The sequence below is a fragment of the Podarcis bocagei genome (genome assembly GCF_964188305.1).
Source record: "Podarcis bocagei genome assembly, chromosome: 7".
Lineage (NCBI taxonomy): Eukaryota > Metazoa > Chordata > Lepidosauria > Squamata > Lacertidae > Podarcis > Podarcis bocagei.
The window spans coordinates 39,014,104-39,158,282 of record NC_138132.1 but is presented as its reverse complement, the minus strand read 5'-3'; the positions used below and the strand labels follow the sequence as shown (position 1 = coordinate 39,158,282).

At 44.5% G+C, this 144,179-nt stretch overlaps 1 protein-coding gene and 2 long non-coding RNA genes across 8 annotated transcripts; 1 reads left to right on the top strand and 2 right to left on the bottom strand.

The window, feature by feature from the left end:
• The first annotated feature begins 2,866 nt into the window (after positions 1–2,866).
• Positions 2,867–9,417, top strand: LOC308592138. 2 transcript variants are annotated; one of them, XR_014010390.1, is made up of 3 exons: positions 2,867–2,947; positions 7,471–7,610; positions 8,998–9,417. It is a non-coding gene; the product is annotated as an uncharacterized lncRNA (long non-coding RNA). The 2 variants fall into 2 exon arrangements; XR_014010391.1 differs by lacking the exon at positions 2,867–2,947 and adding an exon at positions 5,371–5,497.
• Positions 9,418–66,493: 57,076 nt separating this feature from the next.
• LOC308592139 lies at positions 66,494–138,745 on the bottom strand. The gene is made up of 2 exons (XR_014010392.1): positions 138,003–138,745; positions 66,494–67,321 (listed from the first exon to the last, which is right to left on the bottom strand). It is a non-coding gene; the product is annotated as an uncharacterized lncRNA (long non-coding RNA).
• On the bottom strand, positions 69,366–135,188 carry KCTD15 (potassium channel tetramerization domain containing 15). Of its 5 annotated transcripts, none has more exons than XM_081203399.1 (5): positions 135,058–135,188; positions 128,324–128,502; positions 89,967–90,111; positions 78,686–78,991; positions 69,366–70,433 (listed from the first exon to the last, which is right to left on the bottom strand). In XM_081203399.1, the coding sequence occupies exons 2-5, from the start codon at positions 128,485–128,487 to the stop codon at positions 70,278–70,280; spliced, it is 771 nt and encodes a 256-aa protein (XP_081059525.1). In that variant the 5' UTR covers positions 128,488–128,502; positions 135,058–135,188; the 3' UTR covers positions 69,366–70,277. The 5 variants fall into 5 exon arrangements, with proteins under 5 accessions (XP_081059525.1, XP_081059524.1, XP_081059527.1 ...); XM_081203398.1 differs by lacking the exon at positions 135,058–135,188 and adding an exon at positions 134,485–134,557; XM_081203401.1 differs by lacking the exon at positions 135,058–135,188 and adding an exon at positions 134,377–134,400.
• Positions 138,746–144,179: the final 5,434 nt, after the last annotated feature.

Sequence of the window (144,179 nt, the reverse complement as noted above, 5' to 3'; positions counted from 1 at the left end):
ATGAATGCTTTGTAAAGGTTAAACCGTCCCTCTTGTGACCACTTTTGTATCCAAGGCTGCTTTTCATTAAAAAAAGAAAAAGAACAACAAGCATCAGAGGAAACCGCATGTCCCATCTAATTTGGCCCACAGAGCATTCAGAGAAGATGCTGAACAACAGTTACCTCTCATCTATCCATCCCCAACATTCCACCATCCTTTGGAATCCCGGCAACAACATGCATGATTGCAGAAATGATTGACGTTGTGGTGTGACTCCCCTCTGAGGAAAGGTTGCAGTGTTTGGGACATTTTGGTTTAGAGAAAAGTTGACTAAGAAGTGATATGATAGAAGATTATAAAATGATGCCTCGCGTGGAAAATCCCCCCCTTTCATAACCACAAAAACTTGTGGGCCTCCAATGAAGCTGAATGTTTGAAGATTCAGGACAGATGAAAAGAAGTGCTTTGGGGTGAAGGGTGGGTAATAAATAAATAAGTAAATAAACTGGAGTGGGGGCAGCAGAGAGTGTAAAGCTTGTTCAGACTTCTGCTGATAGGACTCATTAGTTGAATCCTGCCTGATGCTTTTGGTTTATTTTGCATTTTATCTCATTACTTTGGTAATATTGGGTTGTGAAGTGTTTTATAAATTTTGCGAAATACTAGCAAGCCAGGGCTGAACTGCTATTACCCTTGCTGGTACCTTTCCAGGGAAAATCAGAGGCTCACTATGTCAGGTTCCTATTGGAAGACTGGACAAACGCTAGAACATTAGCAGTGGTGAAGTTTTTATCGGTGGTTGCAAGAACCAATGATCCCTATCTTTAAATCTGAACAAAATGTTGGTTTAACCTGGAGTTAGGCTGTCTGAATTGTGTATTACTTTGTAATGATCTGTTGGGTCTCTGGACCATAATAAAGATTCATTGGTTGATTGAAATTTTGCAAAATAAATCAGCAACTGTTTTGCCTCATAATCTGCATTTTTTTCCTCCTCCAAGGGTGTGCCTTGCTTCATATTTATGTGAGGCTCCATGGGACTTTGCATAGGGTTGCCATATTTCAAAATGTGAATATCCAGAGGGGTGCAAAGTTGCTAAGCTTTTTTTTTTTTAGTTTTGCCCAAAGTTGTTGAACTTTTTCTGCAAAATCTAAAAAAAAAACCAACTCCAGATTTTCCCAGATATTTAAGTGATTTCTACCAGAACATTTTCTGATAGCCAATTCCTATGTCCAGGAAATTCCAGATGTATGGCAACCCTTTATGGAGTTTACGTCTGAGTAAGTAAGGAGCAGTTTTTGTGTAGTGCTCCTCTGACTAGGAGCAATGGTCAGTTTACTGTGCTAGAAACTGTCCACGGCGATTCTTTAGCTGTGATTTTTGCATTGCAGAGGTTGGGCTAGAATACCCTTTGTGTCCCCTCCAACTCTACAATCCCATGACTCTAGCCTAGTGCCAGCCCCTGCCTCCTTTCCTTCCCCTTTGGAGCAGCAGGTCTGTCTCTTGTCTTTCTGCTTCTGTGCTGCAGAGCGCAAAGCATTCTGACAGGGGTTCAGTGATCTTAATCATTTCCTTTTATTGGCCAAGGCCATGTGGGCTCCTTCTTCTGGTGGAGACGGCGGCAAGAGGAGCTGATCCCATCTGACTGCACAGCAGAGTTGACCTACAACCCAGAAGCAGGGCACGGGCGGAGAGGATTTCTTTCTCTGCTTCTTCCAGCATTTCTTTCTTAAGGCATCGCCATGAATGGATACAGATCAAATGCGCTTGCATGAGGTTAGAAACAGCGTTTTAGAGTCGATCTCCTATGCCAGAAGTTGTTATTACTTCGGGAGGGAATAAGATTTCTCCCTGCGATTTCTCTCGATTGGCAAACGTTTTAAAATGCCGTTTCTTCATGGTGGATCCACAGTCTGGTCCATTCCCCCCAGAGTGTGTGTGTGTGTGTATGTATTGGGGTGGTGGTGGACATCTGGGATAAAACTACCTCTTGCCTCCAGGCAGAGGCAAGTTGCTAGGATACCAAAGGAAGGGCTACCCAATCTCTCAGCCTGGCTCTGTCCAGCTACTTGGCATAGGGGTTTTGTTGGAATTTGCAGCTGAAGCTTAGCAAAAAGCAAACACTTTTATTAAGCAACAACAACAACAACAACAACAACAACAACAACAACAACAACAACAACAACAACCATGTTTTAGTTTCAGGGGATAGGAAGAAGAAAAATTATCCACAGGAAAGAAGTAGCATGTCCTGCAAATCCCTGAAAGTGCCATTCCTCTTCTGTCACCTGTGACATAAACCAATCCATCTAGTTCAGTATTGCTTACACTGACTGGCAGCCTCTCTTCAGGGTGCCAGGCATTCCTACCTGAAGATGCCAGGAAAGGAACCTGGGACTTTCTGAAGGCAAAGCTCTGCCCCAGTATAACCAAAGAAAGCTACTAAACACAGAGTCAGACCCTGGTGCCATCTGACACAGTATTGTCCGCACTAACTGGCAGCAGGTGATGGAGGCTTTCCTAGTCCTTCCTGAAGATGTCAGGGATCAATTCTGGCACCTTCTACATGTATAGGAGATGCTGTACCCGAAGAGCTACAAGCTTTTCCTCAAGGGCAGTAGGTCAGGCCAAGAAGTTATGAGCTTCACAAGATCAGCCAAGGTCAGATGATCAAAGGAGCAGAGCAATTCCCCTGTGCAGAAAGGCTGCAGCATAGAGGACCTTCCAGTTTAGAGAAAAAGCCCAAAAGAGGTGAAATGACAGAAGTTTATGAAATTATGCATGGCTACTACATGGAGAGTTCTTAAGCTTCCTAGAGAAGATCCTCTGTGTGATCACTTCCCCTTCCTCCTCTGGGCAGGAATTCTGTAACAAAGGAGAATTCTGCAACAAAGCAGATAATCTTTTATACTTTTTCCTGCTTCTGAGGAGATTGTCTCTCCACCATGCTTCCAAGCTGATCAGGTGTGTGTCTTGGGGCTCCAGATACACACAACAAATTCAGTACTTTAGTATTTTGTACCTGAGAGGTTTTCTTACCTGTATTGTATTTGCTGCCTGCATTGAAATGTAGATAAACCTTTGTTGATGTTGTTTATCTTACAAAAACACGTGGTTCATTCTCTGCAATTGAGGGGAAGAGGGGCAGGTCAGGAGAGCACAAATAAATGGGATAAAGAGGTGTAATTGCCTTATTCCTAAGCTTTAGTAAGCTGCAAAACATAGAAGTGTTTTACCCTGCTAAAAAGGCTTCACAGCCCTCTTACTTTTCATATTTCTTTTACACACGTGGGATAGGAGGTGTATTTTAATCCACAGATTTAATCCTCATTCCATCTCTTAAACAGGAGGAAGTGATGGCCACAAGCATGGATGGCTTAAAAGGGACTGGAGAAATTCATGGTTAAAGTTATCAATGCCTACTAGCCACAATGGCTGTCCTCTGCCTCCATGCCCAGAGACTTTAATGCTTCTGAGCAGCCGTTGTTGGAAATTGCAGGAAGGGAGAGAGCTCGTGTGCCCGGGTCCTGCATGTGGGTTTTCCACAGGCATCTGGTTGGGCACTGTGAGAGCAGGATGTTGGACTAGATCAGGGGTCAGCAAACTTTTTTCGCAGGGGGCCGTTCCACTGTCCCTCAGACCTTGTGGAGGGCCGGACTCTCTCTCTCTCTCCCCCCTCTCTGAATTCCTATGCACACTGCACATACCCACCCCCAGCCTCAGCAGCCTTCTCAGTCTGCCGCCTGCCTCATTCGCTGGTGGTGGTGGCACAAAACGGGCTTCCTCCCTGCCTAGAGAGGAAGCTTCTTCTTGTGAAGTGGGAAGGCAGAGCGAGCTCATCCACTCTGCTCTCTGGCCCACAGGAGCACCAGGGTGGTGGCGGCGGCGGGAGGAAGAGGCCAAGCAATGGCAGCTCTGCCAATCAAATACCACGCCTGGTTTACCTCAGCCTGGTGTGGGGATGTCTTTGCCAATCAAATGTCACTGAGGTAAACTAGGTGCTGCGTTTGATTGGCAGAGACGTCCCCACACCACGCTGAGGTAAACTAGGTGTGGCGTTTGATTGGCAGAGCTGCTGTCGCTCGGCCTCTTCCTCCTGTCGCCATCGCCGGGAGACTCAGAATCGTGGTGGGTTCCGGCTTCGCATTGTGGGCTGGATTTAGGACCCAAGTGGGCCTGACCTGGCTGGGGGACCGTAGTTTGCCGACCCCTGGAATAGATTGACCATTGGTCTGATCCAGCAGGTTCTTCTTGTGTCCTTATGCGTAAGGGTTTGAAGCTGGTTTTCACTAGCTAAGGTCACAGCTGCCTCAGTAGGGAACAAGTTCTCAAGAAACACTGGATAAAAACAACAACTAGGCATTGTTGGCCAGGGCTCTGTTGTGCAAAGAGAACATCCATGTGGAAAGTGAGCAGAATGAAATAACTTTAACTGATTAATCATCTGCTGTGCAATCAAGTCATTGATTAATCAATCAATCATTTTGAAATGGCTCTGCATCTTACAAAACAAGAAGAAAACCCTAAATAAAGTTGCCTGGTTTGAAATATGGATGTATGCGAAAGGTAACTTGCAATTTAATAAATGCAAGTTGGAAATAGCCGTTTATAATTCCTCCCTCTTTATTTCTTGCTAAAGTAATTCAGATGGATTAAAATCACAGAAAATAAAAGGGTATTTTTAATTTGTACCCACACACTGATTAAAACATTCCCTCACCATTTTACATCAGCTTCATCAGTTAATCAACTATCACTTTAGTTGATTAACTTATTTAATCTAATTGCAGCTGCTTTCTTGGTCCCATATAAGGGGGAAAGCTAGACAGTTTAAGAAGTGAAATGTATAGAATTGCTCTTTCTGTAGTGAGGAATTGCAGATTGGGAGAAGTAACTTGGTGTTTGTTTACTCATTCATTCAGAGCATACAGTTAGAGAAGCTTACAAATAAATAAAAGATTACACAGTCCTTGCCCTCAGGCTTGCAATCTAAAAAGACCTGACATGAAAGGAAAAGGGGATGGGAAGGGAAGAAGAAAAGAAGCAAGCTCAGACATCAAATTTGCCAAGACACGAGGTTCTCTCTACCACTACCCTGGCTCGCTTACATAACAGTCTGAGCATCCTGCCAGCATCTGGAAGTGTATCGATATGAGCTTGGAGGATCAGTCTGCATGATACCCTGGGTTCCTTCCAATGCTGCGATCCTGTGTATATGGGCTAGAATCTATAAGAGGAAATCGGCCAGTCCAGTTCCTTGTTAATATCTTTGGCTGGCCGGTTAAGCACTGCGATTCACAAGCCTAAAGAGGTTGCCGTAGAGACACATGGGTGAGCCTTTTCTCACCTCAGCTGGCTTGATGCCACATTATCCCAGGAGACAGAACAATAGGTCAAGAGGGACTGTGTATGTGAGCAGTGTGTGTGTGTGTGTGTGTGTGTGTGTGTGTGTGTGAGAGAGAGAGAGAGAGAGAGAGAGAGAGAGAGAGAGAGTTTGGCTGATGCTGGATGCTAGTGAGTCAAAATAAACACTTGCTCTGTGCTGGACTTTGGGCCTCTCCTGGAAATCTAATGGGCAAGATGGGCAAGCAAGATCTGTTGGAAGGTTAACATATTGACCCTGCTGGACTCTAAGTCTTGTAGTCAAAGAGGATGCTCCCAGACTGGATGGGACAAAACTGGGTAGCGGTTTAAGGAGAGGACCTGAGAGGCACGGAGAGGATGCTTATTTAGGAGAACTGGCATTGCAGGGTCAGCCGAGCAATGGAGACCTGTGAGGGGGAGCCCAGCCTATAAAGGAGACCTCCGGGTATAGGGCGGTATATAAATTCAATCAAATAATAATAATAATAATAATAATAATAATAATAATAATGTGAAAAGGGAAGGGAGCCTGACAGAGTGAGTTGCTTTGGCCAGAGAAGTGAGTCCCCCCCAGGCATCCACCAGCCTCTCTAATCAGTGCCACTAGCTCCGAGGGGAGGAAAACTCCGGCTGGTGCTCTCATGTAGCATTAAAAAGGACAAGCAGTCTGTCAGGGGAAGAGAGGCCTTGGTGGGGGATTGCCCCCCTCCCCCTGATCAAAAAGACAGCAGCATTGCAGCCTGCTTTATGTGGAGTAGTGATGTCAGCCAAGGAGGATTTCTTCTTAGGCTATGGGGCTAATCCACAGTGTCACTTCCCTATGTAAGGAAGGATGGGCTTTTCTTCTTCCTGACAGCGAGGGAGGGAGATAAGCTTGTTTATTCATTTATGCTCTTTTCCAATGAAAATGAAAAAAACAAATAAGTGCTGCAAATGAGCTGCTTGGAGCCATTAGGAAGCCTCTCTTTGAGGAGTTGGCCTGAATATCTCTGGAAACTCAACTTGCTGGAGCCACGGTGCCCAAAGAGGCGGCTGCCATTTTCTGGTGATGGCAGCAGAGCTGTGGGAGTTGAAGAATCTCCTTGTCCTCCCTCCGCCCTTCACCCTAAAAAAGGAAAATTATAATATGCTACTCATTGTTTACACCAGGCTTCCTCAACCTCGGCCCCCCAGATGTCCTTGGCCTACAACTCCCATGATCCCTAGCTAGCAGGACCAGTGGTCAGGGATGATGGGAATTGTAGTCTCAAAACATCTGGAGGGCTGAGGTTGAGGAAGCCTGGTTTACACCATTCTAGAGCAAAAACAAACATGAAAACAATACAAGAAAATTGTATTTCACTTTGGAACTCCTTGCCTGTTGAAATCCAGCAGGTACCTTCACTTTACCCTTCCTGGTGCCTGCTGAAACATTCTTGTTTAGACAAGGCTACCCAGATGCTTTGAAAGCTGAGGAAATTTTAATCTGTTTTAGTAATAACTTTTCTGCGTTTTTAAAAGTATGGCTGTAAATCTTTCTTGCTTTTCTTATTTTATCTTTTGGTATACTGCTTTGAGGTTTTCTTTCTACAATCAGGCGTTGTATAAATTTTATGAAATAAATAAATGAAATAAATAAGTGTAAATTCAATTCAGTGTAAAAACAGACAGTGTACTAGCAATATAACCGCATCAACCGCACCATCTTAGTCAAATCCTTGGTGGTTAATTGTCATCAATGGTGGTGCTGCTCACACCTGAAAGAAGAGAGCATTCCATAGTTGATGTGCTTGTTGCTATTGAGAACACCCTCTCACGAGTCACCACATGCTGTACCTGAGAGAACTGCGTCACCATGAGAAGAGCATCCCCCAGTGCCTCCAGGGGCTGGGCAGGTCTATATCTGGGTCCCAAGCTTTATATGTCGAAAAGCATGCTCTAATACTTCACATGTATACGAGACTTGCCTTCCCATGCTGTGACCAAGTTCCAAAGCAGGAACTATTGGGGTTGCCTGGGAGGTACCTGGGAGCTGACTTTCCCAAGACTGCTTCTTAACCCAGAAGCCTGGAGAACGTGACAGCACTGCAGCAGCCCCCCTGGCTATCAGCTAAGACGAAATACCAAACGACATACATACAGAGAGGTAATTGCCTTCTGGACCCAGAAGATTGACCTGGGAACTGAGATGAGGCTGTGGGCACTTGGGACATCTTCAAGGCAGTGGAGTGAAAACTTCCCCCAGAAGGAAATGGAGACACTTGAGCCCTTCTGCTGATCATAGGTGCCTGTGAAAGGATTAATTGTAGTGTTGTGGGTCTGAGGGTGGATCTGATTACACAGATGGATGAACTTGTCAATTATTATTTTCCTCAGTTTTTCATTTTTCTACTCTGAAATTCTTGACCCATTTCTGCATCAGTTTGGGTTTTGCTCCCCTGCACATATTTGCAGACAATGTTTCCTTAATATATTGCATTTTTAGTATGTTAGGTTCACAAACATATGCATTTGTGTTTGTTATTCTTCCCCAACATATGTTTTCTGGCATGCGTTTCTTGGTTGGAGAACTGCGTTGCAATATTCAGGGAACTGCAAATTTCAAAGGGTATCTTTTGGTTGGCGTACTAGTTTGCCTAAAAAAGTGAACTGAAGGTCTTGTCTCACATCCCAAAGGTCTGAATGAGAAGAGGATCTCTTCTAACCCGGTGACTCTTGACTGTAAAATATCTAGATGCAGCAAGAGTGTGGGAACTGCACTGACAATTAAGTGCCCAGGCATGCCCAGGGTTAGCTTGTGGTTATTATTTCAGTTTGTACCCTTGTGATTGGAAGAGAGAGGTGTATGTGTTTGTGCAGAGAGGAAGACTCATCCTTTTGTCCCCTCGCTTGGCCGGGGGGAGGGGACAAGCTAACTGAAATATACTCAGAGTCGCAAAGTGATTTCATGCTCTTTATTCAGCTCATAGTGGTGAGGAGGAATGAATGAATGTCCCCTCAAAGTATCTGCTTTATATACATTATTTACACAATGGGCTGCACATGATTGGTTAATTCTGGAATTCTACTGTAAGCCAATCAGGTTGTGGATTCACTTATATCTGGAGCATGATTGGGTGGTTCCTGCCAACCAATCATACTGCTGCATTGTTCTTGGACCAATCAGACTGCTGCATTCTGAATCCTATTGTTCTAGGACCAATCAGACTGCTGCAGTTTGGATCCTATTCAACTCAGTACATAACACTAACCCTGTAATTCTGAGATGAACAAAGAAATACAATAGGTTTAGTTGATCCCTGGAAGTATCTGACGGTGCTGGTGGCTTCCTAAAATGTAATGGGGAAAGAAGTAACTACAGTGGTACCTCGGGTTACATACGCTTCAGGTTACATATGCTTCAGGTTACCCACTCTGCTAACCCAGAAATATTACCTCAGGTTAAGAACTTTGCTTCAGGATGAGAACAGAAATTGTGCTCTGGCGGCGCGGCGGCAGCAGGAGGCCCCATTAGATAAAGTGGTGCTTCAGGTTAAGAACAGTTTCAGGTTAAGAACAGACCTCTGGAACGAATTAAGTACTTAACCCGAGGTACCACTGTAGTGGAGTGTTAATGCCATGATCTGATCCTTACTATGTATTTATGCATAAATAAAACCTTTTTTTCATAGAAGCACCATCAGTTTCCAGTGAACTCCATTCCAAGGAAAAGGCACCACTAAAACTTCTCACTGTCGAGAAGTGGAATGCATGTGTGTAACAGACTACACCTGTGATTTATCTGAAAATGGAGACAATGAATGTGCAAAAAGAGCAAAACCTTTACCCTGTGTTATCATGGCATAGGACAAGGCTGGGGGCATCCCAGCATCCTTTGCAATGCTATAAGGTAGCCTCCTGCAAACGGTACCTTCCAGATGTTTTGGACCACAACTCCCATCAGCCCCAGCCAACACAATTACATGGTGCTGGGGCTGATATGAGTTGTGGTTCAGGTTGGGGGAGACTGCTATAATACAGTTTCTCTCAGATTGCATGGAGGTTCTTGACCAAGGGTGATCACCTGGAACATTAGATGGGTGGGCTGGGAGACCCCCAGATGTGTGGGGCTAATGCTGACTTTGGGTGGGGGAGAAAGTATTTGGGGAGGTCTAGTGGGGAATCTTGGTTGGAGTGTGGGAGCCTCTGTTGCACTGAGGAGAGCAAAAACAAAAGACCCAGCAGCTGGAAGATAATTGTTTTTGACATTATTGTATTTATTATGTAATCTTTAGTCTATTGTGTATTATATTTTGTATTGCATTCAGTATTTTATATTGCATTTCTGTTTTGTATTGTAAGCCATTTTGTGCATTATTGTAATATAAAAGCAGGGTATAAGCATCTAATCTAACATTCTCGTCCTTCGATCCAACTAATTAACATGTACGTTACAATGAACGTCTGAAATTTAGTGCATGCTGGCAGCCCCAGATGAAGTCTGAAAACTCAAGAGTGTGAAAAATCTCTCTCTCTTTTGGATGTGTGTATGGAATTCATCTGCGAATGGGATTGCTATTCTTCAGGCATGAAAGCTAACATTCATCAAAGCTTGGAAGTTCACTGTAATGTAATTTGGTGGCACTCTTCCTTTGTTTGAAAGTAGGATGTATATTTAGTAGGAGCCACTCAGATCAGGATTGTAACTTTATATTCCTTGTGATGTTATAATAAAGGCAATCCTTTAGTGTGGCAGGACTTATTCTCTGGAACTCCCTACCCATTGATATTAGGCAAGTGCCTTTATTGTACTGTTTTTGATGCCTGCTTAAACCTTTTTTTTGTTTAGACATGCCTACCTTGACATGTAATTTTATTATGTACATTTGCTTTTAAAGTGATTGATTTTTTGTCTATATTTTGATACTTTTATTATGTCTGCAGTTTTAAAATTTTGTATTTATCACTACTTTTAATGAATATTTTGTATTGTTTTATGTAAACCACTTAGAATTATTATTATTATTAAGTGGTCTATAAATCTTGCTAAAGTACAAGATCTGCCAAGCAACAGTTACTTCTCTATGGGATGGTTCAATTAAGTAAGCCGAGCATGGTTGTGAACATCTTGAGAATTTTTAATAATATGCTCCTAATGCTTTTAAGTGGTGTTATGACTGTGGTATTGTGTTTTCTTGTTGTAGCCTCCTTGTTGTTTTTCTATGGAAATACAGTTCATAGATATTTAAATAAATCTATCAACCTACCAACATTATTTTCCTCTTGGAAAAAAAATGCTTTCCAGTGGGTCATTGTTTCCAAGATGAAGGTACCCTTCTTGGAATGAACATCACCTTAAACAGACCAGTCAAACCGCCTCAGATAAATTCTCCTAAACACCTTTGAGTCTACTTGCAAGGAAAGCTTCCATCACATAAAGAACTTGTTCAGAACTGACACTGCACTAGAGATGGCAGATCAAACAAAAAGATTTCACCTACCCCACTCTTTCAGCGTGAATTGTTCCCCTAAATCTTGATAATGGAACACTTCTGGCTGGCTGTAGCCCATCATCTTGACATTTGGAATACAGATATATGAGAAGCATGTCATGTTAACAGAACACTACAACAGGCATACTTTGTCTCAGTTGATGGGAGAATCGCATCATAGAGAATAATTCATACTGACAGTAAGAACTTGCAGATGGGAAATCTAAAATGGATAAGTCATTATAGAAATTTATCGGACTGGGTGAGTGGACAGAGCAGAGTAGACTGGCCACCCCACTTAAACAAAACTGTGTGTGTGTGTTCGTGTTCTGAAAGGTATTTCTTTCTCAGTATACATCCCAAGTCGTGGTGCAGTTTTGATTTGGCTAAATGTTGAGTTTCTACCAGAACGAAAGAATGGAAGGGGGGGAAAAACCTAGTTCAGATTTTTTAATTAAAATGTAAATGTGACATTTCCCAATATGTTCTGATTTCTTCATCTTGTCACTGAAACTACATTTCAGGAACTTCAAACCTTTGTGTCCCCATATTGGGCACATTTTACACTGAGTGAAAGTATATAAACTACAGAAGAAGAGAGTCCCCAGATTTAGCAGTCCACCCTTTTTCATTCAAACCAGTATCATTCTGTTACTTCAAAGGGTTCCACATGTTTCTCTTATGGCAATGTGATGTTTCCGGGCCAACTTTTCTATATCAGCAGTACATGTGAAAAAGGATCTAGGTGTCTTAGTAGACCACAAGCTTAACATCACAGTAAAAAGAGTAATGCAGCAGGGGGGGGGAATGCTATCCTAGGCTGCATTAATAGAAGTATAATCCTCAGATCTAGAGAAGTAATAAATCTGCTCTATTCTGCTTTGGCCAGACCCCACCTGAAGTCCTGTGTCCAGTTCTTGGCACCAAAATTTAAGAAGGATATTGTCAAACTGGATCGTGTGCAGAGGAGGGTTACCAAGATGATACAGGGTCTGGAAACCAAACATTATGAGGAACAGTTGAAGGGGTTGAGTATGTTTAGCCTGGAGAAGAGAAGACGGATAGGTGACAGGATAGCTATCTTCAGATATCTGAAAGGCTGTCACATGGAAGATGGAGCAAACTTGTTTTCTCCTGTGCCAGAGGATAGGACCTGAACCAATGGAATCAAATTCCAAGAAAGGAGATTCTGACTAAAAAAAATATGAAGACCTTTATGATGGTAAGAGCTGTTTGACAGTGGAATGGAGTTCCTCAGAAGGTGGTGGATTCTCCTTCATATGAGGTTTTTAAACAGAGGCTGGGCAGCCACCTGTCAGCAATTCTAGTGCAATGCAGGAATCACAGCTAAAGGTGCGATTGAAGGTTATCTAGCTAGACAACCCTGAGTTTATGGCTAGCCACATTTTTATCCAGTTGGGCAACACCACAATAAATGAATAGTCAGAGCCAAAAGCATTTAGATGGAAATCCCAGAGAGCAATACATTTTTGTCACATGCAGGGTGACCTTGACCCCCAAACAATCTCCCTGGCATGGCAAAAATCAGTTGTCACCCATGATGCATTAGTGAAAAGTATCCACTCTGCAAAATTATTCCACCTCAATCTCATCATGTCTTTGCCACTTCAAAAATAAGCATAATAATCTTTAGTTGTCCTAATCAGCTGCAGTTTTGTTCATTTATGCTAAATAATTGAAAAGCCATCTCTAAGAGGATAGATGATGTGTGATTCTTGGGGTTGATTTTCTGGGAAGTGACTGCCCAGGTACTTTAGAAGGTTACCACATCTGATTGAAGTCTCTTCCCCTTTATATAAGCAGCATAATTAATGAGGTTGTAATGAATTCAGGTGCTGCTGGTTTGTTACCTCGAGAGAGAGAGAAAAGTTATAAGAACAGTTTGAAATCTGAATTGGAACGGGGGGAGAAAAGGTCGTGATTAGTATTGATTGTGAAGTACTGTATTTTAAATTAATGTGCCTCATGTAATAGTTGGCTGCCTTTGCTAATTTTTAGACAGAGCTGGCTCCATACTGTCCAGCTGTGCATTGCACATCCAGGATAAAAGTTTCACAATTAGCTTGAAATCATAATCTTTGAACTCAAAAAATGTCCTAATCATGGCAGTGGGGAGAAAATATGCAGGAAATGTTTTTATTGAGAATTTGGTTTGGACGAAAAGCTGCACAGCGTTCTTCATATGGAGGCAAACAGGACCATGAAACAGATACAGACAACATATGTAGTATTTCATTCCTGTCTTTACGTTGAAAATATATTTCCAGAGCTTATGCACTTTTTGTTCTATGGATGCTGACTTTTCTTCCAGCAGGTCTTGTGCTTTCGATACCTGAGTTACAGGCAGAATGTCCAAAGGTGAATTGTTTCCCACCATCACATCTTGATGCCATGGAAAGATTCGACTACTCAGTTTCAACACATCATGTTTTCAAAGTGCAAGAACCTGAAAGATGCTGGCAAACCAAGACTCTGGACCCTGTTCCTCTCTGTTGACTAATAAAGTGACCTGAATTTGCATTCATAGAATCATAGAGTTGGAAAAGATACCTAGTGGTCCAGCCCTGTTCAATGCAGGAATCTCAACTAAAGCACCCATGACAGATGGCCATCCACCCTCTGCTTAAAAACCTCCAAAACAGTGTGAAATCATATGAGATCTATCTAGCTATACTGTATGTCATGCTCAGAGAAGCCCCCTTGAAATTAATGGAGTTAAGCTAGACGTGTGGCTCTGATTCACTTCATTACTGGGATTGAAATCTGATATTTTAAGTCCAAAGCACTGTTTTGCCCCTATTGATTATAACGGGGAATCTAAAAATGGCAAACTCCTTTCCTCATATTCATATACAGTGTGGTTGAAAATTGCTCCAGCTCTGTTGCTCATGCCCTGCTCTCAGAGCCAAAACTCAGGGGAGAGCGACAACCCGTGGGTTTACTTCAACATTGCCCCCCCCCCAAATAACTGCAATTGGAATGTACTGGGAAATGAAGTCACTATGATTAAAAACTAGATCAGCTCATCAAAATGAAAGGTCACCCTTTCCATCCTCTCTCAAGTGCTATCAAGCTCCAGGTTTAATTTCTCAGGGAAAAAAGGGGGGTGGGAAATTCTAAGAGGTGACATGATAGAAGTTTATGAAATAATGCACGGGGTAGAGAAAGTAGATAATATTCTCTCTCTCTCTCTCTCTCTCTCTCTCTCTCTCTCTCTCATAACATTAAAACTTGAGGACATCCAATGAAGCTGAATGTTGGAAGATTCAAGACAGATAAAAGAAAGTGCACAGTGGAACTCTCTCCCACAGGAGGCATTGAGGACCACTAACTTGTATGGCTTTAAAAGAGGACTGGACAAATTTATGGAGGATAAGGCTATCAGTAGCTAATAGCCCCCCACAATCGGAGGCAGAAATGCTTCTGAATACCAATTGCTAGAAATTTCAGGAGGGGAGAATGCCTGTCCCGTGTTCAGGTCCTGCTTATGTGTTTCCCACAGACATCTGGTTGGCCACTGTGAGAAGGATGCTGGGCCAGATGGTTCATGGCCTCATCCAGCAGGTTTTTCTTATGTTCTTATGGACATGCCTTTATGGTAAAACTGAGGTAACAGAGCTACAAAAGTTGCTCACCCCCTGAGCTGCCTCGACGCACCTTGTAAACAGCGCAATCCAGCTTGGTAACATGAAACACTACTGTAATCACCCTGATTTTCCTCATGATTTAGGGTATGCACATAGCAGATGCACACCCCTAGCAATGGCCGTACCCAACAAGTGGTTTTTCTGTCCATTTTCTCATTCATGAAGCCATGCCTGTTGATATGAACAGCACTCAACAAAAATACAAAGGGACCATTGAAGCAAGAGGCCAGCACTTTTAATTTTGCTTTCAAAACCTTCTCTTCTTTTTTTAACTACAGGGAAATAGGTTTATACAGAGCATCTATAGGAATAAGGGGTTACTTTCAGGTTGAACTATGAACCCCTCCAGATGTCCTTTTTAATTGCACATTTGTGGTGATTTGTGCTCGTGATGCTTCTGGTGCTGATCCTCCATCAAATACTGTTTCCGCCTGCAAAGGTTTTGGGGCTTTTACACTGCTTCACTTCCAGTCAGTGCAGATCCTGCAACTTCTTGCTGAAATGCCACAATTCTTTATACCACAAATGTTCTGCTTTATTTTTGTCCCTCCAAATAGTAGGACAGTGGTACCTTGGTTCTTGAACGGCTTGGCTCCTGAACAAATTGGCTCCCGAACACCACAAACTTGGAAGTAAGTGTTCTGGTTTGCAAATGTTTTTCGGAAGCTGAACGTCCGATGCGGCTTCCACTTGACTGCAGGAAGCGCCTGCAGCCAATCAGAAGCCGCGCCTTGGTTTTCGAACGGTTTCAGGAGTCGAAAAGACTCCCGGAACAGATTAAGTTCAAGAACCAAGGTACCACTGTAATGAGATAGCACTGGGGAACCTTGCAAAACCAAACTAAAGCGTAATAAATCTATCATGAAAGCACTATTACTGTGTCATGCACACATTCCCTGAAATAAAAGACCAGTCTGGGGTGGCCTGTTTTGTTGTTCTACAAGAGCTGTGGATGTGGAGCCAGGGGGCTGGATTAGATGACTTCTGGGGTCCCTTCCAACTCTACATTTCTATGATACTATGTCCCTCTGGCATTGTGACTATTACTTTTCCCAGGACAACTTTAATTAATACCACTGATATAGCTAATCAGACACCATGTGACTTTTCTGAAACTTAATGATGAACCATGATGTGGATGTGTTTTGGGCAAATCGAACTCTCAAAAGTGAGACATTATGGAATGCAAAGCTCACTTGGATGATATCAAGCACGTTTAGAAACTGTTGTAGCTACAACCCAAATCCAGGGAAAGGTAATTTATTATGTAGCTTTCAACCCACACCACCAGCTGCCTCGTACAGCGTATTTGACCCTTGTTCAGTTCACGGTTCTCAACTGAGGTTAGTGATCTACCTCATCCTTGTATATTGCTAGTGATTTAGCTTCTGCTAAAGTTATCCTGTAGCCTGGAAGTGGGGAACCTTTTTCAGCCTTAGTTAACATTCCCCTCATAGCTCACCTTCTGGGGCAGTAGGCCACTGGTAAAGGTAAAGGTAAAGGTAAAGGGACCCCTGACCATTAGGTCCAGTCGTGGCTGACTCTGGGGTTGCAGCACTCATCTCGCTTTATTGGCCGAGGGAGCTGGCGTACAACTTCCGGCTGCTTCTGGCAAACTAGAGCAGCACACGGAAACAGTGTTTACCTTCCCGCCTATTTACCTACTTGCACTTTGATGTGCTTTTGAACTGCTAGGTTGGCAGGAGCAGGGACCAAGCAATGGGAGCTCACCCCATTGCAAGGATTCGAACCGCCGACCTTCTGATCGGCAAGCCCTAGGCTCTGTGGTTTAACCCACAGCGCCACCCGTGTCCCTAGGCCACTGGTAGGTGGGGCCAAAGCATAAGAAATAAGAAGAGCCTGCTGGATCAGGCCAGTGGCCCATCTAGTCCAGCATCTTGTTCTCACAATGGGGAAAAAAGGAGGAGGACCTGAGCACAAGAGAACTCTCCCTCCTCTGGTTTCCAGTAACTGGTATTCAGAAGCATCACTGCCTCCTGTGGGAGCAAGTTCCGAAATTTAACTATGCATGAAGATGGACTTTCTTTTATCTGTTTTGAATCTTCTAACATTCAGCTTCATTGGATGTCCTCAAGTTTTAATGTTACGAGAGAGGCTTCGAATAGTTACTAGTCACAGTGGCTATGATCTGCCTCCACAGTTGGAGGCAGTAAAGCCTTTGAATGACACCACAAAGCCCTACCCCCTGTTCCTAGGTCCTTTGTGCTCACATTTTACTCCAGAGCTGTTGAAATATTTGTGAGTATCCCATGGCATCACTGCAGCTCAGCCAACTGCCAGAGGGCCTCATCTAAATAAACTGAAACTGGCAGCAGCTTTGACCTACAGGCTTCTGTGACATCACAGCATCTCAAGCAATGCCAGGGAGGCCTTGGAGATAGGCAGGAAACACCCAGCCTACCCCATATCCTCTACTTTGTTCTTTGCTATTGGGGACATAATATTTTGGGGAAATTGGCAAAAAGTCATTTTTCACCATGGTTTATTTGGTTTATTTAAAGCCTCATCCACATTCTTACCCCTTGAGGTTTGTGCCATAGAGCTGCCTTTGCCCTGGGAGTGAAGTAAAGATATTGTGGGGTGTGAAGAGGGAGGAGGATGTTGACTTAAAAGTATGCAAACCAAAATTCTGTGAAAAAAGCTTGCTTTAGTTTTCTTTTTTCTCACCTTTCTGTAACAGACATCTTTTCTGACTGTGTGGCAGAGATACAATCTCTGGATGGAAACCTATTTATTATTTTAATGAAAAGCAAGTTTGCCTGTGGTGAATGCATGCAGGCTTATGATACAAAACCCTAAGGTGGAAGGGCAGGAACAATTACATTAATTCATTTCACGTAGAACTTTAGAAAAACTAAAGTTCTGTTCGACAGTGGAATTTGCTGCCAAGGAGTGTGGTGGAGTCTCCTTCTTTGGAGGTCTTTAAGCAGAGGCTTGACAACCATATGTCAGGAGTGCTCTGATGGTGTTTCCTGCTTGGCAGGGGGTTGGACTCAATGGCCCTTGTGGTCTATTCCAACTCTATGATTCTATGATTCTAAACATTGAGGCACCTCCTGCCATTGCATGGCCCTGTTCCAGTAGCATACCCTCTGGTGAAAATTGGGACACCCTATTGAACATCATCAACAACAGTTTTATTATTTATACTTTGTTCTGACTTGTATATAAAACATATAAAAACATAATAAAACATTAAACATTAAAATTATCCCCTATACAGGGCTGCCTTCAGATGTCTTCTAAAGGTTGTATAGTTACTTATCTCCTTGGCTCAGGGGGTGGGGGGTCGCATAATTCCATACCCCCCAACATTTCTCCAATAAAAATACAGTGGTACCTCGGGTTACATACGCTTCAGGTTACATACGCTTCAGGTTACAGACTCCGCTAACCCAGAAATAGTGCTTCAGGTTAAGAACTTTGCTTCAGGATGAGAACAGAAATTGTGCTCTGGCGGCACGGCGGCAGCGGGAGGCCCCATTAGCTAAAGTGGTGCTTCAGGTTAAGAACAGTTTCAGGTTAAGAACGGACCTCCGGAACGAATTAAATACTTAACCCGAGGTAGCACTGTAGGGACATCCAAAGGAAAAGTGGGGCATTCTGGGATCAAATCAGAAACCAGGATTGCTTCTGTAAATCCGGGACTGTCCCTGGAAAACAAGGACACTTGTAGGGTCTGTTATATGCACACCTACAAAGGTAGGCCAGCTTTAAATATTAAAAAACAAATGTTCAGACCTGCACCCATTTTCATTTTTACAATAAAATGATTTATAGTATTGCTATTGATGCTTAACTTCCCTTTTGTTCTTGCATGAAAGCACTTTGTGATGAGAGGACCGCATTTGCAAGCTGAAGAATATGAATCTTTACTGCTGTTCTGGAAGTGGTCAGGCCCCTTCCTCGTGGAAGGATCCATTTCCTGCCTTCTAACTAACTGGGGAGCCGCAAATTTCAAAAAGTGTCTTTGTTTCCTTTGGGATCTTAAGATGAACTCTGAGATGCTGGCACTGGGCTGCCTATTGGCTACCTTGTTTTCCCCCTGAATCGCTACTGCCCCTGCCCCCCCCCCCAGTGCTAAAAAAGCATTCCTCTCAGATCTCAAGAGCCCAGAAAGCATTCAGTGGCTACCTGTCCTTTTAAACAGGCGGGTTATCTTAAGAAGGAGATGCCTTAAGAAGGTCATTACTCCAGTCTAATTTCAAAGTGGCACCAAAATGAAGGGTTGCCTTTGTGTGGGATTAATTTAAAAAGCTCAGGATTTGATGTCAGTGGGAAAGAAGCAGCGTGGGATTCATAATGCTGCCTTCTCCCGCTCCTGGCCAGCGCCTGCAGCTAATTTCTTAGGAGATGAAAACTCTGACAAGCCCTTCAGTTAAGCTGAGAGCAGGCAGCCGTCCAGCAACACCCACAGGCCTTACAGGCATCCTGTGACCCCCTTAGAAAAGTCACATTCACTTTGCTCTTGAGAAAGGAAAAATAGCGCTACGGGCATTTTGTTTTAAATCATGTGAAATAAGGAAATGTGAGGATGTGAAAATGAAGTGAAAAAACTTGGAATTCATTTCCTCCCTTTGCCAGAGACTCAAAAGCAAAAAAAGAAAAAAAAAGAAAAGGAAAGAAAGAAAGCTTCATTTTGAAAGTGTGTGTAAAAACCGGATAGATTCACCAGTAGGCAGTGACTACAAAATGCTTAAGGTAAAATATGTAAATATGTAAAATAATCTCTTGAAAGCCATCTCCTTTTGCGCCTGAAAGAGTTTTTTTGGGGGCTTCTTTTCTTTTTTTTTCCCGTTAAAGCATCCTTATTTCTGAGCAGCATTAATAGAAAAAGTTACTCTTTAGCAAAACAAAACAAAACAACAACAAAAGGCAGGCGACATTCAGAGGAAGAAAGGGAGGCTTGGAAATGAATCTTCACGCAGATAAAGGGGAAGAAAAAGGGGAGATTTGCAACTTCCTTGTTCTTCAGCTGCCCTTTTAGTAATAATATGAATTATAATAATGTAACATGCAAATTACAGAATTCAATTTTTTGAAAGGGTTAGTTTCACCACGAAGCAGTGCAGGAGGACAGTGCCAAGGCAGCCAGCTCTCTTGTTTCATTCTGGAGCTGAGTTTCCTTTTTTTACTACTATTACGCCTTTCAACTCAGACATGCTTTTTATCTCTTTTGGCAAAGCAGATCCAACCCAATTTCCTTTTTCCTATGGCAGAGGTCTATACAAAGGCACACTCTGATTTCAGCGTATCAGTTGGCTAAGCACTGCTAATCCTCTTCCAAACGCCTAACCTTTAATATAAGTGTTCTACCTTGGGAACCCATTGGGGATGTTCAAATAAAAAATGTCTGGATATCTCGTCTTTAGAATCTTAAAGCTTCTCCAAATCATCAACACTTAGACTGAATTACCATAATTATAGTTTAAAGAAAACATGTCTCATTTAAGCTTTTCTTTCTTTCTTTCTTTCTTTCTTTCTTTCTTTCTTTCTTTCTTTCTTTCTTTCTTTCCATGTGATGTGTCTGCTAATAATAATAATAAAATAATAATAATAATAGTAAAAAAAATATTTCAGCACCAAAATAGCCTAACGTAAGGGACAAAAAGAGTGAGGTGCAGGAAAAGGTACAATAAAGAAACAAAAGGCAACAAAAAACATGTGATTGCCAAACTTTCTGTGTACGTTGAGTTTGTAGATTTAATAAATGGTCCACCGGCATCTGAAAAGCACGCACAGTATTGGGCAGACCTTGCTGGGGAGGGTATTGCATGGTGCCACCATCATTGGAAGATACTGCCTGATTTCTAGTTGTCAATGGCAACTGAAGCAGGATTTCTGATGCTGAATGGAAAGCACAAGGGGTATCTGTGGCACTGGCGTGATGACAACCTTTATCCCCACCCCCGCAACCTACATTTAAAGCAGCATTGCACCACTTTAAGCAGTCATGAGTTCACTCAAAGAACCCTGGGAGCTGTAGTTTGTTGAAGGCGCTGAGAGCTGTTAAGAGACCCCCTCTTTCCCTCAAAGACCTACAATTCCCAGAGTGGTCTAACAGCCAATCCCTCTTCCCAGAGAATTCTGGGAATTGTAGCTCTGTGAGGAGAATAGGGGTTTCCTAACAATTCCCAGGATCCTTGGGGGGGGGGCAGCCACAGAGATAAGGAAAGCAGGTTGTTCCGTTGTCAAGAGAAGTCACTTCCTGGTTCGCATGGAGAAGCCATTTTCAGTGGAGCCCAGCAATGAAGTGTGCAGCTGTATTGAGGCAGCACTGGGTGTTGAATTTTTTTGCCCCTAACAATTTCATGCCCGAGGCAACCGCCCCTTTTATACCACTGTCTGCTTTGCACCCTAAATATTTTCACCTCAATGAGAGGTGTCCTTGAAATCTAATAAGGCCTCTTTCTTGTTTGGATGGAGGATAGAGAAGGGCAGGTGTGTGTGTGTGTGTGTGTGTGTGTGTGTGTGTGTGTGTGTGTGCGCGCACAGAATCTACTCTACTGTACAAAGAAAATTTCATATTAATTTGCTCCACCCACCTTTCCTTTTGGACCGACCCACCACCAGCATGTGACTGCCCAGAAGGGAATGTGGCTATCAGGTTGAAAACGTTTCCCCACTCGATTTTGATGCTTAAATTAAAGCAGTTTACAAACTGTGGAAGGTAAGTGCCCCAAGGCACAAGATGGAGAGTGCATGAGATTTGAGAATCCTCAAATAACAAGACAATGCCTTCACTTGCTTTGAAAAAAACAAAGGGGTAATTGCTGTAGAGATAGGAGGTATGCTTGGTGGTGCTTGTTTTTATTTATTTCTTACAGTTGGCTATTGCCTATTCAACCAAGGTCTCTGGGCGGTTTGGTTTTTTTTAAAAAAGTCAAAAGATAATTGCTTTTGTTGGAAAGGTACATGGAGAGCCCTTAACCCTTGCATCAGCTTAAGCAAAATAGTGAAATGTGAAATAAAATGGTCACTGGGGTGGGGAAGGAAGTCAATGAGTGTTGTGGGAACAGGGAAGATGAATTGTGCCCCTCCCTCATTGCCAGTGGGATATCACAGGCTCCCTCTAGCTGGGTGCATGGGGCAGAGTTGCACATGTCCATTCCACAGAATGCTTGCAATAGTGATGTATGGGGCTCCATTCATTGTTGGGGTAAGAGCTGCCCTTTCTTAGTATCAACATATATCGATTGGTGTGCCGGGAAAATGTGATTCCTCCAGCGGAAGCATTGCCTTCAGGGAAGATGATTAGGACAAATGAGTAGCAACTGAGCAAAAGTGCAATTGCAAACCCAACGCACACATACTCTGCAATCATCTGGAAATGTCTTGGTGCCCAAATCGTGAGAGGAAGATACCTGCTTGTTAAAGTAGCTGTACTCAAGGCAGCATATAGACTGTTCAATAGTTTCTCTGTTGTTGCCTTTTGGTCTCGTAAAGAATAATAATACTGTATTCAGTGTGAAAGAAACCTCAGTTTTCAGCTTCCATCTATTTTTTTTTTTAAGGGAGGAAGGTTTTTAGGCTGCAATCCTACCCACACTTACCTGGGGAGTAAGTCCCACTGAAGGTAACAGGGCTTACTTCTCATGAGACATGTATAGGATTGCAGGGTTGTTCTATTTCCCTGTTTCTTGCTGTTCTGTAAAATGCACTTCGAAATCTTAGCCTGTGTCCAGAGGTGATGAAAAACAGCTGCCCCCCCATGAGTTTCGCTCCCTTTGTTCCTGCTCTAACCTTAAGATTATAGAGGAAAGCCGTAAGTATAGTTAAGAGCCTCACTGCAGCATTTCACCTAATAAAAAAGATACATCAAAATATACGTTGATGATGTAAAAACAAGCTATTTAAACCATATTATTTTTCCCCACTTTGGAGTGCTGGGGAAATGAGATAGCTTGCTGGTGTTTTCCTTTCAGAAGTTAGAAGCAAATCTCTCTCGTTTTTGTGATCATTTCTCTTCTTTTAATACATTTCCCCTAGTTGAGGAGTATGGATCAGAAACTCACAAGGAAAACTGATGCCCTTTCCTGCAGCTAAATTAACCGGAATCACGTGGAAAACAATCTGAGCCTTGTATGAAAAGGGGAGCCATTAAAACTAGCCCAGAGCGATGGACTGCACCCAATATCACTAGAACAGCACACACTGCAGATGTGGAGGGTGGCTCTCAGGCATACTGAGCTGTGTTGTATAGCTACAATTAAAATCAACTCCTCTGCCAAAAAATAAAAGGGAGGAGGGTAGAAGGAGAACATCAAAGACAGATTGAAATGTGTAGTTAGTAATAAGAGTGGTCTCCTCTTGAACCAAGCCCTGCAGCCATCCATGGCCCCCTTGTTAATGAGAAATTTTGACCTCTGGTTTGTAAGTTAAACTTGTAATCCCAGCTAATGAAGTAAATCAATCCCAACTTCAGACTGTTGTTCCCATTTTTCTTTGCTCACTGGTGTCTGGGAGTTTAGCATCCAGGTCTGCAAACATGATATGGAATTTTTAAAAAGAGAAAATAGTTTATAGCCTCAGATTCGGCAGACTTAATGGTGGCTTTTGGCTGAGAAATAATTCAGAATTAACATGCGCTTGCAAAAAACACACACATCATAACAGGTGGATGTCCTTAACTGCCTGTAAATATAATCTTATTGATTTCTTTATATTTCTGTCTTACCACTTCCTCAGGGATGCCTTGCACAGCCATATATGAACACAGGAATTCCAGTTTTAATTGGGAAACAATTTGGCTGCTCCAAAGTCTGTTTCAGGTATCCATTTATACTTTATCCTGAAAATTTAAACTATTTGTTTTTACTCAGAAGCACATCATATTAATTCCACACACCCCAATTCAAGCATGCTTAGGATTGGAGCCTTAGTTAACAATGAGCCTTGTTCAGAAGCAATGGAGGAAAATTCCCATTTTGGCTTCTCTGCTTCTCATTTTTCCAGTCTGAAATCCAGTCCTCCACATTTCTGGCACTTCAAAACTCCTAATGACTGATCCCAATGGCTTCCTGTAGATGTTGAATAGCACACCCTCTCCCCTTCCCGGGGGGGGGGCAGTGTTGCGGACCAGCATCCTGGACCCCCAGTGACCTGGCTTGGGGGCAGAGGGATGCCGCCCACGCCATGGGGATTCCTGACCACGTCACACCTCCGGCTGTCCGATAGGCATGGTCGCAGGCTGTTTAAACTGTGGCGTGGCCAAGGGGCGACTTCCCAATATTACTTTCTGGACATGAACCTGAAGGTAAGAATGGAGTCATTCTGCAGAGCTGACTCAGAAGGACACCATGGTATCAAAAGCCACTGAGAGATTGAACAGTGTTGCACTCCCTCTTTCTGCCTCTCTCTATAAAGATATCCATCAGGGCATCCCAGGTGTATTTGGTCCAAATGTAGGCCTGGAGCCAGACTGGAATGGATCTAGATAATCAGTTTCATCCAGGAATATCTGCAACAGCTCCACCACTACCCACATAATCACCTTCCCCAGAAAGGTGAGTCCAGGGCTGCCTTTCCCCCAAAAAAGTGCCCACACCATCACCGCCTTTAAGGTGTCAGGCACCACCTGCTCACAGAAAGGCACATTCCCCTCACCCTGAACCCACCTGGTCACCCTGAACCCCCTCTGGCTCAATTTCACCAACCATGATGGGCAGAAATCAAGAAGGCAAGTAGTCAGGCACATCCACACAAGCACCTTGTACATGTCAACAGGCTGCATAAATGGAAAGTGATCCCACAAAAAATCAGCAGAGAGGTAACACTGGACACCTCATTTGGGACTATAGCCATAATGGTAGCATCAAAATTGCTGTGGAGTTGAGTGACTTTATTTTCAAAATGATGGGCTAGATGGTCACAGCAGCCTTCTGTTGCCTCCAGGGAGAGACCAGGTTGCAGACAACCCAAAAAACTCTGCCAGATTATTCCTTGAGGATGCAATAGAAGCAGCAAACTAAGACTTCTTCACTGCCTTTATTGCCACATGGAAGATGCAGTCATGCAGTACTTGGTCATTCTCAGAGTGAAATCTACACCGCCGGCTCTGTCACCCAGCCTTTGCAAGAGGAAGCCAGTCTTCACCCATGCAGGTATCCGTTGCCCTGAATTGAAATGCCCAAGAGTTTCAATTTTGATTTTTAAAAAATGGATTTGTAACTGTAACCTTCAGCAGATGACTTATTTTTACCCTGAGTCTCATTACGACATGGCTGCCTTCTCAGGCACAAGCTGACATATTTTTTTTTATACATGGGTGGCTGTAAGTAAGCAGTAAGTTTAAATCTTTCCTCTTGTCTCAGGTGGGAATCACCCCACGCAAGCAATGACATCTCAAGCTTAAGATGGAAGCATTGTTGTAATGAGACCCAAGGTCAATATAAGTTATCAGTTTGGAAAAACAGTAGTTGCTTGAGTCCTAGTGAGCAAGGGCGCCTACTGTTCAATACCAATAAGTAAGTTGCTATCAGGAAAATCATTTCAAGGACCAAATCATGAATGCATTCCTGAATGTCAGCATCCCTACATATCGGTATCATGCAGAGATGATCTATATTAATGAAAAAGGAATATTATTATTATTATTTTATTATTTATTAAATTTGTAAACCACCCTATACCTGTAGATCTCAGGGCAGTTCGCAACGCAGAATTACAATATTAAAAAACCACAAAATACATAATAAATAAAAACAAAAATAACTCAATAACTCTCCCCTTCCACAACACATTTTTTAAGTGCATTAGATGTCAATCAGCCAAAGGCCTGGTTAAAAAGGAACGCTTTCTCAAGGCACCTAAAGGTGTATAATGAAGGCGCCAGCCAAACCTCCCTGAGGAGAGCATTCTACAAATGGGCAGCCACTGCAGAAAAGACCCATTTTTGTTTTGCCACCCTCCAGACCTCTTGTGGAAGAGGCACATGAAGAAGAGCCTCAGAAGGTGATCTTGGGGTCTGGGTAGGTATGGAGAGAGGCGGTCCTTGAAGTATTGCAGTCCTGAGCCATTTAAGGTGTTAAGTTGTGGGCGAACATAGCAGACGACACAGCGATTTCTCCAGAGCAGCTCTTTATTTGTAAGCTGGACAGAACTGAACAGCAAACAGCCCAGCCGGCCTGCTTTTATAGGCAGCCGGCTGTCAACATTGTAGCAACAACAACCCAGGGTTCCCCGCCTAAAATAACTGACGTGGACCTGAGTGAAAACTATCTACAGTATCCCTCTGCTGGCCCAGGGTGAGAACTTCAGTACATAACATAAGGCTTTATAGGTCAAAACCAGCACTTTGAATTGGGCCCAGAAACTATTTGGTGGCCAGTGAAGTCAGACCAGGATTGGTGTATTAAGCTCCGGTGAACAACCTGGGCCACAATTCTGCACTAGCTGAAGTTTCCAAACCGTCTTAGCAGGGGAGGGATTAGTTGTACCAGGAACACGATTGGCAGAAACCACTTTCTAAAAACATATAGGGACTGTTCCAAGAGATCTACCCGGTGGGAATAGTGTAGACATTGTGCTGCCCAGTTTTTAAGAAAGCAGCACTCTCATAGGTTCCCCAGCCCATGTCTCCCCAACTAGCCTTAATATTGGCTACTTAGTTGTTGTATTTGCAGCAACATTATATCTCCAAATGAGTTTGCAACCGTTCTTAGATGGGGTTGCTCTCCTCTGAAGGACCAAATTTGCAATTTGGGTTTTCTCATGTATTTGGCACTCTCAGTGAGCACGTAGGTGGTGACAGTGGCAAAAAGTGCCTTTTACCACCTTAGGCTGGTAAGCCACCTGCAACTCTACACCCGCCTGAGCTTGTCTCGTTGTTGTTGTTTAAATTTGTATACCACCCTATACCCGCAGGTCTCTGTTACCCTGGCACTACTACTAGTGACATCTGAGCTAGACTACTGTAGCATGCTCTAACTGGGGCTGGCTTTGGATAGTTCAGAAACTTCGATGCAGAACATGGCTGTCTGGGTGATGGTGGGGGTGAGGTCAGTCAGATAATGTGACACCAATATTGTACCAGGTTTTTTTGTCGGCCACCCTGTGGCCACAGGTCCCTCATGCCTGCCATAAAGCATTTTGGGACTTGGCTATTAGAAGAGCCCTGTTCACCAGCAGAAACCTGCTTGACATTTGAGATCAGCCTCAGGAGTGATCAACCCAATGTGATCAACCCATTTGGCATGCATATGGAAGAGGACCTTGGTGATGGCCTCACATCTGTCAAATGCTTTCCCAACTGAGGTACATATGGCCCCATCTTTAGTGGTCTTCAAAATAGTCTTGGAGACTTTCCTGTTTTGAGTCACTTTCTCCTAAAATAAATTATGCAGCTGTTGACTAAACTGATGCTGAAGTAATTTAATTATTTTATCTGTTTGTAATGAAACCATGCTGGATGGAAGGCTATACTTGTTTCTGTTTTACTGTTATGAAGAGGGGCTCCCCCTCTTTCCTTTGGGCTATATTACAAGTGTTTTGATTAAGTATTTTGCGTTGTTATATGCTGGGGAGGATGTGGCCCTGAAATAATGCCTTAAAAGCCTCCCACTTCCGTCAATCAGTTCAGTCAATCATGTAAATGTTATCACTCATCAGAGATGACTCCTCAGCAGGATTTGCTTAGAGTAAAGCGAATTTGTATGGCAGAGAGGAGAGGTTGTGGGAGAGGAAGGCCTGATTTGCTATCCATGGCCAAGGAATACTAACCATGGTTATATCTGCCTCAATCCATGATTCAGAATATCTTCACTCCTGGAAATCTGTTTTCCCCCCAAGCATTAACTGTGTCTTATCTAATCAACATTGTTTGTTTTTCTTCATCAAGCAACGTTTCGTCTTGGACTATAAATGTGATGTTTATACTCACTGACATGTACATGGACCTGGATGCATACATGTATACGTGTGATAGTATATGTTGTAATAGTTTGTGGTCTTTCCCCCCTGCCTCTCTTTTCAGGGGCCTAAAAATATTATGGATGGCTTGATCCTCTCTTAGAAGCTAATTGCAGCACAATATAAACGAGAGTTTACCATAACCTACTTTTCTGCACTCGATTTGAAAGCAGCTCGGTTAATTTTGACAACAAGTGGAAAAGCACAGCAGTGGCTCTATTCACAAATGATATACCTTGGTATATGGGGGATCCTGTTGAGAAGAACTTCACAAATAATCATGGTTTATTAGCTGCACAGTCTTTCCCCCTTTGTTTCTATTCATTTAATTTAAAGTGAAGCAACTCAGCATGCAAAACTAAAATTAGCTGCAAAGGGGGGAAAAAGGTGGAAGTGAATAAACAGGAAAATCCATTAGAGTCGATGGGTTATTGGATCCCTTGCCATTCCCTCAGATGGCGGCCTATTAAAAGTGGTAATGCTTACCTCAGGCGTAGCCTCGAGGGCCAAAATAAGGCCAAGGCACGCATATTTCACATGCATCAGACAGAAGAATTAAATAGACCAATGTTCCCTAAAAGACTGAAGTACATCTCTTTCTGACGTTCATCTTGGGCAAAAATTCATTGATCTCAGTATGTCCCTTGGCAATTATAAAATATTAAACCCAAGTCACACTTTTCTAGTCGGCTTAATTTCCCCCCCTCTATTCGGAGCTTTCTATTTGATCAATCTTAACAAGTTAAGAATAACATCTAATAATAAAATAAAATAAAAAACCTACATTTTAAAAAAAAGTTTGTGCATTTGACAATCCTTTTTAGGTTTTATGATTTGCAATGCTGTTTTATTGCATTAAAAGAGATCTATGCCCAGCTTGGGGGTGGGGGAGTGTGTTGAAATCTGTTTCTGTATCTATTTTAATGATCAGAGCATTTTAATTTTTCTTACACCTTATTACAGGAAGTAGAAATTATATTTTACAGTGAATATTTTCTATTTTACTCGCAGATTTTTTAATTATTAGGAATCCCATCTTGCAACTGCTGCCTCTCCTGATATATTTTTTCCTCTTCATTGGACAAGGCTGTATGACAGGAACATGTTAAATGGTTACATTCTAATTCTTTTGAAGGTGATTTTAAAAAACCCCTTATTTGTTGGCTTCTATAAAATGATTTGGCTGGTGATAGCTCTATGAAGTATTTAAAAGTCATCCAGTTTATGGGGGGGGGGACCCTTTGAACCCAGAAAAGGAAATAATTATGTCCCAACCTTCTTAGATAGCCTCAATTTTGAATGCCCACTTATTCTACTCTCAGATAAGAGACCAAAAAGACTGATTTAATGATAGCAGGAACCAAAGTGTTCCATGACTGAGTGCATGGAGGGAAGCAATTCTGAAAAGCACCAGCAGAGGATCAAAACTTAGGGCGGCAGCCATCTTGACATCGGTTGTTGACAGTCAGTGTAGACAGTACTAGATGGACCAATGGTTTGATTCGGTGTAAGGCAGTTTTCTGTGTTTCTATGTTCTTATCACTTTGCAAGGTTTCACAGAGAATGGTGTCAAAAGACAGTCTTCATGTATCTAGAAACTCACTCATGAACATATGAAGCCACCTTTTCCATTTTTTGTACACATCCTTTTTAAATCTTAACTCAGTTAAAAGTTCTTTAGATAGCCACCCTGGCTTCTTTAGGCACCTTCCATGTTTCCGTCTCATTGGTATTGCCTGAAGTTGTGCTTTTACTATCTCCCTCTTAACAAACTCCCAGCCATCATGAACTCCCTTTCCTTTTAGTATTACTGTCCATGGGATCTCACCCAGCACTTCCCTAAGTTTTATGAAGTCGGCTTTCTTAAAGTCAAGAAATTGAGTCCTAGTATGCTTGGCTGCTCCTTTCCGCTGTATAGTAAACTTCAGAAGAGCATGATCACTCGCACCTAATGATCCTTCCACTTCTACCCCACTAACCAGGTCATCAACACTGGTTAGGACCAGATCTAAAATGGCTGTTCCTCTTGTTGCTTCTCCCACTTTCTGGACAATGAAGTTGTCTGCAAGGCCAGTGAGGAATCTGTTTGACCTTATGCTCTTGGCTGAGTTTGACATCCAACAAATATCCGGGTAATTGAAGTCCCCCATTACTACTATATCCCTTCCTTTTGCATGCTTGGCCATCTGTTCCAGGAAGGCATCATCTATGTCCCCCGTTTGGCTTGGGGATCTATAGTAAACTCCCACAATGAGGTCTCTGTTATTCTTCTCTCCCTTAATTTTGACCCAAATGCTCTCACTTTGGCTTTGAGGTTCTAAATCTTGGATCTCTTCACAGGTATACACATCCCTGACATATAACGCCACTCCTCCTCCTTTCTTGTCTGGTCTGTTTCTCTGAAATAGATTGTATCCCTCCATTATTACATTCCAATCGTGGGACTTATCCCACCAGGTCTGCGTGCTGTTTGCTCCATTTGGTCTATGACATTTGGATGATCATCTTCATCAATTGATAGACTCCTACCTTCAGGAGCACTGTCTCCCTCCCCCACATTAGTCAGTTTAAAGCCCTCCTGATGAGGTTTCTGAGATTTTTGGCAAAAACATTTCTCCCAACCGTTGTGAGGTGCAGCCCATCGCTTGCCAGAAGTCCATCTTCAAGAAACTGCAGTCCGTGATCTAAGAATCCAAACCGTTCCTGTTTACATCATTTGCGAAGCCAGCTGTTCACTTCCACTATTTTTCCCTCTCTCCCTGGGCCACGTCATTCAACTGGGAGGACAGATGAGATGACAATTTGTGCATTTAGTTGCTTCAATTTCCTGCCCAGAGCCTCGTAGTCTCTTTTGATCTTCTGGAGGCTATTGCTTGCAGTGTCATTGGTTCCCACATGAACCAAGAGGAAGGGGTATTTGTCAGTGGGTTTTATGATTCCTTGCAGTCGTTCAGTTACACCTTGGATCTTAGCCCCGGGGAGACAGCACACTTCCCGAGACATCTTGTCAGGCCCACAGATCACTGCTTCTGTTCCCCTCAGTAGGGAATCCCCTATCACCACTACACGCCTCCTCTTAGGTTTGGTCAGGGTTCTTCCATGAGCTGTCCGTTCCAAGGTCGCCTGCACATTCCCTGAGGACTGACTTTGCTGCTCGTCTTCATATACCTGATCGACTGTAATGAGGGAGAGATCCTCAAATGGAGTCTGCTCTTCGTCTTCCATGCTAGGGGAGAGGACCTCAAAGCGATTGTGTATTTCTAAACAATCAGAACGAACCCTGGGCCTCCTACTTCTTTGAGTCACGTTTCTCCATATATCTGGCTCCTGTGTTGGTGAACTAGCCTCCTTCTCAGGTGAGTCCCCTGTCTCCTCCTTGGTGGGTTGTTGTACGTATGTTGTCCCTATTTTCAAAAAGGGGGAAAGAGAGGACCCAAATAATTATCGCCCAGTCAGTCTGACATCAATACCAGGGAAGATTCTGGAGCAGATCATCAAGCAAACAGTCTGTGAGCACCTAGAAAGGAATGCTGTGATCACCAATAGTCAGCATGGATTTCTGAAAAATAAGTCATGTCAGACTAACCTGATCTCATTTTTTGACAGAATTACAAGCCTGGTAGATGAAGGGAACGCAGTGGATGTGGCCTACCTTGATTTCAGCAAGGCATTTGACAAGGTGCCCCATGATATTCTTGTAAAGAAGCTGGTAAAATGCGGTCTTGACTATGCTACCACTCAGTGGATTTGTAACTGGCTGACTGACCAAACCCAAAGGGTGGTCATCAATGGTTCCTTTTCATCCTGGAGAAGAGTGACTAGTGGGGTGCCACAGGGTTCTGTCTTGGGCCCGGTCTTATTCAACATCTTTATCAACGACTTGGATGATGGACTCAAGGGCATCCTGATCAAATTTGCAGATGACACCAAACTGGGAGGGGTGGCTAACACCCCAGAGGACAGGATCACACTTCAAAATGACCTTGACAGATTAGAGAACTGGGCCAAAACAAACAAGATGAACTTTAACAGGGAGAAATGTAAAGTATTGCACTTGAGCAAAAAAAAATGAGAGGCACAAATACAAGATGGGTGACACCTGGCTTGAGAGCAGTACATGTGAAAAGGATCTAGGAGTCTTGGTTGACCACAAACTTGACATGAGCCAACAGTGTGACGCGGCAGCTAAAAAAGCCAATGCAATTCTGGGCTGCATCAATAGGAGTATAGCATCTAGATCAAGGGAAGTAATAGTGCCACTGTATTCTCCTCTGGTCAGACCTCACCTGGAGTACTGTGTCCAGTTCTGGGCACCACAGTTCAAGAAGGACACTGACAAACTGGAACATGTCCAGAGGAGGGCAACCAAAATGGTCAAAGGCCTGGAAACGATGCCTTATGAGGAACGGCTAAGGGAGCTGGGCATGTTTAGCCTGGAGAAGAGGAGGTTAAGGGGTGATATGATAGCCATGTTCAAATATATAAAAGGATGTCACATAGAGGAGGGAGAAAGGTTGTTTTCTGCTGCTCCAGAGAAGCGGACACGGAGCGATGGATCCAAACTACAAGAAAGAAGATTCCACCTAAACATTAGGAAGAACTTCCTGACAGTAAGAGCTGTTCGACAGTGGAATTTGCTGCCAAGGAGTGTGGTGGAGTCTCCTACTTTGGAGGTCTTTAAGCAGAGGCTTGACAACCATATGCCAGGAGTGCTCTGATGGTGTTTCCTGCTTGGCAGGGGGTTGGACTCGATGGCCCTTGTGGTCTCTTCCAACTCTATGATTCTATGATTCTATATAAATCAGGATATGCATTATGAAAATCTGTGCCCTCTTTGCCCTAATTTTTTTTGCAGGGTGTTTGTGTGTGTGTGATGCCTAGATGGCTTCACTAGCTTAGAGACTCTTCAGATCTTCCTGCTCAGTAAGGGAAGACCAGAAGGTGGACCAGCTCAGAACTGGGATGATTCCGGGGTGGGGCCAGCACATGTACCTCTAGGCCCCTGCCTCACTCGCTGCTCTCGTGCATTCTTTGAGCAGGGCTTCTTTATATGGAGCTCCATCCGTTGGTCTGCCTAGACCGTGCGCTCGCTAAAAAGCTGGGAGTGACTCTCTAGCTGGTCCCAGGCAGAAGGCCTCTTTCTGCCCGCTGTGTAAGCTCCTTTAAGTGAAGGTGTGCCTGCTGTTTAGCAGGCATGTTCCCTGCCACAGAGACCACCTGGGACCACCTGCACAGCAAGCATGTGCTCTCCCACTGAGCAACTGTCCCTCCTGTTGAGTGCAGGAGTACTTTTGACCTTTTGTCTTTGAACAACTGATTGCTCTGCTGCTCTGCAAACTGCCTTTAGGAACCCTTCAGTTTCAAAAGTGGTTTGCCATGCACCTTGGGAGACCACAGAATCCAAAAATGCAAGTCCAAATCTTTCTTGGACATGAAGAATGAATGGTGTGGTCCTCTGCATATTAGCAAACTTTCAGAATAGAAAAATTGAATTATTAAGGGATGCTGATAGCAGTGTACAAATATATTTGTTTTATGTTGTAATGCCATTTTGTTTCTGTTAGTAATTTTTTTTAATATATATATATATATAGAGAGAGAGAGAGAGCTGTTCACTGCTATCTAATTAAATGTAAACTAATTTGTAGACTGGAGGTTTTCAAAACAGCGAAGGCTCCAGTTCTTTTATTTTACACTCTTGGCATTCAAGAAGTTGCATTCAATATGATGCAGGTGATGTGTAGGAGTTGGATTAATTTTCAAAGGAAAAATTGAAACAAGCAAATTGAAGCAAAGTAAATGATTTTCTCTGTTCAGTTAGCAAAGGTGATGATTAGCTGGTAAAGTTCAGCTTGGAAAAACTGAAGTGTTGATGGAAGAATTTGCCTGTGAGCAGAGCCCCATCCAGCGATATGGCTTTCTAAGCTGTTGACCCTTTACCCACCCTCTCCATGAGGAGAATGAAGGGCAGAGGTCGCTGGGCTTCCATTCACGTGTGCTCACACATACGTCTCTTCTGGATCCACATCAATCCATAAATTTTAAAAAAAGAAATCTGCAAGGAAACCCATATTTAAAACATGCGTTTTGACTTATTTTCCTCTCAAAATATGAATTTGTACTCTAGACTCCTGTAGTAGATGGACCAATGGTCTTTTTACTTATCGTTTTACAAAGTTTCACAGAGAATGGTGTCACAGTGGGCAAGTCTGGTCTGTGATATTTTGTTGCTCAAGCCAGAGGACAAGATGGTGCCCTCCTCCCCACTCCGTATGCAGAAGATGACTGGACTGGTGGTTGAACGTGACCTCAGCACTGGTGGTAGGATAGGGTCCTCCATTGCAGCAGGTGAGTTTAGGGTCCCAGGTCAGGCTGAATGGTAAGCTCCATCCTCCCAACAGGAGCTATAATATTATGATTCTATAATATGAATAGCTTCCCAGAAGTGTTTAGTATGCCACCATGGAGTGAGAGTCAGGATACTGGGCTAGATAGGCCTTTGGTTTGATCCAGCAAGGTTGCTCCTATATTCATAACTGATAATTGACCTGTAACAGCAGGCAATCATGATATTCCACCCACCCACCACCACTCCAAGTATCATTAGGTTTGCCAGTTAGGAAAGTGTTCCTGGCCACAAAATATTACGTCTTGAGTTCTGGGAGAAGGCAATGATATTGCAACAGAAGCATCACTTTGAGGAAGGATTGTGCCTTGCTAGCTGCCTGTCCCAACAATCCCGGAACAATCCCGATGTTCTGCACTACAACTCCCATCAGCTCCAGCGTTATACAAACCATGTTTCCTGGGGCTGTTGGGAATTGTAGTCCAAAATATCAGCAGGCCGAGGAAGACTGATTTGTGGCAAGCAGCAAATGATTAACAGCTGCACGTCTATTGGACAGAACCTTGCTTTCGTTTGTTTTGGGAAAGCCCTATGGCACATGTGCCCATCGAACCGTCTTTTAAAAAATCTTCACGTCTGGTTTCCTGGGGTGCCATACTTTTAATAGCATCTGGACCTGCAGAAAATAACCGGGTTTCTTAAATGCCATCTTGATTTAAGGAGATTTCACGTTGCTAATAGATATGTTATGGTATTCACATGATAATTGCAGTTATCACATAATAATTTGAAATTGCTCTCATTGGTCCTAATGGCTCACTGCCTCTCATGACCTAAGGCACTTACCTAATCTTGAGAGCCATTCTAGAACTAGAGGAGCGTATTACGGCCTGGGTGTTTTCTATTAGGTGATTGCTATTGAAGGCACGAATTGGCTTTTTGTCATTTCGCCTTCTAAGCCATTCCCAAAACAAGCTATGTATTTACGATTTGTTACATTTCTATCCCATTTTCCTTCCTTGATGAAACTCCAGGCAGTATAGAGTGGGAATGGAGGCGAGGGACCCCAGGTGATCTCCTGTTTTGGCACTGACCAGACGCAGACCTGCTTAGCTTCAGTAAACCTCTATCGCATGGCCTTCGGACCTGCAGCTTGGGAGGTTGCAGGTATTGTCAAGTAGGGTAAATGATGGTTGGGTGAAATCACAAAAAGAGTGTTGCTGCAGGCTTTCCTTCATTGGAATGAGCCCATGACCTCTTTTCATTACCCTGTCATTCATTATAGGTGACATGATAGAAGTTTATAAAATGATGCATGGCATGGAGAAAGTGGAGAGAGTGTCCCCCCCCCTTCCTGATAACATTAAAACTCACGGACATTCAATGAAGCTGAATGTTGGACGATTCAGGACAGTCAAAAAGAAAGCCCTTCTTCATGCAGCGCATCATTAAACTATGAAACTCGCTCCCACAGGAGGCAGTGATCAGTGGTGGGCTTTGGGCTCTCAGATTTCAGCGGTGCCCTGCGCAATGCTAAAATTTGGTAGCCTCCCCACCTCTCTCACTCCGTTCTACAGCATTATTGTGGTGCCCCCTGCAGCAAGGCACCCAGTTGCAACAGGTGCACCATCCTAAAACTGCCTTTGCAGTGATGGCCACCAAGCTGGATAGCCATAATGGAAGATGAGAGAAATTCATAGAGGAGAAGGAAGGCTATTGATGGCTGATAGCCGTGATGGCTGTGATCTGCCTCCATGGTTGGAGGCAGAAATGTTTCTGAATACCAGTTGTTGGAAACCAAAGGAAGGGAGAGGGCTCTTATACTAGAGTCCTGCTTGTGGGCTTCCCATTGGGGCATCTGGTCTGCCACTGTGAGAACAGGATGCCAGACTAGATGGGCCATTGGCCTGATCCAGCAGAGCTCATCTTATGTTCTAATCTTCCAATCCCAATTCCACCCCCATTCTTTGCCTTAAATAATTTTGATGGTAGACATACTACTTCTGCTGCAGAACCCAGTTGCTGTTACACCTCATACTCACATTTGGGTTATACAGACTTGCAGGATACACACGTTTGGCTATGTGTGTTGGCACTGTTTTCTCTTATTTGTCATCTGCCTGCGTACTGGACTATGCATTTGCTTATAAAATAAATGGAATGGAATTATCCTAAAACTCCATCCATCACATTTAGGAATTCTTAGCTGGTTACCAGTGCTCCTTAATGAAATGTGCATTTTTTGTTATTAAATCAGAACTTTAAAATTGTTTACATGCTTTCACAGGTTGAACGTACCATGTATGTGATGTTCTTGTCAAAAACTCACAGCTTTGCAACATATTTTGCAGTACAGAATGTGTAACTTCATTTGTTAAAATGGCTGAATGCAAAGAGCATCTTAACTACTCACTTAATTTTTTTTTAAAAAAAGGTTTTGGGTGGCTGGTTACCATAGTACTGACCCCACAGTCACCTCTCTCTTGTACCTGGGCATTTTTGATCTGTAGTCTTAGCATCCAGAATTGTTCCTTCCTTTGGAGTTTCAGCAGCTAAATAAGTTGCAGGCCCTTCAGCTATTCTCATAAAAATTTGCTTCCAGACAACATGGTCTGTTTATTGTGTAATAATCGAAATGGCACTAAATTGCAATGATTGTTGAACACTTAGGAATTGCATTAACCACTTAGCCGCTAAACTCATTTCTCTGTTTTTTCCTCAGTTCTTCTCAGGGTTTTATTTCCATTTGTCTTAGTGCTGTTTGCTTTGACACCAAGAAACATTGTGGCCTGTCACACACATCTTTTAGTCTGTTGGCTGTGACCTTGACTTATAATTTTCCAGAGGTTTTAAAGAGCTGTGAAACTGATACAGTATCTGAACACCCGCACACCCACACACCCCTGCAGTTGGGGAGAGAAAGTGAGGATACTGTATCTGTTCTTGGGGCTGTTTTAGGGACATTTTGCTGCTTCAAGCAACTGAGAGGGTGCCCAGGAAGGATGTCTTTTCATTTTGCAGAATTTGTTTTCAACTGCATGCCCAGCATTCCAACATAGCACTGGATTGGACACTTCTTCACTGGTGAGCCTAGTGCTATGGTCACTGCCAAAGAGACTGCCTGTATTTCTTGTGCACTTTGACCAGCCTTCAGGCTCATCCACAATTTCATTTAGTGTGGATAGGGATCTCCCTGTACCGCCATTAATTCTCCATTGCCCATATGACGTTCTCCTCCAAATCACTGCATTCTCACACTTTCCCCTCCCTCAGTCTGGATTTACTCATACTTGGGATACTCTAACAATAAGAGAGTATGAGGCAACCCAGGTTGATGAAGGGGAAAATGTGGAATGGCAGTGATTTGGAGGAAGAATGTAATGTGGACAACAGAGAATTAATAGAGGTACAGGAAGCTCCCTTTCCACATTAAACAACAGTGTGGACGAGTCCCTAGATGAGTCCCTCTTTGCTATCTTCTTTGAAAGGGGAACAATAAAGGAGAAGTAAGCCAATGGCAGACCTCAGGGTCTCAAATTTCAGTGGCGCCCTGAGTGACACCAAAATTTGGTGCCCCCTGCCTCTCACCTTCCATTCTACATCATAGTTGCAGCGCCCCCTGTGGTGCCCCCAAGACTCCACACACATTGCGGCCGAACCAGTTGCACTCCCGAAATCCGCCTCTAAATAAGTTGTTTCCCTTCCGGCATTCTCTAGATTTCCTACATCTCTCGCTGTGGGATGTCCACTTCTCTCCGCACTTAAGCAATTAGGGGATGTTATTTTGAAACTGGACTATAGTCAAATGTGAAAAATTTAATCATAGTTCTATAAGAAGTGCTTTACAAATCTCACGTATCCTTACAACACCCCAGTAGATGGCGGAGAGGGAGGTAGAGAGGTTTGCCAGTTCAGAGCTCAGTCTCCTAAAACACTATCATTTAATGAAAGAACTAGACAAAATATTGTTGAATACATTTCCCTCTAGAAATCTGTCGCTTTCCCCCTTCCTCATCTGTCTGGTGATAATGCCTTTACAGTGGAACCTCGGGTTGCGAATGTGATCTGTGCGAGAGGCACGTTTGCAACCCGCAGCATTCACAACCCACAGTGCTGCGTCTGTGCACGTGCAGGTCACAATTCAGTCTTCTGCACGTGCGCAAAGCACAATTTAGTGCTTCTGCGCATGCACGAGCGCCGAAACCCAGAAGTAAGCTGTTCTGGCACTTCCAGGTTTGGAGCGGTGTGCAACCTGAAATCGTGTAACCTGAAGCGTATGTAACCCGAGGTACCACTGTACTTAATTACACCCCCCCCCCAATTTCTACTTAGATTTTTTTTTAAAAAAACCCACAACCTGGTCACTTCCAAGATGTATGGAAACTTTGTTAGTAAAGTCAAAATATTGGAAGGGCATTTCCCTGAGAGGTGCATCCTCTGTGTTGATTTGTATCTCTGAGATAGGAATGGGAAGAGCAAGAGAGAGAATGAGGGAGGGCTGCCTCTTTCTCCATGTTAAACCATGTTGAAATCCTACAAAACCAACAAGGCAGCTGGCATGATGATGATGCGATGCAGGTAAGGAAGAGTTAACCGGGAGCAGAGCGGGGGATGGCTGGGGGGCAGGAGTGCTTCAGAACAGAGCAGTGTTCGTGCGAAGGCAAGTCATTTCCCGAAACACTGCAGACACATGGCCTCCGGCTGTCTAAAACCTTTGGAGACCAAAATGGCTCGCAGGAGTTAGAAGTAATAAGGTGTTTTTCCCTGCTTTCCCCTTCACTGAAATTCTGTGAGGTTGCTATAGATTACCAAAGGAACAATGTGGCTGCTTTTTTCCCTTCCTGCGTGTGAGCACGCCTGTGTTTTATATGGGTATTAAGATCCATTACAATCTGACATTTTTAAGATTGGTGATCCTGTAGTTTGGTGTTAAATTGAAGTTGTTTGTTTTTGAATCTAATTCTTTCATTTTTCAAAGGTGGTGGGGAGGCAGCTATACTGCACTGATAGCTTACTGAGCTATGCCAGGATTTAGTGATTTGATTCGAATCTCTCTCTCTCTCCCTCTCTCTCTCTCTCTCTCTCTCACACACACAACTTGAGACACAATTATTCTTTTAAAAAATATCCCCAAATCATTCAAATTATCTGCTGCACATTATATCTGTGTTTCTCTCCCCCTCCCTCTTTCTCTTTCTCTCTGTGTGTTTCAGGTAGGTATTGGAGAGATCTTCTGCAGATGCTTGCCTTCATGCATTCCTTACATGATACCGCTTGGACAATGGTCTGCCCAGCATTTCTTATGCCTAATATAGCCTGTTCATGATTATGATAACTCTATATGTCTGCAGCAGCTAAATAAACACCACATCAAGTAAATTACTGCAGCTCTGCTCTTAGGGCCAGGAGGAATTCTGAAGGACATCTGTTAGCTCTTTCTCAAACGCCCAAGCCTCAGTCTTGGGTTCCAAACGTTTCTGTTGTTAATTACTACTTGAAGTATATGAAATAGCCGTGGAGATGTCCTCAGGAAGGCGAATCTGGTTTTGTCTAAATCTTCTGCCTGTCCTCGATTCCCTTGCCAAACCTCTCAGTCTGTTATTCTTAAATGGAAATCATTTTTATATACTTTGGTAAGTTGGTGCAATACAATTGTGCCTGATTTTAAATAGATAGAAATAGCAGCCTCCGTGATTGCCTGTGCAGGCAAATCATTGTAAGAATGTTCTGTTTGTTGTTATTGTTGTTGTTTAATGGGAAAGAATTGTATGTGCATCTTAACATTTTGGGGGATAAGTGGAGAATTGTTGATAACTATATTTCTGCAGCATCTAAATCAGCCTTTGCCAACCTGGTTCCATCCACATGTTTTGAACCAGAAGCTCCATCAGTCCCCGCCAGATCAGCCATATTTGCTTGTTGTCTTGCTGGCAGGTGAAGGCTGCTTTATTCTGACAGGCCTTTGGGAACTGAACGTGTGTTATTGTGTGTGTGTGTTTCTTAAGGAAAGAGTTTTTAATAGTACTGTTCTGTTTTTACTATCAGTATTTTCAATAGATTTTTTTTACATTGTTTTACTGCTATTAAAGTTTAATTGTGTTTTAACTATTATCTTTCATATGTTTTTAGCTTTTTGTATTTTATCTATGTCATTTTAATCTGTATAAGCTGCCTTGAGCATAATAATAATAATAATAATAATAATAATAATAATAATAATAATAATAATAATAATAATGTCCACCAGTCAGTCACAGCATTAGATGGAGCCAGTCACCATCACCTGCTCTACCACATGAGCCATACAATGGGGTAACCCGGGTCAAACCTGTAGTTATTAGAGATCTGGGATTCTAACACCAGCACTTAAAAGGAGAGCGACATTAACAACTTGTCACAGACAACTAATTAATAATTGCCCTTTACATGTGAAGAAGATCTGAGGCAGAGAGAAATGGTTAAACCTGCCATTGCTCCTTTTCTCCCCCTTTCAGATTCTGTCTGATTTTTATTTTATTGGAAAGACTGGATCACAATCTTTACTGTGCAGCTAATTCATCTTTATGATTTGAAACATCCGGTCGAGGCCTTCTTGAAACACCCAACACAGAAAGCTGACTTAGCTACCCAATGGACATTGTACAGTCAACGTTTACTGGCAGACATTTACTCTTCAGGGTTACAAACGGGGCATACCTATACCTACCAGGCGATGCTGCCAGGGACAGAACCCAGGACCTTCCATACACAAAGCAGATGCTCAGCCACTTCCCCAGACAAACAAGGTTTAGCTTTGCAGACTGTCTGGTGCCTTTGTTGTTGGGAATAGACATTTTTCAGGGCTTGCCACACTTAGCTTTCCTCTGCTCTTTCCAGGCATGGTCCAAGCTTTCAACTTCCATGTTGGAGTAGTCTCCCTGCCTCTCCCCCCCCTCTCTTTAAAGCTTAATTGGAAAAAACCTGCTCTTTAAAGCTCAATTGGAATAAGCAGCAATCCGTGGAACACCTGAAACACCATTCGTTTTGCTTTACCTTTAAACAGTGTGTTTTTGCATGGATAGTGCTGGGGCACAAGAAAGAACACTTGGACATGGGGCTTTTAAGCACGGACCTGCGCCTAGAAAGAGTGGGGCAAAGGGTAAGTGTGGATAAGCCTCAGTGATCACTGAGGAAGTCTCGTATTTAGTACTCACCAATAGGGATGGGTGGGTGGGGGGCAGATTCAGTTGAGTTCACATTTTATTGTGAACTTTGCAATTCTGGAACCAATACATGAACTGAAATGCAGCAAGCATTTCAAGAGGGAGGGAACATGCCAGTCGGGTATGTGTCTCTGCCAGGGTCCTACTCGAGTGTAGGCTGAACTCCTGACACCAATGAGGAGTCCACAAGCAGGAGTCTAGCATAAGAGCCCTCTTCCCTCCTGTGGTTTCCAGCAACTGGTATTCAGAAGCAGAAGGTTGTCTTATCCCCTATGAATGTGTGCAGCCCTCTTTTAAAACCTTCCAACTTGGCGGCCATCACTGCCTCCTGTGGGAGTGAGTTCCACAGGTTAATGATGCTCTGTGTAAACAAGGGCTTTCTTTTATCTGTCTTGAATCTTCCAACATTCAGCTTCATTGGATGTCCATGAATTCCAGTGTTATGAGAGAGGAAGAAAAACTTTGCACACTAAAATACTGGGGATTTTTTTTAAAAAATTGAACCTTTTAAAAAGGAAGACAATAAACTGCTGCAGAATTGTGGCGAACTGAACATAAGTTTGGCAAAATGAAAAATTGGGACAGGCAGATTTCTTCGTCCCTGTTTGGCAGTCGGATGGCCTCCATTTAGAGCCGGCTGTGGCAAGCGTCCTTCTGCACAAACGGTCCTGCCAGCCCCCCAGCACCTTGGCAAGATGACAAACAACGAAGCCACTGCCTCAGGAGATGTGGGGAGCTCGAGGAGGGCATTATTCTTAATGATTAATGGTGACATTTTCTCCCTCTGTCTGCAGTGACCATGTCTGGCATGGATTTTTCATACTTGAGAAACTCAGCTGCTCTGGGCTGCTGCGTTGTGTGAGAATTGTTGTCGTCTGCTGAAGTGTTGGGCGGGGAGGCAGAGCTGGACAGTGGGCGCATAGTAAGCTGCCTTATAACCAAGTTAGACAATTGGGTCCATCTACCTTAGTCTTGCCTACACTGGCTGGCAGCACTTTTTCAGGGTTTCAAGAAGGGTTCTCTGCTCGCCTGACCTGGAGATGCCATTGGGAATTGAACCTGGGATCTTCTGCATGCAATGCAGATGTTCTACCACTCAGCTATGGCCTTTCCCTTGAAGGGCACCAACAAGCTCATGGTCAGCCATGGTGATTTTTCTGACTGGAGATGTAGAGGCAAGTGACTACCCATGTATGGGCCGGGACACCAGGCCTCCCTAAAGGGAGAATCAATCTGAGAAACTATTGAGTGGGTACTCTCCTCTTATCTTAGGGACAGGTGTCTGTCTCCTTCGAGGCAGTCTGGCTGGCCCAGAGCATCCTTCTGTTCTCAGATCAAAGACCCTTCTTCATCATACTACAGTACAGCCTTAGCCAACCTGATCATGCAGGTTGGGGGCCAAAGGGAGCTGTGGTCCAAAACATCTGGAGGGCACCAGGTTGGTGAAGTCTGCTAGATCAGTGCCCATGTCAGCAGTGATGTGGCTGTCGAGTGCAAAGATAAAGATTTTTCAAAACCAAAGTGATGAAAACCTTATAGATTTGAATTGGACCCAAGAATCCTTGCCCAAGTTACATCAAAACCAGAATGGAAGATACCACCTACACACAGCCCACAATACTCAGCTATCAAGTGGATAGAAAATTTTACTTCAGAAGAGAAAGCCTTAATGCGTCAATATTGGATTTTGCCAACCATGGCCCAAATAGAAATCCTGGAAAGGCTAGACTTATTGAGAAGCTATTTAACAGGACTCTGTAAAGGACCTCTGGACAGTTCAGTCCATTCAAAAGCGACTATGGCGTTATGACACTCATCTTGCTTTAAGGCCGAGGGAGCCAGATTTGGCCACAGACAGTTTTCCAGGTCATGTGGCCAGCATGACTAAACTGCTACTGGTGCACGAAGGATCGTGATGAGTGCCAGAGTGCATGGAAACGCCGTTTACCTTCCTGCCGCAGTGGTACCTATTTATCTACTTGCAGTGGTGTGCTTTTGAACTGTTAGGTTGGCAGAAGCTGGGACAAAGCAACAGGAGCTCACCCCTTCGAGAAGCTGTTTAACAGAACTTAATTTGTGCAGTGCAGAAGAAGAAATGGGCTTAAAATTAAAATTAAAGGAATTTAAGTTACAAGTGATAAAGGAGATAAAAAATGGGAAAGGGAGAACAAGTCCCAGGAAAAGCAAACCCAGAGATGAGATGGATGATGGTACAGTGAATGGCCAGATCATTCCCCAAAATGACCCAGCACAGCAAAGTGTTATGGCAGAGATAAATCTGTTATCAAAAAATAATGTATGAAGTAAAAAATAGGAAAACTTACTTCCTCCTGCAACATAAACAATTCAGCAGATGACAAATCCTGAGCTCTGGACAGAAATGAGATACCTAGATGAGGAGGAATTTGGATCAACACAAAAGGAAATTACTCTGGTGGCCAATTTAGATAGGAGAGGCCCAGTGATTACAAATATGAATATAATATACCCAATGACTGAAACCATTGGATAGCCAGATACTACCTCGAGTAATGAAACAGCAAAAAATAATGACATTGAGCTGCAACAAAAATGGGCAAACCTTAAAAAAAATGCATTGCCCTGGGACTGACATGGATTAAATCGTTGCAAAACTAAAGCTAAATTAAAACGCCTGAAAGTTTGTGATGATTACATCCTTCCTGCTGCTAAACAGCTAAGAATTGAAGACTTTTACCCACCACAGACTTCTATTTCCAACTGCTTTGCGATTCCAGCCGAAAGGGACAAAGATGACCCTCCAGAAACTACTAAGAGGGATAAGGTGAGTGCTATAGAATTTGCCCAAATGGATGATGCTCCCTGGGCAGGTCAACCAGATGACCCAGGCCTGGGTATAAACATGCCATTGGAAAATGAGACCCTGGAAGAAAATCTCCAAGAACCTTCACAGACCCTTTCTGAGCAGGAACAGCAGAGAATTATAGCAAAACATGACCTGTTAAAGGAAAACCTACCCACGAGTAAAGAAAAACCTCCAAACCCTCTAAAGCCATCTATGATTCGACCAATCTGTGACTCAAATATTAAACGGAACATCTCAGCAGTGCCCTTCAAACTGAGAACAACATCTTTCTCAGATCTAAAGACAATACACTTAACTTAATACCCTCAATAATTGAGGGAAATCAAACTGGTGAAAGCAATGGTGCCAAGTTTTTATTCCTTGAAAACCAAGAATCCCCGCAACTGAACTGGAAATTTCAAACCCCACTGATAGACCTGAATTCAGAGGATATGGAACTTACCGCAACCCTGCCTAGTGCCCCTGATATAAAAGACTATGTCCCTTTGGATGGTCATAGACCTTTGGATCAAACTGTAGAACCTGATTGGCAATAAGCAGGTGCCCATATTGGGAATTTTTTGCCTCATCTCCTGGAACATTGCTGGATGAGGGGCAGAAAGCTAGTGACCCAGACTTCATAGAATATCTTAAAAGCTTTTATTGTATATTACTTCAGGAAACCTGGTTGCGTGTTCAGACCCAGAAACCTCCCTCCTAAATAACACATGGCTCAATTTTTTGGTTTTGGTTTTTGGCAGAATTTAGGTCACAGCTTTATTGATAACAGAAAGTGACTGGTTGCATAGGCTCTGGTTGGACTAGCTCCCTGCCATGCAGGTAGCACTGACCCAGGGTTCCAGCATAGGTCAGCCAAGGGTGAACACCTGGACTCCGGCACGGGCACAAGCCCTTCTCAGGGGTTGACCAAACCACCGAGTCCCTGGATTCCTTTAACAGAATACTATTCACATAGGGATGGAGACAGCTTTCTCCCATCCCTATCACCTGAACCAGAGCCTATCTGCAACCTTACAAGTTGTGATGATTTGCTACGTGGCTGGTGAAACTCAAATGGCAACAGCCAATCAGCCAAGTGGGGGAAATTCCTGCTGTGCCCCTGTCCCAATGACAGATGACACATGATGGCATAGCAAGGTCAAGCGTAAAGCCCTAAAAGTAGGGAGAAGTGGGAAGGTGTTCCGAATGCATGTGCTGAAAGAGGAAGCTCTGGGTCATGTGCATGGGCATAAATAGGTCCCTCAAATCATTTGGATTGCATCCCATTGGCCAGATTGCACCCAGCTTCGAGGGACCTACCAATCGGGTGTTGTGGCTGTCCAAACATATCCACCCACAACACAGGGTGTCGGTTGTCCAGGTCTCACTGCAATACGTGCCCTCTTTAAGGGAGGAACCGAGTTAGCGACTGAGGTAACCATTTTTGGGTTTTCTTCATATAACTTACCTGCTCATAGACAATTCTCCAAAGGCACCACAAAGCCGGCCTATTGATCTTAATCAGATCTGCTCTGCCATTTGAAGCAACTCCTCTTGGCACTTATCTTCTATTAGCCCAGGCTTACCTTTTAACTATGAATAACCAACAAGTAATTTTGGTAAATGTCTACTTCCCTCCCTCAGAAGACAAGTCTGTAATCCAGTATTTGTTGAGGGATGATACTCCCAAAACTACCAAGATTGTTTTGGGGTACTTAGCCGAGATCTTTAAAGCTAAATTTAAAGTTGCCTGATTTATTCAGTGGTGGTTATCTAGTCTTTTATATATTGTATGTGTTTAGATTATCAATGTACTGGTATTTGGATGACTTTGTATGATTTTATGATTTTACTGTTTTCATTTATGCCAATAAAGGCTAGCAGTAGTAGTAGAAGAATGATGAAGCTCCAGTAATTAGATGCTTTGTTTTGTTTGTGAATCAGGATTCAGCTCCGGGGTGCCAATCTAGAAGAGCCTGTAGAAACTGCACTATGAGTAATTTTAATCGAGGGTGAAGAATGTTTACATGGTGGGGCGAACTTGCAGAAAATGAAAAACTGAAGTTCCCTTTACCTATACAGTGAGGTATGCATCAGATCTGTTATTCATTAAGCTTGTCATCACATTAAATATTGGAAGAAGGATTTTCATGTCTGTTCCCCCTCCAAATTAATAACTACTTCTTGCCTCTGAACTGCTGGACACCTCGTCTTTCATAGAAGCCCACTGGAATGAAGAGAACTTGCTGGTGCTCTGAGTGCATGGGTTGTTTATTTTGGTACTTCTGGAAACCAACATCTTCCTCTTCAGCTCATGCATACCTAGAGGACGCAGGTTGGTGCAGCAGAGAACCACCCTCAAGCAACAAGGGGAATAGGTTGGGGGTGAGTTCAAAGAGCAGTGCCACTTTTTCCTCCTTTAAGAACATAAGATGAGCTTGCTAGATCAGGACCATCTCGTCCAGCATCCTTTTCTCACAGTGGCTGACCAGATGCCTGTGACAGTGGAAGTAGAACATAGCCATCTTGGCTAGTAGCCATAGATAACCTTGTCCTCCATGGATTTGTCTCATCCTCTTTCAAAACCATCTAGGTTGGTGGCCATCACTGCCTCCTGTGGGAGCGAATTCCATAGTTTAACTATGCACAGTGTGAAGAAGGACTTTATCTGTTCTGAATCTTCCAATGTTCAGCTTCACTGGATGTCCACGGGTTCTGGTGTTATGAGAGTGTGAGGAAAGCTCTTTTCTCTCCACTTTCTCCAAGCCATGCATAATTTTATAAACTTCCATCATGTTGTCTTTTACTTGCCAATTCCCAAATTCCCAAACACTGCGGCCTTTCCATCCTGTTGATCATTTTGTTTGCCCCTTTCTGAACCTTTTCCAACTGCAATATCCTTTAACCCCTCCCCCTCCTCTCCCTCTTCTTCACATGCAGGTAAGTAGACACAAAGCAAGCAATTAATAGTGTGTATGGCTGAAATAAGTCACAACTTGCTTGTACCAGAGGCTGGGGGAGCCAGAGGCAACGGGATATGCGTGATATTTCCTACGGTTCATTCACCATCCTACTGCTGCAGATTGTCATTCCTGATTGTGCCTTTGAAAGGGTGCAGCATAAATGTTCTTCCAGAACTGGAAAAACAAAAACAGTCCACAATCCAAAGCTGTGTAAACACTGCCCTGATCAAGTGCTTTTCCATAGCACTAAATAATTTATTTGGTGTGTGGAGATGGGAAAGAGTGTGGAAGGGAATTGGGGTGTGTGTGTGTGTTGTTTTTTGTTTTAAGTTGGGACATATTAAGCACACACACAATAGATTAAGCACACACACCCCTCCATCTTGGCCCCAAACTGAGATTGCAATAGGCACTCCTGGCTCTTCGAATGACCCTTTCATCTTAGAGAAATGTGGATATAGCACCTGTTGGATTACCCGGGCTCAAGAGCTGATGAAATGGAAATACATCCCACAAGCTCAACCTTTGCAACATATTCATTCATTAATTAATTAGTTACAATTATATCCCACCTTTCCTCCCCAAAACGCAAGATGGTGTACACCTCCACCACCCCATTTCCTCCTCACAACAACCCTGTGGGGTAGGTTAGGCTGAGAGGCAGTGGCTGGCCCCCTAGGTCACCAAGCAAGCTTCATGGATGAGCAGGGATTTGGACACTGGTTTCTCAGGTCATCTGCCTGGCACTCTAACCACTACACCACACTGGCTCCTGTAGGAGTATAGGAAACTGTCTTCTACTAAGTCAGAACAGTGGCCCATCTAGTTTGGTATTGTCTGCACTGACTGCCCTCTTCCAACCATATTTTTAAGCTGGGACCCTTATCCCACTCTGCATCTGTATTGGAATTGTTTCCAAGACGTTTTTATTGTTTTGTCACTTCTTCTGTGCCACCCTTGCTGCCTGTGGAAGGGTAGGATATACATTTGATAAATGAAACAAATAACACTGCTGAGCTGTGAGCCATCCTCAGACTTCCTGCCCTCCTGAGGTTTCGGACTGCACCTGACCTGGCTGTGCTGGGTGGGTCTGATGAGAGTTTCAGTCCAAAACATATGGAGGATTTCAGGTGGGGAAAGGCTTCATCATATAAGCTTGGCAACCTGCATTATAGGCATTTACTTGTACAAGTCACAGACTTCCATATGCCATTTGCATCTTAAACAAAATCACTTGAGAACAGCCTCTATTTTGGGCTCCATTTCCGAGTGTTCTTATCTACACACTTTATGTCGGTGCCTCAAGATAACACTGAATAACATATTTAAACAATTCGTGTGTGAAAAACTAGAATTGTAGTTCATGAGCTGATGTCTTCACACACTGGTGAAAATTTAACTCTTTTCCTTCAGATGCCATAAGCGCAGAATTTTTGTGAAAAGGGTATAAAGGTAGCCATAGAAAGCCACAGAGTTGTCTCTCTCTTGTCTAGACCAGCCTTGGATTTAACTACTTGCCTGGTTGCCAAAGGTGACCAGGAATTCCAGGCAGGCGAGTGACAGCTGCAAAATGAGGGGGTTCCTCTCATGAAATGCGTTTTTAATGTTTTATTTCACTGTGTGTGTGTGTGTGTGTGTGTGTGTAAATTCCACTCATATAATGCAATTTTGGGTTGGAAAACTGCATCACAAAATTTAGAAAAATGCAGATTTCAAAGGATAGCTACCTCTTGGTGCAAGTATTGATTCTTGTAGTCCAACTTGGGTAGGTTTGTATTAAAATGAGAACAGCACCAATTTATCCCCTTTCCTTGTGTAAGGGAGTGTCTTTGACTGCTGGTCATTCCTGCTGGTGTTTAGTAACTATATTCTGCAGCAGTGTGCAGAAAGAAAGAGTCTGGTAAAACTGCTGGTTGGAGGGATAACGTCAGGTTTATTAGTCATGGCAAACAAAGGCAGTCTAAGCCTAGGTTTTACATGTGGCCAAGATGAGGCTGAGAAGTTAACACTAGCATATACTGCCTGAACTGGGAGAAGAAGCAGGAAGGAAGTAAAGCCTGGAAGGAAGTGATTTAATTTACCAACAAGTTCTTACCATAAGAGAAGGAATCAGGAGGAAGAACTGGTTGGTTGTCTTCCTGGAATAGGTAGCTTATTGCAAGCATTGTTGTTTTCCCTCCCTTAGGATAGAAATGAGGTGTGCAGTGCATAGGTTGGCTTGCTGGCTGACATTCATCACCTCACTGGTTAAAACCACAATGGGCTTCTTTCCTGATGTACTGCCCTTTTAACGGAAACGGCCCACCTCTAATTCTGAAGCCAATCTCATAGAAGATGGCAGACTCTGGAAGATTGAGTTTCCTGCTCCATAGGATACATGCTCACCGCTCCAGAGCTTCTCTCTCATGCAGAAGATAGTTTGGTGGCTTCCCTTTGGCTCAGATCTGGGGGCTCTTCTTTCTGGAGCTGGTGGAGCTATCATCCAGAGAAGACTTGCCCCCCCACTGAAGGATGAGATCCCTTCAAAGTTTTGCCCATAGCCCCCTAGAACAAGGGTAACCCCACACTCCAGAAGAACCCCACATGCTGGTGTTCCATGGAAGAGGCAGCACTCCTTGCTGAATGTGGCTGGCTTTGGCAGTGATTTTTTTTTTTTTTAAGGATGGATGGTTTACCATCCCAATAATTTCAGTTCTTTCCTCCTCTTTGCCACCAGCTGTAAGCTCCTGCCAAGGAAGGCTGGCTGTTAGACCTAGGCTGGATGAGGGAGAGCCTTATGGCTCCAGTGTGTTTCTGAGTGAACCCTTTTAAATCATGAGATGAGCACAGAAATCTGGAAATTTGAAAGCCCAGGGTAGTCCGTCTTCTTTCCTTTTGCCTGCAGGCTTTGGAGCCGTGATGCTCTTCATTTGTCTTGCTTTCAGAGAAACCTCCATGAGCGAGAGAGACAGCGACTAGAAGCAGCCCTTTCATTAGCAGCTCAATGTCTCCTCCGAAGGTTCCTTTCAAAGGCAGTCAAAGGGCTCTGCAGAAGCTGCCCCCAAGAGCCTCCCGGGGCTGCAGATATCAGGATATACAATATCAGTTGCTGTGGTGGATGAAGTGCCAATGGTACCCTTGGAAATCTGCTCACCAAACTCTTTCATCAAGCAGAAAATCAGTTAGTTTGCAGGAGATGGCCTGTGGACCTTTGGACATAAGCTGAGCCTGCTAGATCAGGTCCATCTAGTCCAGCATCCTCTTCACGCTGTGGTCAACCAGTTGCTTGTGGAAAACCCTCAAGCAGGACTTGAATGCAAGGGCAGCCTCTCCTCCTGCGATTCCCAACAACTGGTCTTCTCTGGCAGTGGAGAGAGAGCATAGCCATCATGGCTAGTTGATAGCTTGCTTCTCCATGCATTTACCCAGTCCTCTTTTTAAAGACATCTGAATTGGTGGCCATCGCTTTCTCCCGTGGGAGCAAATTCCATAGGTTAACTAACTAGGACTTTCTTTGATCTGCCCTGAGTCTTCCAACATTCAGCTTCATTGAGTGCCCACAATTCCACAGGGAAATATTCCAAGGTGGAACAACCCAATGAGAGTCATAGTGGTGGGGAACACTGGACTCATTCACTGCAATCTAACTGCAATAGAGGTAAATGGGCTTTAGCCCACGGAAACCCAGCGGGCTTTTTCACACTTAACTCTGTTGGATTATGCCCATGGGTGGCTGGGGAGATAAGCATCATTGTGCAGCGTGCCTGAACAAGATTGAAGTGGGCAAGAAAATTGCGTTGAAAAAGAGAAAAGTGTAGATTGATTAGCACAATCCAGTAAGATTAAATGTAATTTTTTTTTGGGCATGATCAGCACTCCAAAATGAGTAGAGCCTCATTAATACTTGAAGAGTTTGAAGCTGTCTGCCAGGTGAAATATGAATGCAACAATGTGAGATTTATATTGTGCAGATGTATGAATGGAGGTTTGCAAAGGGCAAATCTTGGAGCACAAACACACTTGAAGTTGCGCCAGCAAATGGAGACATAAAGAAATCAATTTAAATTTAAGCCTACCTTTCTGTTTAGCCTTTTTAACACTGTAAGTTTGGTCTGGGTGGTGGGAAACCAGCAGATTTTCATTTCATTTGTTAATTGCATGTTTTATCATGTATTATATGTTGTAACCTCCCTTGGGGGTCTTGTGACAATGGGTGGGATATATGTTTTAGAAGCAAGCAAGCAAGCAAACAAACAAACAAACAAACAAACAAACAAATAAACAGGTGCAGACCTGAAAATAACTCCAATGTCTAGTTTCAGGATCTGATTGAGAATGTTGAAAACTTCCTTTAGGGAACAACCCAGGGAAATTCAGTGTTGTACAATTTCCAGTGTGCATAACAGCAACTAGGGATGGAAAGATCTGTCTGTATTGGTTCTTACAGATTCACATTTTTTTCCAACCTGAAATTCGGTTCTCCACATTTCTGTGACAATTTCCATTTTTTTAAAAAATCATCATAAAAATTCTTCAGCATTTTATTGGAAATGATTCCTAATAAACATGTTTTTGTCTGCAGTTTTGAATAATCCACACATTTTTGCAAGCAATTTCTCCCAATATAATGCATTTTTGTAAGTTATTTTCACTTATATATTCTTTCTTATGCACACTTTCCACTAAATTATGCCATTTTGTAAGAAATAATTTGGTTGAAGAACTGCATCACAAAATTCAGAAGTGCAAATTTCGTAGGTTGTTTGTGTTTGAGTTTTCATATTGTTTCGGAAAATGGAAATCTATTAGTTTTGGGAGGGTGGGAGTAAAAAATTCCCATTTTGCCTCAGGTGGTGAAACAGGATGCCCCCCTCCCAGTGTAGATTTGATAGATTTGACTTTAAATGTGAACTTTCACTTTTTGAAGGAAGCCTTCTTGTCTCTCGTAGCTTCTTAGAGCTCACCAAGCATGCTGGCATCCACTTGGCCCAAGTGGCCCCTTTCTCAGTTGAGCTCCATACCTACCTACCTACCTACCTACCTACCTACCTACCTACCTACCTACCTACACCTAAGTATTTTAAAGTGACTTGACCCTCTTAATCCAGAAAAGGGGGCTGTCCCTAGCTAATACAGTTCTGAGAATGCTGTTCCTTTCCTGTTAATGGTGTTAGAAGGTCTTTGTGGAAGGGGCTAGAGAGACAAAGGGAGAAGGAATGCCTCCAACTGTCTTCATGTTCATTCCAGAATAACACAACTCATTTGGAAGGATATAGCTCTTTGTCTAGGCAGCACACTTCTGCTAGAACACACACAACAATTAAATGGTATCAAATGTATTAACTGTTGTTCTGAAAGTGAGACCTAAGTATTTCAGAGTTATATTTTCAAGGGCATGATTTCTTGAATCAGATGGGTGAGGTATAAATAAATAAATAAATACAACAACAACAACAACAAAAGTTTCTGCCCTTGGTAGCCAGAATTGTAGCCATCCAATGGATGCTACACCCTGAGAAAGCAGAGAACAAATGACTCAGTAGTGATGAGAGAAATGCAGAAATATGGAATAAGAGTGTTGTACTCTTCAGCTAAAGTGCCATGCATTTTAGTCCCTTACTCCTTATGGAGTAAGTGACAAATAAATCATAAAAAAATAATACATGTCATTGGGGAGCAATTCAAAATAATTTGATACATCTAAGGCTTGATGTTATTTAATCTCTTAAATGATTTAAGTAGTAAAATAAATATTTAACAAATGATTTCCCACAAGGATGGAGAACCTATGGTGATTCAGATGACACTGGAGCCAGGGTGCCTACAGCTGCCAGCGTTTTGCAGGAGGGATTCAATGGCAAACTGGAATTTAGGTTTGCACAATTAAAACGGATTAAAGCACATGTATCCCTTAGTGCAACAAATCTTCATGTTCGGGGGGAAGCACATAGTTTTTGTGGTTAGAAAGTGATGGCAATGAGTACTGGAAAGTGTGGGATTAATAAATGATTAACATGAAGATGCATAAACACTGCACAAGCAAATCGGGATGAATGCATATTGCCATATAACTGCCCTGCAAATGAATGCTTTGTAGAAATGTGTAATTTAGGCAAAATTGCATACAAAAATGTGCATATTAGTAGAAATTTGCACTAAAATGCTGATTAATTTTCAAGAGCACTTAAAAAAAAAGAAAAAATGTGGAAATGTGGAGAACTGAACTTAATATTGGAAAAATGAGAAGCAAAAATTGACAGATTCTCCCATCTTAGAGAAAATCTATAAATTTATTTCTTTTTCATTTTTGTAAATAAATTTTATTGCGATTTTTCATCAAATTTTAACATATTCAGAAAATTCAGATTACATTTTACATTTTCAATTTCACCCCCCCCCCAACTTCCTCCAACTTCCCTTTCTGGTTTAGAGTATATAATTTCTGTTCTGCATATAATTTTGCATACCTTCTATGCTAAAGTAAGTTTATTTCCTAATATATTCTTAAGCTCTTAGTCCCTATTTGTGTTTACTGTTTGTATTTGTTCATTGTAAGTGTATTACTCAAATCCTGCAAGTGAGTTCATTTCAATGCATTGCTTCTGTATATATATCTTTAAAAGGTTCCCAATCCTTTTAAAAGTCATTATTGTCTTTAACTTTAAAGTCTCTCAGTTAACTTTGCCATTTCTGCGTATTCCATTAACTTTTATTGCCATTGTTCTTTCGTTGGTATTTTGATGCTTTTCCATCTTTGAGCTAGTAGCATTCTGGCCGCTGTTGTCATGTACATAGATTCTTGTCTTTTGGTAAATCTTGACCTACAATACCCAATGAGAAAGCTTCGGGAGTTTTGAAACAGGTTATCTTAGAAAATCTGTAATTTTTTTTTTTTTAAATTGCATAGCAAGCTGCAAAAATTCCTAAATGCAGCAATTTCACTTTGTCAATTTATGTTTGCTTTTTGATTCCCCCTGCCTTTTAATGTACTTTTTAATATTCTGTAACTATTACATTTTGTTTCTGGTTGGTGGACCGTAAGTGAAATGAGATTTGGATTTGGACTTGCCCCTGCCTCAAAGAAATTCAGGATTTTAGTCCTGCTAGTGTTCCTTTAGAGTTCAGCTCATCAGCTGGTTTTCGCTTTTGTTTCTGGGCCCTGCAGGCTATTTTGGCAATGATTTTTTAAGACACAATAGAGCACATCCTTCCAGGTGAAGGTTCATTGGGCTGAAGTTGCTTTGTGAAACACATTGCCTGTGTTGTAGTCAGACTTCGCATCTGTCTTTCACATGCAAGCAACACTCTGGAATACGCTCTCTCACTGCATCATGTGATACAGACAGAAAAGTATTCCAGAACAAATTTAATGAGGGATTTCTCTCTTTCTTTGTGTGCATTTGTGGCTCCAGTATGCCTAGCCTTCTCCACATTTCATAACATTAAAAATGACTGCAGCACATCTGTGAAATGTTGCAACGGTGTTGGTATTTAAGGCACTTGTAAATACTCGTGCAAATCAGTCCCCCCCCCATGATCATTTGACTGCAGGGTGATGGGTGTGTTCCTATGCCTAGAGGAAGCAAGGTGAATTTGCATCCAAGAGGGTGTAGTAAGAGAGTGTGTGCCAAAATAGTCTTTAGGAGCAGTTGCTCACAGTAGAGGAGGCAATGCAACAGGAAAGGACAGGCTTGCACACTGAACCAGTTTTGTACATAAGTACTGCTAACTGAGATTTGCATTTTTTTCCATTCAAAAGAGAATGTTACAAAAATATCACCTGGAATCATCTCCGTTGTCTGTAGAATCTGCTAATTAACATACCATACCCTGCGTTCTTCCGATTGTTATTTCTTTTATGAGCTGAGCGTTTTGCAATCTGGGCACTACCTCTCTGAAGTTACTGGGGTTGCAATCCTAGGCACACTTGTCTGGGAGTTACCCTAGGAATTACTTCTTGAGTAGACACGCCTCAATCACACTGTCAAAGTGCTTTCAGTCATAATTAACTTCCATTTCTAGTCTGCCTTTTTAAAAAAGGTTGGGAATAAGTAAAAAATGAAATAATAATAAAAATAAAAATTAAGTTCAAGCAATACCCTAAATCCCATAAACAACGTAGCTTAAAACTGATCTTACACTGCTGCAAATGCATCCCGAAAGAGAAGTGTTTCCATCTTTGGTTTGGACCCATTAAATTTCTTCCCGGTATTTGCTCCCAGGCTTTGGAACTCCCTCCCTAGAGAAGTTAGAGTGGCTCCCTCCTTGCTGTCCTTCTGCTGGCCTTCTTATTCCTACAAGCTTTGGGAACTGACTGCTTTTAATTAAAGGGCTGGTGCCATGCTGTTTATATTGTAATTACCTGCATGTTTTTTAATAGATCTCATATAGATAGATAGATAGATAGATAGATAGATAGATAGATAGATATAGTTTTAATTCTATAAATTCTTAAATGTTTTTTTGATGGTTGTTTTCCACCCCACCCCCATGTTTTTAGCCGTTCCTATTTTATCTGCAAGCTGCCTTGAGTCCCTGTCAGAGAAAAAGGTGGGGTATAAATAAATGTGTAGTAATAATCATGCATGCCCCACAACCACCATCCCTGATCTAAGGTGGATTGCCTGGGAGGAGCTCATCCCTTAAGTGAACAGAACCTCAAGCTGCTTACGCTTTTAATAGCCAAAAACCAGCACCTCAAACTGAGATCGCAAACAGGTGGGCAAGGAGTGCCAGTCCTGCAACATGGGCTCATGGGAGCCATGAGCTCCCGACCACTGGCCTCAGATAATAATTGGGCTGCTGGGTGCCCTCTTTGAAAGTTTGTATCCAATTAAGTCATACTCAGAGCAGACCCACTGAAGTCGAAAAGCTGGCTGTGAGCATGGCTTAGATTCATCCTCAAGTTTTCACACTGTTGTCAAGGATAGCCTCACATGAAGAGCTCCCTGGGCCTACTGCAGTGAGCAGGCAGATTCAGTGAGGCAAGGCGACCCATGGAAGGTGCCTTGCCCAACAACCTTCCCCCAAGCCTGGAGCCAAGATTGCTTCTTATTCTGATTGATAAAAGTCCTAGGCCTTATCTGAATTGTCCTAAAAATTCATACTAATCTGACAATGTGAAAGACATTCACGGAACTTCTGAATCACAAACAAAAGGCTCACCCATATTTCTGCTTGTCTTCTGCCTAGAAAACATGGGTCCCACTTGTCCCATCCTTTCTAGGCACAGGTCTGAGTGGTTTTCCATTTGCCCCCCACTTTCCCTGGCAACCCCCCCCCCCGCTCTTTATTGCTGAATTGGAGCAAACGTCACTCCGCAGAAAACCCTACTGATGTTTGCTCCAATTCAGCAGTAAAGAGCAGATTATTTTCCTGGAGAAAAGCAGCAAGAGAAGCGGAAGTGTGGACGAGCCCTGAATGTGCAAATGAGGTATTCATTATGCAGTTGAATCTGCTACTAGCCACAATGGTTATGCTCTGTTTCCTTCCATAGTCAGAGGCAATAAATGCTTCTTTTTTAAAAATAAAATAAAATAAACTTTTAATAAAGATTCTACTGAGAAAGACAGTATCTGCTTGTTCATTTCTGAGCAAAAATATGGAACGCTTCACGAATTTGCGTGTCATCCTTGCGCAGGGGCCATGCTAATCTTCTCTGTATCGTTCCAATTTTAGTATATGTGCTGCCGAAGCGAGCACACAATAAATGCTTCTGAATCCCAGTTGCTGGACACCACAGTGGCCGGGTCCTGCTTGGCTACTGTGGAAACAGGATGCTGGACCCAATGGATCATTGGCCTGACCCAACAGGCTCTTCTTACATTCCCCCACCTGCCGTCCTATTGTCTTTTTTGTTTGTGGATCTGCAGACTGGAGGCCCCTTGAACTTGTGTGAGCTTTCATCTGTCTTCCCTGTACCTTTGCATCTTTGATGGGTCCAGACAAGCAGTCCCACTGGCCTGCCCTCCTTCCACCTGGGCATATGGGAAGATGAAGTGATAATGCTCTCTGTAACTTTCTGCCATCTACCTTTCCCCTCATGGCCTCCATATGTCAGGAATACTTACCTTCTCTCCGTCTCCCTCCCTCCCTCTCTCGCTCACCCCTCCTGCCAATACTACATTCTGTATGCGGCAAGGCAGGGCTGAACTTCAACCGCTACATGACAACCAAGATCCAGGGAGGTATCTCTGCATCTTGGCTGCACGCTTCTTGCTTTTGGGCTCTTGCTGGAAGTGGTAAATCTGCCATGAGAATGGGCCACGCAGCTTGGAAAGAAACAAGCCAGTCTGTTTTATCATTATTGCCTTGTCTCTCTGGGTCACAGAGAAGCAATAGCCTCAGTTCAAGATTGTGTTCAAAGGATAGATGTCAAGACTGACTTTCTTTCTGGTAAAGGAAGGATGGATAAAATATTAACTGCAGCCTCCTGTTTGCCCTCGCCTTTTGTTTTTCCTGAAAGAAGAATCTTGCAGCATATTTCCACAGTTCTCTAATTTATTATTTTTTAAACCATAGATTTCTCTCCCTTTCTTCTCAGAGGTGGAAAGTGAAAGTAATGCACATTCATTTAACCATATGAAAAGAGCCCAGCCGTTCTGGAATAATCAAAATACTTGGCAACCATGGAGCAGTTAGAGGTAATTTGGCTTCCTAAAAGGAGAAACACACATTTTGACCATTGTTAAGGCTAAATTTCAGGTTAAGTTTTTTTACCTTGCCAGTCAAAATGTGACACTTATTCCATTCATCTAACACATTCTCAGAGCCAAACTCTTGGCTTCAGCAGAGATGCAGGGCACCCTACTAATGTCCATGAAATTTTGATCAAGTCTTTATCATTTCTATCAGTCACAGAGCAAGTCTACTTTCACCAAAAATGTTCTGCTCCCCAGCTTGCCGATTTTGAGAGGTTTCCCTTTCCTTTCCTTTCCTTTCCTTTCCTTTCCTTTCCTTTCCTTTCCTTTCCTTTTCCTTTCCTTTCTTTTCCTTTCCTTTCTTTTCCTTTTCTTTTCCTTTCCTTTCTTTTCCTTTCTTTTCCTTTTCCTTTTCCTTTTCCTTTTCCTTTCCTTTTCCTTTCCTTTCCTTTCCTTTCCTTTCCTTTCCTTTCCTTTCCTTTCCTTTCCTTTCCTTGGAGTATGCAGTCAGCAGGGAAGTTTTTTGGTGGAGACCCCACTGAAATGAAAGGGAGTTTGTGAGAAAATTGTGCCATAGTGGCTGAGATGGTGGCCACTCAGGAACAAGTCCTGTCTCTCAAGGTTCCACTGAGGTTTTAAAGAAAGGGTGGGATATATTCTCCACATCTGATTCCATCAAACAATCAGCACAGCAGCAGAGAATGAAATAATGGAACGTAAACAGTTTACAGTCATTTGCTTTCAATATATATTTTTGCTCTTATTACTTGTTATTACGTGCAACATTCTGCCCCAGTGAGCAGTTGAGCTGCCACATTTTGTACTAGCTGCACCTTCCAGGCCAGCCTCAGGCCAGCCCTGCATAGAGCAATTGCTTACAATATAGAAGATTGCAAGGAATTCATTCCAGGGGCAAATACGTTGTTCAAAAGAAGTTGGATGGTGTTTCCCTTTCCTTTTTTTTAATGATATCATGCTCCAGTCCTGTGCTTCCCAGAAGAGGCATCAGGTTGGCCACTGTGTGAGCTGGATGCTGGACTGGATGGGACATTGGCCTGATCCAAAAGGGCTCTTCGTATGTTCTTAAACCTTTGAGAATTAAAAAAAGACTACACAGAGTCTCAAGCACCTGAAAGACTAAAGAAAGTCTATTCGTTTTCATGGACAATAATCTGCTCCATCCAATCTATAAATTAACTCACTATACTTTTAGGCTCTCCTTCATCCTATTGGGTCCCAGATTGGTGTGCAAGTAATACAATGCAAAATATCAATGTAACACTACATTAAAAACCGGATGAAAATATGCAACTATGCATTAAAATAGTTTTGCTCTCTTTCAGGCTGCCTGGCCAGACAGGACCCTGTTCTGCGTGCAGATCCTTGAGCAAATCATTATCCTGATTCATGAAGATCAAAGAATGGAGCAACCTGCTTTCTGCTGGATTTGGAGGCAAAATGAAAAAGAGGTAGCTATTTCCTCACCACCAATAGAGTTGAAAGTGAGTTGCTTATGGGGTGTCCACTCTTGGCTGCTGTGGGAAATAGGTTCTGCAGGTTTTTGTACCATCCCCAGAACCCTGTGAAACCTGTTCAATGAGCTGTGATAAAGGAGAGAAATGGGTGTGATAAAAGGAACTTTATAATGGATTTCATATACATTTATGCATATATAACTAAAGGAAACTAATGATATAGGTGGGGGTTTTTTGGTTTTTGTTTTCAAATATGACAACTGTATTGAATGGATCGATGGAGGAGGAATTCGATTCAGATCTCATTTGAAGTCATATCTAATAAATTTCCACTTTCCAAAGCAAGATGAGAACTGAAACGCAAACTTCCTTCGAAACTTGCACTTATCTAAATTTTGCGATGCAGTTCTCCAGCCATACAATGCCTACAAAAAGGCATGTAGTAAGGAAAGTGTACATAAAAACGACTATATTGGCATAAATAATGCACAGAAATGCATTGCATTAGGGGAAATTGCTTGCAAAAATGTGTACATTATTCAAAACTGCACACAAAAATGTGTTTATTAGTAGAAATTTGCACTAAGGTGCTGATGAATTTTTATGAGGATCATTTTCTAAGAAATAAATTCAAGATTGCGGCAAAATGTGGAGAACTGAATTTAAGATTGGGAAACTAAGAGAACACAAATTGCATATCCCTTTCCATCCCTAATTATATTTTGAATGCTTGTTCATGTATGTTTTGTTATAAAAAATAAAGTAAAATTAATGAGTGTTCAGACCACACAAAATCTCCTCGAACCACTTCCAATGCTGCCAGTTGCAGTGATTTTAATGTAACTGGGTGTTATCCTGACCCTGAGACAGTCTGAAAGGGTGGCAGGATAGTGGTTAGAGCGTTGGGACAAGATCCTGGGAGATCAGGGATCAAATCCCCATGTAGCCATGAAGCAAACCGGGTGGCTTTGGGCCAGTCACCATATCTCATCCTAACCTACCTTCAGCGTTGTTGGAGAGGTGTTTCCCACCTTGGTCTCTGTGGTGGAAAAGTGGGATATAAATGCAATAATAAAATAATACCAGGATAAAAAGCAAAATTCCTTTCTGTAAAGGGCCAACCTGACTCACAGAAGCATTGTTTAGCTTCAGAGGATAATGTTGGAGCAGTGCTGGGCGATTCCTCCCATGCCTGATTCATATTCTTTCTCTTTCTCCCCCCTCTTTTCTGTCCATCTACCAGCTGTGGATTGTTGCGTGGCCTCCAGCTAGATTGCTTTAATCTGGCACCGCATTAGGCCTTTGTCTCCAAAGCCCCGAGGGTGAAGTCAGGCTTTCTTCTGGACTCATAAACCCATCCAGCCAAGCTATTACGACAACCGCAATCAAAACCTCTTCATTTATGTACAGCACCTTCTCTCCCTCCCCATTCCCCCTGCCCCCACTAGCCTATAAAATCAGGATGTGGATTGTGCTCTAATCCTTTCCGGGGGGGGGGGGGGCTTTGCTGCACTAACCCAGCAGCAGCAGTTTTCAGTGCTTCATGCAAGCCATGATTTTTCTCCACTGTGACAAGCTCGACAGTGAGGCAGTGCTGCTTAGTGGTTATAGCGTTAGGCCAGGGACTCAGGAGAAGCTCACCTGACACATGCTGATGTACTTTTGGGTGCCAGGCAACGATCTTAGGTTAAAGATTCCATCCCTTACATCTCCTTGCCTGAAACCCTGGAGAGGCGCTGGCCAGTCAGTGTCAAGAGAGACATCAGAAGCTGACTGGTGGTGGATCTCCGGTCTTACGGATGGGGGACTGTCCCAGCTCTCCTTGGAGATGCCGGAGGCTCAACCTGGGACCATCTGCACGCACAGCAGATGCTCCACAAGCTGACCTCTGGCCCTTCCTCAAAGTCTCCAGGCATCACTCAGTTAGATGGACCTGTGGTCTGATCTGGGAGCATCATCTGCTCTCTTCTGGCTTTCCTCTCACATGAGACATTTTTAATGTTTCATTTTATCCAGCTACTGTATTGGCCCAAATATCATCTGCTCCCGAATATAAGCCGCACCTTTAAAATTGGAGGGGGCGGAGGAAAACCTGAATATAAGCCATTTCCTTCCTCACTGCTCCTGGCTGCATACCGTAAGGTTGCGAATATAAGCCACACTTTAACTTTTCATGGTTGGAATTTGGGAAAAAAGTGTGGCTTATATTTGAGCCAATGCGGTATTTCATTCTTGTGTGGTTTTATTCTGGTATGTATGTATGTATGACTGTATGTATGTATGTATGTATGTATTTCCTGCCTTTCAACCTAAGGTTCTAGGGCATATTACATTAGAACAGTTTAAAAAGTTACAATTGCAAATAATGCATTTAAAAAAAAATCACTGAAAAAAATTATCTCCAAGAGCTGCATATAAATTAAAATATCTATTTATTGCTAGCCAATTTGACACTTAGCCGGAATGAAGTCTATTTTCATAGCTGATATGATTTCTGGTAAGCATCCTCTCCTTGACTCTTCTTTTTCTTCCAGAGAGCCAAAGGAGGTCCCACAACAGGGGACTTCCACTGGGGACTTCTCCAGGCGCAGCTTGGTGCTCATATGCCGAATGAAATCCTAAGCACATGAAATGTGTGCTTCTGTGTCCCAGCTGAATTACCTTGAGTCGTGACCAATTGTTCTCCAAAGCTACTCAGCCTTTTGCACATTTGGAGCAGCTGGTTAGTCAAATGAATAGGATTTTTAAAAATAGTATTATTCCCTGGTGCTGTGTCTTCTGAAAGCAGCAACACGATTGGGATCTATGGAGAACAAGGCAACAGAAGGAAGGAGGGGTTTCAGAAGCTCTCTAATGCTCAAACTGAGGAGGAGGAGTGGACATGGGTGCCCCTCCTCATAATGTTCCTGCACATTGGATCTGCACAGTCAATGTGTGTACCCCTGCTAGTTTGAGCTCTCGTGTTCTTTTTGAATGCCTGAAGAAGGCTGGAATCTTCCAAGCTGCAGTATTGAGATGTGCTTTCAAAAGCAGAAATGCAGGGCACACCCGATTTGTGGGAATGCTCCCCATAGCCCGTAATCTAGGGTGGACCCTCCATTAAAATCCAGGGCTAGCAGCTCAGAGAATGCTGGGGCAAACAACTACTGGGAAGGATGGCTATGTTGGTGAGAGATACAACTATGCACGAAGCCAAAACCTGTCATTAATCACAGATTTCAGTTTCCCAAGAATCTCAGCCTTCTTCTTCTTCTTCTGGTCCTGCAAATATAAGCTTGAAAGCATGTGTTTTTTATCGGGTGAAATCACAGGAGGCACAAGGATTTCCAGCTACAGAAATCAACAATTTTTGTGTGCAGAATTTCTATTATCCATTAACTAGTAACTGTTGATAGTGGAGCCTTTCTGAAGGCCAATAGAGCTCCACTCACTTTTCCTTCCAAACTGCAGCCATCGTTTCTCCACTGGACACAATAAAACTGGTTTTTCACCTCCTTAGGCGAGAAGAAGAGGGGCGAGGCTGTGTTGCCCGAAAACTGGATGGGGCTTGCTAGGATGCAGCCAGTGAGGGTTGTGCAGCCATACCCTCCAACCATCTCTATTTTCGGGGGACATTCCCAGAATTACAGAAGCCACCCGGAGTTCTGATTTGATCCCGCATTGTCCTGGGGATATGCTTGCAGTGGTGTTGTGCTCTCACAGTTTTGACAGTGTGGCATCAAAAGATATGCATACCGCTTTTCATCAGGGGAATGTTGGAGGGCATGTGTGAAGCCAGCCCAGCCCACAAGGCTCCATCTTGTGCAGAGCTTTGGCTGGTAAACTACTGAGGGCAGCACCAACCCAGCCCTTTGCTGGCTGGCTAAGAATGACCAGAATCTTGGGGGACTATGACTGAAAGATAAATGATTGGGGTGGGGGAGAGAACATTTCAGGGGGCTGTGGCACAGGGCTGGTAGTTCTGTAGTACCTCAAATAACTCCTTACTCCCTGCAGACACTCTCATGTGCTGAAATCCACAGGGGTAGTTCCTCTGCCCTCATGGGCATGGTGGGTGGCCTCCTGGGAAAGGGCCTTCTCTGTAGTGGCTCCTAAGCTGTGGAACTCCCTCTCCAGAGAGCTGCGACCAACACCTTCATGGTACGGCTTCTGAAGGATGCTGAAGCTGCATTTCTTTACTCTGGCTTTTGACACTTGAGGTGTATGTTTTTAGGATGCACCATATTTTGATGGTTGTAAATTGCTTTAAATTGCTTTTAACATTGTGTTTTAATACTGTAACGTGCTCTGGGACCTTAGGGTGAAGAGCAAGTAATGAATAAATTAAAAATAATATTATTAACTACTAAAGAGCATAGAAAGAGCCCTGCTGGATAAGACTGATGGTTCACAGGGCCTTTTTGACTGTGGTTCCCAGGTTATGGGATGCCCTCCATAGCGAGGTGCACCGGCCCCCATAATTATTAATTTTCAGGAGGGCTGTGGGGAAAGTATGTTTTTTTTTTTTTGTTACAGCTTGAAACAAACAGATGACAAGCAACAAAAAAGGGAAAAGTAGAAGTAACATCTATTTGCCCAAATGACGCTTCGTATGACCAGGAAATACAAAATTCTCCTTTAAATATATTGATTGTTTGTACATAGTGTTTACAAACTCCTTCTGTTTATTAGTTTTAAGTTGTCTTGATGTTTTTTTCCTTTACATTACTGGAAATGCCTCCATTTGGACTAAACTTAAAACGCCTTGTCTGTACATGTTTGGCAAAGAAATAAAACAGTTTACTGAAAGAACACACTGGAGTGACAAATAATTCATCAGAAGTGACTCGCTTTACATTGTCGTGTAGTCATAAGCAATGATCAAAAACATTTCGTGTTAAAATATTAACAGAATACCCACAAAGATGTATTAATAACTCAGAGCTCTGAACGTTCTGCCATTGCTCTCGCCAAACATGCCATAAAGCTGTCAACAAACATGGATGCTGTTTACGCAGCCAATTAACTCCCGCCGTTTCTGGCTTAAAGCAGATTTTCCCAAGATGCCCAGCAAAATGTTTCCTTTTCCTTTATCTTAAGAGGAGGGGAATGGGGAAGTGATGCTCTTGCCCAAGAGAGCTACGCAGGGGTAACATGGTCAGGCTGGGTGGGTGAGTGGCACACCCTGGCAGCTGGACCACTGAGAAGAGCCCCACTGCCAACCTGGTTCTGCTCCTTTTCTTCACCTCTGCAACCTACTTGCTTGTTCACCTGCCTCTCGCTCTGGCTCAGATAAGGCTTGGCGCTGGGAGGGAGGAGTGGAGACCACACCCTGCCCTGTTCACTAGCTCTCTGCCCAGCCCAGCCAGCAAGCTGGCAGTAGCAATGAGCAAATGGAGGGGCAGCAACGGAGAATGATCATGGCAGCGAGGAGGCCGACCTTGTTGAGGGAAGGGTGTCCGTGGAGGGTGTCTTCCCCAAAGACAGGAGCTGGCTATGCTTCTGTGCAAATGGAGAAAGCAGTGTCCAACATCCGTCACACCATTGCGAGGGACCGTTGCTCTTGAACAATGCAGCACATCACTGGTACTCCTAACAGGGCTGCCACCCAAAGTGCTCATTCGAGGTGCTCATTCTGTTGCAACAGCTTGAAGAACAGGACCTAGGGAAGCGGAGGTGGGGTGGGGGGTGGAATACCTGTTTTTCGGACCTCGTGCTCAGCAAAAAAAGGCATCCAATCTGCATGGTTCCAAGTCGGATTCAATTACTCTTTGTTTGCCTTCAAACTCAGATGCCCCTGCTCTCTCAGCACCAGTTGGGTTAGAGATGCAGCCTGGCGGTTCTCTTTGTTTTGTAGGGCGCAGTCTGCTGCGGTGTAACAATGGAGAGGAAGAAAAGGACGGGGGCAGCTGCCACTGATATTGCTGTTCTAAAATGCACAATATTATTTTTTTTAAAAAAAACCACATGCAACTGAAACAAACTTCAATTCGGCAACCTGAAATCTCTAAGTGAAAAAAGACATCCCAATGTTAAGTTTTCTTTTCTAGGGAGGGCCTCCGTCTCCCAGCGCAGTGATTGCTTCCACATGGCATCCCCCCCTTTTAAACTGCTGTTTTGCAAGTAAGTGCCATGATGTCATGGCTCAAACTTTTCCATCGGCTGGAACCATTTATGGTGCCACCTTCCCCAAACTGAACAAGTAACTGAAGCTGATTCATGGAAATACTTTTTTAAAAAAAACACCCCCCAAAAACCCTGCGGACATCAAAATGAAATAAAGTAGGGCTGCAAATATTTTGAAAGGGCCTTCTGAGAAAAGTATGAAGGCTTGGGGCCACTTCACACATGACGTTTTACCTAAATGGTGAGAAAGGGAAGGTATTGCATGAGGTTGGATGCGCATCTCATGTTGGGAGCTGTAATTGGGAGCAGATTCTCAGCGCTTGTACACCCAGAAAAACAGATCTTCACACATGGTCATACGTATCTTCCCTGTTGCAAATACAGAGCTAAGATTCTGCAAGATTCTGATTGATCCCATGCCTGTTTGGGAGATCATATGGAGCTGGCCTAAGTGACCAAATAAAGTATGGGCCTCTTGGCTAAACTTGGGGCAGGTTATGATTTTCCAGCCTTAGTTCTGCTTCTGGCTCAGCTGACAGGATCCATCTCACTTGGTCTCTCTCTCCCACGCCCCCCCCATCATACTTCCATACTTCATCTTTTTTTTTACTGCTGCCTCAACATTTTCACAGGAGTTTGTGCCCAGGACTTGAATGGAATATAGTGCAACAGTTCTGACTCCCCACCACCATCACCGCTGTACAAATTGCATACTAGTCTTGACAGAAAGTCACCTGTAGATGCAAAGAAAGTTCCTCAATGAAAACCCTCACTTATTCAGTAAGGATAATTCAGACAAATTTCTGTCGGCCTAAAGCTTTTTGTGGACCAGAGTCCACTTTATTAGATGCATAGGGTATTACCTTGAGTCTGAAGTGGACTCTGGTCCACTACGCCACTGTGGTGTAGTGGTTAGAATGCTGGGTTAGGATCTGGGAGTCCAGGGTTCAAATCCTCAGACTGGCACAAGACCACTGGGTGACTTGGTCTGACCTCACAGGGCTGTTGTGATAAAAATGGGGAGGGGGAGATGCTTATTGGAAAAGTGGGACACAAATGTAATAACTAAATCAACAACAGCTCATACCATCTTTAAGATGCTACAAGACTCTCTGTTGTTGTTTTGCTGCAAGGGCTACCTCTGGAAGTTTTGAGTACGTATCCTTTTGTTTTAAAAAAAACCCCAATGTCCCAAATTTCTGTGTTGAGGGACATAAATCATGTAGCTTCTGCAACTTTTTAGTTTCCCAAACAGGATACATTCTTCAGATTGTATACTGGGGAAAAAATCCTCAAATTGAGGAAAGGAACCTGCCATTAAAAAATGAACAAATGTAATTTTCTGGGGAAAGGGTTACTGACAGTTGAAGCTTTCCTCAGTCTGGTACGAAGACAGAGGGGATGATTCCCCAGATTCTTTTACTCAAGCATCACTGGAAATGAACAGGGAATGTGCAACAGGAGTTACTCTTCTCGTTTCCAGTGAGGGAAACTTTCAGCGGATGGTTCCGAGGTGAAAGAAGCTGAACTGGTTTGCTGACAAATGTGTAAAAGTAAAATAAGATTTCTGCATATTTGATCTTTGTCTTTATAGGAATGTCTGTGACATAATAAACAGCAAAGAAATTGTTTATAAACTCACAGAATGATCTTCAGTTTTGCAAAAATCTTGAGGTAAGGGCAAGGGAAGTTATACAATATTAAGTGTATACAGTACTATACAATTCAACAGGCATCTTACATACAAAAATGATGGCCTTAGGACGTAGTCTTTTTTTTTATTCAGAGTGCCATAAAAGTAGAAAAGATGTTAATTAAATGCATTTTACAGTGGCAGGTTTCTCTGCAGGTGCAGCAATTGTTCTGCATAGGTAACGTAGACCAATAATAGCTTTTGGGGAGATTTGGAAAAAAGAGATGACTGGATCTGGAGACTCAACTTTAGCTGCATCAATAAGACTTGGTGTTCAGAATACCCACCTACAGTTGTCAACTGACCTACCCCACTCCCACCCCCAGGTCTGTTCTGTTCTTGTGTCTTTTAATAACAACTGGATCCACAGAAGTTAGCAGGTGAGGCTTTTCACAGGATGGAGATGGAGAGATTGATATTATAACTACTGCTCTTAAAAGTGCAGCGACAAGGTTGGCAACCCAACGTTGTACAAAGAACTGGCACCTCCTTGCTGCAGTTCTGTAGAAACATCCCTGAAATCAACAGGAGGGAGTTCTCCAAGAGTTCAGCTGAACTCTGGAGCAATGCTTGTTTATTCCAGTGAGTCCTGAGTAGGTTCCTGGTAGCTTGTTACAACATATCCTTCAACTTCCAAGGACAGAATCATAACAATCAGGGGTGTATCAAATATTAATACTCTTCAGAGTACAGTGGTACCTCTGGTTACAAAAGCTTCGGGTTACGATAAGGTTACCAGATTTTTTTCAGTGAATCCAGGGACACTTTTCAACTTCAATGGATTTTGTATGGGGACTGATGTGTAAATCCGGGGACTGTCCCTGGGAAACGGGGACGTCTGGTAACCTTACGTTACGAATTCCGCTAACCCGGAAGTTGCGAACTTTGCCCCGGGATGTGAATGGAAATCATGCACCAGAGGAGCACGAGCAGCGGGAGGCCCCATTAGCGAAAGCGCACCTCAGGATAAGAACGGTTTCAGCTTAAGAACAGACCTCCGGAACGAATTAAGTTCATAACTAGAGGTACTGTAGACTCATTGAAATTGATTGACATGACTAACTTAGGCTCATCAGCGAGTAGAATTTGGTTGGCCACAGTCCTGTCTACTGCATCAGAACACCTTTTTTCCTATGCATATTACAGAAAAGATGTAATTTGATATTTGTGACTTATGAGTACTTTTGTATTTTCTTCTGAATGGAATCAGCGTATCATGGGCAGGGTACATCTGTGCTACAAGCTGCAAAAGGTTAAATGGCTGCTTCCTCTCAGCAGGTAATCCTGGGATCTGTAGTTCGGGGAAGGGAAGAGGTTAGGGGGCCTTGAGCAGGCAATTCTTAGTCCCCAATTCACTCTATGGCCACATTTGCTGCATAGATTTAAATCACTGTGATACCACTTTAAACAATCATGAATTCCGAGAGTTGTAATTTGCTAAGGGCGGCTAAGAGTTGTTAGCAGACCCCTATTCCCCTCAGAAAGTTACAGTTCCCAGAGTGGCTTAAACATCTGTCCATCCATCTTCGCAGGGAACTCCCAGAATTGTAGCTCTGAGAGGGGAATAGGGGTCTCCCTGCAACTCTCAGCACCCTTAACAAACCAAAGCTCCCATAATTATTTATGGGGGAAGCCGTGATGGTTTAAAGTAGCATCATACTGCTTTGAACATGTGGTTCGAATGTGGCCTATGAACAATGTCACTTGCTGTGCAATCCTAAGGCGTATGGATGAGATGCCAAGGTGGTTCCACCACCTTATCCGATGCTCTGCCAGGTTCAAGCAGAAAAATGCTTCACATTGCTGTCTTCATCTTTCACCCTTCCTCCCATAAGTCAAGAGTGTGACTAAATATCTCTATAACCTTGTGGGACTGGGAGGGCTTTGGACCCAGCCACCCTCCTGTTGTCTGCTGACACTGGAGCTCCTGTAATGTTTCCATGGGTGTTGCAAGTCCAATTACTTTTTTTAGTTAATCTGACAGTGCAACACCAATCCTGCCATTATAGAGCCCTGTGCAATCAGGATACGATCAATAGGATCACAGCTGTGGGATCCGCCTGCTGTCTTTTAAATTAAGCCTTTGCAGGATATACAGTCCTCATGAGCCACAATCCGTGAGTGGAAGTCAGGGGTGGGGCCAATGGGTGTGATTCTGCTTTCCTCACCCACATGTTGATTGCACATTCATTTGTCATGCTTCTGTCATCAGATCTGCAAAGCTGAAATGCAATTTCTGCTGAGTGATGGAAAGCTAACATCTTCTGAACCTGGAGTCCCAAACAACATTAGTTTTTAAAACATTTATTATAATGCAGGAACAGAAAAGCTGTGCTCCCTTGCCAACTGTTTTTGGACTCCAACCCCATGAGCCCCAGCCAGTATAGCCAACATCAGGGATGCTGGGAGCTGAAGTCCAACAACATTTGGAGGTTACTAGGTTCCCCATCCTTTGGGTAACAACTCCCATCAACATTGCTGGATGGTTGGCATCTGAAGGGTACCACATTGGTGAAGACTGCTGCAATGCATCACACAGAGAAATGAGCTCATGAGACAATGGTCTGATTCAATCAGGCAGAAAAGGTGTTCTGTTTGTGTCCTATATATTCTCAAAGCAACAATAACATTGGGTTTTAAGTGAGGAAAGAAAGGTTGTAGCAGCTGCATGGCCCATTTCCACTTTCTGGATGACCCCCAAACTTAAAATCTGAGATGAATGAAAGAACGCCACAACCTTAACTCAAGTTCCATGGCAGTGCCTGTTTAATGCTGAACAATCTTATTTAGGAACTTGCTTTGAGTCTCCATTTCCGATTTCTTTTTGCAAATGTTTTGCTGCAATTCAATCTCGTCAGTTGTGGGCAGACAAGGCAGCAAACGTCAAACCACTGCATTTATCTCAAAGGTAGGTTGTGCGGGACTGAAAAGAATTTGCAAAGAGTTCATTCAGCACCAGAAGAATACAAATTGGTCCCTGTTTGGGGTGGCTTCTGTACACAGACAACTGGAAGCGTCGTAGAAAAATAAGCCATTTGATACAATGCGCAAAGGCAACCACAGAAGGGTAACGGGGGTGGACAAATGGCGATGCAAAAGCCTGTCAGACAGGAGAGGACATGGGATTCATTGGGGGCAGGGGGGCGGGGAAGACACTTGGCACGATACCATCTCCCTTTGGGCAGCTCCCATGTCCTTGATCCCACCAAGGGAGGAGGAGAAGGTCCCCCAGAAAGTCAGATGGTGCACTCCTTCAATGGGCATGTTCGAATTGCGTTAAATTGGTCCTTCTACCAAAGTCCAATCAAAGGCCAGTTCTTCACTGAAGCTTTGTCTCCATTCCGCACGCTTTCCTGCCGAGAGGACAATCCCACAAAACTTCACGATGCTGGGCATGCCGCCCAGCAGTTGACTAATAAAACAAATGAAATTATTATTATTATTATCATTATTATTATTATTATTATTTTGTATGCTGTCTTTTTGCTTCCAGATAAAGAGTTCATGGCTGGCAATGGTGACAGGTAGTTTCAGAGAGATACCAGTCGGGCAACGTCGCCCAGGTTAATACTGTCTTGCAAATCCTTAGTGTTTCCACACGAGACTATTAAAAACACTTCTACGTTCACAAAGGAAGGGGGAAAGGGGGGTGTCTTTAGTCCAGGGGCTCTTGCTTTATCCTGATTGTGGTGTTGGGCTGCAGTCTCCTGTCCTCACGACATAGTACATATTCGCTGAACTGAGAGGAATCCACGCCTCCTCCACAGGACGCCGCCACGTTGAAGCCCTTCTGGAACAACCGTTCAAGCACCTGAGGGGGAAAGCACCAGTTAATATTGGAGAAGGCTCCGTATCAAATGTGCTCATGACTCTGAAAGAACCAAAGGAATCCCACTGAACTGAACTGAAAGTACGAGTCCTATATCCACCCGTGAAAGCCAGGACACGCAATGCGGTTAATGGGTGACAGTGCAAAGGTTACGCAGTTACAGTGGTACCTCGGGTTACAGACGCTTCAGGTTAGAGACTCCGGTAACCCAGAAATAGTACCTCGGGTTAAGAACTTTGCTTCAGGATGAGAACAGAAATCACATGGTGGCAGTGCAGTGGCAGCGGGAAGCCCCTTTAGCTAAAGTGGTGCTTCAGGTTAAGAACAGTTTCAGGTTAAGAATGGACCTCCAGAACGAATTAAGTTCTTAACCCAAGGTACCATTGTATTTCTTTGCTGAAGTCTCTGTGCAGCCCCACATATAGGACTCCGCACATGTCAACTAGGGGTGCATTTCAGGCACGGGGAACATTGCATTTGTTTTCCTGATTAATATGCTAGTCCTGTGGTCCTTTCATACTGCAGTACTTGGTGTGTTTTGAAATTGTGAATTGTGTTATGATTATTATTTTTTTACCGATACACCAGCAGGTTGAGCTAAATTTCATTCACACCAGTGGGCGTGTTGGGGGGGGGGCACAACAGCAAACCACACTGGACAATGTCGCTGCTCCCCCAACCCTTTCCACACAGGCGTGTGCTTCTCTTCCCCCATTAAAGCAGCAGGGAGAAAAAATGTATGCCGCTATACGGCCCTAAATTTCATCACTTTACTCCCATGATATTCTGGGTTAAAGGGGCTCCAAGCATAATTTTTTTTTTTTTAGGAATCAAGTAACATGGAAATGAGTGCTAAGCTTGCCCTAAATCCCATTAGTTTTCTGGAAGTGGCTTGTATTGCTGTGCGAAAGTGCAAATACAATTCAGAAATTAACAGTTAGGGAAACGGTGAGAAAATGGTATAAAACTGCCATGTGAATGCAGCCTTAGACTCTGAAAACAGAAAATGGCCGGCCCAAGGCAAACAGCTGCACTGGCTGAGGCTGAAGGGAATTGTAGCCTGAAAGATCAAGGGGGCACCAGGTTGGCAAAGCCTGCTTTAGAGAGCTAGTGACAGTCAATATTAAATAAGATGGACCAGCAGTCTGACTCAGGGTAAGGATCAAAGCAGAGATGACATAAGGGTGATAAAACGAACGTCCCGGCTCTTTTTCTTTCCCCAAAAACAGCAGCCTTGGGTGGGGGATTAGATCAGGGGTGCAGCATGTCCAAAAAGGGGGTTTCTTGCTGCACTGTGGCCCTGATCAAAATTGCCCTGGGTGCTGCCTCTAGACGAGATGGGGTAGTTCACACATTGAAGATAAGAAGCCTGTGGCTAATAGCAGTTTTGGGGAAGGGGTGAGTTAAGTTGGATGCAACACTCTGCGCAGCTGCTTGTTTGGAGCTTCCACATCACATCTAATTTCACCCTTAGGAAAGCCCCACATTATACAGTAAAGTTGTCACTGAAGTAAAATGTTAGACAAAGGCGATTTGTAGCTCAACTTTCCCCCTGTGGCTAAAGGTTTGTATTATTACCTAAATTTGAAGAAATTACCTGAATTTCTTCCGAATGCTGTCACTGACTACATACTCACAATGTAAGAGCCTCGACACAAAAGGAAATAGGAATGGGTTGGGAGGAGGAAAGCAGCCTTGGAGCTCCACTGGCTAATGGGTGGGGCCAGGCTGGTCTCCCCATGGCCTTCTATGCACAATGTTTCCTTGTCCAGCCAGACGACAACCCTGTGAAACAGGCCAACTTTAGGAAGAACGTGATGCTCAGGGATGGAGTCTGACTTATAAATTGCTATCCATTTTGTCCACAGCTGAAGACACACTTGAGCTCATGCCTTCTGTATCCAGCCCTACTCACTGGCTTTCCTTTTTCAAAGCCATCTCAGCTTCCTGCAGATGGACGCTATCTGGGCGCTATTTCATTTGTGCGTGTTGCCCTGCAAAGTATTTTGGTCTCGTGGTCCAGAGGTGGTGAAAAGGACCCCCGAGAGCCAGCTAGACTCTGCATGATACATTTCTGGTCTTTTCAGGATCTCCCAGCATATTATGCAGCGATAATTCTATAACTTATTCCTAAATGACTGCAGCGTGATTAAAGTCTTGCTTACAGCAAACCTCTGCAGAAAAACCCAAATATTAATCAAACAAACAAGCACTCTGCAGGGCAGTTCAGTACATTATGGAGTAAAATACTGGCTGGTAGTGATATTGATGCTACCTCTTAAGGAAAAGCAACGTTGGGGCTTCAGTCATCATAAAATGAGGCCATAACTCATCATTAATATGCTGTGCTAGATGGGGGGAGAAAAAGCAGCAGGCTGTTATGAGCATCTTCTTTACTGGTGTAACCATTCTGGCCGCTAAGGGATTTTCCTACCAAACAGGTTGGGGTATTCAGGGTGTATGTGTGCTGTTAATGTGCCTGTGTTTATATTCCTGCCCGTGCCCTTCAGCCACCTAAAGTAAGTCCTCACCGCTAATCTCAACTGGGCAGCCAGTCAGAATGGCTGCTCAGCACTCCACCTCTGGGATGCCACCTGGTTTGTGGTATCAACCTGAGCTCTGAAGGGGTTCAAGGACACCTCCATGGCCCAGCAGAACTGCAAGCTCCTACTTGGCTCCAAACTGGGTGTTTTCCCCCTGCATCCATGAGAAGAGCCTGTTGGATCAGGCCAAAGGCCCATTGAGTTCAGCATCCTGTTCTCACAGTGGCCAACCAGGTGTCCCAATGGGAATCCCATGAGCAGAACCCCAGCACTAGAGCCCTCTCCCCTCTTGTGGTCCCCAGTAATTGGTATTCAAAAACATTTCTGCCTCCGAAGAAGAAGAAGCGTTTGAATTTGATATCCCGTTTTATCACTACCTGAAGGAGCCTCAAAGCGGCTAACATTCTCCTTTCCCTTCCTCCCCCACAACAAACACTCTGTGAGGTGAGTGGGGCTGAGAGACTTCAGAGAAGTGTGACTGGCCCAAGGTCACCCAGCAGCTGCATGTGGAGGAGCGGGGAATCGAACCCAGTTCACCAGATTACGAGTCTATCGCTCTTAACCACTACACCACACTGGCGAGCATAGGGATTGTGGCTAGTAGATATCAATAGCCCTCTCCTCCATGTATTCATCCAACCCTCTTTTGGTGGCCATTGCTCCCTCCAGTGGGTCCCATCGTTAAACTATGTGCTGAATGAAGAAATATAATACGAAGCGCAAATGTCACTGTTTCAAAGGACAGCCAAGCAAGATGAACATTCTCTGACAATAAAATGCTACAACAGGCTTATAAATAAATGCTTGGTTCAACAACTTAAGAACAAACGAGGCAATTCAGTTAGTCCAGAATACAACATTCATAAGCAATGTAGCGACACATGACAAGGGGATTATCAAATAATACAAGCTGCCGTTGTGTCAAAAGCGATACACCTCATTCCATGTCTCCCCAACACTGCTCTGGCTGCCAATATACTAAAGCAGGAAGGCTGGGAACCTTTTTGCAGTTGAGGGCTGGGGAATGAAAAGTGACTGCTTGCAAGTTTCCAACAGGCATCTGGCTGACCGCTGAGAGAACAGGGTGCTGGATTAGATTGGCCATTGGCCTGATCCAGCAGGACTCTTCTTAAATACATAGGTTCAGTGCTCTCCCCAGAATCCTAGACCTACCAAATCCCCCTACAGAGCACAGATTATATGGTTTGCCAGAGGTGATTATAAATATTTCGGTGAACTCCTCCATCCTTTCCTTTCTCCCTCCTGCTTTCAATTCCAAAGTCTCCATTTCACTTTCTTTTGGTAGGCAACAGACAGGCCTCCTTTCCGCCAGTCACTTGGGCTTCCCAAGTCATGCCAGGCAAAGCTGAGCTTTGATCTCTTCTCATGGCTTCTCTTGAACCCTGCGAGCATTGACTGGCCCTGGGACAGTGTTCGAGGAGGCAAACATCTGCCTCGTTCCCCTGACTTCTGCCCTGATCTTGTATCACTTCGCAATGCAAGAATGTGAAAGGACCCGAGGGAGAATGAGCAAAAGGCCTAGAAAGAAAAAAATGCCCCTTTTCGGGTAAAGATTAAAAAAATGAAAGGAGGGATGGGGAGAAGAGATAACAGTGCACCTGCTTAAAGCACCCGGAATGACCATCACACAGTTTTGGAGAAAATTAGACATGGCCCACCTTACTACTTGGTACATGCTGGAAAAACTAACGAATAAGCTGAGAGTCCTTAGATGTGAAAGAAAGAAGAATGATTCCGTACCTGTTTGGTCTGATTTTATTTCATTTGTAAGCAAGAAGGAACATGGTTGAGGACCTCCCCCAACCCCACCGTGGCCTATGAATATGGCTGATTCAGCAACTCAGGGCATTTGAATACTTTAATTCATGTTTTGTGACCACAGTCAGACAGATATGCTTCTGAATACTAGCTGCTGCAAACCACAGGAGTGGGCAGTGCTCTTCTGATTGGGTCCTGCTTGTGGGTTTCCCAGAAGAAGTATCTGGTTGGGCAATGTGAGAACAGGATGCTCTCTGCAGGGGCCATTTGGCTGATCCAGCAGCCTCTTCTTATGTGCCCTTCCCTTGCCACACTTTTAGGCTGCAAGCAACCCAGAGCACGCTTCCCCTTGACGCATGTTTCACTGAAATCAATGGGAGCAATTTCCAAGTTCACAGTGTTCAGAACTGAGACGTCTCCCGTTGTTTCTCTGGGGCTAAACATCTCCAATTCTGCCAGTCTTCCCTCCCGGAAACTGCCTTCAAGACAGATCCCTTTAGAATCATTCTCATAGCTCTCCTCTCCCAATTTGTTCAAAGCCTTCTTGAAGTGTGCTGCTACCCAGAAGGAAACACTCTAAAAGAGATCGTCTCTGTGGCGAGCTGAGCATGATTTCCCAAGTTTTGGAAACAGAACATCTCTTGTCATAAACTGGGGGAGGCCTTGGCCTTTTCAACCACAGTGTTATATGACTGAATTTGCTATCTGTTGTAACGATGCTTATGGTCATTATGTTTTTGCAAGGAAAAATGGCATTTCTGGTATCTGTGATTTTAAAAGAAAACCTACAATGGGAGGGATGCATTTTGCACCAAAAAAGAAAAAGGGTCCTTTCCAGCCATTAACATTAGCAATGTTCAGGACAATAAGTCATGAATTAGCAACAAAAATGTGAAGCCCTGACCCCATAATTCTTAAGAATCTCAGACTAGGACCTGGGGTTCAAATTCCTACTCAGTCACTGGATGATTTTGGACCAGTCACTGCCTCTCAGCATAGCTCACCTCACAGTGTTGTTGTGCAGATTAAATGAGGAGAGCAAGAATTGTGTACGTCACCTTGCGCTCCTTGGAGAAAGAGGTGGAATATAAAACCCTACAGGTTAAGTCTTTTCTAGCATGGAAATACAATTTCTCTGGTTTTGTGTTATGTCATGTCCCCCACGGCAGCCATTTTGTGACTGGCGCCTACAGCACTGTTTCAAAATGTCCCCTCGGTCTAAAACCTGGACCGACCTTTGCTGTGGTAAGTTTACCTCATCAACCTTGTCGCAAAACTTGTTGGTTTTATTTATTTACTTAAAAGCACTTCTATTTTCTGTTATAAAAAAGACGTAAAAATAGGAATTCACAAATAACAAGGTTGAATCTCATTGGCCAGGGAAACTCTGTGCCAAGAGATATGTCTTCACATGATGTGGGACGCAACTGATGGACGCTGCCTCCATCAGAAGGAAGGTCATCTCACAGGGAAGGGCAAATGGCAGAAAATGCCTGCTTTCTAGTTCACTGCCCTGCAGTGTTCTGTAAGGTGTGCCTGCCACTTTGCCACTGAAAATAGTCTTTGAAATGCATCACGGGATAATGTAACATATATCCTGAATTATTTTTCAGCTAAAATGGACAGCAAGCTCGCAAGCACCCGCTTCTGCGACACCACAATTTGCAACACCTGATGTTTGCAGCAGACAAAATTTGCAGGTGTCGTCGAGAAAGAGTCTATACATAGCAGAGGGTGTTGTGCGTCTTCATTAAACAGAACAGAATGAACTCCATCCTCTGTTCTCGTTCAAGAGCCGTGCATTTTAAAAAGGTCGTACAGGGCTTAACGATTCCATTTTCTGAGAAAGCATTTGTGACTAGGATGTGGGGCGAGTCCTCTCTCTCCAGTTATGAATTCAAGCCAGTCTGGTTACCGCCCCCCCAATTAAAAATCGTAAAATGGAATTCAGAATTAAGCAAGTATCCAGATGCAGAATGTGGACCTTCAAAATTCTAAGCCAGCCTTTGCCAACACCTGGCACCTTCCAGATGTTTTCGACAGCAACTTCTGTCAGCCAAATTGCAACCCGAAACATCTGGAGGGCACTGTGTGGGCAAAGGCTATCCTGAACCTTGAGGCCAGATTGCTGTCACAGTTTCAAATCCCCTGCCTAACCATCAGCAAGCCAGAGATTAACACTGAAGACTCTGTCGTTATAGAGGGCTTGGATGTTTGTTAACCTGAAATGAATTACCATTTAGATTTAGATGGGGCAGGGAACAACCCCGGGGTATAAAACAAGAAGCTCTGCCCTACAACTTGTTGAAGAGAGACCTCACTATCATAGAATCATAGAGTTGGAATAGACCACAAGGGCCATCGAGTCCAACCCCCTGCCAAGCAGGAAACCCCATCAGAGCACTCCTGACATATGGTTGTCAAGCCTCTGCTTAAAGACCTCCAAAGAAGGAGACTCCACCACACTCCTTGGCAGCAAATTCCATGGTCTAGCCCAAGAGGTTGCCAACTTTTTTGGGCATGTGGGTACAGCTGTAAGCTGGAGAAGCTGTTGTGGGCACCATCCCCACCCACCTATTCTATTGGCTGCAATAAAACACTTCTTTCAAAGGTGTTTTCTGTGGGGGGAGGGGGCCCTATGGGTGCCAGTGAAGGCTTCTGTGGGTGCCATGTTGGCAATCCCTGCTCTTGCATAAAGGATAACAGACTGGAGAAACGATGTGCCTTGTTTGGGTTGACAAAATCACAATGTTTTTTATTTTATTTTATTTTTTAAAGGCCATAAGCCAGCTTTTTGAACTGCATACTGCTCTTCACCTGGGCCAGGTATTCAGAGCAATAAAATTCCAACCACCCAAAGTGCCACAGTGACATGTTTTGCAACTGACTTCACTTGGTTTCTTGCTGTAGCCTGAAGCCCATTTGCTCTGCCCAAAACATCCTCTGCCAATGGAGGCCTTTCCACGCTCCACTCCCCCCTGCCTGTGCCCCCTGCCAAACATCCTGAGACAGGCAGCTGGATGCTCAACTCTCCCAATGAAAATGCCCTCATTGCTCTGGTCCTCGCTAATGAGTGTCAAACTATCAAGGCTGCTCAGTGCCAAGGTCCGCTGTAGGGTAGCCCTCCCATGGGCGAGCTCCCCTATTTAGGGCGGGGGAGAAAGCCGCTCAGAGGGGTTTGCCAAATCACAAACTTACATTTCTCGCATCCTACCTATCCGTCTTTCCTTGTTTCATATGTTAATTTTAAAATCTTAAATAAAAAATAAAAAGGAAGAAAAGGGGGGGGGGAAATAACTAACTCAATCAAACCCCCATAAAAACCTTTGAGTATAAAGTGGAACACATTTTGTTTAAAATACTCTGGGCAATTTTTATAGAACATCCTCTTGAAGGGGAAAAAAAGTGCAGAGATCATTTTTTTAAGTCCATCCTGGAGGCTCTATCATTTAATTATGAGTGGGACATAAATTATGCATTTACACATTGTTGCGTTTTCTATAAAGTGGCATGGAGAAGCGGCTCCCCCTCCTTCCTTTCCTCCTTTCCCCTCTTCTTCTTCTTTTTTTGTAGTTTTGGTACACTCTTTTTTCTTCCTAGGGGCACTTTGGAGGGAAGAAAGGACTGCGGGGTATGAGCTGATGAAAAAAAATTAGCATTTGTCAGCCTAACGCCATTATGAGATCAGCATGGTGCTAACACACACAAAAATCTAAATCTCTCTTTCTCTCCCCCACCAACAACTTAGACTTAAGGGGAAAGGGAAAGGGAGAGAGAGGAAAAACGCCCATGATCTCACCAGGCAAAAAATGCCTCCTTCTTCCAGTGACACAGAGGCAATTGGGCAGAAGGGACTCATCTGCTTAGTACTGAACGTGAAAAGAAAATGATAGAACGGATGAGGCCCATTACCTGCACCGAATTCAACCGACAGTATCCGTTCAAAGGAAACCTAATGACGTGGGTAGGGTCTTGGTTCCAGCCTGCGTTGACCGAGTTGCACATGACGTCCCCTGTCTCTGGGAAGATCTCCTCGATCAATGCCTTCTCTCCGCTCAGTGCAATCCTTTCCCCGAGATCCGGAGTCACCCTTACAACCAAGCAGTCACAGGGCTGGAAGTGCTTCCTTTGTTCCTTCTCCTGCTTCCATCGCTCCAGCTCCTTGATCATCGGCTGCAGCTGGTAGTACTTGGCCTCTTCGTATAAAAGATTAAAATCCTTTTAAAAAAGGAGAGAAAGAGAGCTTACGTATCTCAGCACTTATGGATTTCATATATCTAAATCCAAATCTATATCTATACAGTCGTACCTTGGAAGTCGAACGGAATCCGTTCCAGAAGTCTGTTCGACTTCCAAAACGTTCAAAAACTAAATCATGGCTTCTGATTGGCTGCAGGAAGCTCCTGCAGCCAATCAGAAGCTGCGGAAGCCCCGTCGGACGTTCGGCTTCCAAAAGAATGTTCGCAAACTGGAACACTCACTTCCGGGTTTCTGCATTTGGGAGCCAAAACATCTGAGTACCAGGGTGTTCAGGATCCAAGGTATGGCTGTATCTATATCTATACACATGGGTAGGCAAACTAAGGCCCAGGGGCCAGATCCGGCTCAATCACCTTCTAAATCCGGCCCACAGACAGTCCAGGAATCAGCATATTTTTACATGAGTAGAATGTGTCCTTTTATTTAAAATGCATCTCTGGGTTATTTGTGGGGCATAGGAATTCGTTCATTCCCCACCACCCAAAAAATATAGTCCGGCCCCCCACAAGGTCTGAGGGACAGTGGACCGGCCCCCTGCTGAAAAAGTTTGCTGACCCTGTCTATACACATAATCTGTCTGTGAAGAGGAAATTATGCATGTAATCTCCAAAGGGCTTTGGGGAATGTGCATATCTCAACGGAATTTTGTACATTTTCTGGTCAATGTGCACAGTCTCCAAAAAAAAGCCTTGCCTCCATCTCTAGTTCAGAACTGTGCAATCTGAATCCTGCAGGCTGCTTCTGTCCACTTCCTGATCTTACGGGTATCACAATACCCTCTTCACAGATCAGCCAAGCAGTGAGAAGAAGGGGCGGTTTTTCCAGAAATGTTATTTTCTGACAGTCCAGCCTTTTCCCACCACTCTCAGTTGTTCCTCAGTCAGCTGAGCAGCACAAGGGGGGCTGCAGGGAGAAGAAAAATGTGACCCGTCCCATCCTACAAACCTGACAGAAACGACCCCCCTCCACCATGCTGCTATTAAACTGAGGTAAAAGCTCAATCACAGCATGGAATCCGTCATCGTGGGGATTTTAGTGGAAAGAAAAGTTCACCAGGAAGGGTTACCCACACAGGAAAAAGTGCTGGGAAATGCATCGTTTCCACCAGGGAGGAGCTGCCTCCTTCTTGTGCTCCAAGGGAAGTACCTGGGCCTTGAGGTGGAGGAGAGGATTGAGGTAAGCACAGCCCTGCTTGAAACAGCCTGCCTGAAGGCTATCCTTGCCCCAGCCCTTTCTGTAACCATTTGAGCTGGATGGTGCCCCTGCTTGAATGCACACCGCAGCTCTGAAAACCATGGAAATGGGAGGACCTTAAGGGACTACTGTACCCGTAGCAGAAATAACAGTGCTTAATAAAGACTATTCCAATGCAACACACTGGATGTCTGAAGCCAAGGAGCTGGCTGCTCAGTTCAAGTCAACATATGGAATTCAAGATCTATACTCCAAACCCAGCCACCCTAAGCCCCCTTAGTTCCCCCTTGCCTGCCTGCATCTTTCCTGGCAACAACACACAGCTCCCTAATAGTCTCCTGTTCAATTTGCACCTTGGCTTCTCCTTTCAAAAACTCTTAAGTTTCCACAATCTCTTGTGTCCTCAGGCACCTTCCTAAATTGTCCCACTCTCCTGAGCCACCCTTTCTCTTGACCAACTTCCCCAGTTGGTCCAACTCCTCTCTCCTTCCCTCAACAACATGCACACCCCTCTCCTGACCATAAGTACTTCCTTGCCTCTGAGTGCCATCCTTTCAATTCCTTGGGTCCCAGGGGAACCTCTTTTCAGTTCTGTTCGTAGTAAAATATTTCAATCCCAACCAAACTAGCAACTCTCCTTTCCTCACAGATGGACAGCAATCATTCCCTGAACAACTGACGATTTCACGTCACAGTCTTCATGGCTACAAGCACAATTCAATACAGTTTCTCTCATGATCTTTTTACAATCCCCCTAAGGGAAGGGGCTACTATGCCCTTAATGATAGGGGCTGAGGCTGGGGGAAAGAGAAGCTGCTGAAAGGAGGTTCATTGTAGAGGTGTGATTTGAAACTTCCTGGTTCTTAGCTGTGTGTGTTTTGGTTACTATGCTAAATGAGCTCTCATGGAAAAAGAACACTCATCCGCCCATGGAAATCTGGCAAGCAAGCTGACTGCAAAAAAGCCATCCTTTGGAATTCCCCACTACAGGACAGTGTTCAGGCAAAGCATTTCACAATGTTCCTCAAATACTTGGCAGCCAGCCCTACGGCACGACAAGAACTTGAATGAAGCTTGACTTAACCACACCCACAGAGTACAGGAAGTCTCATCTTAATATCTACAATGATAAGAGTCAGTTGCAAAGCCAAAGATCTCACTGGGGCTCACTGGGCCTTCTTTTAACCCCTCCAGAAGTTTTGGACTGCAACTCTTATCATTAGCCCAATGTAGCATCCGACTTCCTTTTGAGTGTGTTGAGAGAAGCCTGCTTTAAGTTAGCAAGAAGCCTGTCTTAAAACTTGGCTTTTCCTTCATTCTCTGGGGTAAAGAAAAATGTGCAAATTATTTCTGGTGGCTTTTCTTTTTGCATCAGATATATTACATTCTGGGATCCTGTTAAGACCCTGCCAATCTTAGGGTCCTGGTAGAAAATGAGAAGGAAGGAAGGTTCTGCACTTAGGCAGGAATAACCAGCTGCACAAATATAAGATGGGAGACACCTGGCTTACTAGTAGTACAGGTGAAAGGATCTAGGGGTCTTGGTGGATCACCAGCTTAACATGAGTCAACAGTGTGATGCAGAAGCAAAAAATGCTAATGCTATTCTAGGCTGCATCAACAGAAGTATAGTGTCCAGATCAAGGGAATCCATAGTACCACTCTATTCTGCCTTGGTCAGACCATACATGGAATACTGTGTCCTGTTCTGGTTTATCACAATTTAATAAGGATATTGACAAGCTGGAAAATCAGAGGATGGCAACCAAGATAATCAAGGGTCTGGAAACCAAGCCTAATGAGGAGTGGTTGAAGGAGCTGGGTATGTTTTGTCTGGAAAAGAGGAGACTGAGAAGAGATATGACAGCCATGGAAGATGGAGCAAGCTTGTTTTCTCCTGCTCTGGAGGGCAGGACTCGAACTAATGAAAAGAAAGGAGATCTCAACTAAACATCAGGAAGAACTTTCTGATAGTAAGAGATGTTGACAGTGGAACAGTCTCCCCCAGGAGGCTGTGGACTCTCCTTCACTGGAGGTTTTAAAGCAGGTTGACTGGCCATCTGTCATGGAAGCTTCAGCTGAGATTCCTGAATTGTAGGGGGTTGGACCTTGGGGCCCCTTCCAACTCTACAATTCTATGACTTTCTCATTTTGATCTTTTTCAACATTCCTTTTGAGAACATATATATATATATATATATATATATATATATATATATATATATATAATGTGACGCTTTCCTTGAAGGTGGTGTTTCTTGGTTGAATAGTCTGACAATTCATGCCCACCCCCACAAACCCCTTCAGTATACCTTCAAAAGTTTTCACCTACTGATCGCACAAAAGAGTTGCATCCTCTCCCAGTAATGCAAAGTTTTCAAAGCTGCTCCCAATTTGTTTCTGGCCCCTCTTCAAAGAACTTGCTTTGACCCACAGAGACCTTGGTTCCTGAAGGATTACCTTTCTCCATATGTACCTAGCTGTAGCTAGGTCCTTTGAGCAGACCCTTCTTCAAATGCCCCATTAATCTGAGGTTTGAAGGGTGGTGAGGCCTGGAACTTTACACCCTCCCTTGAGGAGCCCCACATGCCCTAGTGATGGGCCCATTGAGGCCTAATGCCACACCCACTGTTCAGAAAAGGAGCCGGATGCCTGATTATCACACCAGTGACTTTTAATTTTCACCCAAGAGAAGGGCCTTTTGTCCATGTTGACAGGGCAGCACCCAAGACAGCCTTGAAAGGCAGGTGTGAGATTTTGTTCCCAGCCTTGCTGCGCCCAGGAGTTTGCTAACACCCCTGCTAATCTGATGCTGCTCATCTGATACAGGGATGATTTCACTCCCACTTTGTACTGATGACTTAGGGCAGAAAATGACAGACTCCAGCCTAGAAAAGTGCTGACATGGAAAGAAATGGCAAGGAAACCTGAAGCACCTTCTTTGCAGCTCCCTGCAAGGGGCAAATGGCAACCCACAGACTCCGTCGACTAACAGAGTCCAACTGGCTGAGATGTGTTCAGTGGCTGCTAACATTAATAATGTTCAGGAGTCTGCATACAAAGCACACATTCACAGAAGCCTCTGCTTGGCTGTAGTAGCTCTATCAGCTGCTACAGGCATCCGGAGCCCCTCCATTCCAGCCTTCTCAGCAGTGCCAATGGTGCTCCCCTGAATATGGCTCTTGGCTGAGAAATGTTCTTGCTTTACGCCTTCCTGTGTTTAGCACGAAGGTCCGTGCAGGGTCTCTTAGTGCAGCTAAGGAACCCTGCAAAGATATTCCTTCACACTCAACAGGCACAAGTATCAAGGCACCTGGAGACCTTGGCTGCCACCTCCCCCTGCCCCAAATTTAAGCCCTCTCATGTACAGATGAAAACCTGAATGGATCTTGTGTAAGAAACAGATGCCCAGGCTTGCTCCACCAGTTACACTAAAAATGACTGAATCTTGAATACAAGAGGGTGGCTAGGCAGATTTGGCCACTGTAATATGCAGACAGCCACCAGTCCTTAGTGTGGGCTATGGGACTCCTGTGGCTCTAGGTTGCTCTTGGGATTGGGCTACCTGCCCAGAGACATCCCTGTTCAGGAGGCTAAGAAAAACAGCTGCTTTGAGCAACAGATAATGGGGGCTACTAAGGGTGGCCCAATTGGGCTGGATGCACCAGTATGTTCTCTGAAATGAATGGAAGCCCCACAAGAGTATGGCAGCCCCATATTCATTTGTCTTGGACTCCTAGGATGTCCATGTGTGAGGGCAAATGTACCTGGAGGCATCATGTACCTGGAGGCATCTCTACAGGGAAGCTGTTCTGTGGGCGTTTGTAGGTCCGGGACAGACCTTCTTCTTCAGAGTAGACATTATCAATTGGGGGGGGGGATCAGCCTGGATGAAACCCTGGGTCCCTTCCAAACCTGCAGTCCTGTATCTCTGAGGCTAGAATGTATAAGAGGGAACCTGTTGAACTGGTCAAACCCCGTCTCTTTGTCTATTTCTTCATGCAGTGTATAGCTAAACTATGGAACTCATTTCCCCCAGGAGGCAGCAATGGCCACCAACCTAGACGGCATTAAAAGAGGATTAGACAAATTCATGGAGAAGGCTATCAGTGGCTACCACCCATGATGGCTATGTTCTGCCTCCACGGTTGGAGACAGCAATGCTTCTGAATACCAGTTGCTGGAAACCACAGGAAAGGAGACTGCTCTTGCGCTCCGGTCCTAATTGTAGGTTTCCCACAGTCATCTAATTGGTCACTGTGGGAACAGGATGTTAGACTAGATGGGCCATTGGCCTGATCCAGCAGGCTCTTCTTATGTCAAGCTAAGTACCCAATTTCTGCATCTTAAGTGAGTTCCGTTGTCAGAGAAATAAAGGGTTGGGCCTTCCCCACCCGGCTGGCCTGTAGAAGAACAATAGCTAGATAAGTTGTTGTGTGAGAGAGTAGAAAGCTGGATGCTGGAGACACAGAGACATGTCCTGCTCTGTGGTAGGCCTAAGCCAGTGTTTCCCAACCTTTTTTGGGCAAAGGCACACTTGTTTGATGAAAAAAATCTCGAGGCACACCACCATTACAGCCCCGTGACGTCAGCGCGCAGCGTCGCGCCGGGAGGGACGCACGAAAGTGTAAGTTTCAATTTTTTCCCCTCCCCTCCTGTGTAAAGGGGAATGCACTCTGCTAAGTAAAGGCACTTGCCACAGCAGCGTCAACGTCACAGCACCCACCGGCACCCAAGAGAGAAGGGGTCTCAGCAGCCCTTTTGCCAGGAAGAGGAGCAAGAACGAGAGGAGGAGGAGGAAGAGGAAGAGGAAGAGAGTCCCCCCCCCAAAAAATTCTCCTTTTGATCTTCCTTATTTGCAATTCCTCATTGCAAAACAGCGGTTGATATACAGCTGATTTTTTTGTTATTACAGTCCCCACCCCCTCACCTAGAAAAACACCACCTGTCAATTTTATTATTATTATTATTATTATTCCCCGCCACTCTGGGAGGCTGAAGCCCTTTAAGGCTTCCTTCTGTCCACTCTCTGTGAATTACCTGCCCGGAGCGGGTTTCTGAGGGGGGGGGGCGCTGCTGCCGGTGTCCTCCCCGTCGAGTCTCGCCTTGCCCGGCGCGTGGCGGCCGCCCTTTCCCACACTCTGCCGGCTGCGCTGCCAAGCCCCGCGGCTCGGCCTGTCAGCGTTACCGGGCTCGGCGGGCGGTAATTCCCGAAGAAAGCTGGCGGCGCTTGAAGAGCTGGCAAGCCCCCATTTGCATGTCTGTTTTCCGCAGCCCTTGGAGAGGATTAAGTTCCCTCCTTCCTGCCGGGGAACCTCCAAGCTTTGGGGGTGGGGGGGGGGGAGGAGGCAGCAAAGCGAGGCAGGAAGGAGAGCGCGGCTTGGCTGGGTGAGCTTTGGCAGGGGCAGGGAATGAGAGCCGCGAGGCGGGCGCTGTGGACGGAAGCGCTGCCCGCCGAGCTCGCAGGCAGCCAGGCAGGCAGACGGCGAGAGCCACGCGCTGGGCGGCCTCTCCTCACCGCAGCCGCCCCGCCTCTCGCCGCCCGACTCGCCCGCCTCCCTCCCACGGAGGTAGGCTGGTGTGCCGTGGGAGGGAGGCGGGCGAGTCGGGCGGCGAGCACACGCGGGGCGGCGAGCGAGCTCCCTCTCGCATCCCATCGCCGCTCGCTTCGGCCGGCCTACTGGGCTGTCGCAGGCGGAAGGCCTGTGCATGCGCGAGGTTTTTGCGCCTTCCTCCAGTAGGCCGGCCGAAGCGAGCGGCGATGGGATGTGGGAGGGAGCTCGCTCGCCGCCCCGTGTGTGCTCGCCGCCGCCGCCCCGCCTCTCGCCGCCCGACTCCCTCCCACGGAACACAAGGCAACGTTCCGCGGCACACTAGTGTGCCGCGGAACACCGGTTGGGAAACACTGGCCTAAGCTGAGCTTTGGGGCTTCTCTGGAAATCAAATGGAGAAGCAAGATCTGTTGGGGTTTCAATGCTGTCAGCTTCTCCATCCAATGCATAGGTTATGTACCTTGGGTTACATACGCTTCAGGTTACATACGCTTCAGGTTACAGGCTCCATTAACCCAGAAATATTACCTCGGGTTAAGAACTTTGCTTCAGGATGAGAACAGAAATCATGCTCCGGTGGCGCAGTGGCAGCAGGAGGCCCCATTAGCTAAAGCGGTGCTTCAGGTTAAGAACAGTTTCAGGTTAAGAACGGACCTCCGGAACGAATTAAGTACTTAACCCGAGGTACCACTGTATGTGGAAATAAAACCATGCGTCCTAAAGAAGCCACAATCTCCGCTGACCTTTGTTCCAAGGAAACCAAACCCTGGGGGAAGTGCTTGGAACTCCTGTAGCCTCTTACAACTCGGTGGCTGGGATGGCACTTAACAATACTCTTTCTGCACAGGCAGGCTTGTGCCTGGGTCTCAGCGCATGTAGAGTGACTGGCGCATGCTAGGTGAATTGCAGGGGGTGGGGGAACAGAGGAAACCTGTAGAGCCAAGCCTGCACCCCATACCTTCTGCTTGCTACATGAAACAACTTTGCACTCCTCTGACTCAATGGAGCGACAGCAGTGAGCGACAGGAAGGACCCCTGAGCCAGTAATTGCTGCTGTATTTACAATTCACAAGCCCATGAAAACTGTATTAGATATTAGGAAAAGGTGCTCTCAAGGGGTGGGGGGAGGCTGTCAAAGGTAGAGCACTTTCAAGTCTCATCTTATTAGCAACTGGAACTGTAGTTAATATTCACTGTAAACACACCAGTCAGATGCGATAATAGAGACTCGCTAGCTAGGAACTCATATGCAGCTGCCTCCGTAGCTCAGCCTGAAAACAACACTTAAAAATTGCAATCCTCAGAGGCAGAAATTCTCAAAGTATATATTTGGAAGCGGTCCCGCCGAAATCTGAGGATCGACAACTTCCTGTGTTGTTTGCACCGTTCTGCCTCCCAGCCAGCACAAAAATACTTCTGCAGCCCTCTGGTCTCAGCGTTTTTTAATTCTCTCCTGAACTTCTAAGTACAGGGAGACTTCTAAAATAGAGCCAGTGTGGTGTAGTGGTTAAGAGTGCCAGACTAGGATCTCGGAGACCAGGGTTCAAATCCCCACACAGCTATGAAGGTCACTGGGTGACCTTGGGGGGCAGTCGCCACTTCTCAGCCTAAACTACCTCACAGGATCATGGTGAGGATTAATTGAGGTGTGGGCTTGATGAAGCATGTAAGCCCCCTTGGCCTCCTTGGAGAAAAAGGTGGGATATAAATGCAACAAACAAACAAACTCATATGGATCATCGGAGCCATGGGGAACCAGCACGTAACTGTGCAGCTTGGCTCCCTGCCTGAGGCAACCCAATTCTGTGTGGAGACAGGTGACTTCCAAAACAATGAAAAATAGCTGAGGTTTTTTTTTTTTTGGGGGGGAGGCTTATCTGACTTTGGAAGTCCCACACTCACCTTCCTCTCCCTCCCTTTCAGCAACCTCAGCTCCTCCGATTCCCCACAAAGCCCCTCCTCTGTAAAAGCCCCTTACCCATCTGAGCTGGTGGTGGGAGCAGCAGTAGCAGCCCTCAGGTCACTCTGCAGTTAAGAGGCAAGGAGGAAGGTCTCTCATTCTCCCCCTCCCCCAGTGTTCTTGGGAAAGCTGTCCAGGGTGCTGGAGGGGGAGTATTATTGGCCTGACTACTTCTAAGGTATAACTGCATGTTCTCTTTTTGTACTGTTTAACTCTCTAATGTTTCAGAAACTACTGGCTGCCAATTAGCTACTGGGCTGGATTCAAAGTGCTGGCATAGACTGGGACCTTGATGCCTCAACGATTGCCTCACTCCTTATATATCCAATGGATAACTGCTTTCTGCACGATCCTACTGCAGATACCATCTCTCTAGGACAGTGGTTCTCAAAGGGTGCCGTATGTCACATTGGTGGGGCAGGAAGAATCAAGGACAATCAAGGAAACATTTAAACATTTCAGTGTAGCATAAGATAGTACAGTATCAAAAGGGGAAAAAATTATTTGCAGAATATGGATAGGTACCTTTGCAAAATGAGAGCAAGAACATCAAGTGATACTGAGGACAATCCTAGTTGTGATCCAGAACTGCCGTTCAAACAGAGTGCTGGAGAAGACTCGTTTAATTCAACACCAGTAGCAGGCCCAAGCAAACCTCCCCCCAAAAAAGTTGGTCAGCAATATGTGGAGAGCTATCTGAGTCTCAGTTTCACATGAAAATGTCCCTCAGCCTATGTGTTTGATCTGTGGTGAGAAGCTTTCCAATTCCAATATGGCCCCAAACAATATGAAAATACACCTGTTGTTAAAACATGGAAATCTGGCAAATATTTCATCAATAGTTTGAAAGGCCTTTGGAACAGAAGAAATGCCAACGACCATATTATTATTATTATTATTATTATTATTATTATTATTATTATTATTAATGAGTAAAAGTCTCAGATAAGATGTAAATTATACCTTACCAAGTGGCTGACTTGCTTGCTCAACAGACAAAACTACATAACAGTAATAGCTGAAAAATTGATTAAGCTTGCCTGCAGCTTGATTGTGGAAAAAATTGTTTGGTGATGATGCTGAATGACAAGTTATGGAAATTCCTTTTGTCTGACGAGACAATTTGCAGAAGAATAGTTGATATGTCAGCTAATATTGAGAACTGTGTTTCCAAAAGTATGAGGAATTCTGAATTTGCCATTCAAGTTTATGAATCTACTGGCATAATTGGAAAAGCACAATTGCTTGCCTCTGTCAGATTCATTCACAATGATGAAATAATTACACAGTTCCTGCTTTGCAACGAGCTAGCAAAACATACCAGAGGACAATATATTTTCCAACCCTTGTCTGAGTATTTGGGGGAAAGAAAAAAAAGATTTCATGGGATTCTTGTACTGGAATTTGTATGGATGGAGCATAGTGTGTGAAAGGGAATGTGAGAGGCTTGGTGGCACTTGTCAAACAGAAAAATCCAGATGTAATATCAATTCACTGGGGTTGTTTTTTTTACACAGAGGCATTAATCACCAAGACCTTTCTAGGTGATTTGAAGTTGGTTCTAGATCAGGCTATGCACATTCTGAATTCCATCAAAGCAAAACCACTAAAAAAAGGTAGTATGTAGCCAGCTTCTTGTGCTTCTTCTTAATTGTTGTTAGATCCTGATAAATAAGCTAAAAATGAGGAAGTAAAATTGGCTTAGGAAAACTGATCCTGCCTGGGGCTTTGCCTATCCTTTCCCTTTCCCTTTCTGGTATCTATGACAACTAGTGGGCCTGTTTCTTAAGCTGTTGCATCTGCAGCCTAGCATCTGACAAGCACCTTAATGAACAGAAAGGGCACCCTCTGACAGAGCATGCAAGTTCCTGTTGCTCCAACAACATCAGACCCTTGGCAAAGCAGTCCCTTTAACAATAACACCAGCAACATCTGGGTCATGTGCAGACAAAACCCCACAGTTTCCTAACTATGTTTGGAAACCCTGTTCCAATCTGGTTTACAGCAAACTATGGCTAACCTAAACATTGGTGCATACCGAGAGTAAACCACAGTTAGTTCCCAAAACTGAAAGGGATGGAAAGGGGAAGAGACCACAGATGCATGCAGGCAGTGTTTTTCCAGCCTCAGCATAGTGGGGGAAAGTACACCGGAGAATACAAACTCACTCTGAAATAAATGGCTTAGTAAGAGGACAAACTGATTACAGGTTTCTGGCCTGTCTTACCTTAAAGTCTTCTGGGAGCAGCAGTTTCGATGTTCTTAAGAAGCTTAAGATGTATCTGAAAATTTCACCATCTCGATCAATGAAATAATGTTGTTTTAAACTGTCCAACACAATAGGTTCCGTGCCATTAAACAGCCGGCTTATTCTGGGAGGGGGAGAAAAAGGAAAAGGGGTGGGCACAAAATGGGAGTAGATGGTCACATGATCTTGCGAGAATCACAGAATCTTAAGACAGTAGTTTAGCAGATCTGTTGCTGAATCTCAGAAGGCTCTTTTATGGTCACCTGGCCCACCCTTTGCCATCAGGGTTCCTTTCAGATATTTTGGATGCTGGACCTGACAAGAATGATAGTCCAAAACGCCTGAGGGGCACTAGGCTGGCCAAGGGTGGCTTAGTCCAACCTCAAACTCCAAGACAGGAGCTGACAGAAATAGAGTTCACAATGCACAGTAAACTGTGTATAGCACACTCCCCCATTTAACCAACACTATCTTTGTTATGGTGAGTTCATTATTAGGGTAACCCCAAAGATTAACCCAAATTTCCCACAAGGGGAAGGCTGCCCATTACCCACAAAATTATGATTATTATTTTTAGTAGTAGTATGCTGTGGCCGGAAGGTAAGTGGCATTTCCGTGCGTTGCTCTGGTTTCACCAGAAGCAGCTTAGTCATGCTGGCCACATGACCCAGAAGCTGTCTGTGGACAAACGCCGGCTCCCTCGGTCAGTAAAGCAAGATGAGCACCGCAACCCCAGAGTTGTCCACAACTGGACTTAATGGTCAGGGGCCCCTTAGCTTTACCTAGTAGTGGTAGTAAGATCACAGGGCAATTCACGATATAAAAATACAAATTAAAACCATAAAATATTATAATAAAACAAAAATAAAACAATACCCCCCTTCCACAGATACATTTAAAACACCACAGAATATTAATCAGCCAAATGCCTAAAGATATAGAATCATAGAATCATAGAATCATAGAGTTGGAAGAGACCACAAGGGCCATCGAGTCCAACCCCCTGCCAAGCAGGAAACACCATCAGAGCACTCCTGACATATGGTTGTCAAGCCTCTGCTTAAAGACCTCCAAAGTAGGAGACTCCACCACACTCCTTGGCAGCAAATTCCACTGTCGAACAGCTCTTACTGTCAGGAAGTTCTTCCTAATGTTTAGGTGGAATCTTCTTTCTTGTAGTTTGGATCCATTGCTCCGTGTCCGCTTCTCTGGAGCAGCAGAAAACAACCTTTCTCCCTCCTCTATGTGACATCCTTTTATATATTTGAACATGGCTATCATATCTCCCCTTAACCTCCTCTTCTCCAGGCTAAACATGCCCAGCTCCCTTAGCCGTTCCTCATAAGGCATCGTTTCCAGGCCTTTGACCATTTTGGTTGCCCTCCTCTGGACACGTTCCAGTTTGTCAGTGTCCTTCTTGAATTGTGGTGCCCAGAACTGGACATATGTAATGAAGGTGCCAGGAGAGCCTTCCTGGGGAAAGCATTCCACAAATGGAGAGCCACTGCAGAAAAGGCCTGCCACCCTCCAGACCTCTCGTGAGAGAGGCACCCAAAGAAGAGCCTCAGATGATGATCACAGGGTCTGGGTCAATTCATATGGAGAGAGGCGGTCCTTGAGGTCCTGAGCTGTTTAAGGCTTTATAGGTAAAAACCAGCACTTTGAATTAGGCCCGGAAACTAATTGGCAGCTGGTGCAGTTGGGTCAGGATCAGCACAATATGTTCAAACTGTCACATCCCAGTGAGCAACCTGGCTGCCGAATTCTGCACCATAGCCATGACCCAGACAGCCCCAAAGTATTCACTTTTGTAAAAGCACACCCTCAAAGAATCTGTCATCCTCTCCTGTCAGTCACGCTGTTGCAAAGCGTGCTTTGAATCCTAAAAAGAGCCCTCTTCTCAGACTACACTGCCTTCCTTGCAGAAGGAATCCCTCTAGCTCCTTCTCTTTCCCCTCCTAATTTGTTTGCATCTCTCAGGAACCACAAAGGTCCCACCAGAATCGCTAGAGTTTGGGTGTGATTTTTCCACTCGGGTAGTTTGGGGACAGGCAGCTGCCTGCCTCCCTGCATGGCCCAGATCGGAAAAGGCTCTTTTTGATGTTGCGCTGGTCTCCCACTTCATGTATAATTTTCTTTCCACTATCGCTCCTAAATCTGGTGTTTCCAGTTCCTTCTAATTTAGTAATCATCTGCAGATTTCATTAGTGTGCCATCTACTCTCTTCTGGATTAATTACAGAGATAGCTGAAGTTGCTGGAGCTCACACAATTCCCTGCTGAACGCCAACGGAAGGTCCCACCCTTCTCTGGAACCCACCATTTGTGGCTGGTCACTCCCTGTCTTGTTTACAGATTCACCACCCCAGAACCAAGGCAGGTGACACATACATGGAATTGTTTGGCATTTGAATTAATTAGGTACTTGTCCAATATGTATTTGCAAATCCCAGTGCACAGTCTGTTTCTCTCCTGCTCCCCTTCCCTCTCCTCACCACCACAACCACTAAGCCACAGCTATTATGAAACGGTATCAAATAAAGCAACTCAGGTAAGGAATAAAGGTAGCAACTATTTTGTGCCTAATTGATGTGTGACCGTAAATGCATAGGTACTTTTGGACCTGGAAGAGGGCAGAATGGGGCGGGTTTATGTGCATGGTAGCCAGGGGTGGAACCCGCACAGAAAATGTTTGCCGCCTGTATAGAATGTCAGGCACAGTCACATGCTACATGGAACACAGGTACGAGTTCGCCCAGTTCAGAATTGTGGTTCTCCAGAGTCCGAGATGAGATTCTCTCCCAGCCCTACCTGAAGATGTCGGGGACTGAACCTGGGAGGTTCTGCATACAAAGCAGTTGCTCTGCCAATGAGCTACAGCCCTTCCGCAGCTCATTGGCAATTTCTCCTCTTACACAAGCCGAGGTCAGCAATTGCTGTGGCACGCACCCTGGAACGTGGGCAGCTCCACACTCGGCAAGGCGGCCTTCCGTCACAACAGCTTGTGTGGATGGCTTGCCCGTGACTTGCATTCACAACCCCGGGAACGTTGGAGTTCCCAGCATTTCCAGGTTTCAAGACGAGGATTATGTCACTTGATGTGCTGCCTATGGAGAATGTTTCTGGAGCCATCCTTATTTTCTCAAGATCATTTGCTTTCTGTCTGATTCTCAGCTCAGGGGAAGCCCTTAGGCCATAGGTCTATTGCTCTGTTGACTTGGGATGACATTGTCAAAACAAAACAAAACAAAACAAAACAAAACAAAACAAAACAGCATTATTTTTTAGGTAAAGAACTTAACCAACAAATGATCTTCACATTCAGAAATATCCGAGAAGTCCACAGGAGGGCAACCAAAATGGTCAAAGGCCTGGAAACGATGCCTTATGAGGAACGGCTAAGGGAGCTGGGCATGTTTAGCCTGGAGAAGAGGAGGTTAAGGGTTGATATGATAGCCATGTTCAAATATATAAAAGGATGTCATATAGAGGAGGGAGAAAGGTTGTTTTCTGCTGCTCCAGAGAAGCGGACACGGAGCGATGGATCCAAACAACAAGAAGATTCCACCTAAACATTAGGAAGAACTTCCTGACAGTAAGAGCTGTTCGACAGTGGAATTTGCTGCCAAGGAGTGTGGTGGAGTCTCCTACTTTGGAGGTCTTTAAGCAGAGGCTTGACAACCATATGTCAGGAGTGCTCTGATGGTGTTTCCTGCTTGGCAGGGGGTTGGACTCGATGGCCCTTGTGGTCTATTCCAACTCTATGATTCTATGATTCTACTTTGCATCCCCAAAGATTCATCTCTGTTGTTTTAGCAACCTGAAGATTGAACTCCAGCTTAGATCAGTGGTTCTCAAAGAGTGTGGCAAGAGAGGATGGCAAGTTTGGAGGGAAGATTCAAAGACAATCCAAGAAACATTTAAACATTTCAGTGTGGAACCTCATACCTTGCACTGAATTTCTATACATACGTAAAGGTATGTATGTCAGAGGCTCGTTTATAATTATATTTTGAGAGTGATTCATGTCCATTGTTTTCTGCTTTCTATGTTATAAATCAAGCAACTACTATGAGTTGTTGCTTTTTGTTTTCCAATGTATTTCTTACCAATAAAAATAAGTTGTGGTGCAAATAACTCTTTATTCTGAAAGTGTAGCCCAGAGAAAAAAGTTTGAGAACCACTGCCTTAGATCTTGGGAGTCAGGAAAGGGTTAACTGCATCTGGGCACTATGTGCATGACTGGAACTGGAATTCCACTGACTTTTTCTTCCTTTTGGTTAAAACTGGAATCAATTAGTGGGGGATACACTGATAAGACTTGTGCTCAATCTTGTACTGAATTAATTGAGCAATGCTGTAGCTTTCAAGAACATTTACAGTAGTGATGAAAGTAGATTAGATGTTTGCTGGGACTCCCATAAAGTTACGACTTTAATTATGAATGTGGGTGAGCTGTTTTGCTGGTGTTCTGTGCCTGCCCTTTCCTGCCTCCTTTTGCCATGCACCTCCAGATGTTTCCTTTCTCCTGATTTTTCTTCAAGGCAACCTACCGACTGACTGCACACAGCCTGAAATGGGGCAAGGCCAGTGTTTTTTTTCTGGAAAGAAAGGTGGGGGAAACTCACCATCAAGTTTGCTTGTTTATTGCGGGCCCAGTCACAGTGCCACTCCCCACCTGCTGGGCAGTGGCTAAATGTAAAATGGAATTAATAAACTCAAGCAGACAATGATCTGGATTAGAAATGGCCACAACTTTACGACTATAGGTGGATTTTTTGCTCAGACACTGGGTTTATATCTGTTCTAGCTCCCCAGACAAAATTATTATTATAATTATTTAATTAAAAAGGGTAAAGGAACTCAGTTCTGTCGAACTCCTGCCCCCCAAAAACCATGGCCAAGGACACTCAGGAAGTGACAAGCTTTACCTTCTGCAAGGTCTAATGGCTGAAAGCTTTCCAGTCAAGTCATTATTGGGTGGACAGGAAACTTATTTTTTTACTTAGTTATTTTCTTATGTTTTCTTACACTTTCCTACCTTTCTTCCAGCATGGACCCCAGGGGGCTCTCAGGCAGTCTCCCACCCAGGCACTGACCACATCCAGACCTGCTTAGCTTCAGCAAGGTGATGGCCTCTTGTGCCTTCAGACCAAACACCCAATAACCAAACAGGGCAAACTGGAAGTTCACCCCTGTGGGCATTGTATCATCTTTAGCGGCGATTCCTTCAAGAAAGGGGGTTGGATTAAATGACTCCTTGAGTCCTTTCCAACTCTACGATTCTATGAATTCGGTTTCACTGCAAAAAATCCTCAACCGTATGCTGAAGAACCGAGTAAAACAAAAGTATTCTGTCTACTTATTTCTAAATTATTATTATTTTTAGTCCTGCCTTTTAGGGCCGAGCTCTCACCAGGCGACTTTCAAAGTAAATTAGGATTAAGAACATTGCAATCAAATTAATCTCAAAACACAGAAGAACCAGAAGAAGAAGAAAAATCAAGCCAAAGCTTGGCAGTGGAACAAGAATGTTAGGGTTGATCGAAACACAACCTAAGTAGAAATGAAGCCCACCCCAAAGATGGAAGGGGAACTCTTAACGCTACAGCACCACCACTGAGAATGCCCTGCCCCAGATCCCTGCTAACTCAGTATTAAAGCCACGGATGCCCAGAAATTCCATGCAGGTGAGCTCAATCATCCTCACTTCAACCCCCATATCTGTGATCAGTTATTTCCAAAAACCTTTAACGATCCTCAGTTACAAGTTAGTAGGCGTAGACAGCCCTTTCCTCCATGAATTTGCTTCATCCTCTTAAACCCACCCAAGCTGGTGTCTATTAATGCCTCCTGCGGGAGTGAGTTCCATAGTTTAACTGTGCACTGAGTGGAAAAAAAGAACTTTTCCTGTCCTGAATCTTCCAATCTTCAGCTTCAATACACGCCCTCTGCAAGGGGGGGGGGGAATCTATATCCACTTTCTACATTCCATGTCTAATTTTACAAACTTCTTACTTGCCTTCTCTGTAAACCAAACAGAAACATTTCCTCATGGGGCAAGTTGCCCCACCCACTTGATCATGTTGGTTGCCCCTTTTTTCAACCTTTTCCAGTCCTACAGTATCTGCTTGGAAGTGAGGTGACCAGAAGCTAATTCCAAATAACTCACCCACCCTGTGTCCCCAATGACATATATATGAACACCATTACAATAAGAAACTAGGAGGAACCTATCAAGCATCAGCAACAAGTGAGCATGGCAATCTGGATGTGAGGCTCTTCCTAGTTGGCATGGGAGGTGTTAGGCAGTGAGTCACATCGTGTAAGAGTAAAGAGTTACTGCAAACACACAAGGGCACCTGTTTTCGTCACCTGCGACGTACTAGAGTCGATGCACTTCCCACAAACCCTTCCCCATCATCAGCAAACACAGCAGCTTTGTTTGTGCCTGCATTGCACTGTGCCAGGTGAGAGGCAGGATTCCTGCACCGAGAAAAGGAGGTGCCACAGATTCTTCTGGTCTAGCCTTCTCTTTGAAATGTTGTGTGTTCCCTGTGTGGAGATTTGCTTCTTTCTTTTGCTATGAAAGGGCACTGTGTCCCGTGAGCTCCCACCTGATAGCACAGGGAATGCATGGGGAATGTTTTCCAAATTGATGGATGACACAAACTGCCCAGGGTATCCAATACCACTGAAAGAAAGCTTCTCCACCCACTTGAGGCCCGCCTATCATAAATGTTGAGGAAGAGGCAGTTTCAAAATGGTGGCAGGTGGAGGTAGCGTTGGGCACAATCAGCTGTCACTGACTGACATCATTTCATTTGGTATCCTATCCACCTTTGGAAATCGTTAAATCATACTTTTCCCTTCCTGGCTCCACACGTCTCTCCAAAGTATTTTTCCCCATTGCCTGTAATTTCTTCTCCCCTTCTCCTTTTCACACTCAACAGACAACCTATTCCCTTATGAAAGAAATTTATTAAACTTCTTTCATCCCTCCTTCTTTTACATCCACTTCTTTCTCCTACAACAGCATTCTTCTTTTATCCCCTTCCTTCTTCCTCTTCCCAATTTGTTTATTATATTTTTTAATATCAGCTTATTATTACTACATAGTGTTGTTGTTTTTGTTGTTGGTCGTTTAGTTGTGTCCGACTCTTTGTGACCCCATGGACCAGAGCACGCCAGGCACTCCTGTCTTCCACTGCGGACCACAGTTTGGTCAAACTCAATTACATAGTATTAGTAATTATTAAATAATATCCTTCTGGCTCACTTTCTCATTTTCTTCAATACATCCTCCAGCCCTTTCTCCTGAGGAAGGCCTTCTTTCCCTTCTCATCCCCTGCTTCCCGAAATATTTATGTTTCTCCTGGCCACCTCTGCTCAGCATACAAGGCGATGCCTCTCCTGGAACTGGTCCCATCTGGTGCAGCTAAAGGGCAGGAAAGTGAGGAGCAGGCCTTGGGCAGGCAGGAGCACTGAGGCCCAGCTGAAGGTGGCCCAAAGCCCAATGGTGGGTTCCGGCTGCTATAATAATAATAATAATAATAATAATAATAATAATAATAATAATAATAATAATAATAATATATTTATACCCCGCCCATCTGGCTGGGTTTCCCCAGCCACTCTGGACGGCTCCCAACTAAAGGCAGAATTGGACAAATATATGGAGGAGAAGGTTATCAATGGCTTTCAGCCACAATTGTTATGCTCTGCCCCCATGGCTGGAAGCAGCAATGCTTCTGAATACCAGTTGCTGGAAATGGCAGGAGGGCCCTTGTGCTTGAAACCTCCTTGAGGTTTCCCATGGGCATCTAGGCGGACACTGCAAGAATAGGATGCTGGACTAGATAGCCCTTTTGCCTGATCCAGCAGCCTTGTCTTGCTCTGCAGGGCAGGACTGCCAGGAGACAGAAATTTGGGAGAAGTGAATCTTGGTGAAACGTCAATGCTATGGTAAGAGCTGTTTAGGAGTGGAACTGATTTGCCTTCAGTGGTGGCCAGCATCCTTTCACTGGAGGTATTCTGACAAGCATTGGTGAGAGATGCTGTGGTTGTGTCTTGCATTGCAGATTCTGCAGTCACCCCTGGAACCCCTTATTTCTTCCTGTCCTCCTGAATATCTGAAGACAAAAGAGAGCCGCGGTTGAACTTTCACCACTAATCATGGGTTTTTATAACAAAATAAACTGGCAGGATCCATCAGGGACTTCTCTTCTTTCTCATATTGCCTCAGTTGCCAATCAGGTTTGTGCTTCTCCATAGAGAGGTCGTCTAAAAAAATGTGACCAATAATTACAGCCGAAGTTGAGTTAACAAACATATGGGGAAATGTTGTATGTTCCCATTCAGTAGATTGGCTGGGCACGCTCCTTTTGGTGTTTAAATAGACACCTTTGGCCAAATTCCATCCAGGATATAAAACGGCAAACATAATAAGCAACCATTATGAAAAGTGAAAGCAGTTTGCAAATGACTAGAACAGAGGACAAAGTATTCCCTTTCTTAATATGCACTTCTTGAGTGGGATGACTGAAGAGGCAAAGTATTTTGGATACAAAATTGCAAGTTATTTGATGGGTTTAAATTCTGCCACAAACAATGGACTTTATTATTTATGGCAAACATTTTGTCTATGTAAACTAGGTTGCAGATTGTTGGAATATACGATAACACTTGCAACTGCGTTAGTAGCCAGCAGAATATAGATTTAAAATCAAATCCAGACAGCCTCAGCTGCCAAAAAAGCAACTTACTGTAGCTATAGAGTGTAAGATTTAGGAAAACCACATGTGGCCGTGTGGAATTGTATGCCTTCAATGCTATGGAGATAGGAAGTAGGAAAAGGCAATCATTACACGACTGTTTGATCTGAAAGGGTTGGATTGATACGACCCCTGTTCTCTAACTAGCAATGGGTAAAACACACACAATAAACCCTATTTCCTGAAGCTCAATTTATCTGATCGTGGCTATATAAGGTTAGGATTATCAGGGAGGAACTCAGGGCTGAATTTATGCAGCAACTGGCCAAGAACAGAGTAGAATCCAATATCCAAAGAACTCTCGCTTTTGATGTTAAAATCCAAAGTCTTAAGCCCTTACAGTTGTGAAGGTGTTAATTTAAAATGTGGGGTCACTGCCTGCTTGGAACCTTGGAGCCAGAGATGGGCCTGAAAAAGATTTCTAGTGACTGGGGGCAAGAATTCATATCCCAGCCCCCAGGGCCCTGCCGGACTAACAAATTGGGGATAAATTAAGTAGACAATAACTGCAGAGCAATTATGCCAAACTGAGAGAGATTGCACACATGTCTTCAACTTGACTTGCCAGTGTGCAAAGGTTTTAATTTCATATTGTTTATTTTGGGAATTTATATCCCACTCATTACAATGTGATCTCAGCAGTTGTGTGAATGGCCATATTAACAGCACCATGCAACGAAAGTCAGAGAGGTGAAGTTTTATTACTTGATAAGTGTCTCTGGAAGCTGATCTGCATTTGGGGCAGGCCTTACTCAAAAGTAATCCAGACTCTTCTTATGCTCAAGCAGTCAGCTGGTGACTGTTTTAAGGGTGCCGAGCAATGAATCAGGGTGTGCTCAGACAGGTATATACCCTCCCCGAATCTGATATAGCCCTGAGGCTGTTGTGTCACACCTCTAAAGTCATGCTATATTGAGGGTGGAAAAATATTTTGTGCTGGCTGTGCAGACGCACCACTTCGACATTTATGGCTACCAATGGCTATTAGCCTCCAAAGTCGAAGGCAGGGATGCTTCAGAATATCAGCTGCTGGAAATTGCAGGAGGAGACAGTGCCCTTGTGAAACATGGATGCTGGATGAGATCGCCTATTGGCCTGATCCAGCAGGCTTTTCTTAGGTTCTTTTATCTACACCAGAATTATAACAAGAAAATCCCTTGAGGACATCACAGTTTTACTTGCCAGACAAAGCGGAGGACAAATATTATCTTTGCATTCCTAAACTCCAGCAGCACCTCTGTGGGGGGTTGGGTGGCTGGAAATGTTTCAGCTTTCCCTGATATGTCAGGAAAAGGCAACCCTAAACCCCCATTCCTTTCTGGTCCTCCCCTCGTGCCCCCACCCCAGTAGCCTGCTCACATTGCTCACTTTTACTAGCAGCTTCTCAGTTTGCTGGAATGGCAGCAGTGTTTAAGTCGGCATCTGGAGAAGAAAGCACCGAGAACATTAATTTTGGCAATTAATATTTAACTGTTCCGTAATATTTGTGCTATTTATAATTTATCTGTTTACACTCATTAAAAATGGATGCTGTAGACAGTTCCCTTGCCCCGTGTCAAATTGTTTCGTAATTGTGCATTTATGGAAAATATGCCCTGAAAGGTGTCCTTTTGGATTCTTATTTGTCTGGGCGCCCCGAGCGCAGGGCTCTCGCATGGCTCTGTCGCTCCACTTTCCCCCTGCTCCGCGGTGCTTTTCTCCACACTCCGGCTGTTTGATCCCAGACACAACAGGAAGGGCAAAGCGAAGTTGACAAGATCTCTGAGGCCTTCTCGGCACTTGATATGGAGTCTGTCAATTGTGCTTTGCTCTTCGGCTCAGACGTGGAGCTCAAGCGGCAGAGGTAGGAAATCAGGACATCGCCAAGCTGGAAAGAAGATCTCAGTGGGAGGAAAAGCACCCCCCCCTCAAGCCAGGGAAAAGAAACACAGGGGGCTTTTTTCCATTGTCGACTGAGAGCCACACAAGGCTATATCATACTTGTTGTTACATTTCTAACCCACCTTTCCTCCAAGAAGCTGAAAATGGAGGCATATGTGGTCCCCCCACCTCCATTTTTTACAACAACTTTGTGAGAGATGGTGACTGGTCCAAGGCCACCCAGGGAGGTTCATAGCCAAGTAGAGATTTCAACTCTGGCTTCCAAGGTCCAAGCCTGAGATGCTAACCTATATGCCACACTACCTCTCACACCAGCAAGGGATGGGCCAAATATTGTAGGACTGTGGAAACAAATGCTCCTCCACCCAACCTGATCATCTCATTCTGTCATTTGTGGCAGGTCACAAATTTCACAGCTGCAGAAGCCACCGACTGCTTGAGCGATGTAGCAGTATTTCCTCTTATCTTCCAGCGCTGTGCTGAGAGATTCCACAGCAGAGTGTGTGAGGAGAGGGAGAAAAATAGTGTGTTCTAAGCAATGCAGGAATGAGTTTCCTTGTTCCCTTCCCAATAAATAAAGAGCTTCACGGCCTTTGAAAGCTCTCCTCAAAGGCTTGATGGAAGAGGGGAAACACCACAGCCTGTGAATGAACTTGCAAAGTCAGGTCAGCAGCACTGTGTTGTTGGAGAGATGTGCCCCAGAACTCTTGCAGGGATTTTGAAATGGCAAAACAGCCCTGAGTCCTCATCTGGGAAAAAGGTGGGATATAAATAAATAAAGTAAGAATAATAATTTGATACCTAAGATGTGTATTTTTGCAACCCAGTAATTGTAATTGTGTTATAATGGCTGCAACCCGTTTTGGGACCTTAGGTGGGCAAATGATGATGATGACAATAATAATACTGACGACAACAACATCAGGCTGCATGAGATATGATTTGGGCCTCAGCTCTCAGTCTCCAAAAACGGTTAACCCAACTTTCATAAGGTGGTGGAACTGGAATGACAGAAGCAGCGGTTCTGCCCCTGGCCTTCTTCTCTCAAATCCCCAAGTCTCTCATTCATATCTCTGAAACCTCGAGTTGCTCAGTAAAAAACTAAAAAACTAAGAAAACCAGCCCAAACCTGGTGCTGATCAAGGGTAGGCGAATTGCCTCAAGGAAACCAGCGAGGAAGCAGCAGCAGTTTTATCAGTTATAGAGACTTTCCCAACAACGCCTGCTCCCAGCTACGCTGAAGAAATTGCCACAGGGCTTTCCTGGGGCCAAGAAAGGTGCTCCAAACTGCTTGCATGAAACATTCTTTTCTGAATCTCACCGCAGCCTGCAAATCGTTAAGTATGAGGCATGCCTAACCAACAAAATAAATGAAGGGGGTGCACGATTCCATCAGATTTAAGGACCAGCGACTGTGTGAACGATGAGTCTGCTTGCACCCAAAAGCAATCCAGACCCAGATGCCTGCTCTTAGGAATGTAGGAAGCTGCTTTATAGTGACTCAGACCATATGTCCATCTAGTTCAGTATTGTCTACACCAGGGGTCAGCAACCTTTTCCAGCCGTGGGCCAGTCTTCTGTCCCTCAGACCATGTGGTGGGCCTGGCTATATTTTGAAATTTTTTTTGAACGAATTCCTATGCCCTACAAATAACCCAGAGATGCATTTTAAATAAAAGCACACATTCTACTCATCTAAAAACACCAGGCAGGCCCCACAAATAACCCAGAGATGCATTTTAAATAAAAGGACACATTCTACTCATGTAAAAACACACTGATTCCTGGACCGTCTGCGGGCCGGATTGAGAAGGCAATTGGGCTGCATCTGGCCCACGGGCCTTAGGTTGCCTACTCATGATCTACACAGACTGGCAGAGGCTCTCCTGGGTTTCAGACAGGGGTCTCTTCCAGCCCTATCAGGAGATGCCATTGGGGATTGAACCTGGGACTTTCTGCATGCAATGCAGATGCTCTACCACTGAGCTACAGCCCTTCCCCAAATAGTTATTCAGATTTGCAGGGCTACAGCCACCTAAATTATATTCACAGCAGAGCCATTGAAATGAATGGACCTGAGTTAGGTCACACTGGCACCATACGTTGAAAAAGCCTTACAGGTTCCTTGGGAAAAGGACTGATTGTTAAACTGTTCTTGAGAACTGTAGTTCTGTGGGGAGTAGGGGTCTCAAAAGCAACTCTCAGCACCCTTAACAAACTACAGAATGTGGGATGTAATCCACTGGGAGCAGTCAAATACAACATTCCTGGCTTTCCTAGAGGGGACATGCAAGGGGATGTTTGGTCCAGCCAGTCAAAACTTCCTGCTCCTCCTGGCCTGGAGCATCCTTCCTTGCATGTGATTAGTGGGTGGGTGTGACCTTTCCAGACCTGGTAAAAGGCCAAGCCATGCAGCCACTCTCCCTCTTTTCCATCTTCTTTTTGTCCTGTGAACTTCCTGGAATTAACTGCTGGCTGCCAGCCAAGCAGTCCCTCAAGTCATCTCCCTTATGGGGTAAACCTGTTTTTATACATTTGTAACTTTAAGCCTTAAGCCTGCCTTCAGGGATCACACTGTGCTCTGCCTGGTCATGAGTAAACTTTCTTTTTATTGCTTATGAATAAGACTGTGGTGTCTTTATTATTTTAGGAGGGATTCAAGGGGTCTTACCAGGAAAATATTAGAACACATTTCAATCTGGACAAGCCAGATTGAACTGCGTATTGTTTTAAGAAACTCACACGGGTTTGCAACTAGTTTTCTGCTGTGTAAAGGGAATGCACTCTGCTAAGTAAAGGAACTTGCTAGCGCAAATTAGAAGGATATTAATAAACAGTATATCCTCTCCTGCCACCCTGAACATTCCCACACAGAATTCTTGGGGGCTGTGGGGGAGAGGTGAAACTCTGGTATCATAGAACTTTAAGCATATGCTATGGATGTGGCATGGTCCTATCCATCAATTTCTATGAGTCTATTTTGCGTGTAACTATTGCCAGGTGTAACCTAAGCATTTTAAAGTGACATATCTTGCCTTCCTCTTTGGCAAAGGGCTCAGGTATGGACTGTGTACCTGCTACGTGCTCCCCACCTCCCCAGACATCAGAACCGTGCTGATCTGCACTGAGGTCTGCTGAAGAGGAGTGGAATACAAATTGCTTACATAAATAAAAGGACCCCTTGATAAAATTAAGGGCAGATGTCAAACAAACATGAATATGTGAGTGTGCCATGTGTGCTTCGGCTGAAATTATCAGGCAGTAATAGCGTGGGGTTTGCCTACTTTCAAACCATGGCCTTATTTCCTGATTTGTGACCTTTAATTGTAGTGATCCAATTAATGGTAGGATATAAAGTGCTCTGGATTCTTTCACTCCTGTGTGTCACCGTGCAAGGTTAAGGCTTCTCTGGTTGCCCCCCGCCCCCCAAGGGCAGGAATGGTTTCAATTTGCATTTCCTTGCTTTAGGAACTTTAAAATTATCCCAACCTTATGCACAAACTCTGCACTTAATGGGGCTTTCTCCCACTGAATAAATTACGCCTCGCCTGACAGTCGAAAACTAACTTTCCTTCCACATATACCTAAAAGAAAGTCCTCACCCGCCCCACACATTTAAACCAGTATCGTTCCACTTTGAACAGCGATGGCTTCCCGCAACATCTGGTGGGCACCATGTGGGCTGCCCTTGCATAAAGTGGTTGCTTACTTCCTTTTCGCACATATCTAGAGGCAGAAGGGGACTGGGAAGGTGAAAATTCTCTTACCCAAGACCTTGGAACGCGTGGAGTCAGATATGGCAGCGTGGGCTGATGCAGAGGAGCAGAGACTGCGTTCTAAGAGCCACTGCAATCCTGACTGGTCCCACAAGATAATAGGCTTTCTCCATCTCTAATTTCTGTAATAACACTGTGTTCCTACCTTTTGACTTTGATGCTGGAGTGCCACAGGAGCATGTTACTTCTTCAGTGCTTTTGATGGATATTACATCCACTAACTATTAAGCACCTGGAGGAATGACTGGATCTATTTCTACCGCCGAGATTTAATACTTTTATATTTTTCAGTGCAGATGAGAATATCTTTTTTTTTTTTTTTGCCAAAGATGGGAGCTGGCTGTACGCAATCAAGACATATTTTTAAAAGTCAATGTACCAAAGAGAGGCTGCGCTGAGAAATCTCTTTTAAAGTTCCCCATGCATGCGTGTGTGTGTGTGTGTGTGTGTGTGTCAAACTTCCAGGAACAACGGATGAGGGGATGAAAGAGAATTGAGAAGTATACGCAGTGCGCTCCTGAATTTGAATAATGAATCCAATTAGGGTTTTTTCCATGACTGATACAAATGCTGATCCAACTCAAATCAAGTGGGAAAATTGGACAAAAACATTTGCCAGCTATCAAACAGGGCAGGCCTCTGCTATTAAAGCACTTTTGGATGGCAGAGGTGGGGCTTGGCTTGGGGTGAGCAGGCCCTGCAATGAAAGAACTTACAAGGCAGAGTGCACCAGCCCTGCTGGAAGACACAGCGACCACATTCACACAACCGTTTATTCCATTTCCCCAATGTTTCCCTAACTGTTCACTTCCATATCACAGCCGAGCTCTCACACGATGCAAAAGCCACTTCTGGAAAATTAACAGAATACAGTGCTTGTTTTGTGCTCATTCTCATGATATTTGATTCCAGAAAGAAAGAAAAAATACCAGTTTGCAGCTCCCTTTACCCAGAAAATCGCAGGAGTTAAAGTGACAAAATTTGGGGCAGTATATCGGAGAGGCAGTTCTGCCCTGCTGTTTTCATGGGGGAAATCATGCAGCAGGCCTGTATGGAAGGGGTGGGAGAATAGTGATGCAGTTCAGTGATGTTCATTGTTGTGTCACATCACAGCCACTGGTGTGGATGAAATTTAGCATGACATGCTGGTATAGTGTTCAAAAAGCCACAGTTCCATAACACAACAGGTACTGCGGTGTGAAAAGGACATTAGAAAATGGGACAGAAGCACTAGCATTATAACCGGGAAAACTAACGCAACATTCTCCACATCTGAATGCCCCCCTTATTGCATCCTGGTGAGTCTTCTTCTTACAAGCTCCAGTTGCACAGTACAGGCAGTGGTTGGCTTGTGGGTGGGTGGAGAATCCCTGCTGTGAAATGCCATTCTGAGGTTGCCACTTTGGGGTCGCCATTAGAGTGAGGCCCATTTTCACAGCCCTTGCCCTAGCTCCCACCAAGATGACGGAAGCACTGACTTGAGAAAAAGGGAGAGATCTTGATAGACGCAGAGAAGACATCTCGGCTCAGCAACAGGCAATGGGTCACAGCAGCTGCTATGCTCGGCCTCAGCAACAGGCAGAGGTGAGGCTAGCTGGACAAGCAGCAGCGGTCCAAATTTAAGATCAGGTCAATGAGTTGAGAGCGGCACAAAAGCAATGAAGCTGTTCCAATAGGTTGACACACCCACCTGCCAAGCTTTGAAAGCTGAGCCAAGCTGCGCTTACTCACAAGACTCTTAGGCCTTGTGAGACTGCGCACACGCAGGAGCTCATTGCATCAGGGAGGATGTGCCTGTTCCCAGCAATGGGAGTACTGCTGGGTCCTGGGTGACCAGGTTGTGCCCCTTCCTTCTGACTCTCCATCCCTAGTGGTGGACTGATGCCTCTCGCTGCCCCTTGGATTCTATTGGTGCTCTCCTCTCTCCAGGACAGAAGAGAAGAGATGGGAGTCCTGCTTCCCCAGCAAGGGACAGTACGTACCTACTCCGGCCTCTGTACCCAACTCTCAGCCCCTCCCATATCATCCTCCAGTTACCCCTCCATACCCATCACTGCCTGACATGCCACTCCTGAGCCAGGAGACACCCTGAGACTCATGACAACCCCCAGCTTGGTTGGATGTGTGTCGCTTGGCGGGAAAGTGTGGAAAGAAAGTTGCTGGCTGCCGTGTGGTAAAAGCCAGGGTGTGTGTGTCTGCACTACTCCAGGTGGGAGATGGGGGTGAGGTTCTTGGATGCTGAATATGCAGTCTTGGAACCAAACCACCTGATACAGGTGCATCATCTGGAACAGAGTGGAGCATCCTATGCTAGGCTTCTTTTTTCATATTCTGCTTAGCTTCACTTATTTAGTTACATTGGCTTCTTTGTATTGTTTCATTTAAGCTATTCAGTTAGCTTAGCTTATCTGTATTGTTTTACACAACACTATGGATTATTATTTTTGGTACTTATTTATAGCTGTTCCTAATGTGCTTTGAATATATACAGATTGTTCATTTGATAAACTGTGAGATACTCTGGCCACATTTTGGGGGGGTGGGGTGGAGAGGTGGCATTCAAATAAATTTAAACACTGATGGCATTGCTGTGCCTCTTAAGAACATATCTATGTTTCCAGGGCCTTTAGTGGGGTGACCTTAATTCTGCTATGGGTCAACAGCTACGTTTTTAAAAAACCTTTATTGAATTTTAAGTTGCTTATGCTTTTAGAGTTACTGAACACAAGCCTTGAAACTTGACATGCAAAGAGGTTGAGAAACGTTTTGATAAATAAATAGCAGAAAAATATCCCACAATTCTAGCACCATGGAGACAGTGGACAACAGATGGGAACCATCAAACATACTAATCATCCGTAATAGGCCACTTTTGAGAGGCCATTCCTTCGAGGGAAAGGAGACAGATGTATGCATGCGTCATAAAGAGAGCTTGATTTATCTAATAAGAAGGGTCAGGACTCAGGCCCCAAACCTGGGGAAGACACAGCCTTTGGGACCTCAAGATGATTGTGACCACAGCTCTCTCATCAACCCTCAGCATCACACAGCCGTGCAGGCAGGGGCTGATGGGAGATGCAGTCCAAAACATCTGGAGGGCATCAGGATGGGAAGGCTGTCATAGGCTCTGGCTACTCAATGGCAACAGAAGCATCACATGTCCATGCTCAGAACACCTTTTATCAATACAGTTTCATGTGGGGTCGCCTTTCTCCATATATGCCCGCTTAACCACTTCTATCTGCAAAACGGACACTTAGCACATTTATTGAAGCATCTAATATGGCAAAGTTCAAGTACTAGAGAACAGACTGTGCTCTAAGTTCAATCCAGGTAGGGCTACGAAAGAAACGCCCTGGCTGAGAGCTGCAGAAAGCTGTGTTTCCTTAAACAATGCAGGGCTGGATAAGAGTACCTGGGGTAGTGTAACTCAGCAGGGCAGTTTCATATGTTCAAGAAAGAAATCCACATGCCAAAACAGAATGTTTGAGAAATTCCAACGAAAGCTGATCCAATTCATTATTCTTCAGATTTTCACACTCCTCTGAATTTTGCAATACAGTTCTTTGTTCATAAAAGCACCGAACTGTGTAGTTTTAGAATAAAATACATTCAAAAACATATGCATGGAGCTAAAATGTGTATTTTAATACACATATTCATGTGGGTTCCTTTGCAGATCAATGAGGGACTTATGGATGAGCAGGTGCAAAACCGAGAACAGATCCCAAACAAACTGATCCACCTATCCCTACTCAAAACACATGTACTGCAGATTGTAACAAAACTCCAAGGCGGGGGGGGGGGGGGAGAGAGAGAGAGAGAATCTGGAATGTGAGAGACAGAGAGGATGATGGTTGGGTAGCAGGTCAGAAGGGGGCAAAACAGGCCTGGGGAACCTCAGGCCATCTAGGCCTCTGTATCTGGATTCTCCCCAGGACACACTGCTCACTGGGCCTGCACCACACGCTTCCTGAGTTTATAGAAGAGGTGAACAAGAGGTGAAATGATAGGCATTTATAAAATGATGGATGGCAAACTGTGGAAATTACTCCCTCCGGAGGCAGCAATGGCCACCAACTTGGAGGGCTTGGGAGGAGGATAGGCCAAATTCATGGAGGAGGCTATCAACAGCTACTAGATATGCTCTGCCTTCACGGTTGGAGATGACAATGCTTCTGAACACCACTTGTTGGAAACCACAGGTGGGGAGAGTTGGGCCCTGCTCCTACTTGTGGGTTTCCTACAGGCGTCTGGTTGGCCACTGTGAGAACAAGATGAGAACAAGTCCCTGACCTGATCCAGCAGGCTCTCCTTATGTTCATTAATAAAATGAGTCATCCCTTCTGCGGCCAGGGATTGCCAACTGTTCCCATTTTGGGGAAGTGCTCAGTATCCCAGGCTTGTTCCCTCCATCCCAAAAGGTTGATGCCACCTATGCATGTTGCCTTAGCCATGGTCTAGGCCCATCTTTTCACCCCACACAGTGGCGCGGAAGCTGCCTTTAGATGAGCTCTGCCCAAGAAGCAGAAACCGCACGTAGACATGGGGGCCCTGTGCACAAGTTCGCCTGTTTCCATGAGGATTTACTCAGTCCTATTTGAATATCACATAAGCAGGTAAAAGATTAAAAAATATATAATCACATCTATAAAACATCCTGTTTCATAAGACTATTGTGGCTGCTGCTGCTGCAGAGGGTCCCTGCGCTCTTTTATGTTTCAAGTAACACAAATTTGGGATGTAGAAACTGGTGTCTGAGCGAAAGCTCTTCCCATTAAAACAAATCCCTCAACCAACATCTTCGTGTTCCTTGGCTCCCCTAAGGGCCTAGCTCTGCAGGGGGAAGAGCTCCTCTCTCTTCCCGGTATGAAGAGACTTGAAGGCACTCAGCACCTGGAAGGATCAGCCCACACCATTCATCCGTTTGAAAATCGTAACTCAAACAGTCCCCCTTCTTGCTTCGATCCCATTGCTATTTCATTGCTCTCTCTCCAGATTTCCCCTCTTCTGCAGCAGTAGCAAAGAAGTTCCACATTGCTCCCCTAAAACGTTCTACTTTCCTCTATGTCTCCATGGCAGTCTTGTCATTGGACAAGAACTCCCATTATTCCCAGCCAGATGATCTGTCACCAAGCTATGACTGCCCTTTCCCTCTCAAGCAACCAGGGCTGAAAAGAAAGCGAAGGTTCTTTTTGTCTGGCCAGAGGGAGGAGAGTGTATGTGAGCAAGACTGTGCGTATATAGGTATCATCTGAATGTGTATGTGTATGAACTGTATGTCCACACACACATGGCTTGAGATTATAGCCATGTTCACTTCTTCTTGGACATGCCCACCTTAGATATGTGGCCCCCAGAGCAGAAAAGGCTCTTTCATTCCTGGGCTAAAGCATTTCGGTAGCAATGGCTGTCAACTTCAATGGTTTTAAAGGGAGATTAGGCAAATTCAAGCTTTCAAGGGCTGCTGGGCAGAGAGGCTACCTCAAATAACGGGGGAAGATGGTTGCACTCATACACTGCCTCTCTGTGCAATTCCCAGCCCTGGTCTGCATTGCACATTGAAAGCAGTATCACACCACTTTAAACAGGCATTTATTTATCAATAATGTACATACCGCCTGAAAAACTCAAAGCAGATTACAAAAAAGATAAAACAATAAAATCATTGCTAATAAATTTACATGGCTTCCCTCAAGGAATCTTGTAGTTTGCAATGGGTGCTGAGACACATTAGGAAACCCCTATTCCCCTCACAGAGTTATAATTGCCTAGGAAGAGAGACTTGCTTTTATACAACTTTGGGAAATGCAGCTGTGTATGAGGAATGGGTGAACAGGGATCACCTCACAACTCTCAGCACCCTTAATGAACTACAGCTCCCAGGATTCTTCAGGGGAAGCCATGACTGTTTAAAGTGGTGTCATGCTGCTTTAAATGTATAGAGTAGCTGGGGCCCCCAGAAGCATCCGGCCTGCTCTCTGAAAGCAGAGTGCTGGAACAGGCAGACCCACGGTCTGGACCGGCGTGGGTTTATTTGCATCATCTCACATCAAGCACCCAGATATTCATGTCCCACAAACGCTGCAAGAGTCTGCACCGCTTTCTGTTTCACAGTCCCCACCCACACTTTGCACTCGGAAGGGCTCTGTGCATTATCAAAAACCCAACTTGTGGAGGAGACAGTCTTGCTGCAAAACACATTCAAAGCCCAACTATCAAGAGGCAACGCTGCGTCTCTTGCATTTTTACAGTGACCTCGGGACATGATTTCCAGCAAAGTGCACCTTATCTTTCTCTCTCTTTATACCTCCTCCAGGAGACTGCCAGATGGAAGGATTAAAACAAAAAAAATCAATAAGGGAGAAGCCCTTTCCTTTTGAGCAGAAACCGGCTGTTGTAAGCGAACACACCGACAAAACACTTTCAGCTGGCTTTGCCTGCTATACAAAAAAACCCCTGATCTGCTTCCACCAGAAGCATCAGTTCCAGATTGTTTGGGGGGTGGGGAGGGAAGCAGGGCTCTTGGCCAAGCACCACCCTGCGTTCCTTGCCACTTCCACCACTGCCCATTCAATGTCCCCTTCACTATGCACCCAGTCCCCAGCACTGCACAGGAGGAGATGTCAATGGAAACCAAAGGCGGGAGCAGGATTATCCTTCCTCTGATTCTCAACATTGCTCACACCCTTGGAGAGGAGAACAGGCAGCAGTGGCAAGAGGGGTGAAAAGGGCTTTGGTGGGAACCTTTTGAGAAGTGAGACACGCCCTATCTGCATAGCCCCACCCCCTCATCTGCATAACAGGACCAAGGCTCCTTAGCTTGGTCACCTTAGAGTGTGACGGGCTGTTAGGGATTTGGCTTTTATCACTGAGACAAGGACAGAGCCTGTAGGTTGGCTATGTCAAACAACATTCTGCCATGTCAAAGCCTGAATACAGTCATACCTTGGAAGTTGAAGGGAATCCGTTCCTGAAGTCCGTTCAACTTCCATAACGTTTGAAGCTCCTGCAGCCAATCAGAAGCTGCGGAAGCCCCGTTGGACGTTCGGCTTCCAAAAGAAATACAAAGACAGGTAGTTATGAAATGGTTGTTTATATTTGGACTATTTTTCTGCTGTACTTTATTGGAAGGAGAAAAATAATCATTTCCTTAACAACAATTTAAACAAATTATTTAACTAAAGTAATAACATTATAGCATATGTATCCATGTCTGTTAACTGATGTGGTTAAACGTTTTTTGTTTAAAAAAAACTTATCAACTGATTTAGCACACATGAAAAAAATTAAACAAATCCTTATTTCCTGATGTATACTTAATGTAACTTAAATAGAAAACTATCTTTAGAAAGATTTTTCCTCCAAAAGCATTTTATTTTAAACATCCGATTTAAATAAAAAAAATCCGATTTATCAGATTTAAGTAATAAAAAAAATCCAATTTTAAAAAATTTATTTTTAAATCATTGATTTTTATCCACCCTGCACAGAGTAGATGCTTTCTGGTGGTTAACATCAAGCATGGGGCCATACATGGAAGGACAATCCCGCAACAACTTATACATATATATTTATTTCAGTAACTTGGTGTACATCACCCCATTGACTTTGCCACACATTCACTTGAACACAAGTTAAAGCCCCTTTAGCGCTTTCATGCTCAATAAGGGATGGTTGGAAACTAAGCAAGCAGGGCTGGTGAGTGCCAATTGTGGCTCCTGCACAGGAGGGCATTTTCTGTTCTGGTGTGATGCTGGAACACAGTGGGGATGTGGAGTAGCCTTGGGTAATCGGGACAGATTGGGGATCATACTGGTTCACTACCCAGCAGCCCTGGGTAATCCCACTGCCCATTTTGGGACCCACTGTTCTGAACGTTGTGCTTTAATTGTTGAAAGCTGCCCTGGCTTGGCATGAAGGGCAGGTGAGGAATTTGATGATGGTGGGGAGCATTGACTGGGATGCCTAGATGGACATGGGAGGCAACAAGGCAGGCAGAAGCAGATGCACATGCGCCACTCAGAGGCCTCAGCCTGGGGGTAGTGGTGTTGGCACAGCAGAAGCTGCCCTTTGAAATCCAGGAGAATCTGCAGAGGCAGAGAGACGCCGAGCCCATTGACAGTGGCTACCTCCTGCTGCCTACAAAGCTCAGGAGGCCCAGAAGGGCAGCAACTAGGCATGGACATGGCTGTAGTAGAGACTGCTGGGAACTTCCAGCCACAGGCACCAGCCTCCTGAGCCAGGATGACGATGCATCAGGAACGAAGGACCAGCTGACTAAGCAGCATCAGCCCCTCTCTTCCTGCAAGCCCTTTGCCAGGAAAAGGGAGAGGAAAGCGCCCCCATCCCCAGTGCTCAAGTCCTGCTGAATACAATGGAATTTCCTTCTGAGTAAATTGTCTGCAATTGAAGCTAGCCATTTTTGTGGCCTTATCTACAGCAGCTGCCACAAACTGGTGCCCTCTGGCTGTGTGGAGGGCACCAGGTTGGGGAAGTCTGATTTGCAAGGCTGCCTTAGAAGCCACAACCCCAGACCTAAAATTAACAGATCTGCAGTCTAGAAAACCAGTTCCACAACGAAACGCACGAGTCTGACAGTGCGACCTTATTGCCAAAATAATACAAATCTGAAACTGAGCCACGTTACCTTTCTCTGACCTTTGAACAGCAGAAACTCAAAATCCAATGCACTGTGATGTGCCTGTGTGTTTGCTCCCCCCCCCCCCGCCAACTGGGTTTAAACAAATGGTGTGTGAGTGTGTGTGAAATCACATGTTTGTTATGATGGCTAAGCTGGTCTCTTCTCGCTTCTCCAGAGGCCCTCATTCCACTGATTTCCTTGTGTTGCAGCACGGAGCAAGGGCGGCCATCTTTGGCCCTGGGGGCAGGAATTGCTCCATTCAGCACGGCCTGCCTTTGCAGCACTCAAATTGTCCTAATCTCGTGCTTTTAACTCTGCACTTAACAGGGTGGGTTTTTTGTCATTTAATTTGTCTTCATATTTCTGGAGTTCTCAGATACTAATTGCACAGGTATATACATTACCTAAGTATTTCCAGGTGATGCTACTAAGCAACTGAAATGGAATGTGTGTTTGTTTTAATTAAAAAATTTGAGGTTTGCTGTATTTCCCCTTCTACCCTTTTGCCTAACTGCCTGCCCACCCCTTCCATGTTTTGTTCCTATTGTCCTCTAGGAAACTCTTTACATCGCTGACCTTTACATGAGAACTCCCTAAAGGCTTTCTCCCTCAACTTGAATTGGATCGAGTCCTCCGCAGCCCCTTCTCTATTGAAACAGAACATGGCTTCCTCAAGAAAAGCACGTTCTAAGAAACAGGAGTTGTGCGTGCATGTGTGAGAGATGCATCACGATTTAAAAATGAAAAATAAAGCCTTTCAACTTAAACTTGTTACACCGCACTGCAATCAAGACTCGGAAAGCTGGCTGCCGAGGTTTCCAAGTCCCTCCCGTCCCATTTGCAGGCTACAGATTGGTTTAAAAAACATTAGGAATATGTGATAATAAAACAGCAACACAAACACAGAGCATGTCTGCAATTATTTAGCAACTGCCACCAGTGAATTTATCCACCTAGATAAATTATCATATGTGTGAGAGTGTGTTCGTAATATGCGCTGAGTTGTTTGTGGGGTTTGGGTTTTTTATTTTTTATTTAAAAATGTCGCCTTTGATGCTGCTAGAGCCTTCGCAGGTTTTTTCTCTCTCAGAGCAATCACAGTCTGTCATGTAAATCTCCACCCAGGTGTCAATGTGTAATATGGCCTCTTTTGTGTTAGGAAGGGTGAAAACATGAATGAGAAACCCAGAGGAGACGGCTCCGAGACACCAACGCTCTGATGTGTTGCCTTGTAAAACACAGCATTAGCCTGGCAACTCTAGAAAGACACTCTTGGGAGAGTTGAGCTCAGAGAGAGGCCAGAACTAGCTCTTGGAACCTCTTTGTGCGCACCACTGAAATGAATGGTGCCTGGATAATGAATGTGCACAAGTTTAGCAAGGGAGGAATGAATGGGACCCTCTTGTGAACATACGAAGTTGCCTTAAAAAGAGTCTGATGCTTGGCCTTCCAAGCTCAGCATTGTCTACACAGGTGGGCAGCAGCTCTCCAGTGGTTCAGAAAAAGAAGCCTTCCCAGCCATACCTAGAAATGCTGCCAGAGACTGGACGTGAGACATTCTGCATGCAAAGCGGGTGCTCTACCACCAAGCTATAGCCCTTCCCCAATTAAATCTCCGCTCATTTCCATGGGATTTGCTTAGGTGTGGGCTCCTGGTGGCCTGGATGATGCCTCAAGCAGAATGGAGCTCATTCATTTTAACTAGATCCTTGTGGAAAGCATGGTGAAACCCCCTCCCCCCCCAGATGTGATACTGCTTTTTAAAGCAAGGGTCTTCAAACCATAACACGGGGTGGCAGGGGGATTCTGGGGTTCCTCAGAAACTTATGAGGGTCTCCTGGATTCTGCAGTTGCAGAAAGTTTGCGGAATGTTGACGCACCTTCAGTTTAGACTGGGGAACATGATACCCTGTGCAAACCAAATGTGTGTTCTAGAATAGAGGTAGCTGGATTTAGAGAAAGACAACATGGCTCCAGAGGTACAGTTGCACAGGTCGGGGTGTGTGTGTTTCTGCAGCAGGCTCCCTGTCTCCAGCATCCTAATGCCACTCAATCAGCATGAAAGGGGCGCTTTATAGCCACGAAGAACTCTTCTCACCCTTTGTGCTGATTGAATCATAGAGTTGGAATAGACCACAAGGGCCATTGAGTCCAACCCCCTGCCAAGCAGGAAACACCATCAGAGCACTCCTGACATATGGTTGTCAAGCCTCTGCTTAAAGACCTCCAAAGAAGGAGACTCCACCATACTCCTTGGCAGCAAATTCCACTGTCGAACATTTTGGAGGACTCCAAATCATTTGCTTATGTACGTGCACAGAAAATGGTAGATCTAGCTGAGTGGCCACACATGGAGATCTATACTGATCATTGCAATGCACCCCAAATTATTATTATTGTATAATCTTAGAAGGTTGTCTCATCATGTCTGCAGAGATCTTTGTAACACAGAGTTGGTCTGCCAATGGGTCTGGTGCCTGAAGCCAGAGCAGAACCTGCCATCTTCCATTCTGTAGACATGACCAAGCCAGCGTCTCCATTGTCTCCCAAGACAGATAAGACAACAACAATGAGAAGATTGTATAATCTTAGAAGCGGGTGTGGTTATGAGGGTGTGTGGCTGTGACTATCACAAAGGGACTCTGCACTGATGAATCTTACACTACACGGCTACATGATGCCTTGTCCCCATTCCATCTGCAGAAGCCAAGTAGACTGGGAGTTAGCTCTTACTTCAACTGCTGGTGATAGGACAGCTTTTTCACTACATCTGAGGACATCAGGATAACATGGGGGCAGAACAAAGGCAGTTTGCACATAACAGCACATACAGCTCTGACCCCTTCAAAGGGAAACAGCCATGGGTGGGACCAGCTCAGGAAGAATGCCTGGGCAGGGGGGGCTACCGCTTCTGTCCCCTTCATACCCTGAGGCAGTAACCTCAATCTGCCTAGTGGTAGGACCCATCCTAACCCTAGAAACCTCTGCACCATCCATGGTCCTACAGCAGACCCATTTACCTGCCTGACAGGTAAATGGAGAAATGTTTCCCAAAGGTAGAAACTTTGATAGCCACCACTTTAAATGAGGAAAGCAGAAATGTTGAAATTTCAGCTCTGGTGCTTTATGTTACAATTATTATTATTTATGTAGCACGTAATAATAATAATAAAATTATTATAAAAGAACACAAAGACACCAAAAAAATGTAACAGAGGAAAAAGTAATTCAGAGTTGTAGCATAAAGGAATAACCAATGTAGCAAATTACTATCTTTACATGGCACTTTTGAGAGCTCAAGGTGGTTCATGCCCTTTATCTAGGTAAAACTTTAAAACAGTCTTGTAAGGCAGATCCATATTATCATCTCCACCTTGGAGATGGGGGTAGATTTAGCTATGGCTCAACTAAGATCATCTTGGGAATTTCACATTAAACCATAGCTGAAAGCAAACTATTAGTTGGTCGTGAATGAGCAGTGCGCTGGTGCAGGCTGCTCAAAAGTTCCCACAGCGCTGCTCCCCTGCCATACCACAGGCAAAACAAACCTTATTCTGCTGTCCAAACCCGGGCTTGTGCTTTGCTTGGATGAAACAATGAACGGCAAGCTGAGAACGAACTCTGTGGTTTATTTGGAGTGACACAAACCACAAGCCTGGATGACACAACATGCCAGATTGTGGCTTGCTTCATCCACTGCACAGCAGCAACTGGGGAGACGTGCTGTGGGAGCTTCTGAGAGGCGCATATCTGTACGCTTCCCCTTCACATTAAATCATAGCTTGTTTTAAACCATGGTTTAACGTGATGTGTGAAGTAGGCCACAATGTTGACTGATGGATAAGAATGTAGGGAGGAGCCTGCCAGATTAGGCTAGTGGCCCATCTAGTCTCCAGCATCCTGTTCTCACAGTGGCCAACCAGATTACTGAGGGAAGCCCACAAGCAGGATGTGAGCACAATAGTACTTCCCCTTTCTGTAGTTTCCAGCAACAGGTTTTCAGAAGCATTTACTGCCTCTGGCTATGGAGACAGAGCACAGCTATCGTGGCTAGTGGCTGTTGATAGCCTCCTCCTCCACTATATTGGTGGCTAGCACTGCCTCTTGTGGGAGGCAGTTCTGTAGTTTTAACTCTTCATTGAATGAAGTAGTACTTTCTTTCATCTGCCCTGAATCTTCCGGCAGATTCTTAGTCTCTTAGCGGCTGAATCGGAAGAAGCGATGGCTTGGACCAGAGGTTTAAACTTGTGGGCCCCCAGTTGTCCTTCGTGCTGAGCAGTGGCCAGATGGAGTCTAACAACATCTGGATGAGCAGTGGTCCCTTACGATGATAAGCTTGGCATTCTTGACATGAAAAGTAGCTTCACTTGCTATTAATGCAATGGAACTAGTGTCTTTAAAAATCTGGTCAAACCAGCCAAACTGTGCTTTGATTGTGACACAATTAATTCATTCCTGGAGAAGTATGATAAGCCAACCTGGCGTGTTTTGGCAAAACAGCCCGACAAAGATGGTACGTTATGGGGAACAGACTGAGGGATGGACCTGTTCATTCACATTCAAAATGTGTTTTGAATATTCCAGTCATCAATTATGGGTTACCAGGCAGTACACCCTCTTCCTCTAGAGTAGCTCACTCTCAATTTTGAGGAAATTAGCAAAAACTGATTTTATTTAATTAATTTATATACCACCCTTCATGTGAACATCTCAGGGCGGTTCATAACTGGAGGCAGCTGTTATTGATATTTACTGCCTATTTATTAATTGCTTTGTTTTACTGAATTGTGGTTCTATTTCCATATATTTTCAGAAAATGATGGACTAAATATGTGAGGTTGGTTAGGGGAATTTCATCCTGATATGCCAAGTGGTAGTGCCTTTATGCTGTATGATCTAATAACAGGTAACAACTGGAAGATCTGATTAACAGAAATCAGGTAAAATGGTGAAAGGCCCTCAGCACTCTAAATATTATATTTGCAGCAAACATCTGACAATAACATTGAGATTTGCAACAATAATAACATTGAGATTATGGACTAACTAACATCTCTGAAGGCATTATGAATGGATCAATAAAGTATAAGGGGCCAATTGCCTGTGCTTTATAAATCATTATGAGAGGCAGAAGACCCAGAAAACAGAGCGAAGCAGATGTGAGAGGGAAGTCTGATTTCTTGCTGTAATCCTGCATGCACACTCCTGGAAATAAGCTGCACTGCACAGAGTGGGAGTTACTTTTAAGTAAACATGCATAGGGTCACACTGGGGCTGGGCCACCATTACAGGATAGGTGCCCATCACAGTAAACCATTAGTGCCCATCACAGTAAACTGTGGTCAATGGAATACACCAAACATAGAGATCCTTTCCGAGAGCAACATACCATTTGCTCAGATAAATCATGACTGGCAAGCCAAGTATAAACCTTGACTTAATGTTGTGGTTTGGCAGAAGAAAAACAAAGCACAACCCCTGGTTCAGATGTAATGCTAAGCCAGGAGTCATAGACTTTCACTCTGATGGTAAATTACTAACCATTGTTTACTGTGACGTAAAAATGCTGTCTTTGTACGAAAGGTAATACATGTAAGATTTAACGTTATTTATTATTATTACTACCTTAGCTCACTGTTCGCTTTCAGGCTGATGAATTCTTTAAAAATAGAATTTCATGAGTTTGCCATTTAGAGGGATTAGGGAATGACTGGGCTGTATCTGCAGCCAGGTCTACTCAGGGTAGATCCATTGAAAGCAACGGACATGAATAACATCGATTCCGTAATTCCAGCAGGTCTACCCTGAGTAGAACATAGCTGCATACAGCCCTACATTATAATTTATTATACATTGCCATTGTTGTGCACAATGCCTGACAGAGTACACGAGTCAGGTCCTAGCTCTAAGGGGCCTACAATCTAAAATTTGACACAAGGGAAACCTTAGAGAAAGGGGGGAGAGGTGGAGATAGAGGTAATGAAGGGAAGGGTGGGCAATTATTTCAGTTACACATGCTTAAAAAATATTAAATACTAAATAAAACTATTGGACGCAAAACACCTTTCAAGACCAGGAGCAAGCCATCTCTTTTAAGGGTTTTGATAAATCCAAAAACCCAAGATTTACTTGGGTTTCCAGTAAAGATAATTTCCTGTCCTATGCAAGTTTACTTGTAAGTAAGACCTAAGGAGTTCAGTAAGAGTTATTCCTGGATGAGTATATATAAGGACTGCAGCTACAGGCAATGCATCTGTCCCCAGTGGGGAAAATAAAAATCCCACTCAACTCAGCAGGGCTTAATTACAAGTAGTTCAGGCTGGATATTTTTAACTGTCAAGGCACTCTAACTGATATTTAGGTTATAATGGAGATGGCGAACAATGTAGGTGAGGATGCGGGAGGAAAGTTAAGTGCCCCGGACCTGAATCAAGACCTGCATGTATTCCAGTTTTACTTCCCAGAGGGCTTTTTCCTTATTGCCCAATTAAGTGAATGTGCGTAAGAACTTAAAAAAGTAAGGAGAATCCCTCTCACCTTATTTCTTCAAACAGACGCCTTCACCAACCACATAGGGACCTTAAGCATTGTTACCTTTCTTTCAGTCTGCAAAAGCTGGTGACAGACTCACTGAATCGTAGAGTGGAAAGGGACCTCCTGGATAATCAAGTCCAACCCCCAGCAATGCAGGAATCACACCTGAAGATTCCCTGGCAGATGGCCAGTCAACCTCTGCTTAATGAAGGAGAGTCCACTGCCTTCTGAAGGAGTCCGTTCCACTGTTGAACAGCTCTGACGGCCAGAAAGTTCTTCCTACACTTTAGTAAAAAAATCTCCTTTCTTGTCATTTAAACCCACTGTAGGTCTCAATGAAAATGAGTTGGCTTCCATCTTGGTCATGAAAGGTGTTGCTAAGAAGCTTAGTCTCTGTGACATTTTAAATATCTTCTAGCAACTACATATTTATCTGGGAAGGTGAACCAAGCCAAGGTTTAGGGGACGCAGGCAAGACCATTCTTTAGAATGAGTGTGGTGGGCCACTGGTCCTCTTGCTGTTACTGAACTACAATGCCCATCAACCTCAGCAAGAACAGCCAAGAATGATGGGAGTTGTAGTCCAACAACATCTGGAGGTCCAAAGGTTCCTCACATCTGCTTCTGCGTTATTAACAGGAGTGACTCTTGTCTGTTGTGCCAAGAGGTATGAGAAAACCTCAGGATAAGCTGAGGTCTCCCTCCCTCCCTGGTTCCTGATACAAAGCCAGCCAAAGTGTGTATCTGCTAATTGGCTGTCATAGAGCTCTGGTGGAGAACAGAAGAAGAGCCTGCTGGGTCAGGCCAATGCCCCATCTATTCCAGCATCCTGTTCTTGAAATGGCCAACCTGTGAGGAATGTGAAAGGATTCAAGCTCAAGAAACCTCTCCCCGTCCTGTGGTTTCCAGCAGCTGGTATTCAGGAGCATTGTTGCTTCCTAAGAGAAGATGCTTGCCTGAAGACCCTATTTGCATACCACACACCTTTGTGATCACCACCCATGAGAAGCCTGAAGTCCTGCAAGTCCTCTCTCCCTCCACCCCTGTTCTAGGAAAAACCCTTCTCTCGTATTTCCGAACTCTGGAGGACCAAACCCCAAACATAAAACAATGTTGAGGCCTTGTAGACCGCAAGCTGTTTGTTTGTTTGTTTACAGTGGTACCTCGGGTTAAGAACTTAATTTGTTCTGGGGGTCCGTTCTTAACCTGAAACTCTTCTTAACCTGAAGCACCACTTTAGCTAATGGGGCCTCCTGCTGCTGCCGCCGCGCGATTTCTGTTCTCATCCTGAAGCAAAGTTCTTAACCAGAGGTACTATTTCTGGGTTAGCGGAGTCTCTAACCTGAAGTGTCTGTAACCTGAGGTACCACTGTACTGCATTTATGTGTCACCTTTCCCCCTCCAAAGTGTGCAGGGTGGTGTACATGATTCTTCTCCTCCTCCTCCTCATTTAATCCCCACAACAACCCTGTGAGCTAGGTCAAGCTGAGAGACAGTGACTGGCCCAAGGTCAGCCCAGTGAGCTTCATAGCTGAGTGGGGATTTGAACCCTGGTCTCCCTAGTCCCATACTCTACCCACTACACCATACTGGCTTTGTTCCACCTCCCTGCACCCCTAATTCTCCTTTGCCCCCCTCAGTACTTATCAATTTTATACTTAATCAGTTAAGGCCCAAGGGGACCCAGTAAATAATAGGTTCCCCTCAGCTCCCTGTCACAGAGGAGATTCCTTTGCCTTGAAGTCCAAGTTGGCTTTCACCTTTAGATGATCAGGGCGAGAAGTCAAGAGAATCCTGGTGTATTTCGGCTACCTAATTCTAAGGGAGACTGCTAAGTGGTTCCTCTTGTTACCCTTGCATCTGGGAAGTATATCAATGCCTCTAAGAGCCACTGAAAGAGGATACAAACATATGCTCCCCTCTGGAATAGGCAAAATATCTGGCTCTTCCTCTCTCACCTGCTGCTAACCCATTCTTTACCTCTCAGTCTTTCTCACTAATGAGATTTCCCACGCTACCCTGGTTAGATGTACTTTGCACCTAGAACGTTTTTACTTCTCCAATTTGCTGGCTTTTATGTCCACTGTACATTTCCCCTCCTCTTCCTTATTTGGCTAAAGGGTCACTGCTCTCTCCTTTTGAATTATCCTCAAATCGCTGCTCCTTCCCCATTCTTTCTCTCTCACCTTTTGCTTATTAACTTCAAGCACCCCTACCTCTGGAGTTTAAACGACAGAGCTGCCACTTGGGTTCAATGCTCTGTATGCGTTACCATTTTTATTGCATTGGTTGCTGTTATGATCATCATTAAGAATATCTTTTTGTTGCATTACTCCAAAACGACTCAAAGCAACTTACAATCACAACAGAAATATTAAAAGCCATTGCAATAAATGCAATTGACAAAAGCCTAAAAAATCTAAACGGACACATCTATACAAACAAAAGGCAGGTCTAGAAGATCCTGTCCCACCAAAAAAGACCAAATTCACATAAAAGCCCCTTCACCTAAGGGCCAAAACAAATGCCCAGGTAAACAGAGAAGTTTTTGCCTGGTGCCTAAACTAGACAAAGAGGGCACCAGGAGAGTCTCCCTGGGGAAAGAATTCTACAAGAGGGGAGTCACCACTGAGAAGGTGCTTTATACCAGGGGTGGGGAACCTGTGGCCCTCCCAACGTTGTTGGATTCCAACTCCCATAAGTTCCAGCCATCGAGGTCAATGATCAGGGATGGTGGGGCTTGGAAGCCCAGCAAGATCTGGATTGCTGGAGGGATCTCATTTTCTCCTCACAGCAACCCTGTGAGGTGGGCTAGGGTGAGAGAGTATGGCTTGCCCAAGGATGGATTTGAATGCAGAGCTCGCTGGGACAAGCCCACATCCAACCCGACACAAGGGTAAGAAGTGTGACCTGCCTTGAAGGTTTGTTTCCTGAGATAACGTTATCTCACAAACATCCTAAGAGGTTATTATTATTATTATTATTATTATTTATTTCATAAAAAATTATACACTGCTTAATGGAGGGGGGGGTTAACCATCAAAGCAGCAGCTTACAAAAAATATATATAAAACAGTAAAATAATCAATAAGAAAAAACTAACAGCAGTAATTAAGATTTCAACAGACTAAAAAAGACTGGCGCTTGCATCAACTTTCTCAACACCTCCGTAGGCTTCTCTAAATGAAAAAGCTTTTAGCAGGTCATGACAAGAGTACAGTGAAGGTACTTGCCTGATGTCAATAGGCAGGGAGTTCCAAAGTTTTTACAAATGCAGAATGGGTATTTTGTGGCACCTATATCAGTTCCAGTACAACTGCTGAAGAGGTTAAGTGGGCATATATGGGGTAAGGCGATGTCGTAGGTATCGTGTGAGAAAGATTCATCCTTCATCGTTTAGCTCCCAATAACAAAAGCAAAGTACAGAGTGGGTAACGTGCAACATATTTTGCTAATGTATCAAGAGAACAAAGGAAGTACACAAACCACCTCTGAACTTCTATGAACACTTAGGTTGCTACACTTAGTGCAAACATCAAATTACATTGTCAGTAAGTCTGCTACTTAGCCATCATGCAAAGACAGGAAGGGAGTATCAGTGCCCTGTGATTCCCTCTTAAACCTCCCTCTCTCTACTCAAAAACTGGGCCCAGTTCCCACTTTGGAACCAAGAAAAAAAGGGGGGAGCCTCTAGGGAAGAATCAGTGGAAGGGTTAAGCTCCCCCTGCACTGCCACCACCAATTTGGCCCTGCAAATGCCCTTCCTGCTGCTACCCATGAATATTAAGATACAGTGTCCTGCTAGGGTGTGTCATTTTAGGGATGAAATTTAATTTTTGCAAATTTCTTCAGTGAGGAGTCTGGCTATTCAAATCTGCTATTATTGTTGTGATTGGACAACATTTAGCTTGGTAAATCTATGTTTGATTAAAAAGCATATTAACTGCTCTTGGAAAACCAAAGCATTTTCATTATACCTTTTGAAATGTCGAGTAATACTAAATAATTATTAATATAATATAATATAATATAATATAATATAATATAATATAATAATACTGCAAGTTCTTGGCTATCATTTTTAATGATTTCTATGCAATTTTACACACATTTTACTTATCAAGCAAAGCTAAATTAAAATTAATGTAATCAAAATATCTTTTGAATTCCCAAGTCATATTACAACTTTTTAAAACCTCTCGTTTTTGGAATTTGAAAGTTGAAAAATTCAGCATGCCCTAGGTCCCACTCCCTGTTGCCATTTCTCTGACTGTGATATTCAGACAAACAGATCGTCCTCTTTGACTGGTCCTCCCCCAGAGGTTTGTACTGTAAACTTAGTAGTTGTGATTCTTTCATTGCAAGGGATTGGACTAGATGATCCTTGGGAGTCCCTTCCAACTCTACAATTCTATGATTCACCACACCTAAATTAAACTTAGGAATTAATTTTCCTCAAGTCTCATTTTTCCATGTTTCATACTCGTTTCTCTTCAACAATTGCAGTGTGGATAATACTTTAAATATTTCCAGTTGTTATTTTCCCTCCTTTCTTTCTTCTTTCTCCCCACTCCCGCTTTTTCCTTTAATCATGAAACAGATGTTTGGGGCTGCAGCACTTTCTCTGAACTTCTGCGTACATAATATCAGCGGCTTCCAAACCTTCTGCCTTCAAGCAATTCTTCCAACATTGGCTTTGCAGCTAATGGACATGGACTGCATTCTGCTGGGGATTATGGGAATCCTGCAGGCTGCCTTACACTAAATCAGACCATAGGCCCATTAGGCTCAGGACTGACCGCACTGACAAGCAGCCGCCCTCCAGGAAAATGCCTTCTCCAGCTCTACAGGGAGATGATGGAGGCTGAACCTTGGACCTTCTGTACAACCAAGCATAAGAACACAAGAACATTCCTGCTGATTAGGCCTGGCCCATCTACTCTAGTCCTGCATCCTGTTCCTATAGTGGCCAACCAGATGCCTGAGGGAAACCCACAAACAGTAAACAAGAACAAAATCCCTCTCTCCTCCTGCGGTTTCCAGCTACTGGTATTCAGAGGCATTGAGGTCTCCAACTGCAGAGGTAGAGCATAACCATCATGGCTAGTAGCCGTTGGTGGCTCTGTCTTCCATGCATTTGTCTAATCCTGTTTAAAGCCATCCAAGATGGTGGCCATCACTGCTCCCGAGGGAGCCAGTTCCATAGTTTGCCGAGTGAAGCAGTACTTTCTTTTCTCTGTCCTTTATCTTCCAACATTCACCTTCGTTGGATGTCCACAAGTCCTTGTGTTATGAGGGAGAAGAACTTTTCTCTATCCACTTCCTAAGTGCCATACACAATTTCATAAACCTCTACCATGTTGCCTCTTCCTCGCCTTTTCTCTAAACTAAAAAGTCCCAAATGCTGAAACATATCTTTATAAGGGAGTCACTCCATCACCTTTATTTTAATTTTTTCATTCATTCACCTCCATCATTTGGGTTGCCCTTTGAAGCTTTTTCAGCTCTGCAATATCCTTTTTTAGGTGAGGCATGTGCTTCCATGGAGCTACAGAAGTGTTCCAGAGCACATGTAGAGTTCAGGCAGGGCACAGTTGGCCCTTACTAGCACCATGAATTAAAAGCATGTCCTACAATACACCCCACATCTCCACTACCCTTCAGTATGACTTGGTAGGAGACCAGCCATAGTCGACATGGGCCAAGCTATCATTCTGCTCCCTTCTATCTTCCTGGTCTCCTTGTGGCTGGGAATGATGGGAGTTGTGGTCCAAGGCATCTGGAGAGTGTCAGGTCGACAAAGGCTGCCCTATGAGGTCCCACTGAAATGCACTATACATTTTAAACAGTGTCCTATCACTTTAAACAGAAATGGCTTCCCCCCAAAGGATCCTGGGAGCTGTAGTTTGTTAAGGTGGGTGAGGGTTATTTGGAGGCCACCTATTCCTTCTCTCAGAGCTAAAATCCCCAGAGTTCCCTGGGAAGAGGGCCTGATTGTTAAGCCATTCTGGGAACGGTAGCTCTGTGAGGGGTATAGGAGTCGCCTAACAACTCTCAGCACCCTTAACAAACTGTAGCTCCCAGAATTCTCTGGGGGAAGCCGTGACTGTTTAAAGTGATATCACAGCACTTTGTGTGTATTATGTGAATGTGGCCACTTATGTCAGGAGTGGCTAACCTTTACTGACCCAAGGACCCAAGGCCAACCCTGAAGGCTGTATGCCTCCTTCGCATGAACACACAGATGTGCATACACACATTTGGACAAACACACAATATTCAGACCCCAGCACTCTTTTGCTAATTAGCAAAGAAGCAGAATGGAGTTCAGGGGTGAAAGGAAGTCCTCGTTTTACCTTTCCTCCCTCTTCTGAGGCTCCACCATCTTGGGAAACAGAAAGGAGCCCTTCTTCCTAAGACCTTCCTACAACAGCAGCACCCCAGAGGGAGAAAAAGGCCCCCTTTAAAAGTAAAAAGAGGCAACTGATTTAGAGACATGAGGTGTTTTGGACACCCAAGAAAGACCAAAAACAGCTAGCAAAGGGTGAGGAAGAGGAGCAAGCTGAACACAGATTAACAACAAAAATAAAATTCTTTTCTTTGCAAAAAAGGCAAATGAGGGAGGCACGTTTGTAGGGGGCAGATATGACCTGTAGGTCTGCTACCCCCACACAGAAGAGTTTTTGAAGAACCCAGTTTGAAAGCCTCACAACCCAAATCTCTCACTCACGTTGTTATATTAAGCATATTTATGCACTGGGCTGATGCTGTCGCAATAAACTTCAAATCAGCACCTTCAAATAAACATCCCCTTAGAAATCAGACAGCAGGGGAGCGTAATTAATCATCTTCGTAGTTTAAATGATAAATATTTCAGGCCATGATTCTTTTCTACAGGTCATTAAAGTATTCCACTCCATCTACCCCGGAACAAAATCGCAGCCATAGTGCAGGATATCTCTACTTTGGGTTTAGAGGTTTGCCAGAATCAATGCAAAAAAACTCAAATTCAAAAAGAAATTGCACAAAAAAAATGAGCTTTCAGCAAACACTTTATCTTTCTGAGGAGAAATCCTATTTCCATATTGTAGAAGTAAAGGTCATGTATTATACATGTATTATCTCACTGCCAGACTTTAGCTGCTTAGGCAGAGACGGGGTACCTGTGCCTTCAAATGTTGTTGGGACTCCAGTTCCCATCAGCCCCAGCCAGAATGGCCAATAGCCACAGATGATGGGAGTTGTAGCCCAGCAAGACCTGCACTGAGGGGTTCCCACACATTACGCACCAAAACAAACCCTGCTACCAAGTGTACTCTTGACAGTGACAGGGAAGCTGCAGACAATCCTGGCCCTCTGAGCAGTGAACCTATGTGATCTACGTTAGCAATCATGTGCCTATCTCACCCATACGCTGCATGTTTAGGTGCACACTTATAATGTGTGAAGCAGAACCTCTGACAGCCAAGTCAAACATGGAGTCAGATCGACAGACCCAGGAAGACATTCACTGGAAAGTTCTTGCACAATGAACCTACAAAAAGCAATTGAGGATTTTCTCAACAGCACAGAAACCATGCACTGGGCTTGCGTAGGAATCTTTCTAACAGATTTATCCCTCAGTCTGCAGACCTGGTACCAATTTTGAGACCTGAAGGATCTTCTTTTATAATGAGAGCTTTGAAAGTTTTGCATATATAGCTCCCTCTCTTTTCAACTGTGAGTCTTTGAATCATTATAAAGTATGAACCAAGCCTCTGTTAATTGCCATTACACCACACAACTGGACCAGTGAATTGCAACCCACCCCCTTCTATCTGAAGCTGACATATTCTGATGCACATAAAAATTAAATCCCATCCATCATTCAGGTTTTTTTGGGGGGACCCCTAAAACTTAATCTAAACACCTTCCCAGGACAGTCTCTTCCCCAGAAACTCAGCATCTTGACAACAAGCTTTACAAGACAGGTGGGTCTTTAGCATCTAACCTCTAGAATGGTACACAATTCAGATATGTGCAGCAACAAACTTATGCGCAGCTTCGAAGAAGATGTTTGCCCTGAAAGGCACCAGCAAACAGTACAATGCTGCACGTTTGCTTATTAATTTCTTTCGGACTTGTGTGCCTGTAAGAAGGTGCTTAGAGGCAAAGATTGCACCTAAATGGGACTTATTTCCAAATAAAACTGGAAGAACCAAGAAATGACAATGCAGTCAACAAATTACTGTCTCTCAAGTCAACCTTGAGCACATTAATTCGCGTATGAATACAATTTCTTTCAGCTGCACTTCCTTTTTTCTGCTTCTGAGCTCAGGATTACTGCAGATGAAACAGACTTGCAAATTAAGCTCCATCGAAACAATTTCAAAACGAAAGTGACTGGAGAACAAGTGAGCAAATTCCCACCGGTGACAAATTCACTGAAAAGGCACAACCCTTTGCGAACTCTCTTTGGGGCTGTCAAGTGTGTGCACACACCTGGGTTAAAATCACCTTTCAATGGGCACATTTATTTAGCTACAAAGCAGCGGTACTGGCGAAGGCGGACAGCAATCGCAACAGGTGCTTCAAACACAATGTTGCAAGACAGAAGGCGGGGTTCAATCTGGAAACAGCACAAGCATTTCTCAGTTTCCGACTCTACTCGTCTTACGGCTGAATTCCTGCTATCAAAGAGTGTTAAGTTCCATGCGTTGGACGCTGCCAGGAAAAGTGTTGACCTTACCTGGAATCTGGGTACTTTGTCAAGGTGGCCAGGCTACTGGTGTACATGTGTCCTCCTACATCAATGTGCACGGGGGCGTTGGATTTGGTGAGCTGAGCTGGGAGAGGGATTCCTTGGGCAGCCAATGGAGAAACCGGAGACCGTGTTAAAGACAGCCGGGACATCGCTCTGCCTTCCTCCTAGAAGCCCCCGACAGAAAAAAGAGAAGAAGAAAAATCCTCTTAAGCACAGCTGTGCTTTACCTTGATTCCAATGAGATCACAGATCTAATAAGATCATTTTTGCATCTGCCTGATCACATATTCAGCTAACAAATTATTGCCACCTTCGTAATTAAGTGTATTTGCATCATACTCTTCAAAGGACCAGCGGGCAAAGAGAAAAGATGCTTATTAGCAATAAGAAATCAAGCGGGGAGGGGGGGATCTTTTTCAAGGTGTCAGCCTCAAGGGGCATAAAACAAACCGCAAAATTCTAATTAAAGGTCGCGGGCTTATGTGTTAGATGTGAAATATCCCCTGACAAACGAATAACCAATTTGTGAATTGGGATTCAGGGGTTTTTGCAAGTTTGTCTCAGTAACGAGACACCTCTAAATTAGTGACTTCCTCAGTACCTAAGGCATTTCATTTAGACATGTAGTAAAATTCGCATCAAACATAGAACATTTTTTTTTAAAAAAAACTACCTACACAACACAACTACTAATACCTATTTTTTTATCTAGAGGAAAAGCCTTCTAGCTGAAGAGGAGGCTAGAACAAAAAACGTCATTTAAAAAGTGACCACTGTTACCCTCTGTATACCATTTCCAAATATCTTGTGTTCTCATCTGAAGTCATATATTACAGACCTATCTAGGCATACAGACAACAATCCTGTTTATAGTCAGTTATTTCTTTCTTTCTTTTTTTTAAAAAGAGTTTAAACTCAAAACTTTCTTTCCATAAATTTATTCACTAAAATTCAGATTTCTATGAAAATGTCAAGAAACTTTGATTGCCCTCAGCCTTCGAGAGAATAACAATCAGATTTTAAACTTTGACAGACAGCAGGTACTTCAGTTTGCTTTAATGTTTAGAAGCTATTCCGACACGTAAGTGGTATATAAATTAATAAATAATAATCTGGATAAAAGAATACTGTCACACATATAGGCAACCAACACAAAATCTTGCAAGACATTCCAAGTGGCACAGCCTATAAACTTCATTTCTAAACACCCCCCTCACCCACTCATTACAGCAAAATATGCCAAATATTACAGCTATGAAACATTTCAGAGAATAATTTAATTGACTTGGTATTTTTATTTGCAGTCACAACACAGAGCATCTATATTCTGCTAACATCCGACAGGCACACCCTATGCAATATTTCACAGTGAATTTCCATTTCTTACAGACTCCTTTGACCGTACCTCTCAGAATCCAAAGTCTCCCTTTTTAACATCATCGCAACAATACGACTAGCTTGGACAAAATCACCCCAACAGGCAGAAAACATTTGCTTTCCCGAATTGCATAGAAACTGACTGAAAAGTAATTTTGGGACATGGTTACAAAGAATATAAACTCCACGTTTAATTGACTGTTTTGCCACTCTGCCACCAGAAATACATCACCCCATTACGGATCCACATCCTTTTCTGTCTTGACACGCAGAAGTGCAGAACGGACATCTAACCTGAGCGCTACCCCAAAGATTAGTGCTGTCCCAGAAACTTCAGCCAGTTGGCAGGAAATTATCATTAGCATTTTGACAATAGCACCACCTTCAAGTAGAGGGGCTGAATTCTTTAAAAGAGCAAATGACTCTTGCTTCTTGCCCTGAGCCATCTTAAGCAACTATTTCACATCATCAACGGAACTACTTGCTTTCAACAAAGAATTTAAGAGTGTCAGCCCCATTGTCTTCTGCCATTTCTTCCTGCTTGTAGATGCCCCATCTCCCCAGATGCCTACAAATTCTCCCAACACCAAAGAACACAATAAGCTCTAATACGTACTAGATTCCTGGGTTTAAATTTTTGGGGGTCTCCAGCTAGAAGCTTGATGTCAGTGCTGCCTGTCTTTGTTCTGACCCCAGCTAGCCTATTATCCCCTAATAATAGTGTTACAGGAGCTGCCTAGGAAGTCCCTATAACTAAAGGCAGCAATTTCCTTCGTGAATAATCACCTTTCTGCCTTCCGCCTCCTTCAGAATGAAATCTTAGCACAGAGAAAGCCCTTCAATTCTTACTTTGCACTGGTTTTATCTTGCAATAGAGACTTCTGGCAAGAAATGACAGCTGCTAGATAAAGGCAGAAGGCACAGACTGTTCCGATTTGCAGAAGCAGGATTCCCATTGAATTTACAGAAACAGGAGTGTAGTCCAAGTGTTCTAGCTAACCTACAATAGCAGCATCTCTGTCTGAGGGTCCCTCATCCAAAATATGTCTCCTTGGAATCAAGTTCCACTCTATGAGGCATAACCCTGGTAAGAGGGATTAGGACTGCAGGCTCACAGCTCCATCACAAGCATTTTTACTCAGAAGTAAGTCCATCTGTTTCCAATGGGCTTCACTTTCCAGCAATTTTGAATATGGCTACAATATTATTTTCTCATTCTGGATGTCAACTGTGCAATCTAGCAATTTATACTATTCCCTTGCATGGCTTTTTGAATTACCTCTGTGCACTGTTGCTGTCTCTCACTTGTTAGATGCAGGGAAAAAATTATTCAAGTCTGCAGTCCACAAAATTGAGCAGATGCTAATCTAAATCTAATGGGGACCCAGATCTGAATTCAGAGTGGACTAGAAAGATAGGTACGCAGATTGCAAAAACACCACCCAGGTTTTTGTTGGTTTTTGTCACAGAAGATGGATATTATGAGCTGAACTGTAAACGTGCAACTGACACTTTTGCTCTCATTCACTTAAGATGACATTTTTTCTCAAGCACTGTATCTACACCATCAAAAAGTATTCAGAGAAAAGGTAAATATTTTTGTATTTGTATCTAACGAATGCACTGAAAGAACCAAACTGTATTTTGGTTTACTGCTTCTGAAATGAACTTTTTACATATTCTGAGGCAGTCTCAAGTGAAAGTTTTTACAGCGTAATTAAGAATTGTGTGTGTGTGTGTGTAAACTATGCACACTGTATTAGTTCAAATTATCCCTGTGTGGTTTGTCTACACAGGAAGAGGATCTCTGGGAGTTTGCTGAAGGCAGAGACACTGATTCACTGGGAAATTCTCCTGCGCCAGTCCTGCTTGAAATGAATGGGCAGTCTTGCAATGCTCTCATTCAAAATAAATCTCATTGGATGATGCCAACAACCAACAGACCTGATACCCAAACTGCCTCCATGTTGGTGTGCAGAGCAGCTTTCTAGCATCTCTCACCAGGATCTTCCAAAAGGCAGCTTATTTCTTCCCGCCTTCCTGTGCTAACTGCCTAAGTGCTGCTTGTAAAAACTATTTGCCCGTGGAAAGTGAAATAACCACCATCCTATGCTCATTTACACACAAAATGATTTTGTGTCCCATTGAGCTCACAGTTGTTCCGCTCTCTAGGGGTGATTAAACTAGCTAGGCTGCTACAGCTTGCAATGATTTCACCGAATCGCTTCCCCATGAAGTTGCTTCTTTGCTAAGCTGTTATTTTAACCATAAAAGGTAAACAGAAGGCAGTTGTAAGAGCTCCATTCAGCTCCATGCCCAGGGCTATCACCCTGGGGCAGAGAATGCTGAAAGACTGCAGAAATTTCCAGGGTGTTGCCTCTGTCTTCATTCTCTCTCTCACACACACAAGCCTACAGGAATATTATTCATTTAATATACACTCTAGATGCTACAATTTGAAATCCTAGTAAAAAAAAAAAAAGACTTCAAAAGTGCAAAATAAGTTTGGGATGGATAAAACTTTCCCTTTTTTGTACATACACACCCTGGGGGGCCATAGTAACCAATACTGCTGATGATGGGGTGGGGTTGTGTTTTTTTTGGAGGGGAAGGGGAGAAATATATATATAGATCTGTATACCTGAAAGCAACTGCAGAAACTAAAAGGCAAAGCAGGCAAAGGCCAAGGGAGGGAAGGTGAGAGGTTGCAAACAATAGGAAACTACAGCAAATGGTATGCAGGGATTAAAAACAAAACAAAAAAGGGGGAAAGCAGGCAAAGAAAGGAGCTCCAAAAGAGGAACAAAGTTTAAATCAAGGCACACAGACACTTAAAAGCCTACAGATGGGAAGCCAGACTAATTAAGGATGTAAAAACGCTTTTGTTTCTAAAGTTTATTGTTGCCAGGATAAAAAAAAATTAATTGAAACTAATGCTGTTATTCACTCATGCAGTTTAATTCCTTCATGCCCATTTAAGAGATGAAATGAAAACTGTGGGTTTTTAAGAGATGCCTTGAAACAGTGCAATATACTCTTCCCCCCCCCACCGCCCTTCTCTAGGATGCAAAAGTGACATCTTCCTTTCAGCCAGCCAGCCACTTATTAAAAGCTTCAAGTGCATCCAAACTATTCTGGCTAAGGACTAGAGTCCAGCAGGAAAGTCTACAGGAGTCCCCCTGGAATGAATCAAGGGAGCTTGTGCAGGAAACCTTTCTGGGCTGCACCTCCTGCCTTTTATCAGGTCAAATCTAAAACCTGCTCTCTGGACCATCCCTACGTTGGGCTCTCTTGGTCAAAGGCAGGTCTAGGGCAGCAGCTGGATATAAGCATTTTTCACAGTACCTTTTCTGCCCCCTAAGTCCTTGACCTCAAGAGCTTTTGGAGAATATTAGTGCTCCCCTCCCTTTTGCAAAAGTCTTTTAACCTTTCCATAGAAAATGTGCCCGTGGGTTAAGACATAGAAGGCCTGGGACCATTGTCTGTGCAAAAGATGCTCATCTCTCCACAGTTGGGAGCCTTAAAAAGCCAGGGATGCAGGAGGTGGAACAACTGCACAGCCAGGGAGTTGACAGCTGAGGTGTAATCTGGTCATTAGGAGTGTATTGGGGTGCAAGTTCATGGCCTCCTGTCATTATCTGCCTAGGTTTTTTATGGGAGTGGATGGAGAGTTCAGCCAGAGCTATTGCTAGGAAGTGGCTTCCTTTAAAAATTTCCCAGCTCACTTAAGCACAGAACTTGGTCTGCAAGGTGCTTTCTGTCCCTCCATCCTATGTGTGCACACAAACAAACACAACACACAAGCCTGCACTTTCCTCTGCAGGAAGAAGTTGCATGGGTCCCAGCTGAAACTTCCCTCTATATTGAAAGTGCAGTCTTCTGTAGGCTCACGTGGAGGGCCATCCCATTATGTTGAATGGGCCCCAGGTTAAGTTCTGTATCAGAGAGCAGCCTGGGGGTCTTTAAGACTAAATCTCTGCACAAACTCAAGCAGGCATCCCCATCTACTCGCCAGCGTGAAAGTGGCCCAACACATCCAAACACCCCGCGCCGCTCTCCTTTTTGAGTGCTGGTCATCCTCTAAACAGCATTCAGGGAGGCTCGCTCCAAACTTTTGGCTTTGCCAAAGAAAAGCTCCCAGCAGTAGCGGGAAGCAGCCCCCCCCCAAACAAACAAAAATCAAAGAATAAAATTAAATTAAAAGAGCAACATGGCGCCTTTTCTTCTTCTTTCACAGAAGCAGCAAAGCAGGCAGATGGAAGAGGCAGAGAGTAGTGTCCCCCCCCTCTAGAAAGGGGAGCTCCAGCCCCAGAGCAGGGCTTGGGGAGCCCCGCGCGCGGCGTGTACCGACAGCGCAAACCGACGATCGCCGGCAGTCCTGGGCCAAGCCGGCTCGGCTCGCCGCCCTCTCCTAATCGCTGGCGCCAGACTTTCATTCACAGCCCGCCTGCCTGCCTGCCTGGGGCTTTGGCTCCCCCTCTCACCCGCTCCCCCCAAGCGCTTTTCCTTCATCATCCTCACGATTTCTTTGGCCTTTTGTGCAGAACCAGCCCTCGGGGAAGGGGGCTTCCTAAAGAAGGGACGCCCCCCCCTTTCCCCCCAGCCGGGGAGAAAACGGAAAGCACCAGGAGCGCCAATGTTGCCCCCCGCCCCGCACTCACCCCCAAAGCAGCCGGCAGCCCTTTCTGGCGCCCCTCATCATCACCCCAACCACCGACCCCCCTCCAAAGCCGCAGCGGCTGTCAAGGCGCGCTCGCTCGTGCATGTACCATTCAAACGCCGCGGGGGCCCCAGCGAGCGCCGCGCGCTTCCCTCCACGCCAGCCGCAGCTCCCTTGGCCCCGGATCCTTTCCACCCCTCTTCCCGCTTCTCCAGCTTGATGCTAGGAGGGCAGCAGCGAGATGCGAGCAGCCTCGGGCGAGGGGTCTCCAGCCAAGCTGGCCATCATCGCTGCTGCCTCCTGCCTTTTTTGTCTTTTTTTTTTTTAACGGGAGAAAAAAAAATAATAAAAGGCAAAGCTACACACATACGCGCGGCCGCGCGGAACAAGCGCGCGCACGGAGCCATGCGTGCACACGCGTGCACACACACACACACGGTGCAAAGGAAGGGTTTGGCTGGAAGTGTCACTGTAGCTTTAAAAAAGGCAGCTGCACACACAAGACCCAAGATCCGAGTTGAGTTGCAAGAACCACTTGGGGAGGGGGGATCCCCTGCTTTGGAAGGCGCGCACGGTGCAAACCAAAGGAGGAAGCAGAGAGAGGGAGAGAGAGAGAGGGAGAAGCAGGAGGAGCCCGCTCGCCCGCCCGCCTTCCCCCGCCAGCCCGGGTCGCCCGCCTTACCTTGAGCGCAGGCGGCGAAGAAGAAACGCCGACGAGCTGGGCCAAGCCCCCCGTCCTCCGCGCCGCTCGCTTGGCGAGGCGGAGGGAGCTCGGGGCGCCTTTGTAGGTTCCTCTGGCTGAGCTGCCTCCGACCCTGCCGCCGCCGCCGCGATGCAATATTATTGTAGATCTATTTGCCCAGGCTTCTTCTTCTTCTCCTCTCTCTCTCTTTTCTTCTTTTCTGTTTGTTTTGCCTCGTCTGCGCGGGGAGGGGAGGAAAGCGGGGTGGCGGAGGAGGAGGGGGGATCGGGGAGAGAAGAGCCTTAAAACAGAGGAGCCGAGGCTGCTCGGGAGAAGAAAGGCAATAATCTCCTCTCTAAATAACGCGGGGAGAGGAGGGGGGAAAGGGAGGGAAAAAAGAAGGGGGAGAGAGAGAGAGAGAGAGAAAGGAAACCGCGAAAGGGAGACGGCGGCAGCAGCGGCTTCTCGCTCTGGGCTCTGAAAAAACGCCTCCGGCTCCGCCGCCACGTTAGGCTGCAATTAGCTCAGCCCTTTTCGCTCTCCTCTCGCCTGGGCTAGTTTCGCAGGAAAAGCCGATCTTGGCCCCAACCTTCTGCAAAATCTGCCCTCCCCACCGCCGGATTTGTTGTTGTTATTTATTTTTCTAAATTAACTCTTTCTGTGTCTTGCTTTAATTTTTAGAAAGAAAAAAAAATCCTGTTGCAAATCTGCCTCCTCCCAGTCGCACCGACTTCCCCCTGCAAAATTGCTCCCCCACCCCTTTCTCCTCGCGAGCACCAAGCTTTGGGTCCTGTGTCGAAATCTCGCCTCTTTTTTTGCTAACGGTCCTGCCTCTTCGTCTTTCTTGGCTGGGGGTGGGGGGGGGGAGGATAACGGTTTGGCGCCGCCGGAGTCCTCAGGGCCACGTCCCTTCCAGAGAGACTTTAGTGCAAAAGAAGGAAAAGGTGGGGGTGGGGGCGCGAAAGGGAGGGAGCGCGCGCGAGGGGGAGCGCAAAGCTGATTTTAATCACTGTCATTTGGTCTGATGTAATATTTCCCGGGGCATTTCCCAACTAGGCATAAATTTGCAGCTCCCAAATAAGTCAGGCAGGGCACGTTTTGCACATCGTTGGAGTCCTCCCTCGTTACAACGAGGGGAGCACCCGGGCCGCTGCTGCACTTGTTGATAAACTGGAGCAAGTTTTGGAGACGGGTTCTCTCCCCCCCCCCCTTCTTTTAATTACAAGACGAGCTCAGCGATCGAGGGGCTCAAACGGAGAGCCAAGCAGAATAAGCCTTCCCTCCCCTTTTCGATGACTCCTCTCTGCTCTTCTTTGGGGATCCGATTTTGTTTTATTCTCTCCTCCCCGACCCCCCCCGCGCCTCGGCTTGCAAACGCTCCCCCAATGCCCCGCAGGCCAGTGGAAGCGAATGACGTCCGCGGCCAGGCATTGTGCGGCGGGAGAAAAGCGCCCTGGCAGGCCGCCTCGGGCCAAATGCGCCATTTCCATTGATGGCGCACGGCGAGAGATGGAGATGTCTGCCGCCGCCGCCGCCGCCACCGAGGCTTTGCCCAGGCAGGCGAGCAGCTCCAGGGGCGCTCCTGCTTCCTCCGGCCCGGCCGCAGCAGCCTGGCCGGGCCTCCTCCCTCTGCCCCCCCACCTCCCCGCCTGCTGGAAGCTTTCTCTCTCCGCCTCCTCCCTGCGCCTCCAGCCTTCGCCATAAACTTTGAACAAAAGCAGGTCGGATTGCGGGCCAAGCGTTTGTGCAGCGCGCTCCCTCCGGGGGAAACCGCCTCCAGCCCTCGGCGCCCCAATGAGGAGCGCGCTTGCCTCCCCTTGGCTGGCTGGCTGGCTGGCAGGAGCAACTTTCTGCCTGCCTGCCTGTCTTGCTTTCTTCCTAACATTCATGGCCTCCCAAACTCCTCAATGTGCTCCCGCGGAAGGAAAGAATGGACTCTCCATCGGCTTCGACGTGCGCGGGATTGCACTCAAGCCAGGCAAAAAGACTAATCTTACCCCGGGCTTCTCCCCCCTTCCAAATTATTGGAGAGGCATTTCTTGATAGAGGGGGTTGGCCTGGGACGTTCCTATTTGATAGCCTGTACGTTGTCAATTTCACAGATATGAGCGCCATCCCTCCAGCCTTTCTTGCCAGTGATCAGCTGCAACTGCAGACGTTTATTTCCTCTCCTGGAAGGAACAAATTGGATCCCTGTTGGCCAATCATCCAAACTAAAACGCACATCATTCTCCACTGCCCCGCCCCCCCTCCAGAAGTTCCCATTAACCACTTTTCCATGCGCACACATTCCAATTAGACGAAGCCGAACTGATGGGAGACGTGCGTCCCCACCCTTCGTTGCCCTCTCAAATTACAATGGTTAACTGCAAGTCTCCATTATTAGTACAATTTCTCCAGAATATCCTTCTTTTTAGCTTTACTGTAAAATGTGCACTAAGGACATTAAAATGTGTGTCAGTGTTATAGAATACAGCAGTTCAAGAAATTGACAGACATAACTAGGAGACCTCAATTATTCACTTACTGTAATTAAAATATGGGGGCAGAGAACTTTAAGAAAAATATCCATTTGTTTGTGTGTGTGTGTGTGTGTGTGTGTGTGTGTGTGTTCATTCATCTGATCCTGGCTTCCCCAACCAGATGTTTTCCATACTGAGGCTGATGGGAATTGTAGTCCAAAACATCTGGAGGGCAAAGCTTGGGAACAGTTCTGGTCTATTGGAGCACACTGCATTGCCTCCACCTTCAAGCATGTTAAGTCTCCCCTGTGTTCCTCTCTGCAATTCCAGTGAGTTCTGTAGCAGTTCTTAACTGGGATGTTGATCCCGAGGAAATTATTCCTTCTCTTGAGATTTTGTATTACTGACTGCCACCACCTTCCCCAGTCTTACTTTCCAAATATTATCCTCACTTTCCAAATCTTTTTTTGAGTACGGTGGTACCTCTGGTTACAAACGCTTCTGGTTACAAACACTTCTGGTTACGAACGCTTCAGGTTACGAGTTCCGCTAACCCAGAAGTAGCTGCTCCCAGTTGTGAACTTTGCCCCAGGATGTGAATGGAAATCGCGCACTGGAGGTGCACGCACAGCGGGAGGCCCCATTAGTGAAAGTGCGCCTCAGGATAACAATGGTTTCAGCTTAAGAACCGAGCTCCAGAACGGATTAAGTTCGTAACCAGAGGTACCACTGTACAGTAAGCCCTCAACTTATACTCTACACGGGGTTTATACTCTAGGGATCATTCCTAAAGCCAAACTTGTGTATTGTCAGGTTCAATGGTGCGCTGATTGCCAAAAGTATTTTTTCCTGGAACTCTGCCCCCTTTTAAATTTTTTGGCAGGCGCATAAAGCTGAATATGCACAAGTTAAATACATGGAATTTGCAACCTTACTGTATGTTCAGAGGCTAAGGTTCTTGTATTAATTTACAAAGCCCCAAACAACATGGGTCCTGGGTACCTCAGAGATCGCCTGATCCCTTTTAGCCCTGCTCGATCACTGAGATCATCTGCCGGAGGGTCTGAGTTGTCAAGGCTGGCTTGACAACAATGAGAAACTGAGCCTTTAGTGTCATCAGCCCAGTCCTGTGGAACACACTGCCACTAGAGATTTGGCAGGCACCTTCTGTGCCAACTTTTAAATGCCTGCTGGGCCTATTCTGCCAGGCCTGTGCAGGCAATTAAGAACACATTCTTCCACTATGGTTAATTGATGTCTGCTTTAATTTTTTTATGGTTTTATTGTATGGTTTAATGTTTTTATCGCTGTAAACCTTTTTATTTTTATTACATTTTATATACAAATACTTTTATAAATAATTTTTAAGAAATATGTCTGTTGGATTTAAACTAAGTTTAAACTTTAGCGCCTACTAGCCACAAGGAGGAGCAACTGCAGAAAAACTACACAATCTCTGCCCCCCCCCCCCCCATCATTGCTATTGTTCTGAAATGGCTAAGGAAAATGAGAATCACCTTTCCTGTTTCTAACTTTTCCAACAAAAGTCAAGGCCACATAATTTTGGTCTACCCACTCTTGGTTTTCCTGATCCTTCTCCTCATTACCAAGGGATACAAAGGAAAAGACGCAAAGCCTCTTTAATACTGAGGGTTCAGGGTTTTTGTGTTTTTTTTGGCTTTTTTTAAAAAAGTTATCTTCTGTAACAAGGATAAACAGAAAGTTTTTTTTCCTAAGGGGAATTTATTTATTTATTTATTTATTTCCCAAGTACAAACTACAGGAGAAGAGGGAAATTTTCTCATTAAAGTTACATCCCTGCAGTTAGTTCAATTACTTGATATATGCAGAAGATGTTGTAAATTTAAAGATTTAAATAGCTTACAAAGATGCCGGAGGCTCCATCAGTTAATTTCCTTAATTTATGGATTTTTTTTTAGTTCAGCTTCTGAAATGGGGGGGAAGAAGAAAAGAAAAGAAAAAAAAGAACTAGGTCAGTGGAGAGATTTGCATCCAGCTCAAAATTTCCCAGTTTGGTTCTGCTTTGTCCATCCCAACCAGCTCTGGGAGACAGTCAGTGGTCATCAGCTGCCCACTGACCTTATGAAGAGGACCGGTGGCCTTGCCCTCCAGATGGTTGGACTACAACTCCCATCATCCCTGAACACCAACCATGCTGGCTGGGACTGATGGGAGTTGAAGTCCAACAACATCTGGCAGGCCAAAAGTTCCCCATTCCTGCCCTAGAGGCATGACTTAGAAAGGAAAAAAAAATGCAGCACTCGAAGGCAGGATCCGATCTGAAACATGAACTGCATTCTGAACAGCATCCTGCTTGCCAGCAGATTCTAGGTGCAATTAGACAAGGCTGCTGATTTGGCCTTTCTGGGTCTTTTCTAAGTTTGTGATGGCAAAGCTTAGTGATAGAGGAACATCTGCTTTGGATGGTCCCAGGCTTGATCCCCAGGGTAGGGATGGGGATGTTCCTTCTATGAAATCCTGGAAAGCCTCTGCTAATCTTTGAAGACCAGCCTTGGCCACCCCTGGCACCCTCCAGATGTTTTGGACTACAACTCCCAGGAGCCCCTGTCCCAGCATGAGCTGTATTCCAATATATCTGGAGGGTTCTTGGTTGGCCAAGGCTGGTGTAAAAACTATTGAGCTGGATTGCCCTATGCTGTGATTCCCTAAGGGAATCTTTATACCTATGGGTAACATAGAGAAAATGGCCTTGGGCCAGTTTGGCTTCTAATTCAGGCTACTTATCTCAACAGCCAGATTGAAAGGGCGGCTACCAAAAAGCCACACTGAGATTTAAACTTTACGAGCGGTCACCATCGGCACAAAAAAAGGAGGCAGCGATGGAAAAGAGATTTTCTTCCAATGACACGTCTCTGCCTGTATATGCCCCTTCCAAAAATTACATTTACCTCTGTCGTACAAACTAGTAATAAAACAGTATTTTAACCCTCTGGGCGAGTTGATCTCACTTAGAATCAAGTGAACATAAACAGCTTTTGGACACAGGAGCAGTTGGTTTTGAAAAATATGTGTTATGCAAAATTGCTTAGGTATTTGCAGCAAACCAGATGCACAATAAAGGAGTGGGGGGTTTTTGAAAAAGAAAAAGAAAGAAAGTTGCTCAGAGAAAATGGTAGTTTGCCAGCTCTGCTTGAATCAAGTCCTAGGTCCATTCTCTGATGGCATCTGCAGGCAGGGCTGGGAATGAACTCTGCCTCAAGCCCTGCAGAGTTGCTGCCGGCCAGTACTGGGCTAGATGGCCCATGGTCTGGCTCAGTACAAGACAGCTTCCTATGATCTGATGATGCATATTTTCCTGCAATACAAGCCTATATATTATTCTGTGATTTTCCTTTCTTCTGAGTCCTGTCTGGGTCTTTCTGTGGCTGGGTTTCAGTACGTGCGAATACATACATATGAATTAATACTTAAAAGACGCAATACAAACTAAATGAGACCAGGAAGCAGCGTTGCAATGTGATTCAGTATTGCTGTTTTCTGTCGGTAACATTTTCTTTTCCCACTAGATGAAGTTTCTAAGATTTGCAAGGTACATGTCAAGGACGGGTATATAAATGGATTTTTATTTATTCACAACTCGAAGACTAATTGCTTCTCTTTGCCTGAAGGCCAAGAGATTGGTTTTAATATGACACTTCAAAAGTATTCATAGAACTACAGAGATACTAAAGTGTCATTGTTTTAAGAAAGAAATCGCACTGTGGTACTTGTGACCCTGAAAAATAAAATCTTTCTCAAAGTGCTGTAGGTTCCCCCCTCCCCCTCTACCAGAGTTTAATTTAAAGCCCAACTATTTAAAAACTGTACAAAGGAAAAATATTAAATATTATGTCGCAACCATGAAAAAAGAAACCATTTTAAAAGGAAGCGTTACTTCCGAGCAGAACTGTTATGTCCTTTAGAAAATACATGCAAATTCACAATGACTTGAAACTTGTGATCTTAGCAGCAGAATATCACCATGAAAGATGTTATCATAGGAACATCTTTCAGTGTAGATGGTTTTTTTCCTTCCAAAGTTTTTTTGCACTTGTATGAGGCTGTGGAATTGCTGTAAATAAGTTATTTCAGTGTAATGTAAGGTTTGACTTTAAGGACAGGATGAGGCCAGTATAGGTATATGTAATAGTTAGTTGCACTCTGATTTTAAATGTTTGCATGGTTTTTATATTGTGTATACATGTTTGTAAACCACTTTGCTTTTTATTTTATTTTATGAATAGCACAGTACAAATATTTTTATAAATAGATTCTCTTTCCAGGAGCAGCCACTCAGATGCCCATTAAAATTATGCAAGGGAAAGCAGTGATGGGCTTTCCTCTGCCATTTGTTCCTAGTACCTGGGAGCCAGAGGTCTGAGGCCTCTAACAGTAGAGAATCTCTCTAGACCAGTGTTTCCCAACCTTTTTTGGGCAAAGGCACACTTGTTTGATGAAAAAAATCTCGCGGCACACCACCATTACAGCCCCGTGACGTCAGCGCGCAGCGTCACGCCGGGAGGGACGCACGAAAGTGAAAGTTTTCAATTTTTTTCCCTCCCCCTTGCCGGGGAACCTCCAAGCTTTGGGGGTGGGGGGGGAGGAGGCAGCAAAGCGAGGGACTGAGGGACGGCGGCAGCTGAGGCGGCGGCGGCTGTTGTGGTGGTGGCGGCGATAGCGGGCGGAGGAGGGGGCGGCGGCGGGGCCGAGGTGGCCGGCGGCGGCGGGGGATGCGGCGGCGGGTGGAGCAGGAGGGCGGCCGAGGCCGGTGAGGGAGTAGGGTTGCCCGGGGCTTGAGGAGCCGTCACCGGGAGTTGCTGCTGCTGTTGTTGCTGCTGCTGCCCGGACATGCCGGCCTCCTCCTCGTCCGCTGTCTCGCGCTCCTCCCTTTTGCACGCGCTGCCCCGCCGCCGCCCCATTGGCTGGGTCCTGTCAGCTGATCCCGTGTGTGTGTGAGGGGAGAATGGAGAGAGAAACCTCGGCACCACCACCGCGGAGCCGCCCCCGGCTCAACGCGGATCCTCGCCGCCGCCGCCTCTCACCGCCCGACTCGCCCGCCTCCCTCCCACGGCACACCAGCCAACATCTCACGGCACACTTGTGTGCCGCGGAACACCGGTTGGGAAACACTGCTCTAGACAGCATGGCTAATGACCTTTGACAGAACTCCCTTTTTGCAAATGTGCCTCATCGCTTCCTCAAAGCCACCTGAACTGCATGTGGGAAACCTGCAGCCTCAGATGTTGTTAGGCTGCATCACACTTCATCCCTGACCATTGAGCCATGCTGATGGGAGTTGGAGTCCAACAACATACAGAGGGCTGCAGCTTAGGCACCCCTGATCTAAGCTAATGGCCTTCATCACATCTTGTGCCATGAATTCTTGTGTGAAGTACCACCAATCTGTTTTATTGGCTGATCCTAAAACTATAGTGTTAATTATCCTGTCTGCTCCATACTATTACCCAAAATTTCACAGACTTCTATTCTGCCCTCGTAGTTCTCTTTCTAAAAACCACCAAACTAGAAAGCTCCAAATCCTTTAGACTTTCCTTGTGCGTACTAGACCTAATATGCACCTTCTGGACTAATACACTGATCAAAACGCAATTACCCTTTGGATTTTGCCCTTCTCTGAATTTTCAGTTTTCTCTTTGAGTTCTCAGCTCAAAAATGCAGCAAATGGGGAAATAATAAATAAATAAATAAATAAATAAATAAGCATACAATAATTCATACAGATGATAATGCATATGAACATCCATATGGCTTTTTAAAAATAAATCTGAACTTAATATGGACATGGGTTGGAATGGAGTTATGAATGGCCTCATGCAAGTCTGCATGGACCAGAAACAGGCTGATCATTCATCCCTTCTAGTAAAAAAAAAAAGGTGCTCTGAACCATGACCATTTTGATTGCTTTATTCTTCCTGCATTTTTTGTCTGCCTCCGTGCCATCTTTTTTTTTTTTTTTTGAGATGGAGTAACCACAACTCTACACGGATGGGGCCCTTGGCAACTCTTGTTATGCCGCACCCCTTTCCAGGCTATGCCCCCTTAAGGGCCCTGCTCCACGCCATGCTTTTCCTTGCTTTTCCTTGGCTGCAAAGTGTCCATGAATTGTGATGATGATGCCTCTTCTTTGGATGGATGAAGGTTGGAGAGAGGTGGTTATATGTAGAAACCTCTGACTTCTGCATAGCTGGAATCTAACCTACTGTCCAAAAGGTACTACACCTGTTGCCCTGTCCACTTCTGCATCTGGTCCTCACCAGAGGCTCAGCTTCTGCCTCTGTTTTCATCCTCACATGGATCTGCTCCAGCCCTCCAGTCCCATGGAAGAGGGAACAAACTTGACTTCTGTTTCTCCAATGGGTTCGACCTGGACCAATGAATTCAAATAACAAAGAAGGAGATTCTGGCTAAATATTAGGAATAACGTTCAGATGGTAAGAGCTGTTTGACAATGGAACAACCTGCCTCAGAAAGTGGTTGGACTCTCATTCCTTGGAGGTTTTTGAACAGAGGTCAGATGACCATCCTTCAGGGATTATTGAGCTGTGATTCCTGCATTGCAGGGGGTTGGACTAGATGACCCTTGGGGTCTCTTCCAAGTCTACAATTCTATTATTCTAC

Excerpts from the sequence above, each read along its gene's own strand:
- KCTD15 (XM_081203397.1), bottom strand. The coding sequence starts at position 130,004 with ATGTCCGTTCTGCACTTCTGCGTGTCAAGACAGAAAAGGATGTGGATC. Across the intron at positions 90,112-128,323 it reads ACAAAGTACCCAGATTCCAG|AATAAGCCGGCTGTTTAATG; the intron begins GTAAGGTCAACA and ends TCCCCCTCCCAG. Across the intron at positions 78,992-89,966 it reads TGCTCCCAGAAGACTTTAAG|GATTTTAATCTTTTATACGA; the intron begins GTAAGACAGGCC and ends CTTTTTTAAAAG.